General features: G+C 33.1%; 9 protein-coding genes across 19 annotated transcripts; 4 read left to right on the top strand and 5 right to left on the bottom strand.

Moving 5' to 3' along the window:
- The first annotated feature begins 2,595 nt into the window (after window positions 1–2,595).
- Window positions 2,596–3,624, top strand: LOC132254206 (zinc finger protein 8-like). Its single transcript, XM_059739358.1, has one exon. It carries the CDS (start codon window positions 2,596–2,598, stop codon window positions 3,622–3,624), a length of 1,029 nt encoding a protein of 342 aa, XP_059595341.1.
- A 9,209-nt stretch (window positions 3,625–12,833) lies between these two features.
- Window positions 12,834–31,804, top strand: LOC104880073 (mediator of RNA polymerase II transcription subunit 15a). 2 transcript variants are annotated; one of them, XM_010655344.3, is made up of 12 exons: window positions 12,834–13,059; window positions 13,224–13,357; window positions 16,166–16,277; window positions 17,490–17,577; window positions 18,799–19,632; window positions 22,178–22,248; window positions 27,296–27,370; window positions 27,515–28,681; window positions 28,803–29,135; window positions 30,772–30,963; window positions 31,047–31,135; window positions 31,374–31,804. In XM_010655344.3, the coding sequence occupies exons 2-12, from the start codon at window positions 13,248–13,250 to the stop codon at window positions 31,588–31,590; spliced, it is 3,288 nt and encodes a 1,095-aa protein (XP_010653646.1). In that variant the 5' UTR covers window positions 12,834–13,059; window positions 13,224–13,247; the 3' UTR covers window positions 31,591–31,804. The 2 variants fall into 2 exon arrangements, with proteins under 2 accessions (XP_010653646.1, XP_019077463.1); XM_019221918.2 differs by lacking the exons at window positions 12,834–13,059; window positions 13,224–13,357; window positions 16,166–16,277 and having other exon boundaries at window positions 17,498–17,586.
- A 565-nt stretch (window positions 31,805–32,369) lies between these two features.
- On the bottom strand, window positions 32,370–39,873 carry LOC100243154 (SNF1-related protein kinase catalytic subunit alpha KIN10). 4 transcript variants are annotated; one of them, XM_010655346.3, is made up of 11 exons: window positions 39,000–39,873; window positions 38,171–38,356; window positions 36,831–37,015; window positions 35,993–36,175; window positions 35,779–35,910; window positions 35,517–35,702; window positions 34,536–34,625; window positions 34,376–34,459; window positions 33,608–33,694; window positions 33,276–33,521; window positions 32,370–32,696 (listed from the first exon to the last, which is right to left on the bottom strand). In XM_010655346.3, the coding sequence occupies exons 2-11, from the start codon at window positions 38,349–38,351 to the stop codon at window positions 32,586–32,588; spliced, it is 1,485 nt and encodes a 494-aa protein (XP_010653648.1). In that variant the 5' UTR covers window positions 38,352–38,356; window positions 39,000–39,873; the 3' UTR covers window positions 32,370–32,585. The 4 variants fall into 4 exon arrangements, with proteins under 4 accessions (XP_010653648.1, XP_010653647.1, XP_010653649.1 ...); XM_010655345.3 differs by having other exon boundaries at window positions 39,588–39,872; XM_010655347.3 differs by having other exon boundaries at window positions 39,456–39,581.
- A 1,209-nt stretch (window positions 39,874–41,082) lies between these two features.
- On the bottom strand, window positions 41,083–42,174 carry LOC100260246 (3'-5' exonuclease). The gene has a single exon (XM_002278214.5). The coding sequence runs from the start codon at window positions 42,039–42,041 to the stop codon at window positions 41,400–41,402; it is 642 nt and encodes a 213-aa protein (XP_002278250.1). The 5' UTR covers window positions 42,042–42,174; the 3' UTR covers window positions 41,083–41,399.
- Window positions 42,175–44,096: 1,922 nt separating this feature from the next.
- LOC104880074 (3'-5' exonuclease) lies at window positions 44,097–45,047 on the bottom strand. Its single transcript, XM_010655348.3, has one exon. The coding sequence runs from the start codon at window positions 44,923–44,925 to the stop codon at window positions 44,299–44,301; it is 627 nt and encodes a 208-aa protein (XP_010653650.1). The 5' UTR covers window positions 44,926–45,047; the 3' UTR covers window positions 44,097–44,298.
- An 18,057-nt stretch (window positions 45,048–63,104) lies between these two features.
- On the bottom strand, window positions 63,105–67,206 carry LOC100244877 (phosphatidylinositol 4-kinase gamma 8). Of its 2 annotated transcripts, none has more exons than XM_002278275.5 (3): window positions 66,801–67,206; window positions 66,577–66,647; window positions 63,105–65,089 (listed from the first exon to the last, which is right to left on the bottom strand). In XM_002278275.5, the coding sequence occupies exon 3, from the start codon at window positions 65,018–65,020 to the stop codon at window positions 63,293–63,295; it is 1,728 nt and encodes a 575-aa protein (XP_002278311.3). In that variant the 5' UTR covers window positions 65,021–65,089; window positions 66,577–66,647; window positions 66,801–67,206; the 3' UTR covers window positions 63,105–63,292. The 2 variants fall into 2 exon arrangements, with proteins under 2 accessions (XP_002278311.3, XP_010653651.1); XM_010655349.3 differs by having other exon boundaries at window positions 66,602–66,647; window positions 66,801–67,177.
- Window positions 67,207–68,108: 902 nt separating this feature from the next.
- LOC100267188 (4-alpha-glucanotransferase DPE2) lies at window positions 68,109–83,137 on the bottom strand. 6 transcript variants are annotated; one of them, XM_010655353.3, is made up of 23 exons: window positions 82,971–83,137; window positions 81,843–82,232; window positions 80,727–80,844; window positions 80,558–80,613; window positions 80,315–80,442; window positions 80,091–80,214; window positions 79,800–79,996; window positions 79,163–79,241; window positions 78,935–78,973; window positions 76,693–76,812; window positions 76,339–76,440; window positions 76,131–76,214; window positions 75,782–76,024; window positions 75,539–75,664; window positions 75,324–75,398; window positions 75,123–75,194; window positions 72,704–72,823; window positions 72,482–72,579; window positions 72,176–72,335; window positions 71,964–72,062; window positions 69,980–70,177; window positions 69,733–69,826; window positions 68,109–68,544 (listed from the first exon to the last, which is right to left on the bottom strand). In XM_010655353.3, exons 2-23 carry the CDS (start codon window positions 82,194–82,196, stop codon window positions 68,333–68,335), a joined length of 2,898 nt encoding a protein of 965 aa, XP_010653655.1. In that variant the 5' UTR covers window positions 82,197–82,232; window positions 82,971–83,137; the 3' UTR covers window positions 68,109–68,332. The 6 variants fall into 6 exon arrangements, with proteins under 6 accessions (XP_010653655.1, XP_002278329.2, XP_010653656.1 ...); XM_002278293.5 differs by having other exon boundaries at window positions 82,467–83,099; XM_010655354.3 differs by lacking the exon at window positions 82,971–83,137 and adding an exon at window positions 82,944–82,966.
- An 8,148-nt stretch (window positions 83,138–91,285) lies between these two features.
- Window positions 91,286–92,638, top strand: LOC104880092 (aspartic proteinase CDR1-like). Its single transcript, XM_010655420.1, has one exon. It carries the CDS (start codon window positions 91,286–91,288, stop codon window positions 92,636–92,638), a length of 1,353 nt encoding a protein of 450 aa, XP_010653722.1.
- Window positions 92,639–95,754: 3,116 nt separating this feature from the next.
- Window positions 95,755–97,168, top strand: LOC104880093 (aspartic proteinase CDR1). Its single transcript, XM_010655421.2, has one exon. The coding sequence runs from the start codon at window positions 95,755–95,757 to the stop codon at window positions 97,078–97,080; it is 1,326 nt and encodes a 441-aa protein (XP_010653723.1). The 3' UTR covers window positions 97,081–97,168.
- The last annotated feature ends 4,380 nt before the right edge of the window (window positions 97,169–101,548 follow it).

Genomic DNA, 101,548 nt, shown 5'->3' with positions numbered 1-101,548 from the left:
AACAAAGTAAGCAGAATGGAAGAAAATCTGATCAACCTTAGTATTAAAGTGAAGAGAAAACTTGATTTGAAAATTAACAAATCAATAAATCTAATCCATATTTGTATTATTCTATCATTCATTGTTAACATCCACAAAGGGACAAGATTAATTAAGGCAAATCTTGATTAAAAAAAAGCCTTCACTTTTTCCTTTTTTAAAAACAGATAGAGAACTTGTTAAATCAAACCTTAAAAGTGTGATTTTCTCTATATAGCTTGATGAAAATGAGGAAAAAAAAAAGCAATATTGTTAGATTTTATAGATTAGTTTTGTTTATACCCTTAAATATCATATACTACATCAGTTTGATCTTGCATTTAAGGCCAAATATGTAATTTCATTGGACTTCTATAGTCATCCCACATCTCAACAAACTTGCTTTTTATTCTTATGAAAATTCGATAAGTTGGCTCTGTATTCCAAGTGTGTAGACATAATAGATTATGGTAACAATTAAAATAATTGATTTTTCTAGTATTATAAATAAAATAAACTATTGTCTTTTTAATTAAGTGTGCACATGACAAATTATATCGGAGATGGATAAAAACCCATGAATCGTCAATCAAGAGACTAGAGAAGACAAAGACCGATAAATTATCGATTAAAAAATTAGAGGGGATACAAATATGACAAGATATAGTTTCTTTAGTTCACATGTGTGTTAAAAACTAAAAAAAAATGATAAATATTTATTGTTCAATTATTTTGGTGGTGCAAATACGATAAATTACAACAAAGATGAATAAAAAACGGGTATATAATTAATAAAGAGATTAGAAAGGAGTTGACTTAGTTAGAAAAACAACTACATTACAAGTTTAGCTTAATTACCTCGAAGATCTTTTACAAGTAACCTTTTAAGTGAAAACCAACATCTAATGTTCATGTCTTGTTGTGTTTTGCAAGTTTGATAAAATACAAGTGAGGTTACGAAACCATTGGCTAGATGATTGATCAAGAGACCTACTTGGAGTTAAACTTAGTTAAGGGATCAAATGATAAAAATAACTAATAATATGAGTTCAATATATCTCCTAGTTGGGAATTGGTAACCTAAATTCTTCATCTTTGTTATAAATGTTGTGTCGATATAACAAACTATGCAAAAACTAAAATGAACCAATAATGACAATAAATAATAGTTTACCTAGAGAATAATAATTAAATCTAGTTAATTAAACGGCTAGCCAATAATCTAATCTACTAAATTGATAATGATAATAAATAATGGTTTACCTGGAGAATAATGATTAAACCTAGTTAATTAAGCGACTAACCAACAATTTGACATAATAAATTGATAATGATCATAAATATGGTTTACTTGTAGAATAATGATTAAACCTAGTTTAATTAAACGGTAAACCAATGATCAAATCTATGAAATTGATTTATTCATTTGTAATGAAGTTCGGTAAATAGGAACCGTTATCCTATAATATGCATGTTATCATACTTTTGGTGTGCATTTGATAAAATAAAGAACGTTAATAGTGTGTTTAACAGTGATTTTAGGAAGTATTTTTAATATTTTTAATATTTAAAAAATAAATATTTTTAAGTGTTAAGAAAACTAAAAATAGTTTTGAGAATCACTATCTCTAAGAAAAACTACTTAATAATGATGAACAAATTATGAGTTAAACTTAAATAGGTAAAATGTACGTATCAAGGAAGGGAGTGTCATGTTTACATTAGCAAAAACTGACTTTCATACTCACAAGTTTGTATAGAACAACTAAAATTTGAAAATTTTGTTTTTAACTTGAAATTTTTGTTTTTATAAGTTACTGAGATTCAACTTTATATTATCAAATATAAAAAAAAAAATTAGGGTAGGCCATTTTAAAAAATTGGTAATTTATCCATAAAATTAATTTAAAAACATTATTCTAAGGTTCTCCATTGCAATTGTGACCTTCAACCATCCAATATAATTCCTTTTGTTCTTCCATAATCACCATGGCTACCAAGACTATTGGTAGAATTTATGAATGAATCAATGACATTACCCCATTATAGTAGGAGCATTGTTGCCATGCACCACCATCTTTTAATTAAGTGACTAAAAGTGTGATAGACATTCTAGATTATGTATAGGTTAATTTCCATGTGTGCTCTTACTTAACATATTTTGATAGAAGAATATGATTCAAACCCAATGAGACTGAGTCAAAGAGTGGATTTGCGTTATTTGGATGGTATATTTCACTTTAGAACTTCTTCTCAAACTAGGTAAAACATCCAGACAATTAAGGAAAAACATAATTATTATAATTTAGAGAATCAGATTTTATAAATTTGGTGTCATTAAAGGCAACGGGAGCTTACTTGTAAAAAAATATATACAAAGAAGAACCCATACACTCTAGCCTTTATCTTCAGTTTCTTGCCATTTCAGCGCCGTGCGATAAGTTGAGAATCCGATATCCTGTCATGTATTCCAGATACGCCATTCACTCTTCAGTTCTCCCCTCTCTATAAATCTCATCTTTGCCTCTCTATAACCCCACAAAACATTTTCTTGGTCATCTGTGTCGAATCCGGTCAATGGTGTCTGCTGTGCAGGAAATGAGTTCTGAGAAGGTGGCAATGAACTCTCCACCCAGAGACAGTGAGGAGAAGGAGGCCATGGAGGAGTCTGGGAGCAATCAAAAACCCAGAACAAGTGCAGAGTCGAATGATCCAGCTCTGGATCTGAAACTCTCTAATGATCATGTGCAGGACCAAGGAGGTGATCGTTCAAAGATTGCAGCACTCCCCGGGAATATTAATGGGCCCAAACAAAATTCTCCAACTGCATCTCAGTCATCGAATGAGGTGGAAATGGATGCAGATCCACCCCATGAAGGGGAGAGAAGGAACTACTACTGTAAGTATTGCAATAAGATGTTTTCTAACTCACAGGCGTTGGGTGGGCACCAAAACGCCCACAAACGCGAGCGAGCTGCGGCCAAAAAGGAGAAGGGATTAGAGGAGGCTGCTCGTGCAGCCATAGAATATCGCCTTTATCCTTTTTCCACCATTTCACCCTACAATAGCCGCTATGGCTCTTTCAGCAGGCCCCTTGGGGTTCAAAGACAGTCCTTGATACATAAGCCCTTCAACTCCGGGCTCCATGGTGGAATTGGATATGGCAGTACTGGAGGAGTTGGAGGGCGGTCTGGATACTCCAATCATAATCGCCAGTTCCCTATCACAAACCGACCAACCCCTATGGTGAACCACAAATATGGGATACAGCAGCCTCGGAATATGAGCAATTACTGGGCTAGGGGCATGTCTGTTGGTGTCGGCGGATATCAACCACCACCACTACCACAGGCTAGACCCTTCAACATTGGTGGATATCAGCCACCACCGCAGCCTAGAGCCTTCAATATTGGTGGATCCACTGCAAATCCCCCTCCTTATGCTTGGCCGATGGGTGCTTCAAGGCCTGCTGATCACAGAATTGCCAGCGCTGATCATCACCCAGGCGGTGGCCTTTTACAGTTTCAGAGACACGAGGCGCAAGGTGGTGTTCTAGCGACCGAGAAACAAAATGCCCCGGCGATTGATTTGACCCTTAGGCTCTGATGCTTTGTGTTGCTTTCCAGTCGATTTGTCCCTGTGTCTTGTTCATATATAAAATATGTATATGGGTTCTAGCTATTATTCTGAGCTAGCTCCTCCTGTGTGTTAACGTAGAATTTGTTGCTTAATTAATTCAATGTTTTTCTTTCAGTCTTGAATCTCCATAGCTAATACATACGAAATGACCAATGGGTTCAATTCAATAAAGAAGTTCGGTTGTTTCAGGTGAATCATTTCTTTTTTTCCGTTCAAGACATGATTAAAAATTAACCAGCATATAGACAGCACAGAAACAATAGATATTACCGATGAATTCATCAAGCAAATCATCTCTATACTTAAATTTAAAAAAAAAAACCTTATAAGATTATGTTTGATTGTAAAAAGATTTAAGAAAAAAATTTAAAAATAAAAATTAAGTTTAAAGTGAATAAATTATTTTAAATTCATTTCATATATTTTTTTTCTTTTTCTTTATATAAATTTTTTAACTAATTTCAATGTAATTTGATTTTATATTTTTTATAAAAAAATCAAATATAGTAAAATTTTACATTTTTCCTTTAATATTTTTAGGGAATCAAACATAACAGAAATGAAACTTTTAATAATTAAATTAATATTTCGTTATAAAAAGGTTGGATTACTCTAATCCAATATTAAATATTTTCAAATTTACTTAAAATTTATTTCTATTATCAGAAAAAAAAAGCATATTTTTTTTCTTTACTTTTTTGCTAAATTTCTCTTGTATGTACGAGATTCTCTAAATCAATAACCTTTAAAAACTTAGTAACAGTGAGTGTGATTAATAACCACATATCACTTTTCCTCTTAAATTAAATTATATATCTGTGAAATTTTATTCCATAAATTATAGAGGAGTGTAATTTAACCAAAAATTCCTTTTCATCCTTTTTTTCCTTTGGGCGTCCACCTTTATAGAAAAAACTTTCTTTCATATATATTATCATTGAAATTGACTCCATATATAAGTTGAATTTAAATTCAGCATCTGAGTTGGATATGGCACATCACACCTAAATGAATGTAAAAAGGAGTGAATTAATAATTGGTTCTTAAAATAGTAATTAAATTTGAGTATAATTTATGCTTATGATTTTTCATAAATTTTTTATAATCTTAGAAAAGAAGTAAAAAAGGTATATAATTAACTTAGGTTGGAACCTTAAAAATGTAATTAGTATTCACTAATTAAGACATTAATTAAGTCAAAACCTTAAAATCAAAGAGAGAGAAATCAAAATTGGAGATTTTGTATAATATATTTAGATATTTTTTTATTATTAAGAATTATTAAGAATTATTAAGAATAAAATAATAAAAATATTCATATGTAACATACCACTTAAAAACTAATTACTAATTGTATCTCTCCTTTTCATTTTTCTGCCATTAATAATTTATAATTACATTAAAAATTAATTAATTTGATGTGTCATTAAAAATTAATTTTATTAAAAACAAACAATATCGCACGTATCTCTATTGTAATTTTTTTAAAATTATTAATTTGAACACCATGACAAAGAAGCCATGTTTGTAAAAATCAACTCAACCAGTTGGGGTGGCACCAGAATAATTAAGGTCCACATTGACTTGCATTCACGTAAGGAAAAAAAATCTAATATCAGAATGATTTTTTTTTTCTATTTTTAAATAAGAAAATGACATTAAGATAGAAAAAATGTTTTCATAAATTGTTTCAAAACCAATTTTTTTAAACTTTGGTCAGTTAAAATATTCACCAATAAAAAATATGGTCACTTTAATAATAAAAAATTATATGCATGGATGTTAACCATTTCTATTAATTAATTTTTGAAAATGAAAATCTTGCTAAAAGAATAATTTCATTTCTCTTGAACGGATAACAAAGATAGTTATTTAAACTTTGTGAGATAGGAGATTGAGAGTGCTATTTGTAAACAGTTGTTTAAAAGAATTAATAAATTAATATTCAAGATAGATTTCAATATTTTGAATGCAAAGCTAAGATATAGAAATTAAGAACATCAACGATATTTTTATTATTAACATTTGGCATTCATTATTTTTTTTCCCTTGTGAATTATTTTGGTCATTATATTAATTTAGGAAATCTACAAAAATTATAATAAAATTTATTTCAAAATTTAAACAATTTAAATAAAATAGGAAAGTAGAAACAACTTACTAGTTGAAACTTTTTTTTTTTTGGTCATTTTTCTTCATCGTTTATTGAAATCAAAATTTCAGTATGAACGGTCAAAAACAATGTTTTTTTTACCCAAAAAAAAAACTTAAAATGCATTTAAAGCTACACATAAGATATGTAAATGAACTTCATTTATTATTAATTCTATTTTATCTATTTTTGGCATCTTATTAAATAAAGTCACAGTTCAGTCAATACTTTTAAGTATAATTAAATTACAAAAAGAAAAAAAGATTTGTAACTACTCGCACTCAATCCTATGGATATTATTTGCTCTAAACCCAAAAAGACCTTCATGACTTAAAAAAAAAAGTATTATTATTATTATTATTTTTATTATTTTAGTTTTTAACCATGAGATAAAATTTGGGACTTTTTTCTTTCTAGAAACAAACATCCTATAGAAATACTAAAGTAGGTTGAAGAGTATGAAACATTTGGAGCGCTGACCCTCGTAAACAGTAGATGAGTTTAAGTTTTGTAAGGAAGGTTTCCAGTTTTTTTTTTTTTTTCCAATGGCCATATTATGGTTTTGCTTTAGAGATACTTCTTATCAAATGATTAAGGTCTTTTTAAGGGTTTTTCTTTAAGGCAATTTCTTTATTTTTGGTTTCACCTTCAATTCAAGAGAAAGAGATATAGATTAAGGTATTATATTGTTGTTTTTTATTTTTTGTTTTTTTCAAATTATGCCTTGAAGGAAAACATTATTAATGTCAAGTTGATGTGAATGTCACCCTTTTATGACAACAACAGTGAAAGTAACCCAAATGGTTGTTGGTTTTACAACTAACTTGAATGTGTCATGAAAATCTATGCCAAGACACTTATTGAAACCCTTAGCAATTAATCTTGCCTTGTATCATGCAAGTGACCCATTAGGATTTCTCCTTACTCAAAATATCCATTTATATCCAATGATGTTTTGTGTGGGATGAGGAGGAATAAGGGTCCAAGTGGAGTTTCTCAAAAGTATATCAAATTCTTCACTCATGGCTTGACACCAATGAGGAAATTTTTTAGGCATGGGAGAGTAATCTTGGTTCAAATGTATAAGGTGTTTATAAGGTGATGGAGTGATAGGTGAGGAAGTCATCCATGCTTTTTGAATTAAAGATATTGATATTATTATGAAATTGGGTAATAATGCTAGTAGGATGATGCAACTTTGGTGAGAAAGAGCGTGGATTGGATGGAGAGGTGGATGAAGAGGAGAGTTGATTTACTTGAGATTGAGAGCCTTCACTTGGAAAGCATGTTGATGAGGTTTATGCACGAATATATAACTATCATACTACATGGTTGCATAGTTCCTTGGTCCACAAGGAAAGTGGGTGAGGATTGGGTTGTTGATGTTAAAAAGGAAAATGATGGAAATAACATCTTTATGAGAAAATTGAAGGTAGAAGGAGTTGATGAGGGATTCAGAGTAGAAGTCCCTTGATTTAAGGGAAGTGAGGAATGTGTGGAAGAGTCGATGCCTAACCATTCAAAACACCCATTCTTTGATTATTCCTTGGTATCCATATGTTAACCAGTCAATTGTTATACCTACCTTAACTTTATTAGTAAAAACCTAATTTTTAAGGTTTAGAGAGGTGTTATACCTTATCATAATACTTTCCCAATAGGTAACATGACCACCAAACCTAGATTTAGTTTCTCTTTTATCCGCATTTTCTTCTCAAAAGTCACACATAGGGTTGTTCTTTCTTATTTTGTTTTCCCTTTAAAAATAAAATAAAAATAAGTGGTAACTCCAAACAAATTTTCAAAAAATCTATTTAAAAAAAAAAAAAAAGAATTTCGCCATTCAAATGGGAATGTATGCAAAAAAAAAATGTGGGTCCACAATATCCTAATTTTTAGCCTAATTCTTCTTTTGATGATCGATTCAACATCTGATAAAAAAGATATAACTTTGTTACATGTCATCTATTCAAAAAGTTTAGTAATGAGCATAATAACCCTATTATTCTGATGAGAGAAAAACCTATGATTAGCTTTTGCGGAGATTTCCAAACAAACAAACAATGTAACACTATATGTTTGGACGTGAAAACCTTTTTGGCATGGGGATCAAGACGATGATAAGTTTATGAATAGTGGAATAACCAATGAAAACACAAAGTCATGACTTGGGATTTATTGTCATTATTTTATATGTCGAATTCTTATTTGGTCAAAATACATATGATTTAAATTGAGTTGCAAAAATGAATATTACCTTAATTTCAAGATATTATTTATGATCATGCATGTGTTTATAAATAATGACATTACATATCCCGTTGTAATATAATAAATTATTTGACTTTTTAGACATTAATATCTTATGGGCATGATAACACATACACCAATGAAGTGTTTCATGCAATTTGTTCCGAGACTCCACACCACTTATGAAGTAAAAGAGAGGCCTTAAGATGGGATTATGGGTTCTAATGTGGGGCTTAGGGGTAAAGCCCGAAGTGATAGAGTACGCGCTCTATCGTGCTCCTAATGGGATGACCAATAGATGAGCTCTTTAGTATTGTGATCTAGGGTAATAAGACCTTGAATCCCGTGTAGATGTAAGGGTTCACGAATAATAGGCTTTTGTTTAGTCGATCACTTGACCAAAGATATGTTCACACCAATGATTGCATGTTTTACATCTTATATGTTCTTTAAATGTTATTATGGTTATTCTATATGCTAGTGTCTAATTATCACATTTATTATAGATATATTTTAAAACTATCTTTAATATAGCTTGACCATCTTAACACTTGCATATGGTGACTATTCAATATTGAACTATTTGTTCACTCCATTTAAACTTTTTTTTTTTTTTTTCAGATGGCAGAAAAATATAGCACATATATCTCATGATTGATATTATTTCATTCATTTTCAATCTTTTCTATTTAGTTTGGTTTGCTTATTAAGAATGTGTTTGACGATATTTCTACTTGAAGTCTCTTATCTAAAAGTGTTTTTTTAGGAGAGTCACTTATTAAGTGTTTCTCCAAAAAATATTCTAAGTAATTTTTCAATATTTTAAATAATTTTTCAAAATTTTAAAAATATTTTTTAAATTTTGTCAAACACTTAATTTTATTTCACCTAAAATGTTTTTAAAAAAACATTATCAAACAAATTCTAACTACCGTCCAAGTGTGAAGCAAGGAAAATTCATTCTCCAACTAATATGGTTAAATAATGCAAATTAGAGTGAAAACATATCCAAATTACCAGCCACACTCTGGTATACAACGAAGAAAACAAATACTAGGAAAATATGAGTTAAAAAATTAGGTAGCATCGCCAATTGCATAGCAGAACACCTCAAATTTCACAGCAAGGCTTTTGGGCCCACTGAGATCATTGGGTCTTGAACAAGGCACTAGGTTCTTCAAAGTCTCCGCTCTGCATGTAAAGGTATTACATTTTGTATAACTTTAATAAATTAAAAGCATAACAAGCACCAAAAGCTCTTGGGAAAAGAAAACCTGGAGAATGAAAACTAAATCCAAACAATATTTTATTTTATTTTATTTTATTTATTTATTTATTTATTACCTTTCTAACGATGTACTAATCTGTGGATTATGTTTTGGCAGTTTTGCCATTATGGCCCCAAACGTTTCCTTCCTTATGCAAGTGTGTATTCCTAAATATCTTTACACATCCATTTTAATTTAAAAAAATTATTACAAAATAATTTTTAATGAATTTATCAAAACATCATAATATCCTATTTGGTTAATTAGATATAGTATAAGATTGGATAAAAAAAGAAATAATATTTCTTATTTTGTACTTAGTTGGTAATGTTCATGATTTATCTTATCTTATATTCAACCAGACAAATAATAGGATAAGTGATAAGGTATATTATTCACCTTCTTTTTATATAATTTTTATATAAGATATATTAATTTTAAGGCAAGATATAAAATATATATATGAATCATATAACATAATTTTTTTTATATTATTTATTTTATAAAATAATTTTTTTATTATTATATTATTTTAATAAAAAATTATTTATAAATTATAAATATTTTAATCATGAGTATTGTTAAACTTAAGATTAGAAAACATTGGAATGTAATATAATTTTTATTTTAAAGAAATATGGAACATTAAAAAATAATATACATTCTATTTTATTTATTATTTATTTAAGAATATCATATTCCACTGAAGATGATATTTTAATATATGTACTTTCTATCCAATATGATAAATTAACATATCCTATCTTATTTTATCGTAAGTTATACAAATTATATCTTATCTTATCCTTCCAACAAACCCTAAACAAGTTAACATATTTCGTTACTATAGTTTCAAACATCTTTAAAAGTGTCCAATACTATATTTCTAAATATCTTTAAAAGTGTTTGATATTATATTTTTTAACATTCTTATCTAAATTTTTCCTAACTGATTTTTAAATTTTTTTACAACAAATTTTTGTCAAAATTTATATAAATTATTACCCTTCAAAATATATTCATTGGTAAAAACATGTGGATTAAAAAATGTATAAAAAATTAGTTGGAATTAGGTTTGAACTTATCTCAAATACTTCTTTGTCAGCAAACAAGCCTCAGGAAAAAAATATGTTGCCATGTTGTTAAGAAAAAAAAAAGTACATTAATTTTTTTTTAAATGTATTAATTGATTGATATTTTAAAGTGTATATATAACTAGGATAGTCATTTTAAGCCATGTTTGATTATTGGATATAGTATAAGATATGAATATTATATTTTATTTTATATTTGATTAGTGATAAGATAGGATAAATGATTTTATAGAGGGTATATTAATCATAAACTAAAATATAAGATATGTATATCTCATATATCATAAATTTGTTTTTTTTTATCAATTTTTTATTTTTTATTATAAAATTAAATTTATGGTTAAAAAAAAGAATTAAAAAGATATTGTAAAATACATATTATTTTTATATATTGAATAATATAATATAAAAAAATTATTTATAAAGCTTAAATATTTTAATCATTGATAAATATAAAAGAAATTTTATCTTTTTTAAATAGAAAATATTGAAATATAATATAATTTTTATTTTAAACATTGAAAAATCATATATATTTCATGTTATTTTTTATCATTTCAATAGCTAAATATAAATATAACATAACATAATATATCTCATTGGATAATATTCAATAATATCATACCTTATTGAAAATCATAAGAAAAGTATATTTACATGCATATGTAAAAATAATCACAAAACATGAATTTTTTAAAAATAATTTTAGTTTTATGCACTTACTAGTCAAATATAGTATTTATAATTATAAAATGTAGTACATATATCATTAAAGAGTAGGATCTGAATGATGATAAGTAGTATTAACAAATAGAAATATATGAAATGTTAATTATTTTTAAATAAATGTTTGAAATTTGTATTTTATAAATTTAGGATTGTATTTTATGATTTTTTTTTAATGAGTGTACGGAAACATATTTTTTCCAAAAAGTGTATGCAATCCCAATTATTTTTAGATAAATGTTTGAAATTTATATTTTATAAATATGAATTCCTATTTTATGGTTTTTTTTATATGAGTGTATAAAAACACACTTTCTTCAAAATCATATCTTAAAATATATATTTTTTATCTTAAAATATACATATATTTATCTTAAAATATACATATATTTATCTTATCGTATCTTACTAACCAAACTTATAATTTTTATACTTTCAATTTGTAAATAAATATATTTTAATAAATAATAATTTTAGTGTACTTTTGGATAAAAAATTTTAATGAGAAAATAGTAATAATTTTTGTATAAGATACAAGAATTTTTAAAGATTTATATTTAAAAAAATTAATTATTTTAAAAATTGTCAAAAGAAAAGTGAGGTATAAAAAAATTCTTACAATTTCAAAATTTTCATAAAAAAACTAATATACATATGTTTTAGGTGATGTTTATTTTTTCATTGAATAGAAAAAGTAAAAAATATTTGACTTTTCTATTCTGCCAAAAAACAAACACCACCTTACTTTTGTTTTTATTTTAGTATCTTTTAGGGTATAGTTCTTTCTTTTTTTAAATATAAAATATATGATTTCTTAAGGTTATGTTTGGTAGTAAAAAAAATACCAAATAAAGAAAAAAAATATTAAGGAAATTCATTTACTCATATTTGATTATTCTATGAAAAATATTAAAGAAAATAAAATATAATCAAAATTAGTAAAAATATTTATACATTTTCAAATTATTTAATCTTTATATCAATGAGTTGAATTAAATAAATGAGTTTGAAGTAACAAATAAAAATATTTTATTGACTTTAAATATATATTTTTATTTTTCGTCACTTTTTCTTTTCTTCTATTTTTCTTCTTTATTTTTTTTTCCTTCACATTTTCCCTCAAAATTCCCGGCAACCTAAAGGTCTAGAAAAAAATAATGGTTATAAAATCACTTGTAAAAAACTAAAATATTAAAAAAAAAAATTTAACATTAAATTTTAAAAATTTTGAAAGTAATTCTATAGTTTTTATACCAGATATTCCACTTTTTATATAAAATTTAAAATTATTTTATTTTTAACAATAAAAATTAACTCATTTTTTTTATTGGTGAATGCATAGAATGCGTGGGGCCCATCCTCCCATTTAAAAAAAAAAACACCATTTTCCATGCAACAAAATTAATGTTAAGTGATCTCAAATTTACTATGATTAGTAAATTTTCTTTTTTTTTTTCTTTGAGAAGTTAAATAATAAATGCATTTTAATAAAAATTATAAATATATTTTATATTTTTAAATAAAATTGAAATTTACTAGTAATTTTTACAAGATATAAAAAATAATGTTTTTAAAACCTATTTAAAAATTACTAAAATTTTAAAATAATGTTTCAAAAGAGACGCATATATATATATATATATATATATATATATATATATATATAGAGGTTGAAAAAAAGAAAAAGGAGGAGAGAGAAGGGAGGAAACGGACGCATGAAAGTCCCGAGTTTCGAGCGATTCTTTCATCATTGTAAACGGTCTCTACTGTTTATTTGATTCTCTGGATCCGAAAACTGATCCTGAAGAATTCTCTCTCTGCGCCCATCCCAGTAACGATCGTGAGGCTCTCCCACTCATTCACATATACCATTGCTCCATAGGCAAACGTTTCTAATATAACATGTTTTCAGGTTCGTTTTTCTCTATTTCTTCTGTGTTATTTATTTATGCATTTTTCGTTTTTTTTTTTTCACTCTTTGGTTGTATTTTCTCATTAGGGTTTCATGTTTGTCTCGTGTTTTTGTCTTATGAATGCTTTTGATGATGATGGAATCTAATTTGAGTTTGTTTTTAGTGGTTTTGGTGTTGTAGAAGTTGCATGATGGATGATGTTGGTTGCAAGACTGTTGTGAATGAATCTGGAGTGGATGCGGAGGGTTGGAGAGCCGGATTCAATTGGGATGCTCGAGAGAAAGTCGTAAATAGAATGTAATTCTTGTTACTTTGTAATGCAAGACTATGAATTTCAATTTTTTCTTTTTCTTTTTCTTTTTTAAATTTGGTCTTGGTTGTCTCGGTGTTTTGGTTTTCTTGATTGTTTGTTATTGTATATGCTTATCTGGATGGATTGACCCGTGAATGTTTATGGCTGATTTACAAAAAGAAAAACAAAGAATTACCCCCACATATCTTTCCTTTTTAGACATTTGTTTCATTATCATTGAGTTTTGACTGAAACTATTCCGCCACATATGTTTCCTTTTAAAGACATTTTCTTTCATTGCCCCATCAGTTAATCTGTTTGGCCAGAACTGTTTAGATTGGCGGCTATATACTAGACTCAACCATCATAAAGGTCATTATTTGCTTGATTGTGAGCAAGAAAAGTATGAGGTTATGTGCCTCTTTAGTGGCTATTTGATTTGTCTTCATGAAAGGGAATTCACCAATCCTTAAAAGGGAAGAAAACCTAGGAGTGTAAAAGGGTGTGGGGGCTCTGAGGTGCCCTTGTTGCTTTTGTTATCTACTGAGATTAGTTAGTTGTTTTAGGCTAGTTACTTCTGTCCAAGATTCTAAACAGCACTTTAACCTCTATTATCACCAGGAGGATAAGAAATACTTTTATTGATAGTTTTGATGAATTTGGTATTGAATTTTTACGCTACTTTTTTGGCATAGAAGTGTCTGTATAAGAGAAGGTATGGTGTATCTGTGCTTTCAAAGAAAATATAACCTGTGATCCCTTGAAGAGGCTAGGAGACTTGGATGCAAACCTATAGACTTGCATTTTTCCTTGTTCAGGTTGGTCAGTCTGTCTCCTATTTATTTCTCGATAAATATGATATAACTTATGCATTTACTTTGGTGTGCCCCTTTTTGGCGCTTTTCAATGCTACTTTTATTTATCTATCAGAAAAAATGATATAGCTTATGCATTTTGCTCAACAAACCAATTTATGCATAAACAGCACAATGCTTGAAAACCTTATACAAAGCATTGTTTTAGTTGAAATCATTTGTTGTAAAGGGAATTTGACACTCAATGCAATGGGCTTACAAGGGTAGAAGCTATAGATGGTAACTAGCTTTACCTCAGAAAGGATCAACATCTAGCTACTTGGTCTTGGTGGGGTTAATTTAGCGATGTGGAAAAGTAAAGGAGTCATATGTTGCTTGGTCAAGTGTGCAGGCTAAATTTCCCTCATGGAAATGGAATTTGCAAGTTTATGTGGGTAGAGAAGCATTATTATAGTGCATAATCTTGTTCAGCACAATGAAACTACATATTGAAGTAAATAGGCGCTTTGAGAAGAAGGTCAAAACTAGGCAAGTGTTATACATGCAATCAATTGAGGGTAAATACAGTCAAGAAGAGGTTTTTATGCTCCATTTATTAGTGTTTGGACAATTAGTAGAGGACAAGTAAGTTTCCAACCATATCAGGCTTATGTCAAGGACTGAATTTTGAACCCTTATCCTTTTGCATTGATTATAGACATTTGCTTTACATAGAGGACCACTCAATGAATTTGATAGATTTTGTAGATTGGCTGAGTGTCAAGGAGAGGGTTTTCTTTTATCTCCTACTTGCCTAGATTGGGCATCCTTTGTATACACCACACATGTTGTTGTGCCTCCTTTTAGGCACTTTTAATATATTTACTCATTTACCTATCAAAAACAGACACTTGCTATGCATATTCAGGATGATATCAAATGGTATATATATTTTTTCTGCTGATGTACTTTTGCTTTATGGAATTAGAGATTGGGTTAACTTTTTATAGAACCTAGCAATATATGTATTAAAATATAAACGATTTAGGATCAGTAGGACCAGGACACGAATTCATCAGATGCAATTTAGTAAAACAGGAAGCAGAGAGCAGGTATAATTAAAATTGAAAGCCAAAGGATACCCAAAAGTGTCCATTTTCTTTATCTTTGTCCGATTATCCATAGGGAAGGGAGAATATTCTGTAGGTGGCTGCCCTTACAATTAGAGCAGGATGGATGAAGTGTAGCGATACTTCTAAGGATCTGAATGGTAGTAAAATTCCTATCAATTGGAAAGGTCAATTTTATGGCAGTTTATAACATCAGCTATACTTTGTGATACAAAATATTAGGCATTTAAGAAGCGAGATGTTTTGAAAATAAGGATGGCCAAAGTGAGGATGCTAAGATTGATTTGTTGATCAGGGAAAGTTCTCTTAGATAGTTCCACCACATTCAGCAAAGATGAATGAATGACTAATTTGGAGTGAGTCAATTCAAGTTTTATTCAGCTCTGAGGTGGGTTGACCTGGTGCGGAAATACACGAATACCAAGGATGTAACAGAAAGATATGGCTTTAAATAGAATTAGGATTTGTGCATCCAACACCAAAGAGTTGGGGTTAATGATTTAATGAGTTGAGTAGAGTGGAGTCTGAGCATATCTTTAATAATATACTGAGTTGGCAGGACAATGTTTCTATAACTGGACAGGTGGATATATTTATAGAAACTTGCATCTTATTGCATTCTGAATTTTGGCATTTCCTTAAAAAATTGCTTGATACTTGAGTATTTGGCTTAACTTTGAAACCTTCATCACCTAGAATTCATCATTATAATGGACTTCCAGAGGTTTATATCGTTAAAATAATAATAATAATTCTCCATCATTTTATGTTTAGATTTAGTTTTCATTCAGCAGGTTTTCTTTTACATGAGCTTTTATATTTCTCATAGCATACTTGTTTTGCTTTTAATTTATTAACGTTTTAAAAAAAGCAATACCTTTACATGCAGAGTGGAGACTTTGAAGAACCAGGTGCCTTGTTCTGATGCCAATGCTCTAAATGAACTAAAAAATGTTGCTGTGAAATTTGAGGACAAGATATTTTGCGATGCAGCAACAAAGGTATATAGATTAATCCAATTGGCTATGCTACCTAATTTTTCTTTTAGCTACTTGAATTAAACTCTTATATACTTTCCTATGAACTATTAGTATTTATTTTCTTCATTGTTTGTCAGAGTTGTCACTGATAATTTGGATTTTTTTTTCTTCACTCTTAGAGCCTTTTTTTTTTTTACCTAATTTGCATTACTTAGCCATGATTAGTTTGGGAATCAATTTTCCTTACTGAACAGGGTACTTAATAGGCAAATCAAACTAGACAGAGAAGATTGAAAATGTGTGAAATAGTTTCAATACTGTGATATATGTTTCCACTTTTCTGCCATTAGGCCTTTTACTTACCTATAGAGCTGCAATTGTTGTCTTTGAGTGGATTGGATTTGTTTTAATTCAGTGAACCTGTTTCATCCACCAAGAACAAAATTATGGACTTGGGCTACAGGCAACCTAAGGCCTATTTAGACTTAACAGGAAATCAGTTCCCAACAACTCAATCACCCTATTAGAACAAATAGAAATAGGATTAGTATTAAAATAAAAAATAAAAATACTCCATAATTCTTAAACCAGGTATTATCATAAAAATTCAAATAATAATATTTATAATAATCACATTAATTCTCAATACTAGGATTACACACTTGATCAGAATAAAAGGGTAGATATAACACTCAGGATTTCCTGTCCTGATGTTGCCGGGGCTTTGATTTCCTTTCTAGTTTCCACATTTATTTCTTGATGTGATTTTTGGTCACTTTTTGCTCTGCCACCAATTAGAATTAGTCAGAACAAATGACCAGATTTTATTAGAGAAGGAAAGGAAAGAAGCAAGAAGAAAAAAGAAGGGAACTTGTGTGATTGGTTATTATACTGAGAACATATGTTAGCTTAAAAAGTGAGGGGTCATTCAATGCTCTTATAGCAATTGCCCTTCTATTTATTCCTTTACAATTTTAGGAGCTATGAAATATGGAGAAATTCAGATCACTGAAATATTTGAAAGATTCTTATGCTTTTTATTATTATTTTTCTTTTTTTGGTTTGGATGATGATGCATTTGAAACAAAGAGCATGTACATTTTATGCATCCATTGCTTAGCTCTTTGTTGTTCATATCAATATTTTGTCATTTCGTTTTGTTTCTACAAATTTCTCTTTTTTATATTTGTTTTCGTGTTAACTAAATCAGTGTTCACATTATCTGTTATTCAGGATGATTACACATACAGAATATGTCACAGGATGTTGAAAATGGAGAACCTAAAATATCAAAATGTTTCCACATCTTCGTCCACTCCAGGTAACTAAGGTAACTAGCTTTTAGGTAGCTATTGTTTCATGGTTCTGCAAGGCGCAAGGCACACTTAAAGGGAAAGATCTCTTAAGGCCTATGCACAAGTCAGAACACAAGGCGCAGGGCACAGGGCTTGTGCCTGGGTGAAGTGAGGCACAACCTAAGATAGTTAATAGTTCTATTGATACCAAAAGTTCTAATTATTACATTATAAATAACTGATTGAATTCTATTCACTCATATCCTGATGCAAAACAAGTAAGACTCAAAATGTTCACTGCAAAGTTTTGAGGTTCCCAAGACCCAAAACTTTTATATCAAAATCTCAGAATTTATTATAACACATTGCATTTTTGAGGCTTATGCCTCAGTAGCCTCGAGGATTAAACCTCAGTAGCCTTAAGATTGCATGCCTCAATTTCCTTGTCTTGAGGATATAGTCTTTGGTCTACCTTCCAGTTCCTCAACTTGAGGCAAGCCTTAAGGAATGTGCCTCAAATGACTTCCAAAACACTGCCTATCATAAACATATGACTGTTTTTCAATGCTTCCTGAACTATCAATAATGAAAAGGAATGGATAAAATCATAATGGGGCTCCAATTCAGGATAGAATGACATAATGTATACCTCTTTTCATAGAGTTTAGAAGTGTAAAGGTCAACATAGTTGTGGATATCTAAATTCACATTCAACAAAAGTAGGTGTATGTCAGTCTTGATAAGTATCCCACATATTTTATTACACTTTCCAGCCACTTATGGGAACTGACCCCTATACCCACACAAAAAAAATGTAAAAGCAAATTGTCTTTCTTTGTATAGAGCATATGTAAGCCCTGATTGAGAGAGCTTCTTAAATTCTAAAAATAGTATTTGAAGGTTAAACACAACTTCTAAGGCTATCTTCATAGAATTATCAAACGTAACCCATGGCTTGTGTCAAACATGATGTAGGGAGCATTTTTTTTTTAAATTTAATTTAATCTTTTTAAAATTTCAAAATTTTCCTTTTTTTAATAAAAGAATTTTAAAAAATGATTTCAAAACATAAATTCAATCACGCAAGTAAATTGACTACTTTTAGTTTCACTTCTTCTATTGCTAGAAACAGAAGTTAAAAACTACCTCAAAATCAACATAATCGCTGTAATGCCAGAGAATTTAATGTAGTTGTATTTGCTAAGGTAAGGATCTACTAATGTGAAAGCCTCTACCATCTGTTACAGGAATAAGTCAAACCACCAAGCTAGAAGTTGTAGGGCATAGCTCCAGCTTGCAGAATGTTTCTGGATTTTCACATGAACTTGTAGGCAATTCGGTAGGGCAACATGTGCGTTCAAATGCTTTTGCCAATACACAAAGAGAGATGCAAGGAAGTCAGCCTTCACAACAAGTGGCTTTCCAGCCACACCAAAGGCAGCACTTGCCACATCAGTTTTTGAAGCAGAAGGTTCAGAAACAAAATATTCATCCCTCATTCATGCAACCCAACATCCATTACAGTCATCATGATCGACAGCAGCAGCAGATCCTATCACAGCCAACCCCACTACAATCTTCTCAGCAGTTAATGTTACCAACACAACAGCCTCGACAACTAATCGGGCAGCAATTAAACACAACACTATTGCAACAGAATCATCAATTTGGCCAGCAAAATAATCTGTCAGAGCACCAGCTGCAGCAACCGTCATTTTATATGCAGAATATGTCAAATTCATTCCAACAGCCACTGAACCCACAAAGTAATGTTTCTGGAGTACAGCAACAGCAGAAGATTGTTGGACCACAATCAGATGTCTTGAACATGCAGGTACATCAGCATTCAGTAAACATCCTTCAACAAGCTGAGACAAACACTGCACAAAAGAATGTCCCATGGACATCACAAACGTTACAGTTGCATAAGCTACTGGGTTCACAACAGAAAAATAATTCATTACCAGAGAGCTCTCCACATAGGCCTCAAACATCACCTGCCTTGCTTCAGCCTCAGAATGTAATAGATAAGCAGAAACAACTACTTAAGTCACAGAGAGTGCTTCCAGAGGCATCATCAGGTATGTAACTACATCAAATAGTAGGCGGAAACGACTTTATTGCTTTTCTTTTTTCTCCCATGATGATGCATTATTATGATCACTTCAATGACTAACTGTAAACTGGTGATCAAGCTTTATTTTTCTGCCAATTCCTCTTGGTCTTTGCAAAAAAGTGCATGTCATTACCTTCGCATTGGTTAGGACTAAGAATGAGTGAGGATCAGTACCTATAAACTCAGCAAGCCACAAGGAAAACCAGGCCAAGTTCCCAGGAAAGATGGGATTTTAAGTTGGACAGGCTCAAAGAATCTATTTGACCTAGTTGGCTCATTCCTGACTTGCAAAAAGTTAGAGATCAGTTAGAAACATTGATCTTTTTGTTTAATTTCTGCAATTGGATCCTTATATTTTTTTGTTTTGAGTTGAATATCCATTTTTCTTGTGAGTTCAACCTTTTTGCCTGTTTGTAATTTTTTCTTAAATGTCATAATATTCGCATTTTAACTTGAATGAGCTGGAATCTACTTGGTTTGTCATCATTCTGAGTAGGCCTACTGTTGTTATGCTACAGCTATGAGGCTATGAAATTGTTGATTTAGCTGTCCTTCAGGCAGTATTTCATCATATCAGGTTTGGGTTGCCTGGTCAGTTCCAGGTCCACAAGATCACATTACCCAAAGTTACTTAATTTGGGTTATTGTTGGGTCTAGGTTGGGAGGCCAAATTCAAACCATGGACCTCTTCTATACCAACTCATGTTGCTTCCATAAGCAATATCAGGATACAGGTCAAAACACATACAACACCATTGGTATTGGGAAACAACTTTGTATTCTAGGAAAAAAAGTTAAAACTTAAAAAAACTAGAAAGTAATTTAAAAATATAAATTTAATATCTTAAAGAGGTTAAACGAGTTATAATCATGTTGATGAGTTAGAATCATATTAAATAATTAGAATTGTATTAATGGGTTATCTTTCTTAATTTAACCCATTTATTAAACAGGTTAAATAGGTCATAGGGTATTATTTCTGTAATAAATGAATCATGCTCATGATAGATCATTCTAACATGATCATTAAACAAGTCATAGGGGGGTAGGGTGTTTACAAATATCAAAGATCACTAATGAAACATCCACAAGGGAAATGAGGAAGTGAGAGCAGTGAAGAGAAGGGATGAAGACTACCAATGTAAGCCACATGAGCACGGCACATTCCAGAGCTTCTCAGGATTGCTTGGTTTAAATTCCTAGTCACCTGTCACAGCCACATAGCCCATCTCCCATCCCAAATTGCAAGTCAGGAGAGTGGTAACTATAGAATAAAATTTCTGTAGTGGGGAAGGAAGTAGGTGTCATTCTCGTTTTTCTTCATTGTATAAAAGAATAAGACTTGTGAAGGCCCAAATTCATGTTTTAGTGGTGGTTGAGAACGAAATTCCCCATTAGAATTTAGTGAATATTGGGTTGAATTTGACAAGAGTGGAGCTTGAAGAAACCTAAAAATCATAAAATTAAGGGGTAAAGGGGACCCTAAGGCTTTTTGGAATTAGTAATGACACACTAGTTCTTGGTTGGAGTTGAAGTATGGATCTTCTCTGGGCCTAAGGAAGTGCACCCCAATGCTACTGTCAGCTACGTACAAGTATTGGAACTTTTGCAAAGAGGATTGTAGGGAATTCCATGGTGATAAAAGCAAATCAAAATATGAAAAAGGGGAAAGAAAAGGAGAAGATAACAATAGCAAAGGCAGTTGCTTGGAGATAGTGGAGTGCTAAGGAAGAGGAATGTTTAGGGCAAGTCATGGGGCAAGGTTGGGGGCTTTCTCTTTGAAGCATGTCTCTCACCACATTAAATGTTCCATGTCATCAAATGATATATGTTATCAAATGAGGAGTGGGGGCTCCACTTAATTCCTAAAACAGCATCACTCTAGATTTAGGTCATTTTAGGAACCAAAAAGAGGGGTGGGGGTGGGGGTGGGGAGGCATTTTTCAGTTTAGTGGGAATGATGTGACTGAAGTATCTGACAGTGGAAAAACTCAGTCAACAGAAAGGAATACAGTACCTGAATAAAAGGAGTAAAAAGTGGAATAGAACCATGGCATTACAAGGATTGTGGAAGGACATGTGGCGGAATTAATGGATAGAATAACCCAGGGTTAACAAAAATGTAGCAAAGATTAGTTAGAATCTTGTACTACAAATATGACAAAGGAGATATGTTAGGGGATTTTATGGCACTACCAATGTATTATGCTTTTATTTAACTATAGTGAAAAAGAAATTTCTTTTGAACATTTTACCCTACTCTTGCTATCTAGTTCCATTATTATAGACTGATGACTTTTTTAGGTTTCTCTAATCCCAACTGTTAATATGAGCATACTATAATCAGCAAAATATATTACTTTTGCATTCTATGATTGCTCAGCTTCATTTGGGGAATTATTTCATGATGCAATATTTTTCTGGGAATATCTTGCTTCTTCTTTTGCTTGGAATAATTTTTTGTCTAGACACTAGAAAGAAAAAGTATCAATTAACAATTTCGCTTGCAGTGCCAGTAGAGTCCACAGCACATATAGAAAATCCAAATACAGCAGATTGGTATGATCAAGCCTATCAGAAGGTGATTCTGTAGTTTCTCAATTTTTGCATGTGTATGGATGCCAAGTTCTATTATCTCAACCACACTTTAGTCTCTGATTTATGGTGATATAGATATTAAACTGATATGAAAATGTTCTCTAATTGTCAATTTCATTGGGCTTGACCAAAGAGCTTTTCTTTCCCTTCTTTTACTCTGGTGGTTGTAATTGAAGGTAATGCAGGCTAGGTTAATAGATTCCTATTTAACATCATAATCATTATTTAGAATCAATCTCCTCGTGTTTGCTCGGTTTCATATTCATCCAGTCTACATTTTGCTGAGCATTATTGTAAACTTTCATGTAAAAAATTAAAGTGGCTTCTGCACAAAAAGTGAATTTTATAAGGATCTGAACTTTTAGTCAATTGTGTGGCCTCCACAAGCAAAAAGATGGCCTGTCTTCAACACATTTCTTTGTACATGCACAATAAATCATCTGAATGTTTTGTTTTTCTTCTTAATCATGTGATTCTCAAGTCCCAATTATACTGCAATCTCTTCTCCAACTGCTTTAATGGAAATTGAAAATTTTTTTGGTCAGTTACTTGCTTCAAACTAAAACTCTTTTTTCTCTCTTGATGCCATTATTTTCCATGCTGACTTTCCATACAATTAACTATAGTTCTCATATTCTGTGTTAGCATAAATTTTATTACCTCTAGGAAAGGGTAATAATAGTTTGGGTTCTATCAATCTCTCAATTCCTTTTAATTGCATGGCTAATGTCAAAATTCATACCCACCAAATATCACTTGATCCATTCCTTCGATGACAAGTTGAAATGTTGTGATGTGATGCTTGGTCATCCCTATTCTTTGAGTTTGAAAAGAGTTTGACATCTTTTGGGACCCATTCATGTGGTTGCTTTTGAAGGTGTAAATGTGGTTTTGTAGCAATGAGTTGCATTACATCATAGTACCAAGGTTGGTTTTCTAGAACCTAGCATTTGTGTTAATAAAACTTGGCACTAGCCTACGTTCTAAAGGACAAATTTGAGTTCCATAGTTTAGCTTTTTCTTGACCATAGACAAATATGAACACTTTAAATAGGCAAGAAGACAATATTTCTCTCAACATTCACCATTTATTGCAGGCCACCCATGTTAAGGCAAATCTGCAAGATGTATAGCAAAAATTATCCAAATTGTGTTCTTCTAGAATCATCTTACAAGCAATACTATTTTTATAACTAGTGAAAACATTAATTGCCAAAAGGAGGTATATTAGTTCTTAGAAAGAGTATCCTAGATTGAAAAGGATTCAAAGAGATTTTTGTGGGAAAATCTTTGGGAAGGTAATAAAATGGCACTTAGTGAGCTGGTCTAATGTCTGTAAGGATAAAAAGTTTGGAAGATTGGGTATTTGAAGTCTGGAGGTTCTTAATCAGGCCTTACTTGGCAAATGGTTGTGGAGGTTTGCCCTTGAGTGGGAGAGGTGGTGGAGGTTGATCATTCAAGGAAAGTTTGGGGAAATGGATGGGGGTGGAATACTTGCAAGGTGAGGGAGACTTTTGGTATGAGTCTGTGGAAAGACATTAGAAAAGGATGGGAGGAGTTCAAGCTTAGGACAACTATTCAGGTTAATATTGGTACATGAGCAATATTTTGGTGGGATAGTTAGGTCAGGGAGAATTGTTTGAAAGAAGCATTTGCTCTAATGTTCAGTTTAGTCACCCATAGGAATGCTATATTTACCAGCCTGTGGTAAGGGGGAGGCAATGGAGGTTAGTGGCTGGAGCAATTTAGAAAACCTTTCCATGACCAGGAATTGGAAGGGGTATCCAAATTTTTGGAGCTTATTTATACAATGAAAGTGCAAGAAATAGGAGAAGATACCTTAAGAAAAGGAAACTTCAGTGTCAAATGGTGCTACAGTTATTTGTGTGCTGAAACTAGAGTAAATCTCCCAGCCAAGGAAATTTAGGGCTCTCAAGCTTCTTTGAGATCTTGCTTTTTCACTTAGGAAGCAATATCAGGGAAGATTTTAACTACAGACTTGTTAATGAAGATGGGGTTGGTCGATGGTTAAAATAGATGTAATCTATGTAAAGAGAGCGGAGAGTCTACTAACCACATTCTAATTCCTTATAGGTGGTCAAAGGAGTTAGGGATGTTCCTCTTAGCAATCTTTAGTTTGAAATGGGTGTTTCTAGAGATAAGAAATATGCTCCTCAAATGGAAGGTTAATGGATTGGATAAGAAGAGACGCTCTATTTGGCGAATGGCTCCCCTATGTGTGATCTAGTGCATAAGGAAAGAGCATGAACGCCGAATCTTTAAGGGTGAAGAACTCTTAGATTGGAGGTTAAAGGAGAACTACACTAGATCCCTCTTGGAGGGGTCAAATGTTTCATTAGATTTAGGAAACTTCTCAATGTTTTGACTTTTTAGATAGTCTTAGTTGTGACTAGATTGGGATTTGTGGCTATTTTTTTTAGATACCTATTGGTATTCTTTGTTGGTTTTTTTATGCGTATATTACCTGTATGCATAGTATGCCCCCATTTTCTTGGTGCCTTTTAATAGAATGCTCCATTTGATTATTTAGACCAAAAAAAAAAAAAAGGATTACTTGGATCAGGTTGGCTATGATACTCCAGGTTTCTTTGTTTGGTCCTATAGGCTTCTTAGGAATAGGATTCTAGTGATGCTTAGGCAATCAAGTTGAGATAAGTGAGTTGTAAAATTTTAAAATAGGAATTATGAAGTTTCTAGAACCTAATGCTCAGGATGCTTGTCCTAGGGAAGATTAGCAAATCAGAAATGCAAAAAAGAAATAAGATTTGTACCCTGAATTCAACGTTTCACCAAATATTTCAAATTAAAAAAAAAAAATCACAACATATCTGTGATTTTGTCTTTCTGTTTTTCAGTCATAAAATTACTATATAGATTTTGTTTTGATAGAAAAATGAGGCTAGCTAAAATGTGGATATGAGGTGGATGAGTGGGAATGAAAAAGAATAGGGAAGAAAGAATAAATGCATCAGTGTGAAGATAGAGGTGAGGGAGAGTCATGTGATTAGATTTGTATTAAAGGCTCGACAAGCATGAGGATTTTTATTTTTATTTTTGATAGGCAACAAGGACAAGGAATTCAAAAGAGAACATGGGTTGAGATGGTGAAAAAAGACATGATGCACTAGGATTTAACAAAAAGAAATGTCCTAGAGAAAGCTGAATGGTGAAACAAGAGTCTAGTAGATGCCCCCCAGGTAAGTTACTTAAGGAGCTGACTCATTTTACCTGATACAGGTTGAAGTTATAAACAGATAGATGGTGCAGGGTTTTTGGCTTCTTTAGCTGAAATTACATGGGTAGCACCAAGATGGCACACTTGATAGTGATATCATTTTGAGAGTTTAGGAGGAGCCCTAAAGAAAGAGCATTATGGAATGGAGCCATCCTTGCTACTACCGGTGATCTGATCAGAGAGGCATGCTGGAATTTGTTAGGACAGGAATAAATTGGTGGATGATTTATGGGACAATGTACACTTCTTCAATACTCTTTGGATGTTTACCTCCAAGGAGTTAAAAGGTAAACTGCATGTGCTCTGTTGCTGAATTGGAGGTTTGCCCGTCTTTCTTGGATTGGTTATTAGAGTTGAGTGGACTCCCCACCCTGGCCTTGGGGTTTCAAAACTCAGTTTTCATTTTTATTTTTTGGGTAATCCAGGTGGATGGTTACTTTAGCCTTATTAAAGATGAGAGAGAGGGACAATTCTAAGAGCCTTTGTGAAGCCAGTTAATTTGGGTTTGGCTATTGAAGTACTGATCCTAGTTCTATTATTGGATTTAAGAAATGTCTTTGGCATGGCCATGCCTAATTTGTTATCTAAAGATGACTTAATATCAATAACTCCTAGGCTACACTGGACAGGAGAGGACCTTGGAGATACACTCATTGGCTCCCAAGGCTAGTGTATCTTTCTAGAGTCGTTGTTCTCTTGTTCTGGTAGATCTGGAGAGGCAAATTAAGGGGCTGATTGTCTCGCAGAGGCCGCTCTCTTGTATTTTTTTTCCCTTATATGGAGATTATCTGCCCCATGACCTTCATTAGTTTTTTGTTTTTGTTTGTCTTTTTATTCGTTTGCTTTTTTTTTTTCTTTTTTTTTGGTTGCCAAGTTCTCACTGTGCTTATTTTTCTCTTATGTTATCTATTTGTTTTGTGTACATGTGGAAGGACCTCTTGTCCTTTCTGTATAGAAATTTCCTCTACCTGGAATCTTCTCTCATTTCTTATAAAATAAAATTCATGTTGGTGCCTCCAAGCAGGTAAGGAACTATTCTAATACAAGATGAACCACTAGAAGCACTGTAGAAACTGATTGGCATATGTCTAATTTGTCCAACTATTTTGAAATCTCTAGAAAAGAAATTAGAAACTTGAGGGAAAAGCCCCAACTTAACTCTAAAAGAAAAGGCAACTTAATTCTAAAAACAAAGGCAACAATCTTGAAACTCAGACTTCTGTTTTATATATATGGAAGTTGTCTGGTGCTACTCAGAAGCACCATGTTATGCTGTTCCAATATAAGATTAGGTCACAGTACTTAAGATTGTCCCTTTTCTGTACCATCAAATTAATTAGACAACACTTTTGCATGTGGCTGCTGCTGTCCCTTAATAAATGAATGCTTATATCCTTTGATGATGAGTTTGAGGAATTCATGGGTAATGCTCATATTTCTCTTTGCCATATTACTTGCTGATTTGTTGTGGGTACTCCACCCTCCTCTCAATCACTTGCTGATTTATTGTGGGTAATCCTCCCTCCCCACCTGCACTCCCATCCTCTCTTTCTCCCCCTCAAACACACTCACATATCACCTGCTCATTTGTTCATACTTCTTATGATGGGATCTGCATGCCACATATGTTTGGTATTCTCATAACAAGGAATACAGCATTATGGTCAAAACATCTGTATTCATTTCAGTCAAGGATAACAATAAATTTCTAAGCCGACATCTAAAAGCATGAATCCTTTTCTTACTGTCCAAATATTTGTAATTTGCTTTGCAGCTTCAGCCCGTGAGGGAGAAGGTTTTATCAGAACTGCTTAAAGCATATAAGTCAGTTCATTCCATTTGCCTTAAGGTACTAATGCCTAAATATTTCCTTTCATTTCACTTCCTTTGCAAATCCAACTTATGAATTAAAATTGATCTGTTAGTTCTTGATTTGTTTTTTGATTTTTTGTTGTTGTTGTTGTGTGTATGATAGTGAGATTTCTTCTTGCAGGCATTAGAGCCGGGAGTGGCTGAGAAGTGGAAAAATAAAAAGTCAACGTTGGAGAAAATGATCAGATTCTTGCAACTTTCAAGAAGTGATATTGTACATTGCCCAAAGGACAAGGTGGTTTACTATCAACATATGATATTAAACTACTGGAGTTCAATTTGCAAGAGTCATGGTTCTGCACAGAACCAGGGACCTCAACTTCAGGTTCCTGGTAGTCAATCTCTGACACAGCTGCAGCAACAGAGAAACATGAAACCATCACTCAGCCCCATGAACTTGATCTCAAGTACCCCAGCTGGTACTATTTCTATGTTATCAACGCATCAAGGGGTTCCAAATTCACAACCTAACACAAGTTCACTTCAATCCAGTTCCCAAGTTGGTTCAGAACAAAGGAATGCATTGAGTCCATTTCACCAGACTTTCATGAAGCCTATGCAGCAAAATGTTGTAAATGTGCTACAAGCAACAAACTCCCCCTCTAATACCACCTTAGATCATACCATGAGTTCCCCTCAGCCAAGTTCTGCTGGTGCCACTTTCCCACAACTGAAGCAACAACAGAAACATCAAATCATGCAGACACAAAAACTGAAGCCACAAATGCACCAGCAATGGATTCACAGGAAGCAACAGATGATGCAGAAAATGTATGATAGTGATGGGAGTGTGAAACCGTTAATAGGTGTCAGTTCAGGGATGGTTCAGCAGCATCATTCAACTAGCCAAAACTTAGATTATCTCCATCAATCATTGTTGTCCGCAAATCCTCATCACCTGCATGCCACTTCCCCTCAAACATCTCAGCATTCTTGTCCACAGATTGACCAGCAAAATTATTTATCACCACTTTCAAAATCTGGGACTCCTTTGCAATCTGATGCTTCACTTTTCATTGTTCCTTCTCCTTCTACTCCCTTGACCCCATCTTCTGTACCAGTTGACCTGGATAAACACCCTTCTGGTGTTTTGCCACTCTCAGTTGCAGAAAATAATGGACACCCTCAGACACCTGTTGCCCTTGCCCAAGTCCAGATTCAGAACCAGGCCCTTACCATGGGAACTCCTGGGATATCAGTTTCCCCCTTGCTCGCGGAGTTAACTAGTCCAGATGGAAATGAACAATCACGCATTATGGAGCAGCCACTTGATCGCTTACTTAAAGCGGTCTGATCATTCAGCTTCTCTCTGATGATGCTTACTTAGAAATTTTCTTCCCTTTTTTATTCGTTTCTTCTTTCTAGTTAGATGTTGTCTGCTATATTCTAAATATATTAATTTTTTTCAGGTTAAATCAATATCACCAAAAGCATTGAGTGCTTCTGTCCAGGAAATTGGCTCAGTTGGCAGTATGATTGACCGGATAGCCAGAACAACAGACTGTAATGAATCTAGAGCTGCTATTTCTTTGGACTTGGTGGCTAATACTAGATATCATTTGCAAGTACAGAATCTTAGTGGGAGTCCTCCATCAGAAAAGATGAACCGCCATATAAGTGCAATGGCTTTTGATGAATTATCCCCATCTGTCATCAAAGTTAATAATCTCAAGCAATTAAGGGGTCAGATTTCTGACATAGATTCGACTGCTAATTCTAGGATCAAGAGGCCCCGGATTGAGGTATGATTTCAGCTCCTGCATATTTTGCTATTCAACTGAGTCATATTGACAGAATTGCAATGTGATTGAAGATGCTTTTATTGTTTATTGTACTCCTCACATGATACCTGACTGGGTGCAGATGCTTTTATTGTTTATTGTAAATATGCAGTATCATGAAGATGATGTCCTCATTGATCATAATATCCCCCAAGTATTACAGAAAATATTTTTAAAATCAAGTCATATGCTTGCTCATGATTTTATGGAGGATATGGCCCTAAACAAAGTTCCAAGGGCTGATGGACAAGATTCCTTTAGCTGACTCCAAGTATTTGATTTAGACTTTATTGAGTACTGTACCGTTAGAATTATGGTTTTCACATGCATAACATACTGATCCCAGAAAATCTAGTAATCTTCCTTTCAATGCTATTATATTATTAAAAGGTCCTCCAGTTTACTTATAGATGGAACTGTGTATATTGTTCGGACATCATTACCAGCTATCTTTTATTTGTTCTGTGCCAAGAATAAAAAAGAACCAGACATGTAACTTGGTTGATGTGATTAATGAAACCAAATAGAGATTAAAATAAGAAACCGATGTCAGTTATAAATAATATACAAAAGAATATGTCTATAAACTATAATATACTGAAAATGGAATTTCATGAGAACATTCTTAAGAAGCCAATGTCATGTTATATATTTACAGTTTCTTGTGAATACATGCTGTTTCTTTGACTAATATGCTTTGTCAAATGTTTAATAATATATGCTATCATCAAGCAGGTGGAGTTATGCTTTTCTGAATTGAGTTTATCTCCTATTACGATCGACAAACCATAAGGAATATCTTAAAAATGATCATTTTTTTGTTTGTTTACATTATAATTGATAAATATTTGGCAGGAAAATTACTTACCTATGTTAATATCAAAGATCACATGTTTTTAACCGCATGTATGCCACATCTGCAGTATAGCTGCAAGCATGGTTTCTTGAAGGTAGAATGATTTAGATTTGTCTTGTACTTCTGGAGAAATTTATCAGATCAATCCCAGGTTTCTGCTGTTTCATTTTATCAAATCTTTTTCTCATTTCTTCCAGCTCCCTTTGATCGATGGCTTGATGGTTTGTTCTCACTGATTTCTCTCTAAAAGTGTAGACCAAAGCAATTAACTCGGCTTGCTTCATAACCAATGGCATATATCTTCTTGATGTTCTGTAATTTCATATTGGATCTTAAACCAGTTCTGATTCATGAATTTAGTTGTTGGTAAAATGACTGAAGAGTATGATATTTTGATTTTCAACAGGGCATCATCAAGCTATACATCCCTTTTTCCAATTCATTATGGTCTAGTTTATTGTTAGTCCAAACCGATTCTTTTTGCTTTCCATAAGAAAGAGCAATTTCATAACTTGTATCAGCCTGCTTTAGTTTTTACCATCATCATCCCTGCTGTACCTTTTACATGGACCAGATCACTACTTTTCATTGTTCAGAAGCTGACAGTGGTAGTGGACTTCTGGATGCTTTCTTTTCTAGTTCTATGCTTGTCTTGCAACTCATTTGTTTCAACACCCTCATTGAGCCATCCTCTTTTGCACTCATATATCTCATGGAATTAACTGGTCCCTGTAATCGCAGCCTTGCAATGAATTATTGGAAGAGATCAGACACATCAACCAGCGACAAGTTGAAATTGTAGTAGATATCGTTTCAGTTTCAGCTGAAGATGTTGGTACAGCTAGTGCTGGTGAAGGAACTACTGTCAGATGCTCATACAATGCAGTGGCTCTACGTGAAAATTTTAAATTGAAGTGTGCAGCAACACAAATTGTGAGATTTGTAAATTTCTGACCACATTGTAATTATCAATACATTGATATCTGTTTTTTTTACTGATGTATATCTTTCTACAGCTGTCAATTCTTCCAATATGGTTTCTTGTCCCTGCAAACTATCCAAATTCTTCTCCTACAGTCCTAGACAAGTTGCCATTTGACTGGAGGTGAGGAAGTAGTATGTTCATATATATTTTTGCATATTAATACTCCTTTATGCTATATGTTGGATCAAGTTTGAATATATAGTGATTCACAGAGAGAACTACTACATTTGTGTATTATTGTCTGTATGCTCGGGGTTATGCCTACTGTCACTTTTTTATGATTCTCAGATCTTCTGTTTTGGCTGTTTGAATACAACTATAAAAATAAGTCTGACATAGAGTTTCCACTCTTGTACAGTAGCAACAGGAAAGAGCATGAAGATCTATCACAGAAGGCAAGGTCAAGGTTCAACTTATCTCTCCGCAACCTCTCTCAGCCCATGTCACTAACAGAGATGGCAAAAACTTGGGAGGTTTGTGCTCACTCCGTGTTTTATGAGTATGCCCAGCTGATGGGAGGAGAATGCTTCACTTCAAGATATGGCACATGGGAGAATTGTGTAGTTGCGTCTTGATCATTTTGCTAGCTCCCTCTGAATCAGTTTCGTGAGAGTACATGCTTTTAATCATTCTGAGCTGATTAATTTTGGGTACCACAAAGGGCCGTTCTTAATCTAGGACACTATAATTTGGTATATTTGGACTGAAAGGACCTTCCCTATCCATTGAAACATCTAGCATTTGAGCACACACAGGAGTGGGTTCACCTCTAGTATAACGTGAAAACCACTGGCTTGTCTTGGGAATGATTTTTCCTTGTGCCGTAATCCCCCGGTCTTTTGGTGTAAATTTAAAACATAAAAACCAGTGAAAGCAAGGTAAAACAAACTACTGGCCCCAGATGGCTATACCAGGCAAATTAAACCACCTGAAATTTAGGTGAATTTCAGAAAATGTTGCAATTCTAGAAATCCAAACTAGATATGTTGATTTATAAAGAAACTGCTTTACAGGGGCTTTGGTTTTCCTAGACCTTGCAAGCTCCATGAACTTCTGGTATAAATAAATAAATAAAAGTCTATTTTAAAGAAAACTAAAACCATCTGCTAATTGCCATGCATTAGAAGTCTATATGCAGGAACTTGATCAATTGGCTATCAGATCATCTTCTTTCTCAGGTTTTCATGGTAAACCTGTGAACATGATGACACTTCCGTGAGCTTAAAAATAAGCCCAAACTATTTCTGCTGAGTTGTGAGATCATGAATACGTTTTCACATTTCTGCTTTTCACCCCGTTCTTTATTTGACTGAATGTACGGAACTTGTATTACATTCAAAACCAACACTGTATATATTGCAATTAGGCAAGCGGACATTTGTATATATGTATGAATATTTAACGCAAATGTACATAAGCATTACTATCAGAATCAGAGCCAGCTTCTTAGCTCTACCCCCCTGACTCTGAGCCATCCCCCTCTGTAACAGGATATCTACACCCAGATAATTACACCAATTCCACGAGGCCAGGAACTTCATTCCATTCCTGGCACCCCCTGAGAACAAAATTATGCCGCTGCCATTCCAACAAATGCTGCACAGATTTCTAGGAACATAAAGGGCGGCCCATGAAGCAATTGCGAATCCAGAAGATACCGATTGTCATTTGTTTTATAAAGCTGTTGAAGTGAGAGAGAGCATGTCAATAAAATCAATAATAAAATATATTAGTTTACTTGCCCTACATAAACAACAATAGGAAGAAAATGTTGATTACGAAAAAGCAGAGATTTTCCAAGAATTAAGTATATGCTATTTATTCAGCAAGAGCCTGACTTATTAATTCAAAGAAAATCTCAAGTTCCTTGAGAAAACATCCTGCATGCAGGTCGAGTAATATCCCTACTAATTCCAACACATGCCTATGTATTTCCAGCACACAATGATCCTAAACAATTGCAGGGTAAATTCCTTTCTTTCTGTTTTTTTTTTTTTTTTCTTTTTTTAATCTCACATTTTCCACAGAATTCATTTAGTTTATCCAATGAGAAGTATGGCATTAAACAGTTGTAATTAGACATAGCTGATTATTGTAAAAGAAAATGACCATCACTTCTTCCCATTTAAGACTGCCCTTACCACCATCAGCTAGTGTAGCTGGTTCCAATTGGTACATCAATCATTTTCCCACTTCAATTGGTAAGTATTTGCATTGGATACCTAGATTTTTGACATATTCTTTCACTACAAAGTCTTACCTGAATTTCAAACTTCACAGCATTTTGCGATCTAATTGCTCTTTTGTTCATGGCCATAATTGATGGATCCACACTATAGATGTGATCTTGTGCAGGATCATTGCCAACTGTCAACTTGGGATAGGCAGCTAATGGTGGTATCCAAAGACATTTCATGTTGTAAGGACCTATCTTCTTCCATTTAACATTCAATCTCTCAAAAACCTTCAAAACAGTTGTCATTGTTTCGATGGGACGTGCTTGAGACTGTGGACAGATAAGAAAATCAATTAAAAAATAACGTGCGTAATATGGTAATGACTATCAGCAAGATTTTAATGGTTAAGAGGGACCTTCAATCCAAGTGCCCATTGTCGTTGCATGGGAGCCAGTGAACTCATTTGCATTTCAGGATGATCAGTGGGGTTGGGATCCTGTGGCTGCCAAATAAGAGATTAGAGAAATGAGCTAAGAAAAGCAGTGACCAAGTAAATTCGAATGCTCAAGACAGAAGAGTGTTGCAGTTTTAACTTGTCTATTACAGTCAAACCTTCATTTTCTCAATAGACGATCACTCTTTTCCTCTCTACTCACCCAATGTTTGATCTTGGAAACAATGAAGGGAAGGAGAGGAAAGTCCTCAAAAATACTTAAGAAAGAAGAAGATTTCTCTTGTTCTTCCTGAGAATCAAAGAGAGCTAAACCACTGCGACTGGTTGATTCATGAAAATATTTTTAAAGAAAAGAGTGTTCGGAATTGGTAAAGAATGATAGGGTTCAAATGGGTAGTGGCCATTAGTTTAGTGCTTAACCATCCTCTCCCAGCTTCCTGGCAAGGGTTAAAAGGGACCATCTTAAAGGCTTCCAAGAAAAAAAAGTTCTCGTTAAAAGAAAGGTTCCAGAGGATATGTGCTCCAAAGGAGCCATTATATCATGATTGCCACATTTCATGTGAAGGAGCCTTCCCCAAAAATGATGGTAAAAGACTATACCAGCAACATTCTGAAATCCAAACACTAATATGCAATGAAGAAAACCATTTCACACACTATCAGAAGGAGAACGAATAATTTCAGCATACACAATGATATCCAATACAAGTGAATGGATAAGATACTCACCAAGGATTCTATAAATTCATTTTTAAGGTAACTGCAATGGATTCGAAAATGATTGTCCAACAGCAAATGATATGCAACTGTTGCCTGAAAATGCCATAAAGCATCAGTTTTGCAGCCAATACAGCTACAGAAGCTATCATAGTTGAGAAAACCTGAGCACCTCATTTTGCAGTCTATTTTGAAGAGACTGGATCACTTCATTAATGTCAAAGCCTATCTTTACCACCTGTTGGACAATTTCCTCATCAACCTATCCAAACATAGCAGCTGCAAGATTAGTTTTCAACTAACAACTTTGAGTATGAAAACATGTGCCCTATAAACTCCTGAGAAAAATCAAGGCAAAAACACCAAATTTACTAAAATAATAAGCAAAAACAAAACTTCAACCAAAACTAGAATGCAAAGTATTAGAATGCCAATAAACAACAAAACATAGGCTTATACATATTCACTGGATCTGTAGCAGTAAAGATGGACAATTATTGTGGTGGCATTTGCATACATATGTGAATGAATACATGGCATGCACACACACTTACAGTGCTGATACCTGTAAACATATATACCGGCATATCCTCATTAACTCAGAGTAAATTTTCACATTCTCCTATTTGGCAACTAATCTTGTATTAGAGCCCAAATGGGCAATCAATAATTTCTGAGTCTTAGTGCCAATGATTGATAGATCTATGAACAATACTCTGCCATTGGATCTCACCTTGCAACTGAAATAAGCCAATAAGCATTTAGCAAGCTTTCAGAAAATTTTTTGCACACACCAACTTCTAGTTGGTGACAGGAACATTGCTGGAACCTTCCCTAATCAAAGGGTCATAATTGATTCCCTAATCATTTTATGATGCCAGAATCCAATGACTCAAGGACATAATGTTGATGATATGAATAGTGCTAGTTTTCCAATTAAAAAAATAATAATTTGCATTCTAGAACACTTCAAAAGGGAATTTAATATAAAATATACCATCTAACTGAAAATAAGGGGGGGAAAGGTTTTTAACTGAAAATACACTGATTAAAAAGGATTAACATGTTCCATTGCAAATGTTAGAACCCAATCATTATAAAACAAATTTCCAGAATTACAAGTGTAAGAAAATCACAAAGAAATCAAACTTACCTTATTTGTAGTGTATATGGCATCTATTGTGCGCAGAGCTATGTATTTGGGAAGATGCTGTTGAAACCAAGGATGCCGGCGTATCTCAGGAATTGAAATACGTTTGATCGGATCTACTACAAGTATCCGAGCAATCAAATCCCGAGCAGCACGAGATAAATGATTTGGGAATGTGTATATTCCACTCTGATGACAAAGAAATTTTTAGATTCAAACTATAATTAATTCTCTGGAGGCAGTTAATATGCAAAATTCGCATTACCTTTATTTTTGCATATAAACCCGAAAGACTATCAGCATCAAAAGGAAGCCTTCCACAGAGAAGAGCAAATAAAATGACACCACAACTCCAAACATCAACCTCAGGACCAGAATATAGTTGTTCAGAAATAACCTGCACAAGCAGTATTTCATTGTACACAGAGCATAATTATTCACAAGTTCATTGGCAACTTATATAACAAGTTGACCCATACCTCAGGAGCAGCATAATTTGGACTTCCACAGCTTGTTTTGAGAAAATGACCATCACGCATCACATTGCTGAGTCCAAAGTCTGCAACTTTGACATTGCGTTTTGTATCCAAGAGTAAATTCTCTGGCTTGAGGTCTCGGTGAACCACCATATTGACATGGCAACATTCAACACCTGAAATAATCTGCTCTAACATTGAACAATATTATATCTGATTCATTCAAGCTACTACAGTTGCCAGTAAAATGTACTTATAAGAATAAGTTAAACAATATTAAATAGAAACCACAAAAATGGACTTCCATTCTAAATATACTGTCTATAATGTGAAATTAACTCAGAAAATGTTTCATGATGTTGATGAGAAAATTAGAATAACTTCTTAGAAGTAAGGACATGTATTAACTAGATTTTCATTTCTAAATATAAAAAATAAAAATATTAATGAAGTTAGTGTCAAATTTTGTGCTTCAGTTTTGATCAGACATAATCTTTCTTTTTCTAACTTCGGCAGATATCCATATATTGGCATGTTTCCAACTATGAGAATTAACTATACATGTTGGATTTTGCCTTATTAGTCTACTCTTGGCATGCACTTGTAACGTGACAAGCTTGAATTTTGGAGCCAAAACATTCTCCTCTACTCAAGGCCGTAGGAAGCAAGCTTGCCAAAAGCTCATTTATTAACCAACCAAGTGGAGCCTTGCAGTGACATTGAAAATACTTTCCATAAAGAAAACCAAAAATGGAAAAGATAAAATATAAATAAATAAACAAAAAAAAATGAGAAAAAAAAAAAAAGAACGAGTTTTAAGGAAGAGTATCGCCATTTATACCTGTTGAAAAAAGTGGCGAGCCTCATCCTCTTGGAGTCTATCATTCTCTGTAATATAATCAAATAGCTCACCAGAATTCATGTACTCCATGACAACATAAATTTTTGTCCTTGTCTCTATGACCTCATAAAGACGAACTATATGAGGATGTGAAAATAACCTCAATATATTAATCTCTCGTTTCACTGAAACATTCACATACACAGCAAACAAAACAAAAAGATAACGTGAGGAGACAACAGTATATGATGTCATAATGCTCGACTAAATAGATAGATGATGCATGTGTTTGTTTCAAGCAGGAAAACACTTGTAAATTGTTGCCTGATGGTATAATACCTATCAAGTGAAAAAGTAAAATGAATAAGAAGGATGTAAGTCTAGCTATTTTTCATGATAAAAATAGTTGGGGAATCCAGACCATGTTTAGAAAGTGAGGTAGCTAAAATTGGGAGTGAAGACAAAAGAACTGTAATACAAAGAAATAATAAAAAGCGAACAGATGTGAGGCACCATAAGTATTCCATCTAAGATGGTTTGATCATGTGTGTCATGAAGACAAATAGATTAACCAATAAGGAGGAATAATTTGATTTAAGTTGAGGCACAACAAAAACAGGACAAAGTCCAAGAAAAGGATTGAGACGTTGGGGGAAAAATAATGGTTGCCAATGATTTAATGGAGGATAAAATGCTAGATAGATCTAAGATGCAATAGAGGATCAATTCAACTTAAACCAAATGCAATTTAAGATATGGTTTTATAACCTGTATAGAGATCTGTAAACTGCTAGTATAACTATTTGTATTTGTTTGTACAAATATGATCATACATTAAAGGGGTTTGGAACATGCTGTGGAAATTCAATTATCTCATTCAATTTTACATGACATTTTAGGTGGATCTAGTATAATATTCTCTTAGGATTTGGCTATGCCAATTCTTTTCCCCAACACATTCAAAATAGGAATGGAGGGCTCCCCTCAATGTGCATCCATCATAGCTTTTGGAGCCAAAAAGAAGAAAAATACCTGCTTAAAATCATGATACCTTAGAATTTCAGTATATGACAGATTCCTATTTAATCACCACCATATTGGTGATAATGACTAACAATTACTCCAATTCACATGACCAACTTGCACAAACTGTTCCATGGCACATAATTCATTCTATGGATATACAAACACCTTCTAGGCACATAATTGCACATATGCACAGCTATTCTCAAAACAGAATCTTGTGAATTTTGACCAATTTGCAATTGAGAAATTGAGATGCAAGAAAATGTTTCAATTTGCATATAGTACCACATCAGTTCTCGAGCAGTATTGCATACCTCTGTCTGCCGTCGAATCATCAATAGATTGGCGATCAAGGATCTTAATAGCAACTTTTAGCTTTGTTGTTGTATGAAGTGCAACCTTCACTTTACCAAAGGCCCCAATTCCGAGTGTCTTTCCCAATCTATAATTCCCTAGAGTTTTTTGAGAAGGCATACTCCCCATAGTTTCATCCATTGAAGCTGTTAGAAAGTAGATAATTAAAATTTTGAACATTAAAAAAACAACATCGGTCATCTATTATTGCTTGTGCGTGTGAGTTTAACTATACATATGCTTGCCTAAGGGCATCAAGTCCTCCCAACTATGCCACAAATGCCTCATCAAAATCATTAAATGATACCATCAAACACAAAAATAACTAATAGTTATTGATACAATAATAACAACTTAGTTGACAAAAATACTCAAATTTACTAATAGACAAATACAAAAAACTGGATGATAACTATGAAACCAAGAATAGTAGAAACCTGAAGTTTGAAGATCACTACAATGAGCAACTCACCACTCACATGGATAACTAAAAAGGTCCCAAAAGAATATAAAATGCACATAAGAGAAAAATGATGAAGTAAGAATTCAGAATTAACTACCATACTAATATATTGAGAAAGAAGCAAAAAAACTACAACCCCAATTGAAGGCATTAAAGACCATTTCTCGGGCATGAACAAATATAATTCAGAGGGGAATTTAGATTAAAGAGAAAACATATCAATTCCAGTAACTGGGGCTAAAAGCAGGTACTGGTGCAGCAATAGATTTTAATCCGAAAGAAAGCAAAAACAACATGAAAATCCACCAAATATCTAATAAATTTACCAAAATTTAAGAGTCCTTGACATGAACCGGCATTGGCTTGGCTTATAAACTTCAAACCACACTAAAATATATGAAGATTAAGTTCAAACCCAATTCACATGAAATTCAAGAACTAGCTTAGATATGCCACGAAGGATATGGAAGCAATAGACTTTTACAAAAGTAAGCAAAACCGAATCGAAAAATAACATGAGAATCCTCCCAAAAATTAAAATAAATTGACCAAATTGTAAGAGTTCTTGGCCTTGACCAGTATTAGCCGAGAAACCTGAAAACCCAACTAAAATGGATGAAAACAAAGTTGAAACGAAGAAAAACCCAATTGAAATCAATCCAAGAACATGCAGAAACAAATGACATAGACAACATCGAAGCCAAGCAATAGATATCTACACGAAACTAAAGAAACCCAGCTCAAAACAACAAGAGAATCCACCAAAAACCCAATAGATTTACGAAATTGTCAGAGCTGCTGGCGTCAGTCAGTATCTGCTAAGAAAGCTCAAAAAAAGACAAGAACAGAGGACGACAAAACACCAAACGAAGCAACCCCAATTCTCATCAACTCAAGAGGCAGCAGAAACATACATGAATATGACGAAGACCATAAAAAAAAAACGGGGACGATGTGAAGGCGTCGAGCGAGACAAAGCAAAGGGAAAAAAATTGAAACGTGTATTGGCGTAGACAGCCACTTCTCACTCAAGCACTCTGACACCAGCTTCGAAAACACCGTACACCTGACAAACCTCTTGTGTTTTTTTTTTTTTGCTCAAATTATTTATTTATTATTAATTTTTCTCTCTTTTTTTCCTAAGAAAAAAAAAACAAATGGTTTTTCAAACCAGCTCCAGCTCCGAGTTTGCAGCATAAAAACGTACAAATCAGTCACGCTTGCCATTAAATTCAGTGGGAAATTATGATTTTTTATTAAAAAAAAATTTAATTTATAAGAATATGCTTGGTGTCCTTTTGTAGTGCAAACTGCAAAGAGATGAAAGACGTGAATGACTTTCCTCTTTCTTGTGATTATTTTAATAATAAACCTCAGTTGCTATCACATGCTTTGAAGTTTATGGAAGCACAATTTTTTAGTGACTTTTATAAGTATTTGACCAAATATTTGCATAAATACCATTGGATATATTTTTAAAAAAAATAAAAATATTAATACGGTATTGGAAGTGCGAAAATTAATTTAGTCATTTCCGTTTATTACAAAAAAAAAAAAAATCAATGTCCAAATTTACTGTATCCACTTCAGTTACTGGTTTTCGCTTTTCAGGGATAATGACAGGAGCAGCCTTCCTTTCCTTTGATATGGGTTGTGCGCTCATACCCATTACTTGCATAAATTCAATATCATAATGAGGTAAAGATAAAACCATGTTTTTATTTTTAGACACGGCTCTTCATCATGTGTTAGGCTGTTAGCCCTTGCCCCTTGAGGCCTTAGGGGGTTATGGAGGCTCCAGATCTGTGATTAATTAGTAGAATCTAAGGAGACCCACATTACTGAGTTCATTCAATGAACAGGGGAGGGGACTGTTACTTGGTCAGTTGGTCAGAGTGGAATAGAAGGGCATTCATTCCAAAAGGAGATACCCAAAATCACCATTCACCACTACTTTTTCTTCAAAACCTGTTGTCCACTTAGATGAAGTAAACTTCTTTGATATTCGTTGGCATTTCCCCTGCTTGAAACCTAAAATCCAGCTTCACCTCCATTACTGCTAAACTGCCACCACAGCCAGCCTCTCCCACTCTACTACTGTCCCCACTGTGTACACAGTGCCTCCCCCAATTTGTAAATAACTTGAAAGTGAGTGGTAATTTTCCCTGATTCAAGGTCACAGGTAAAAGACTATATATTTGCCGGCAAAATATCCAAGGTATTTACAAGATAATACTCAAAAATTATTTCCAAAGGTGTCAAGCACCAGCACAGCTTCAACATCAACTGCCTTCTCCCCACCTACCTTCATCTCCTCCATTACCCCAAATCAGTATTGCTCACAGAAATAAAAACTATATACGCCCATCAACATCTGATGAATGAAAAGTGAAAACACAGGCAAGCAAATTAATATCAACTCCAATATATTTTTTTTATGAAGTCGAAAACTAAGATTTTCAGTATGTATGAAACTCTACCGAATTTCATGGCATCGCAACCAAACAACAGAACCATTACAGTTTCCGATTTTTCCCTAATTTCCGTCAAGATTCCAAACATACACAAAAGTAAATCCAATCATGATATAGACTATTACGCACGGTATTGTAGGGAAATCCCAAACATTGAATGCCTAAGAAGTGCAGAAATCATCTAACAACCATTATCATTAATCCTTGAAAATCTTGAAAATGCAGAACCCAGCAAAACCCACTACAGTTTTTCTAACGTCGAGATGCATTTAGGGTCGTCCCAATCTCGGAGGAAAGAAAAGCATCAACACAAGCGTACTGCACCTGATCAGTAGAGAGATAGAAATTGTCCCACCTACTCAGAGTAACCCTCCTCGGCTTCTGAACCTCCTTCCCAAGAACCTCTAGCCCCAGACGCTTAAGACCCGCATTGCGGAGCTCCATCTTATTCAACTCATGGGCCGCCAACCCACGAAGATCAACAGCATTGGACACTCCCAACCCATGATCCCCTACCAACTTCTCCAAATCGTCGTCGATCCCAACACCCACAAAAGTATAACCAGGGTTGCGGAGAAAAGCATTCAGGGATGCGGGTATCGCCGGGGCGTGTAAGAGCTGAAAAATGAGGCAAGAACGACCCACGCACAGCTGCAAAGTGGCCACCGGGTTCTCGATTTGGGGGTTGAAACTGGGTCGCCATTCCACGTCTAGACCCACGATGAGTCTGTCAAGACCGTTGTGAGGGTTACTTGACTCGACGTTTTGGATCCAAGAATCAACGATGTTTGGAGTGTTGGTAACGAGGGTTTGGACGCTGTCACCGAAGAAGATGACCTCATAAAGGGCGTGGGTTTCGGAGGAGAGGTCGAGGGCTGTAATGGAGACTGTCATGATTGGGGGTTCTCTCGATATTCTTGGCTGCTTCACTTGGAAGAGGAGAGTGGAGAGAGGTAAAGAGAATGCAAACGAATGAATCCAAAGATAATAAAATTAATTATTCAGTTTTTTTTTTTTTTTTGCCACATTCGCGTCCTGGCGCGTATGTCTGAATTCCCTTTCGCCTTTTGGGCGGGTTTTTCTTGGTTTAATTCAAAAACTCAAATGGATATATCTTATTATTATTTATGATAATTATTTTTTATTATTATTATTATTATTATTTTGCACCTTATTAGAGTAAGTAAATTCAAGCTATAAAACCCCAATGTATTGAGGGTCCATCTGGTGATCTATTTTAAAATAATTCTAAAAAACAATTATACTTTTTGACATCATCATTCTCAATTACTTTCAACAGTAAAATTTTATTTAAAAATTTAAATATAAAAATAGTTTATTTAATATTACTTCATTTGTGAACAACATAAATTTTTAAATTTGTTTCTTAAAACAATTTACAACATTCCAAATTTATTGTTAAAAACAATATATGTAAGATAAATGTATTTTTTAAATCATAAAACTATTTCAAAGATACATCCCCGAGTGACCAAAAGTATTAGGGAATGGAAAAAGTGTTTTTAAAAAACTAGTTTTTATGGATGATATAAAAAAAATTGCTAAGAAAATTCCTAATACGTTCATCTTGCTTATGAAAAAAGTTGGTGGAAAGCACATTCATTGGGAATTTGGGAGTTCCCCTTTATTTTTTCCTTTTCTTTTTCTTCTTTTTCTTTTCCCACCACCTTTACGTTATTCTTCTTCAGATGTATACTGATTTCTTACAAACTAAGGAAAAAAAAGATGAGCACTTTGTCCCAAAACCCTAGGTCTACCGTCTACTTTCCTCCCCACTTCTCTCCCTCAATTTATTCCATTATCCCCGTCATTTTCCTTCCCTCCAAACACCCAAAATCTTTGTCCATTTCATATTTAAAGAGGCAGAAAGAAAGTTAGCAAAGTCGAATGGCGGCTGAGTCAGACATATGTTGGAGTATTGTGTGGAGTAGTGATGTCTTGTTCAGTCATCCTAAGGCTTCTTTTATCATTTATCAAAGACTGAAGTGTGACTTTCTTTATGTATTCCATCACCCTTTTTATAGCTTTCTTTGAAATTTATTGAAAATCTTTCACCAATTTCAAAAAGATTGAAAAGAAAGAGGGAAATTCTTAAAAAAAATTATCATGAAAGGAATCCCAATGACAAATACTATATGAAAGGGAGCAAAAATTCTTTTGTCAATCTCACTTTTTTTTGCAAGAAATTTCGGGTATGTTTATAAATTATTTTCAATAATAGTTCCTATTCTCCAAAACAGAAAAAACATTTATTTTTAGAAAACAAATTTTACTTGTTTTAATTGTTTTCAATTTTATTTTTAAAATTATCTTAAAAAATAATTATACTTAGAATAATTAAAAATAAAATATTAAATATAAAAATTATTTTTAAAACATATTAAAAATATTTCAAATAAACTTTTATTCTACAAAATATAAGTAAACAATTTTCAAAACTATTTTTTAAAACTGTTTTTGAAAACATTTTTGAAACAGTGCTTTGGTCTCCCTTTCCTAGCATTACTATGACCATTTTTGTTTTTTTTATTTTATTTCCAGACACCTGAATGCTTCTAATTGATTACTTCAGCATTAAGAAATTCACTGTAACAAAAGTTAATGGACGATTTAAATATGGAACAACAAATCAAGCAAACTCTGCAGTCAATCAACCAGTCTCCAATCAATCTTTCTTTTTTTCTCTTTTCTCTTTTCTCTTTTTTTTTTTACTTTTCAGATTCATTTTCTATGTTATGGAATAGAGATGTTTAAACCATCACAATCAAATAAAAACATTCTTGCAAAAGTTTGTTGCCATTCATTCTCCATTTAGCACTTCACTTAGTTTTCCTCTCATTTTTCTGAACCCAAGAACATAGACTGTGTTTTCTTTTTCGTCATCTTTCTTTGAATGAATCAAAAAAATGGTAAAATAAACAGAGAGCGGACAAGGAAAAGAAAACGATTGAAATGATTCAAGGAGTCTGATTAGGATCATAATATTCACAATGGTTTTCCAAATCCAAACATCTAAAGCCCCAAATCATCAAGAAAACATAGCCTAACCCAGAAGCAGTAATTCACAAAAAGCTTCCAAATACCAGTATCAATAATAGGCATCCATATTAGATAGAGTTGTAGTTAGTACTTAGTCCGCAGAGGCATTGAGACACCTTCCAACCTCAAAGGAGACAAAAGCATCGACACAAGCATAGTGTACCTGAGCGTCAGAAAGCCAGTCAGTGTCCCACCGACTCCTAGCCACATGCTTCGGCTTCTCCACCTCCCTTCCCAGAACCTCACGGGCCAGACGCTTTATACCCGCATTCCGAAGCTCCCTCGTATTCAAAACCCTCGCCGCCAACACCGCAAGATCCACGACATTCCCCACCCTCAGGTTGTGATCATTCAGCAACTTCTGGGAATCCGCCTGAATTCCAACCCCCACAAATGTGTAATCAGTATCACCCAGAAAATCAATCAGAGATGTGGGTATCTCCGGAGCGTATAAAAGCTGAAAGATGAGGCAACGGCGACCCACGCAGAGCTGCAGGATGGCCACCGGGTTGGTGTAGCGGGCGTTGTTGGGACGCCACTCGATGTCGAGACCCACGATGAGTTTGTGAAGCCGGTGGCGGTGGATGTGCTCGATGTCGCCGATCCAAGAATCCACCATGTGGGGCACGTGGGTGACAAGGGTTTCGATGCAGTCGTCGTGGAATGCCACCCGAAAAAGTTCGTGGGTTCGGCATCTTTCGAGCTCTGCAACGGCCATAGCAATGGCTTCACTTTTCTTGATTTTTCTTGATTTTGTTAGGATTTTTGCAGACGCAGTCCACAGAGAGAGAGGATTTGACGATGGAAGACGATGTGCATGAAATGAAAGAAAACCTGATCCCAATGCTGAAAAGTCACCAAAAATGGATAACCTCCAACACCCTAGTCGCATCTCTGGCGCGTGGTCCACAAAATTCTTATTCATTTTTAATATTTTTTTTACACTGTTTCCGATATTTTCAAAAATGGTTATTTAACTGAAAAAATTATCAGTTGAAAAGTGAACCGATGTGTAGTTACGTGATAAATATATAATTTATATGTTATTAAAATTAAAAATAGTTATAAAAATAAAATAATAATTTATATATTATTTAAAAATTAAAAAATTAGTTTCATAAATTAAAATTAATATCTCAATTTTAATTTAAAATTTTAAATTTTAAATTTTTTTTTTAAATCATAAAATTTATTTAAAATTATAATATTTTCATTAATTAAAATTAAAATCATAAGTTTTAAAAATCATAAAGTTAAAAAATAACAAATATAAAATAAAAAAATAATAAATGGAGATGAACTAATAAGGTAATAAAAATAAATAAATATAAAAAAAAATCTAGAAAGGAAGAAGGAAGAGGAGGCAACCGAAACCGGAAAATGAAGGAGGTTGAAGATGGACTAATAAGGTAATAAAAATATATTTTAAAAAAAATGGAAAGGAATGAGAAAATGAGGCAACCGGAAAACGAAAGGGGTGGCGACAACACCGAAGGCGATAGTGGAAGTTGGAAAGGGGCGGATGCGGGGAAAAAGGAATTCTTTTATAGTGAGTAAAATGGCGATGTTTTAATAGGAAAAAAAATATATAAAAGGGTTGATCGTTTAGCTCGGAGAAACAAGCTATTTCGTTCAGTTTGCTGATCTGATCCTGGGTTCATCCAATTCAATTCCGATTCAACCCATAACTGGTTTAACTAACCGAATCGAACTGTGACCAACTAGCCTGATTTGTTTTTCAAAAACTTATTTTGGAGAGCTAACTCATTTAGCTTAATTTAAGGTTTTCAACTCCATAACTTTTGTATTTATTGAGCTACACCTCCATTTTAGTGTATATAAAATTACTTTTTCACTTCTTTATTTTCATAAAATTTCATAAATTTATTCAAAATAAAATATTTGAAGTCAATGTCGTTGATTGGTGCAAATTTTAAGGTAGTGTTTATTTTTTTTACTTCTAACTTAGGTTAATAATGTTAAATATTAAATTGTGAAGCCTATAAAAGGCTTCTTACACCCCATGTAATAAGCATCCCGAGTAAAAGAAAGATATTATCTTCCTCTCATTCTCTCTCTCTTTCTTTCATTCTCTCAACATTTCTCTTCTTTGATTTCTTTCTCCTCTCTTTATATATATCATTAAAGTAATACACAGTCATCTCTACTTTTATTTGAGTCACATTTATTTTCATTTATAACACGTTATCAGCACGAATTGCTCTGAAGGTAATTCTCGTATCTTAAACTTGAAGTTATTTATATAGAATAAAATTTTACATATTTATATTATTGTTGATTTGTTTTGTTATATATTGTTAAAAGTTATAAACAAATTGTTTGATCTTGTTTATAATCAAAGTTATACCAATGCTATCAAGTTATTATAACTGATTCTAATAACAGTGTTTTTGTCATATATATGAAGTTATTTGACAATGTCGAATATCACAAAACTCGAATTTATAGCACTTGACATTTCGGGAAAGAATTATCTATCTTGGATCCTTGATGTTGAATTACATCTTGATGCAATGAACCTTGGAGCTACAATCAAAGAAGGAAATCAAGCATCCCTGCAGGATCGCGCAAAAACATTGATTTTCCTTCGCCATCACCTCCATGAAGGTTTAAAAAATGAGTATATTACGGTAAAGGACCCTTTTACTATATGGAGTAATTTGAAGGAAAGACATGACCACTAGAAAACTGTGATTCTCCCAAAAGCTCGATATGATTGGATGCACCTAAGGTTGCAAGATTTTAAAACTGTTAGTGAATACAACTCCACACTTTTCAAAATCAACTCTCAATTAAAGTTGTGTGGAGAAAAAATCACAGAAGAAGACATGTTAAAGAAAACTTTTACTACGTTTCATGCCTTGAATATGCTCCTGCAGCAGCAATATCGAGAGCGTAGATTTATAAAATATTCTAAATTAATATCATGTCTTCTTGTTGCTGAACAAAATAATGAGTTTTTGATGAGAAATCATCAGTCTCGTCCAACTGGATCTGAACCATTCCCTGAAGTGAATGCAATATCGTCCCAAACTCGTGGACGTAGACGTAGACGAGGACGAGGACGTGGTCGTGGTCGTGAAAGAAATCCCTGATACCATGGTTCTTATAGTAATAATTCTCAAAAAATGAAAGCTTCATTGCACCACAAGAAAATGGGAAGCGTTTACAAGATAAACCTCCTAAGAACCATGAGAATAATTGTTATAGATGTGGTATGAAGGGGCATTGGTCGCGTACCTGTCGTACACCTAAACATTTGGTCGACCTTTACCAAGTATCAATAAAAGCAAAAGGAAAAGAGATAGAGATGAACTTTACCGATGGTGATGGATTGGACCTAACCTACTATAACATTGATTTCTTTGGAGGTCCCAATGAAAAAACAAATCATTTGATAAATGATAAGAAAATTAACATTGATTGATGTTACTTTATATATGAAATAATATATTATTATGTCTTATATTTACATATGATTTTCTTTGTTATTTACATTATGCCTTGTTTTTTTTTTTTTTTGTTATATCTGAAATCCATGTGTTATTTGGCCTCAAGATGAATGAAGATGATGTATGTCTCGCAAACTATGCAACCACGCACACAATTCTTCGAGATAAAAGATATTTCCTCGAATTGACATTAATAAAAGATAATGTAAGTACCATATCTGGTACTACAAACTTAGTTGAAGGCTCTAGAAGAGCAAACATAACGTTGTCAAATGGAATTAGATTCCATATAAATGACGCTTCATATTCTAGCAAATCCAAAAGAAATTTGCTCAATTTTAAAGATATCCGTAGAAATGGATATCATATTGAAACTATGAATGAAGATCATGTAGAATATCTTTACATTACTTTCATTATATTTGGCTAGAAGCTTATAATGGAAAAACTCTCGATTTTCTCCTCTGGGTTGTATCATACAACTACAAAGCCTATGGAATCATATGTTGTTGTGAACCAGAAGTTCAACGACCCAAAAGTTTTTGTCCTTTGGCCTGACAGGCTAGGTCACCCAGGGTCTTCAATGATGCGTCGAATAATTGAACACTCACATGGGCATTCACTAAAGAACCAGAAGATTCTTTCACCTAATGAATACTCATATGTTGCCTGCTCATAAGGTAAATTGATAATCAAACCATCTTTTACTAAAGTCATATCTAAGTCACCGGTCTTTTTAGAAAGAATACATGGGGACATATGGGGGTCTATCCATCCACCATGTGGACCATTCCGTAATTTTATGATCTTAATAGATGCTTCTACTAGGTGGTCACATGCTTGTCTCATTTTAACACGTAACGTTGCCTTTGCTAGACTCCTTACACAAATAATCAGATTACGAGCACAATTTCCATATTATCCAATTAAGACAATATGTCTTGATAATGCTAGTGAATTTACTTCTCAAACATTCATTAACTATTGAATGTCAGTAGGGATAAATATTGAGCATCATGTTGCTCATACTCATACCCAAAATGGTTTAGCAGAATCCTTCATCAAACGTCTCCAATTAATAGCTCGACCATTACTAATGAAAACCAAATTACCTATTTCCGCCTGAGGATATGCTATTATGTATTCTGCAACTTTAGTCCGTATTCGACCTACAACTTACCATGAATACTTCCCTTCACAACTTGTGCTTGGAAAATAACCAAATATCTCTCACTTACGAATCTTTGGTTGTGCAGTATATGTACCAATTGCACCTACACAACGCACTAAAATGGGTCCCCAATGAAGACTTGGGATTTATGTAGGTTTTTTATTCTCTATCTATCATAAGATATCTTGAACCTTTGATAGGCGATTTTTTTTCAGCCCGCTTTGCGGATTGTCATTTTAATGAGAATGTTTTCCCGTCATTAAGGGGAGAAAAGTCGATTCCTAAAGAACAATGAGAAATTAATTGGAAGACATCTACTATGACCCATCTTGATCTTCGTACAAATAAATTTGAACTAGAAGTTCAAAGGATCATTCATTTACAAAATCTTGCAAATCAATTATCAGATGCATTCATTGATACAAAGAAAGTGACAAAGTCACATATCCCGACTGCAAATACTCCGGCACAGATTGATGTCCTTGTAAGACAGTTAACAAATGAATCTAAGATATGCTTGAAGCATGGTAGACCTATTGGCTCAAAGGATGTAACTCCCCGGAAGAGGAGAACCCAAGAAAAACTTTGCACTCTAGAAGAGGCCATCAAAATGACTGATCAGTTTAAAATTGATAAATCTATAACCCTAGAAGAGGCACAAATAATGCAGAAAGCCATTGAAGAGGCATATATTGAATAATAAGCCCCAGAAAAGGCACATATTGAACAAGAAACTCCTAAAGAGCCACATATTGAACTAGAAGCCCCTGAAGAAGCATAGGTACCTGAAAATTGTGAGATCTCAGTAAGTTATGTACACATAGAGAAAAATGGGATCGAAATAATATTATTATTAACAATATTTTTGTTTTCCAAGTGTCCTCTAATATCATAAGAAATGATAAAGATCATGAACCACGAAATGTGGAAGAATGTCAACATAGAAATGATTGGCCAAAATAGAAAAAAGTTATACTTACAGAGTTAAACTCATTAACAAAATGAGAAGTTTTTGGATATGTAATCCAAACACCTGAAGATGTAAACCCTGTTGGGTATAAATGGGTATTTGTACGAAAACGCAATGAGAATAATAAGATCATAAGATATAAAGCGCGATTAGTAGCACAAGGTTTCTCGCAAAGACTTGGTATTGACTACGAGGAAACATATTCTCCCGTCATGGACGCAATCACATTTCGTTTCTTAATTAGTTTGGCAGTCTCAGAAAGATTGGATATGCATCTCATGGATGTTATTAAAACATATTTATACGGATCCATGGATAATGATATATACATGAAAATCCCTGAAGAATTTAAATTGCCTAGAACAAATAGTATAAAGCCTCGTAGCATGTACTCAATCAAGTTACAACGATCTTTGTATGGATTAAAGCAATCTGGACGCATGTGGTACAATCGCCTTAGCGAATACTTGCTAAAAGAAGGGTATGTGAATAATCCTATATGCCCATGCATCTTCATTAAGAAATCAGAAATCGGATTTGCAATTATTGCAGTGTATGTTGATGACTTAAATCTTGTTAGAACTCCTAAAGAGCTCACAAGAACAACAAATTACTTGAAAAAGGAATTTGAGATGAAAGATCTTGGAAAAACAAAATTTTGTCTCGACCTGTGATCGAGTATTTTCCAAATGGAGTTTTAGTACATCAATCAATATATATTAAGAAAGTTTTGAAGCGTTTTTATATGGATAAAGTGCATCATTTAAGTTCTCCAATGGTTGTCTGATCACTTGATGTGAAAAAAGACTCATTTCGTCCTTGCGAAAAAAATGAAGAGTTACTTGGTCCTAAAGTACCATATCTTGGTGCTATTGGTGTACTTGTGTATCTTGCCAATTGTACACGTTCAGACATTGATTTTTCTGTCAATTTATTAGCAGGATACAGTTTCGCTCCAACTCGAAGACATTGGAATGGTATCAAACATATATTGCGTTATCTTCGCGGAACTACTGATATGAGTTTATTTTACTCAAGGGAATCAAAGCAATAATTGCTTGGATATACAGATGCAGGATATCTTTCAGATCCACATAAAGGTAGGTCACAAACAGGATATGTGTTTAATTGCAATGGTACTACTATTTCATGGAGATCTGTCAAAAAACAATGGTGGCCACATCATCAAATCATTCAGAAATACTGGCAATTCATGAAGCAAGTCGTGAATGTATATGATTAAGATTTATGATCCAACATATTCAGGAATCATGTGGACTCTCCTCTATCAAAGGTGACTCGACAATATTATTTGAAGATAATGTTGCATGCATTGCACAAATAACAGGGGGGTTATATTAAAGGAGATAGAATTAAACACATTTCACCAAAATTCTTTTATACACATGAACTCCAGAAAGGTGGTGAAATTGATGTGCAACAAATACGCTCAAGTGATAATCTAACAGATTTATTGATAAAATCATTGCCAACCTCAACATTCAAGAAGTTAATACACAAGATTGGAATGCATCAACTCAAGGATATCGACATGAGGAGGAGTATGCTTGTAAAAGGGTGTTAGTGTACTGTACTCTTTTTTTCCTTCGTCCAAGTTTTGTCCTATTAGGTTTTACTAGCAAGGTTTTTAACGAGACAGTCCTAATATACCAAGAAAAGAATATTGTACTTTTTTTCCTTCGCTAGGTTTTTCTTATAGGGTTTTTTACTAGCAAGGTTTTAATGAGGCATATTCTTTTAATATGATAGTCATCCAAGGGGGAGTGTTGTAAATGAAGTAGTGAATGACCACATTGATGGTCATTTATGAACTTCATTTACTCATCTTTAAGATGAGTAATGGGAGTTCATATTGTAAAGCCTATAAAAGGCTTCTTACACCCCATGTAAGAAGCATCTCGAGTAAAAGAAAGATATTCTCTTCCTCTCATTCTCTCTCTTTTTTTATTTCTCTCAACATTTCTCTTCTTTGATTTTTTTCTCCCCTCTATATATATATTATTAATCATGAAAAAGTTAAAAAAAAAAAAAACAAACAAACAAACAATAAACCGAATTATTTTCAGCAAAAAGCTAAAACAACAAATACCTTTTAAATTTTGTCTAAATCAAAGTAGCACCTAATAAGGAAGATTTATTTCCATTAAAAATTTAAAATAATTTTCAAATTTATGATTCCTAATATATTTTTACTATTTGGTTTTAAAATTTGATCCCACGAATTAAAAAATAAATAAATATATCAAAAAGGATTTCCTATTTTTTTTTTTAAATCTTATTAGTATAGAATGAAATTAATATATTTTTATTTTAATATGTTAAAATTATAAATAAAATTAAAATTTATTTATATTTTATTTTGTAAAACTAGTAAAAAAAAAAAGTGTAACCTATGTTATTTTATTTAATAATAATAATAATAATAATAATAATAATGTTAAGATATAGATGCAAAAATTGATACGTAAATTTCAAGTTTGATTATATCAATTCGATACCTTAAAAAGTTTCAAAATTGGGATGACCGAAGTCCGTCATGCACATGGAGGCCCATATGAGCCTTAATTGACATAGTGAAGTGGGTCGAGGGCACCAGAGGCCCTAGTCATCGGGGCCGGAGTGGCTCAACATGCTCACCTAGAGAAGAGACCCCCTCCAAATCAAGGTTCACTGTAACCATCTCGCCAGCAGATAGAGCCTCCTTGATTCTATCACCCAAAGCTTTGGTAATCAGTGCTGAAGGTATAGTGATATTCTGCACATAACTAGGCAGCAATGTCTGCTCACCGGGAATGTCTCAGCTATGTTGTCTGCAATCAGAACAGCAGCAGCTCCCGCGTTCTGTGCGCTCCATACCTTCAGCGCAAAGTAACAATCTGCAAAATAATTTATTTCCCTTAATACCCTGGGTCCATGTTAATGGGTACACATTAGAGGAGGACATAACTGTCCATTGAGCTCCTATTTTTCTTCATTACAGGGAAGAAGACATATGAAAAGAAAATATTTGTGAAAATTAAAGGGATAAAAGGATCTCCAATCTAAGGGATAGTTTGTGATTTATTTTTCATGATATAGATAGAAGGCCTTGAGTTGACTTAGTAAAATTATTCAAATTATACAACATAATGAAAATCTTGATCATTTTGAAAAGTATTTTATTAAATTTGCTATATATTGAGATACTTAAATTTTTGTATTTCGGATAATGATTAACAATTAAAGCACTATTTGGTAATTGTTTTGAAAAACAATTTTTCAATCCATATAAAAAAAAATTAACAATGGGAAGACATAATGGTTTTTTGTTTTTAAAAATTAAAAATATGATATTTTTAAAGAATATTTTTTAACTGGTTTTGATTGATTTTACTTATTTTGTAACTATTATTATAAAAAGACAGTTATATAAATATGAAACACAATTAAAAAAAAATTCGGTAAAAAAAATTTATAAATTATATTTAGAAATATAGAAAATAAACCAAAAACATTTCAAATGTGAAACAAACATTTATTTTACAAAATATAAAGATAGTTTTCAAAAATTATGTTCAAAAATTACTTTTCAACATTATTTTTGAAAATAGGGAACAAATACAACTTAAAACATTGAAATTTTGAGACTAATGGCAGTAATTTCTGTACGAGAAGCAACTAAATTGCAATTCAAATTGAAGGGTATGGAACTTAAATGAATTGCTTCTTCTTGAGATTTAATGCCATGTAATTTTTCTAAGATACGGAATATTAATTATATGTAAAACAAAATTAAAGAAAAAAAATCCAAATCATTTTCAAGCGAAAAAAAAAAATGATAATATTCTAGGAAAAAACAGGAAAATAATCAAAAACTGACTTCCTCGGTCAGCAAGAAGAAAGATGGGCAAGTCCGCTGGCTGGGATTTGAAGGAAACATCGAAATGGTGGGAGCGGCTGCAGGACTTTTGATTGGCTTGGGGATAAACGACAGTGCCTACAACGGTCCCTCCATGCTCATTCTGTGGAATCCCAAAATTCCCAGTTGCGCATTCGTACGCGTCTTTCAAAGATTCTGGATATGTCACTCTCAAGCTGTTCTTCACCACAAACCCACATGAACCCAAGTATGTCACACATGTAAAGAAACCAACCCATATTAGAAACCCTAGCCTTCCCTCATCTTCCCACTGGATATGGAAGAATAGATAAGAACCCAACTCAATATAACAGATTTAATCCATTTTCATCGGAAGACACAGTGATGAAAAGCTCAAATTGATCTGAATAAGACTTAAAGGAGACTGAACATCATTTTCCGTGGAAACAGGCGATTAAGCATCAATCAGGGTCTTCAGCTGAGAAAGTTTGACCCGGATGCTTGGAAGAGAGGAAATGGGAAGGAAGATGCAGGCGGTTTGATTGGGACTGGGAGGCATAATTCATTGCGTTCAACTGTTTTCCAAACTTAGTTCGTTGACAAAGCAACCTCGAGTTTGCGGGGGTTCCCCACTACGTGTCCCTTTTCCAACCCGGACACCTTAATCGACTAGTGTAGACATGCGACTGTCCAGATCATGATTCCATCCGGACCACGACGAGTTTGTCTGACAAAGGCATCATAAGACCCTTTTCTTTTACAGGGCTAGATAGTGAGGGAAGGTCAGAACCCCAAACAGATAGGACTGCCAAGTCAAGCCTTCAGGACCCACTAGCATGCGTGATCACTTACACTTGACATATGAATGCCTGATGAAACCTCTTCTAACTCTCAAGTCCATGTCAATTAATTATTGTACATAACCCTAGACCATCAACAGATTGAGGGGACAGACGGCTGCACAGTCTAAGATCATGATGCATCAGTTGATGGCACCTGTTAGCCACCCAAAACTGTGATGATTGACCAACCGTCTGCAAGACAATTATCATTACAAGATAAAGTCGAAGTGTTTAGTTAGCACTACAGTGACACTCTCTTCAGCATTATAAAAACACCTCCAAAAAACACAAATGATGTACGCACACACATACGCCTATCTCCTCTCTCACTAAGCAGCATAAGTTATTCTTGTTTTACTTAAGCTTCGAAGGTGTGTGCCCGAACCGTCCATCCGGACATTGTTTTGTGCAGGAAGGGAGTTCACCCAGTCTTACTTCCATTGGGCGGATTCTCTGAAAGGCACAAAGAAGGGAGGAAGTTCTTCTAACTTCCGTTAAGCTAGGAGAATCTGACTCCAGTTGACTCAAAAGCAACAAAGTTCATGCGGCTAAAGCTTAAATTACCTTTTACATTAAATTAAACAGAGAGAAATGATAGATTAATCATTGCTAGTTCTCTTCATTTTCATTGTTTTACTAGTTTTTGTGGAAACGGAGATCAAGACCCAATTTGTCAATTGTTTTTAAGAATAATTTTCTATTTTTTAAAACAAAAAAAAAACTGAAAAATACGTTTGAAAATAAAAAATTATTTTATATTTTCTATTATTAGAAAATAGAAAATATGGTATTTTCAGAGAAGTTCTTTTAGTTGTTTTTAGTTATTTTTAGTTATTTTTTGAGAGATATTTTAAAAAATAATTATACAAATATATATAATGATTAAAAATAAAGTTATGGAGATAAAAAATATTTTTAAAACATATTTAAAATATTAAAAATAGGTTAAAAACAATTTTTGGTTCTCAAACATACTTTTATTATACAAAATGTCAGAGAATAATTTTCAAAAATTGTTCTTAAAAACTATTTTTTCATAATTGTTTTAAAAAAATATTTACCAAACAAGGCCCAAATAACCACTCTGGGATTTTTGAGAAAAAAATATTTATTTTCATTTGGTTTTTAATATAAGTCTATAGCACTCGGTATTTCATGTAAGGTTATAACTTGAGCGAGTTGATTAGATTGATGGTTAACATCAACCTAACTCGAATTAAGAAATAATCAATCCAAACTCAACCTAACTTGACCTTTAACTTGAAGCACTTAACTCAATTTCAATCCAATTTTATTTCTTTAAACTCAGTTGAATTTAAGTTGATCGAGTTAAACTTGAGTTGATAGAGTTAAACTTAAGTTGGTTGAGTTAGACTCGTAGTTGATAAGATTACATAATTTAAAATTTATTTATAATGGTATTTAAAAAAAAAAAAAGAAATTTATATATTCATACCAAAATTTAAATAATAAATAACACAAAATTTCAAGATGATAATAAAAAGTAAAAATAAACATATACATCTTTTTTAATATATATATAATAAAAATAAACTTATAAATATTTTTTAAAAATGAAAAAATATATTACATAATATAATTTGATATTTTTTAAAACCTAAAAAGAAAATGAATATTATTATATAAAATAATTAACATTATAAAAAGGGAGAATTATCTTTTAGGGGTAGATGGGCCCCCAAATTAACAAAAGGTTCATGTAACTCTTCAAATTGAGTTGAAGGATATGAAATAGTAACGGACAAATATACCCTTTAAGAACACATATAAAATATTTTATAAAATTAAGTTAAATAATTTTTTTTCAATATTTTTTTTTCCAAAATACTAAATTAAATAAAAGTAGTTTTCAAAAATATTAAATTAAATATTTTTTTTCAAAAATATTAAATTAATTTTTTTTCAAATATATTAAATTAAAGTATTTAAAAAAATATTAAATTAAATATTTTTTTAAATATTAAATTAAATAAATTTATTTTTTAAAAATATTAAATTAAATAAAAGTATTTTAAAAAATATTAAATTACATAAAAGTATTTTTAAAAAATATTAAATTAAATAAAAGTATTTTTCAAAAATATTAATTTTTTTCTCAAAATCAACAAAGGACATTTTTGGAAATACTGAAGGATGATATCCTTCAACTCAATTTCCATACTTTCATTAGGTCTTGGGCTCAATTTGAAGAGTTACATGGACCTTTTGTTAATTTGGGGGCCCATCTACCCCCAAAACATAATTCTCCCTTATAAATATTATAAAAGTATTAAATTGAGCTCGGATTAGGTTCGAGTTTTTCGAACCTTAGTTCAAGTCTAATCCAAATTCAAATTCTGATAAAACTTAACTCAAACTCAACCTGAATAATAAAAATATTTGTCCAAACCCACTCAAATATCAAGTTGGATTCGGGTTGAATTGGACCAATCCTTTCAAGTTGCAGTCCTAATTTCATGTGCATCGCTAATGATTATATAAAATGTAAAATATTATTTCTATTATTTTCTCAAGCATATGGAGTTTTAGGGTGGATGATAATTAAATAATACAAAATAAACATTGATTTACTATTGTTTTATTATCATATTGAAACCATTAACCACAACATATATGTGTGGGCCCTTTCAAAGAAAAGCCTATCATCAAAACCTAAAAATTTAAAAATAAAAACGGCCTTCTAAAGTCTCCTGAGAAGTCACCCTCGGGCCTCGGCATGTCGTTATTCTTCCACACATTCTCACTCAAACACGACTCACACAGAAGAAACCAAACACACCTTAAAAAATAAAAAGTAAACCCACATGGGGTGCCGGAGGAGAAGAATATGGAGAAAGTGAAAAAAAAGGACTCAAACGTGGACACTACACTCTCTGGTTTGCTCATCTTAAAAAAAGATATGTTAATGAAGAAATTCCTTTTGTAAGCCCTACAGAAAGCCTATAAAAAGGCGTTCTTTCCCTCCATTGATTGAAATCATCCCAAGAGAATCTCAATTCTCTTCTCATGCACTTTATTTTATTTATTTTTCATCTACTCCTTATTTCCTTATTTTATGACAGGTGGCATGAGTTGTTCCAAAGCTAATTTCCTTAATCTTTATTCAGGGTTGTTAATACAGAGAAAACTTTGCATATTTTTTTATTGATACTTATTTTCTTCATCTAAATTATATTATTTTGTCACAACCAAAAGCTACCCACAAATTATTTTATAATTTCATGATTGGAAGTCATGGGAAAATTCAGGAAGTTAATATGTTGTTGGAAACGGCTTTTTGTATTTTAAATAAAATAAAATAAATATTTTAAGTTTTGTGACCCATTTAAATTTAAATTTAAATTTAAAACCCACTTAAATATTATTTTTCCTAAAACTTGGGACACATCTTATGGTGTTATAATTATACATCTATAGTATTTTATTTTTTTTCTTCTTTGATGGGAAGAAGATATTAGGAAAAAATTTACATTAGAGCTTCAAGAGAAAAAGGATCTTTAGTCTACAAGAAAAAGCTTATGAGTTTCTTGTTGTGATTTCTCCATGATCACCAAAACATAAACTTGTATAATTTAAACATAGAAAACATGCTTTCATTAACATATTGGGAACAAACCTAAGTCCATTGTCTTTGTTGAATAAGGTATGGATCTTTTAAGGCTATAGAGAGGAAACCATCATTTCTGTAATTTCTCTGACGATGAGAAGCGGGAGAGAACACGCTCTGTCTATTCAAAGATTATTCAAAATTATGAACAGACACCAGTCTTATATCCTCTATGCCTTAGGGATCATTCCCTTTGAATATTAGGTCATATGTGTCTTAGGCCCATCATCTGAGACACATATGGTATTAGGCTCTACACATGAGTGACCCATACTTTAGAACAAACAGAAAACGAAATATGTACACATGAATAACTTAATTTAAACTATGCTCCATATGTGAGTCCATTGTTATTTTAACATTTCCATCTATGTATGGACATAAGGTAATGAATCCCTATTTTTGTGTTCTTTGTTTACTTCGAGAGATTGTGAATCAAATTACTATGGCAGAAGGTGTGATCTTGGACTTTCACTTTTATTATTTGAAAATTTTGAGAATTTTCTAACATTTGGTATTAAAGTATTATCTCTAGTTTGACTTTCGATTGAGTATTTATTACCTTAAATGAACTAGGTTCTATTTTCATATTTGATGAGAGAAATTTATTTCTATGTCATATAATTTCATTGAATATTTCTAATTTAATTCATACTTAGAAAATTTAGTAGACATATTTATATATATAACATTGTTTTTTTTTTTGTTGCTTTAGAGTATATAAAATCTCAATTTTCTTTTCAACATACTATGTTGTAAACATTGATGTTTTGTGATGTTCAGTTTGAAATTTATATTAGGATTTATATATCTAATTGTGAAGATACCTCATATATAAGGATTCGTTTTCTGTCTATGAAATATTATTATGTTCATGTATATATAGTATTAGTTTATTTAAGGTATTTTGAATATTTTTTTGTCATTAATTATTTTCGATCATTTTTTTATATATATATTTTGGGTTCCAGTACAAAAAAAAAAAAAAAAAAAAACAGTCTTGAGTTTATTTGGGTTCATTTATTTGAACCAATGCCGAAGTAATGATTTGGAGAGAAAAGAGATGAAAAACATTCCTTATACTTCTGTAGTTTGGGGCTTAATGTATGTTAAGGTCTGTATAAGACTTGACATTGCTTATGCAGTAAAAATGTTAGATATCAAAGTAATCCAAGTTTGGAACATTGGAGAGCTGTAAAAAAAGTCATGCCATACCATTAGGGGATTAGGGACTATAAGCTTGCATACATGTGATAAGATCATTTGGATGTGATTAGATATTCAAATTCTAACTTTGTTGGCTACCTTAATTCTAAAAAGTCGACATCTGGATATGTCTTCTTATTAGCTAGATGGGTCATTTCGAGAAGTGCAAAGCAAACATCGATTGCTATTTTGACCACGTAATCAGAATTTGTATCATGTTTTGAAGCAATGTCATAGGCTATTTGGTTGAGGAGTTTTATTTTAGGGCTTAAAGTTGTCGACTCAACTTTGAGTCATTGAGGATTTATTGCAATAACTTTGCTATAGTGTTTTTGGCCAAGAATAATAAGAGTGGAAGTCATAGCAAACACATCAACATAAAATACTTAATTATTAGGAAACATGTTAAGTCAAACAAGGTGGCTATTGAGCATATTAATACTAAATTGATGATTACATATCTTATGACAAAGGAAAGGATTGTCACTTAAGGCTTATAAGGAACATGTTGAACATATGAGACTGAGTTATATTTTGTAAATATCATGTAATTAAGATACCCTTTGTGTTTTATCACATTTTTTGTTGATATGAAAACTCCAATTATTTCAATTTTGTCTTCTCATTTTTTGTTGTATACATAAAGTTTAGAGAATGAAAATATGCATGGCATGAATATTAATTAGACTTTGAATGAGAATTTGGAAGCTCATTCATAAAGAAAAAGCCCACATATTGTTCTTGTTCAAAGGAGAAAATTATATTGTAATACATGGAAGGTAATTCTCATTCTTAGAGTACTCACCACTATAATTTAGGCAATTTAAATTTTGAGAATAAGGATTTAGGGAAAATTTTGTTATTAATTAATACATATTAAGTAATTTATGAGCCAAGTGAAAGAAATGTTGGATAAGGTTTTTTATTTTAAGTAAAATAAAATAAATGTTTCAAGCTTGTGACCCATTTAAATTAATATATTGTATTTTTTTTTTCAACTATGTTTTATTGTTTGGATATAATATGTGATAAAATAAGAGATGAAATATTATATCTTATTTCATATTTGATTGGTGATGAGATATGATACATTATCCTATCACTTATCCTTATTTTATGTTTATCCAAACACGAGATAAGATAAGTGGTAGAATATATTATTTATTTATTTATTTTTCACTTTTACATGTGATATGTTAATTTTATAGTAAGATATAAGACATGCATATCTCATGTGTCTTAAAATTATTTATTTATATACTTATTTTGTAAAATAATTTTTTTATTATAAATTAAATTTATGGCTAAAAAAGAAAAACTAAAAAAATTTATAAAATAATATTAATATATGATATATAAACTATTTTTATATATTGAATAATATAATATAAAAAAAATTATTTATAAAGTTTAAATAATTTAATTATGAATATTGTTAAATATAAGAAAATTTTCATTTTATTAAACAAAAAAAATATTGAAATATAATATAATTTTTATTTTAAACACTAAAAATAAGATATATTGCATATTATTATTTTATTCATTTTAAAAATTAAATATAAACATAGTATAACTTAACATATCTCATTAGATATGTTAGCTTAAAATATTATATTTATAGAATATGTATAATAAATTATATCATAGAATATGTATTTTCCATTTAATGAGATATGATATCTTATAATATATATATATATATCATATCAAATATAGTCTTTAGGTTTTATCCTATCAAAATTTTGATAAATATTATTTTAAAGAATGAAAATAATATTATAGTTTGTTGTTTTCTAAATAAGAGTTTAATGGGATGTATTCTTTTCGATATAATTTACAATCCCTTTAAAAAAAAGAATTGTCCTAAATTGACAAAACATGTATGGTATCCCTTTATCCATTGGAACGTTCCAACTGTTCTCCAAACTCGCACCCCATGACTAAGAAACGGTCCATGAACATTGGACCACGACAAAATTGGGTGGTGAAGAAACCATCCAATGACAACAGGAGTGGCAACATGACACGTGCGGGGTTGGTGAGTGTGGTCATGGCTCCACGTGATGGGGGAAGCACGGACACCCAGCTCCGTGTCCGTGGTCCCCGGCACTAGACCCAATTAGGTTTTTTCTATAAAAAATCCCACATCTGCCATCTCGATATTCTTCCACATCTACTTCATTAATAATTAAATTAAATCATAAAATATTTTATTTTATTTTATTTTTATATATAAAAAAAATTGATACCTCAATATTTTTAAAAAAAGTTTTTGTATTTATATAAATATCCCTAGTAACAAAATCATAGCCACATGTTTCACCATAATTGCTCACGTCACAGTACTATTTTTGCTATATCCAGGTTGTAGGCTTTATCAAAAGAATTGGACAAAATTTATATTTATATTAATATCAGCAACTCACATTATTATTACTTCGATTTTAATAATGATTCATACCAATTATTTTGAAAAACTGATCCACTGAGGACTGAGGACTGAGTAATATCAACCATCAACTTCAGGAAGAGAAAAGGCAAAAGGACTTTTTGGGTAATTTTGCAAAAGCCAAACTAAACAGCCGCCCAGAGAAAAAGGAAAAAAAAATCGTACCACCCTCAGCCACCATCACCACACACACACACTCTGTCCGTGACCTAACAATGGCGGAGAACAAGGCCGAGATCTCACCGGCCGAGATTCCAGATTCCGGCAAATATTCTCCAATTCCCGGCACCACCGCCGGAGAGAACCCGAATAAGGAGGAGTTCAAGACGGTCCGTGAGCCGAAGAGGCGGAAGAACTGCCCAACGGCTCTGGACAAGTTCGAGGAACTCACGCCCTCCAATCGCGCCTTCTCTTTCTCCTTTGACACTAAAATTGCCGCGAATTCACCAGAGTCCACCCCGAAATTCGGGTCTTTCAATTTGGGCCTGGTGGCGGCGGCGACGCCGACGACGCCGACGCCGGACAGTGATCGGTTGCGTAAGATTCCGGCTGGCAAGGTCGGCGTTCAGGCAGAAGAAGGTGAAAAAGGAATCGAGGTGAGTAAAGAGAGGGAAGGCGTTGGATTGTTAGGTTTAGTTGATTCCATTAACGGAATTGATTAGAACAATTCCACTCTAAGGAAAAAAAAAAGGAGTAAATTATAGAGCTTCATGTATTTATAATTTCAATAACTAAATAAAAAAAATAAAAAAATCGTTCTTCATTGGCTTGGCTTATTTATTTTGTTTTGAAATATTTGGGGTTTATCATGGAAGCATTCATTTGTTTCCATTAAATTCTTGTTAAGTTTGTAGCATAAAATTTTTATGCAATGTGATGGGAAAATAATTATTTATTGTAAAGCTGATTACATAAAAGGTCAGAAGGAGACAAGGCGAAGGATGATGAACTTTATTTTCAACGGCTTCAATTGATCACATGAAATAATTTTAGTTGCTTTCAAACAAATTTTAATCATAATTTGGGGGCCGAGGGAGGGCGTGGGCGTGGGCGTGTGGCTCGTGGATTGGAGGCATTTGGCGGGTCGGGGGAGTGTTCAAGCGGCCTTTCTATTACAAAGTCAAGATTCGCTCCTCACTCTTAAAGATCTTGTTTCTCTCTCATCAACTTTGTTAATTTTCCTGTACCACGAGACAAATATCTACTACAAAGCTCTAAAACTTAAAACCCAACTCTAAGCTAAGTGTAAAGGGATGATAGAAAAAGAAGAGAGAATTGAAAGGTGAAAAAAATGGAATGGATGGCAAATTGCCCATCACTTTTCCATTTTTGTGGCCTAAAGTATTTTTGTATCTACAATCTACAGTGTCATTTGACCGATAATGTACATTTTTAATCCACACTAGACACAAGTAAACTTGCGCATGCATGTTCTAGTCTCTTTCCGCTTCAAAATGTTGTGCTCAAAACCTGCAAGAGGTTCCCAATCTTTGCCTCAAGCCCATGTTCTTTGTATCCTCGAATGCCTGGGGCAATAGCTTCTCAAAGCACTCCAGGAACAGCTTCCATTCAACTTCACTCATTTCTCCGAACGAAATGCCTCCTGTTTCATGGTTACGATTTTGTACTGAGAAGCTCATGCTCTTCATGAACCCTCCTACCTTGCGACCGTCTCTGCTCTCATCTTCATTGCTGCCACCATCATTTTGTGTGGTGTCCGTGCCGTTATCATTCTCATCAGTGCTGTTGTGATTAACTTCCTCTTGCAATGGAGATAGTGCTGTAACCGATGCCAGACTTTTCGATCTTGGTATCGAAAACCTTGGACTTTTAGGTGGGGCAGCTGCCCCAGTTGGACTATTCAACAGTTGAGGAAGGTCCAAAACCTGCTTGCCATTTTCACATTCGCTGTCAAATTGAAACATTTCAATTTCTTCTTCAATTTCATCTTCTCTTTCATCACCATCGTCATCATAACCGAATATATTTCTCAAACTAGCCTTAGCCTCAGTACAAAGGTTCTCTAATACACTCAACTTTTGTTCTGCACTGCAAGATTCTCGGGTCATCATTTCACCAATATCTGCAAGACAAAGCCCAGCAGCCACAGCTTGCTTCAAGAAAATGGTGCAAAGGACAAGAACCCGGACGGAAGACTCCCCTAGCAAGGGAAGCTCACACCTTAGAAGCTCCGCGTCCTTGAATGGATCAAGATTAGATATATACTCAGCCTCAGACTCTGAAAAGGGGACTGAGGCTTGAGGCCAATGCAGCCACTCAAAATATGGATCGTCAAGCCACTCGGGCAGGCAAAGCCCATGATCTATGGGCACAAGCTCAGCTGCCCCAACAGCGTAGTTCTCGCGTTCATGTTTTTTAACAAGTATGTTTCCTGCATGCCGATCTAGATTCAGAAGTCTTACATCAAGAATCCCAATCTGATGTATTGAAGCGACTGAGAATCCAGAAGAACCCAATTCTCCTGCATCGAAGTCATGATCTACAAATCGCTGGATTGAGGCAATCTTAAAAGGGGGTGTTGAACTCTCTACTGCATTATTTATGTGGAATGCAGAATGAGAGATTTTGACCAATCCTGTTGGGGGAACACCAGCAAACCCACCATGGTCAAGGAGATAAGCAGCCAATTCCCGAACACCAGTTTCACCCACCCGAACTGAGCGCTTCAAGCCAGGTTGGCCCAGCGCCCGACCCACAAATCCCTTTGGATTATTCAATGCTAAAGGTTCTTCATCAACTGGCTTTGCCACAGCAATGGTATTACCCTTCTGACCATCCAAGAAGTAGGCACCACCTAACCCAGTTGATGCTCGCACAGGATCAGCACCAGATGCCATAGCTATTGCAACCTCAGCAACAAGAGCACGTACACTAGAGGCCCCACGGCCACCGATAATCTCAATCCTTGGACTAGCATCAAAATCTTCTTCCGAATTAGTTGCCAGGGATAGGCATGGGGTAGAGAAGCTCTTGTGAATATTAGCGACTTCAAATGCTTGCTTTAAGGAGTGGGCCAGGTTGGTTTGGCTGAGTTCAAACATTGTGTTCTCCAGGTGAGTAAAGGATTGGAGCCTGCATCTCTGAGATCGAGTGAATGCCTTAAAACCATGATGTTGATTGACCACTACTGCCATTTTGGAGAATTTCATGCAGGTGAGAATGGCGTGCATGCCAAGGGCTATTCTTTTTAGACGATCCCCTAAGAGTTATTCTTTCCTTGAATATTAGCCATGACATGTCTGCAATTTCAAACCTTTTAAGTCAGTTTCCAACACCATTATCTGTAATTTGTAATAAAAATTTCACTAGCAACCAAACATATGTTTTAAGAGGTTAATTAATCTGCTCTGCTCAGTATCTGCTTAATCAAGAACATCCTTTTTTCCCAAGGTATGGAAGTGTTGAATCAACCATAATAATAATAATAATAATAATAAAAGCTAACAATAAAAAGTACTTTTAAATCACTTTTAAATCCTGCTTCCTAAGTGCTCTTCTATAATACCAACATCTCCATCATATAGATTTTATTTAACCATAAGGTCTCTTTCTAGAGTAACAGAAATTAATATCTTATAACTCTAATGACATGGCTGAGCATACTCACCTATGGCTACATATTCAAACAATTAATCTCTTATATATTATAGATTCGAAGTATTTAGTACAGGGGAGAGACATACAAAGCTTTCTATTGATAAATTTAACTAGTGAGCTTGACCTTTATTTAGAAAGTTTATCAACAGCCAGTTGAATGACCCACTGTATGACTCCACTTGATTTTTTTTTTATCACACAAAGCATAAGATGTTTCACTGTAAACAAGATTGCAAAAAGGAAATATTAAAATGCCCTAATTGCACAAAACTCTAATCCTATGTTTGATTCTTGGAAAATTTGCAGGAAACAAAATAGAGAAAAAAAAAAAAAAAAGTTAATATATTATTTACACATATTTCTTCAAACTCATTTTATTTATTTTTCTTCGTTTATAAAAAGATTAATATCATGTTTGGTTCCTAGAAAATTTAAGAAAAAATGGAAAGAAAAGAAAATAGAATGAAAAAGTAGAAATATTTCCTTTTTGTTTCTAAATCAGGATCTAAGAAGCACTATACTTGAGCTACATATTATAAACAGTTGGATCCTCAGGGTGCCATGTGATGTGAAAAATGTAATCACTGTAGGTATCATCATGAACCCTTATTTCTTGATAGGACATCCAATAATTATGGAATATCACCAGGCAATATATTATGAATTTTCTATGCATGCATGTTTCTTCATTTTCAATTGAAGGTCTAATGGAACTACTCTGTTAAGAACTTGTCTGTTGTTAGTTCTAAAACATGGTTCTAATGGTTCTAAGCAAATTCTAATTGATCTGAGATAAACTTCTAGGTGCAGAGAGAAAATAAGGAGAAAATAAGTTCAGATGATCGACCATTGACTGATTTATTATTTTTGCAACTAATATAATAATTAGCTAAATCCATTTAGAACTGGTTTGATTTTCAGTAGAGACTCAAACGGGAATATCCGCCATTAAAATCAGTGAGTCAAGTAAATAACAATGCCAATACGCAATCAAAGCATCATCATAAGATAACAGCGATTTTCCTTTCCATTTCAAATTCACCAAACAAATCAACATGCAGTCATTCTATCATTAACATTTTCTGGAAGCCCAAACGCGAAACTCAAAACATAAGAACCTTCACATAACCTTATGAGACAAGGCATAAGCCAACCTATTAATCCCTCGCTGCTCCTCCGGTCATAGATCGCCACGATTTACTGAAAGACACAAACAGAAAATCCAATCACAAATTCTTTTAATAAGAATTTAAATCCATGGCAGTAGATCAAAGATAAAGCGAATTTAAGATGAAGAAGAAAAGAAAAAATAATTAGAAATAAAAGAGAATGGAAGTGTGTTGGTTTTGGTACCCTGAACACGGGTGAGGCATTCAGGAAGACGAAGAGGAACGGGAGGGAGAGAGTATGAAATTGAGAGTGAGCAAATGAATATCAAACAAGGTCGAATCCCCCACTCCCCCCACCCAGTTTGTCCAATCTCTTGTTTTAATGTTTTGCTAACCTTCCCACTCGGCCCCTCGCCACGTGCCCGCCCCTCAATCCTTCCCTTTCTTCGGGTGGTTTTCCTTGCCTCCATTAGCTGTCACCCCCAACGCCTTTTCTATGTTCCGCCTTTCCTATTTTTGGCCTTTTCTTAGTCTACAACTCCTCAAATCCCGAAGCCCACCCTCACCCTTCCATTTCGGACTTCTCTTAACCGTTGCGTCGCCGGTTTCGCCGCTGAGATCCGCTAATGTCGCTTTCCTCTCGATTTCTTCGGAAGTGGTCCTGAATCTCCTCACTTAAGTCTATAATGTTATCACTCTTAGCCTTTTGCATCTTCTTTTCAATCAAAATGAGTAAAAAAAAATGTTGAATCCAAGCTATTTTAAAATCCATAAAATCAAGAAATTGATTAAATAGACTACTTAAGAATGTTTTAAAAAAAAAAAAAATTTATTAAGAAGTGAGTAATTTGAGACCCGAAGGTTAAGAAGGGACTGAATATTTATTTCATAAGGTTTATTTTATTCGATCCATTTGTATCATGTAATATTTAAAAGGGTGTTTCGAATTAAAGATATTTCACAAATGATAAAATGGATAAAAGCTTAAAAGGAATAGAGTTAAGAATACAATAATCGAGACTTAGGCTATTAAATTTTTATTTGATCTAAACTATAAAACTCATAGAAATTTAAAATTGTCATACTATGGTTAAAACCGTTTATATGGTTGATTGAGTAACAAAAATATGATTAAAAACATCAATTTGCTTAATTCACATTATCTTGCACTAGAACCATTAAACAAGAGTAGAAAAATTAGAATCGAGAATATAAACAAATCAAACTGAATACAAAGACATGAAACCAAGATTTGAGGCAATGTGATCTCATAATTGGTACAAACAAATAAGAATTGAATATTAAACAATAAAACTTGAGTTATACACCGGATAGCACTACTATTTGATTCATGATGTATTTTCGATACCTATAAAAAAAATACCTTTGATACTATAGTATGACCAAATAAGATTCCCTCCTCCAAACAAAAAAAAAGTCTCTTCCAAAGACATTGTCTTGTCTTTGTATAGGCAGGAGGATGCGAAGTTATTGTGAAAAATTTTCAAAGTTTGAGCTGGTGTGAAGGAAGGAACAATGATGAGAGGCAATGTAGTGATAGAGATTTCATGTTATTAGCTTTCATACTCATGTTCTGGTCGATTGTTCCATACAGCTACCTTATTCAAGGATAAGTTGTGAGCAGGGTTCAACACCCGCCCATGTGAACAGAGTACATAATAAAAAATTACATTCCTTCTACAAGGTTGCACGCAATTCTCCCCGAGTCTGATTGCCCCTGCAGCAGTGTAATTCATGCGGTAAGGTGTCGCCTTTTCAGACTGCAACCGTCTCCTTCTGTGGAGCTCCATTCAGCTGCACTGCTGAAGGGCTCTTTTCATGGATTGCAGCAGCATGCTGCTTCTCTGGAATCACAGCTTCTGTTTCTCCAACTAGAGGATACGCTCGTCCACTGCAGTGTACAAGCTCCCTGATGGTTGTTTTAAGTTCTTTGTCCTTCAGCAAGGACTCCAATGTCACATGCACACCTGAGTACAAGTAGGAGCAGCATGCAGAGAGGAACTTTAATACAATCAGAAATGAAATCAATTTTGCGACAAGAAAAACACAAAAATTTAAATCATCTATCCAAATTTGACATCTTAGTTAGAAGAAGCATTAACAGCTAACATTTCCATGTCATTGACTTCTTTACATTATCATCAGCTGATTTCTAATCCTTCAAATGACTACCAAGAGACGAGGGATATCTGATGTTTTCCATTCTTCCAGTAAACTGTAACTAGTGAGTATGCATGTGGACCACACTACGTAGTGAAGTTCAAAAATGGTGGTGGTTAAGTCATCAAGGAAACCCCAATTTAAGATTGAAATCCAAGAATCTTTCAGATATTTGCAGCATGTGATCTTGATTTGCTTTTCACAGCATATGAAAGGAGATTGCAGGTGGGGAAAGAAGAAATTCTCAAAAATCATTGTAATAAAAATCACCCATACCTAGGAAGGTGCAAAATCAGTCAAATATTACATGGAACCAAAACTAAATCATTTCAAGTACTGTGTAGAACATAATGGAAGAATCTAATTACCAATGGAGGACCCATCCCCATGAGGCATTTGAATGTCTATTGGAAATTCAATCACTTCATAATTGCAGTGAAACAATTTCATTGTGTTCCTTTAAAGCATTTAAGACTTTATTTTTATATTCTCAACCCAATCTTAGAGCATCAATATTTCAAAGATTTCTATATAAACAATTCATCTTTACATTTTTGTCTTGGTTTTCAGTGACTTCCCAACATCATAATAACAATTTGTGTGCTAAAATATGACATGAAGCACACTAGATGGACAAAACATTTATGGGATGTCCAAACACCCTGAATTGATCTATATGGATAAATATAGGGGCAAAAAAAAAAACAAAAATCTAGGCATATAAAAGAAGACTCAAGTTATCTAAGTTATAACTTTGCTTATTGGGCCATCATATGACAATGAGTTCTCAAGCACATTTCAAATTATAAAAATTCAAATTTCTTGTCAAACAACCTAGAGGCAAACTAAAATTTGTGCAGTGCACTTGACAAAAGGGCATAGGTTTCTATAATGAGTGAACACACATGATATAAAACAGGAAGATAATTTGATGTCTAAGCACGTTTGCATGCGTGCACACGGCAGTTGAGTAAAATATTAAAATTTGTACATACGGTATCGCCAATAGTGCTTTGGATTTGTGGGATCATTAATTGTCTCCTCTGCTGCAGGGCGTGTTGTGTATTCTTTTTTCAGTGCTAGCAAGTCCTGAAATTAGATAAAATCATGGATATTTACATGAATATGCAACAAATATGTTGAAAAGCATGGTATTCATGTAAACTCAGCCAATGTTCAGGTTGCCTAGTAGGGTTTTAGAACATTGTAGCAAAGTACATTACCAATGTGTCAGGACACTACCTGCAGAGGAAAAATGGCCCACATTGATGGAGCTTCAACATGTTGCTGTATAATGAACTCTGCAACTTCAGGAACACATTGACTAGGTGGCAACTCATCAGACCCTACCACAGTCTTAAAAAATCGTCGTCTTCTTTCTTCATCTTCTTCCCACCAAGCACGCATGGTGGAACAGTCATGGCATGATGGAGCACACACCTGAAATGGTATTCAGTTAGCCTATTCAACAAAACTATTGTGACATGTGATGTAAGGATTCAATAACCAGGAGAGAAAAACAAAAATGGAAAACCTACCCAATAACCAAAATGCAATACCGAAACCAATAAATATTTTGACTGACAAGGGAAGAAAAACTTCAGAAATATATTCTCCTTGGACACCTTATTTTATGGAAACTGTTTTTTGTGACAAGTTCCAAAAAGAAACAATGCATGAACCAATATGGGATTTAACCACCAATGGCCATGCTGAAGCATGCACCTCTATTTTTAGTGGACAGAGACGTGAGAAAACTTCCACATGATGTTGAAAAAGCAGAATGTAACTAAAAGGAGATTCACAGTTCAGGAAATGAATACTGGTGATAGAAGGTCCAAGCTTTCAATGATTCAATCACATGGACCAAAAATCATTTGTTTAATGAGGCAGCCGGCTGATCATATGGGAGCAAAAAAAAAGTTTCAGACGAGAAATAATTTCAGAAAAAGGATAAGGATCATATATCTAAATTTCATTATGTGCCTTTTTAGAGATGATATCTTTTCTCTCAATCAGAAAGTTCAGAATTTTTTTTTAATATATTACCAGATAGAGCAGGTTAAATTAATAGAATGATTTTATTGACCTACATTTTAATATTCAAACTAGCCATCTAGAGCATTCTGATATAGAAGAAGAATGCCTGGTTATCCTTCTGGATCCAGCTCAGTTCAATCAGTGAAACAGAAACCATAGGATCAACTATACATTTCTAACAGAAACCCTAGCATCTACTGACCATTTCTAATTTTATCAAGGACTGTTGAAATCCCCAGAAGTGGGAAACAACTAGCTCAAAATGGTCGGACGGATTTGTAGAAATTATCTTGCCAAGTTCCCCATCAGTTCAGATAAGACTAACATAAGAAAACATCAAGTTAAGCATTTGCATGGGATAACAAATCAATTTGTGTGATCTCCTTGGTCTGGGTTATCCTTCTTTGTAATAATATTAGGCTTTAAGTTACAAAATCCCATTTGACCCCAATTTATGTTGGGCAGAGGAATTTGGCAACCTGAACCAACCTCAAACCAACAGTATTATATGGCATACCTGAGCATTACATGCATAGTACTTTAGATTGGTTAAACAGTCTTGTAAGTTCAAGAAAATTTAGTAGGAGCACAACATCATACCACAGGAAACTCAAAAGATATCATTTGTTGATGTAAGACAACCCTAGGATGGTAACCTATGATCAAATAAGATAGGCTAGGGTTTTGACTGATTTGAGATTTAAGGAGGCGAATAAGAAATTAGGATATGTCAGCCAAAGAAAAAAAAATGATAGAAAACTAAGACAGGAAGACCTCAAAGTTTCACTGATGCCTCCTCTCTCTCTCTCTCCCCTCTCTAACACACAAATGATCTCCCAAAATTTTCCCTCTCTAACATAAACACAATCTCCCAAAACTGCCTCCAGCTGTATATTCAGACATTTATGCAAGTGAACTGGGAAAATCTGTAGCTTTACATACAAATAATATCAAAATTACAACAAATGCATGAAATATACGAGAGACAGAAAGCATCCTCAAATTTGAGTTAAGGAATTCCAATTTTTATAAGTTATTACTGCAGTATTTTAGATACTCCCAGGAATAGGTCTATGCCTTGAAATGCTACTAATCAAATGGGATCCTTCCACTTTCACGGGACATCCAAATGCACCCTAATAGAACAGGCCAAAAATGAGTAGAGCAATATTGCATAGGATCTTACCGTCATATAGCTATATTGAGAAGGAATACCAAACTCCAGCCCAGGTTCACTTGGCATCCTTTGAATGCGTAAACCAATTAAACCCAGTTCTTGCATGACCTGCATCAAAGTTATCCAGTCATAACTCACAACTTTTGTGCAACTTATGTTTAGATTAGCATTAAAAAGCCCAAAATAAAGAAAGGGGGAGGAAGAGAGTTGAATAAACATACAGGATGAACACAAGAAGGAATAAGGCCAAGATCTTCTCCACAAGCCAGCATATCTGATGAGTTCAAGAGGACAGGCAATGTCTTCAGAGCATTGTGGTGCCAAAGATCTTCTTGCCGATGGAAATAATAGTCATAATATAATCTTTTCAAAACATTTTTGCTGTAGCACAGGAAAACCAGTGAAGAGATATTATATTGGTAGGGGATTTAAACCCCAGATTGCTTTTTATTCAGTCAACAGAAAATAGAAATGGCATTAATATAAATCTTTTTCAAGACTAGATAAGAATGTAGAAATTCAAGTACCTATGATCATCCAAATCTTTGAAACTCGATGTGTCTTCAAGATTAAAACGAGGATAGAATTTCTTTGCATCCTTTGGGTCTCTGATAAGAACTATATTCTGCAAGAACAATTGAACAGATTAAAGCCTTGGGACTGCAACTAGCAATGACATTAATATTCAACACTTGAGAAAGAAACTCAAGACATCTGAGTTTTTGCATCTCTTTGGAATTATTTACTACCTGTAGAAGAGCAAAGAGATCAAGCCGTATCTTGTCTTCACTCTCTGACAACAATGACCCTTCTACGCATGACCTCAATTTGGAAGCAATTTTTTTCTCTGTGTTGCAGTCCTCTTTGAACTATAATAACAATCAAGGAAAAAACAGTATTTAAAGCAAGGATCCTTGAGTAGTAGAATACTAGAACTTCCGAAAATAAACATGTAAAGCTCAAAGGTACTATTGACATTATTGGCATAAAAAAATAGCATATAAATAACTAATAAAAATAATACAATTTGAATTGAAAGATTTGTTGGCAATATTGGCATAAAAATAAGTTTTCATATAACTAATTATTTATTCAAAAGACCATCAGAATTGCTACTAAATATGAAAAGTTCCTCTAATAAAAGGTCCTTAATAGAATGTCCATCATTATGATGGTTCTTTTTCTGGGTTCAACCCTGTTGACAGTCGAAGCTATAAGGTAACATAACAAAAGATATCCATGGGGCAACTGTTAATAATCAGTTCCCTCCCTTTCTCCTGCCCCCTCTCTCTCGCTTCAGGGGAGACAAAAATAGTATAGGCATTTAGATGTCACAACATTTGTGCATCTGAGACCAGTCATTTTCCAATAGAGAAAGCACATTCAATCCATGTTCATTTGATAAAAGAAACATGACTAAAAACATGCTATATTCCATCCTTTGGCACATCCGTTCACTAGAATGGTGATGAGAAAATGGGATAGAGGGTCCCCTTGTCTTTAGACCTCTAGCCATCTTAACCCATCCTTTGGCACATCTATTCACTAGAATGGCAAAACTAGCAAAAGATAAACACCCACAGATCCAAAACCTCCACTTTGGGTTAAAACCTTTCCTCTCTAAAGCATGATCCAAGGAATCCTAATTCACATGGTTATAAGTCTTCAAAATCTATCTTGAAGGCAACTCTTTATTTTCTGGAACGTCTACCACTTCATTTTCCACTGAGACTACATCTAGGATTTGCGTACCTTCAACAAAGCACATTGAGATCAATGGGTGGTCTCAAGCAAGACCTTTCAAATGCAGTGAGAAAGCACCTTTGCTATGACCTTATACAAACTAGTAGTTATAGGTATAAAATCAGCAACTGTTGATATCTGATTTTTCTCTTGGGGACTAAAGCTATAAAAGTAACAATGGTTTAAATACTGAGAGAATATGCCCAATTGCTGCAATATTACAAATAGAGTAACATACATTCACATCACTAAATTAAGACATAATCAAGGAATAAAATACCGGAAATTATGGAAATATCCATGGTTGGTTTATTAGAAAATATCAAATGGATATTGATCAAAACTCATAGAAATGCTGAGAAAAACTCTAAGAAATGATCTTACAACTTCAATGATATACATATTGAAGTTATGTTATTGAATAAAACAATATATGTATGATAAAATTTGTGACGTTCAAATTATAATATGCAAAATCTAAAAACATCATTCCTATTAAAATGATGACCTATTTAGTTTGCATGTGTTTAAGGATATTAAAGAATGATGATATATGTATAATTATTTTTTAATTTAAAATTTTTTATAATTTTATTTATAAACTTAGAATTAAAAAATTCTTATAATTTTATTTATAAGTTTATGTTTTTTATATTTAATTAGCATACAAAAAATATAAAAAAAATATTCATTACGAAGATTATTATGATACTTTTTACATTTCAATAATTAGTATTAACAAGGGGTGAAATTTGGAGAAATATTAATCAATTCAGAGAAATAATGGAAAATATTGGTCAATTTTCAGCTGGCCAAAATTTCCACCCCATTTTTTGCATTGGGGTTGACCAATATACAAAATTTTGGCAATATTTCGCTGAAATTTCAGGATATTTTCATCCTCGGACATGATATAAGAGTGCAATTCAAATAAATGAAGCAAATTGCTAAGGCCAAGTAACCAATAACATTCAGATTGAAGACAAGGGACCACAAAAATATTTATTTGGCACACAAATCCATGGTAAAAACCCAAGTTATTGGTGTTATAATACTTTCTTCATAAAATAAGTATTTTAAAACCAATCAAAAGAGCATCATCCCTAACTACATTCATGATACAAGATATCCTTCTGACAATCACATGCAAATCTGCAGTTTCTCCATTTTTCCTGGAAGAGCATCCATGGAATAATGTTGTGGTTCTATGACCTACTTGGACTAATCTCCTGACAAAACCCTTACAAGGTTCATTCTGGACTGTAAAAACACTAATATAACTAGAAATATTTCCAGTATGGAGATCTATCTTTCTGTGGCAAGATAAAAATCAAGTTAAACTGTTTTTCAAGACAAAGTACACAGAGTTTTAAGGTAAAGTAGAAATTGGTTAAAGGATCAATCGTGATCAATTATGTGTATCACCTCATAGCGCTGCTTCTGATATTCATTCAAAAAGTTTGAAGCAATAAAAGTCCAAGAGGTTCCAAATTTATCCTGAGACAAGATAGGAAAAAATTCAGTAATCTGAAGCAAGAAACCTCCAAATGACATGCAGAACTAGCAATTCACTGGAAGGGAAATAAAATCATTCATATAATGCTGTAAGTAGGAAAATTCAGTAACCTGTAAAAAATTTTGCTGAATATATGGACGACTCAAGCGGTCAAAGTCCCATATTCCTTCTCTTTTAAGCTCTTCCTACAACAGGAGCATTATTTTGGAGTGAATTGCCTAAAAGAACATGAATGGATTTACATTATCTTAACAACTAAACCACTCTTGCCCTCATTTTTTGTATAGAAAATCTAACTATTTGTATTAGGCTGGCATGGCAGTACCTGACTTAGAGGGATAGATGGTCGGAACTTTCCAACTAGACCTGTCATAGCATGCTCTGGAAGCTCCCAGATTCTAAAGAAACCCAGTATATGATCAATTCTGTAAGCGGTGAAGTATTTTGCCATCTGAGAACAAAAAAGAAAACTTAACTTCAGAAAAGAGATAGTCCAGAGCATAGAATACAATGTAAGAACAGATGGAGTAGACAAAGAGGATAAAAATTTAGACAGTAAGTGTGAAACCTGTGATAAACGGGCACGCCACCAAGCATAGTTGTCTTTGGACATTTCCTCCCAATTATATGTGGGGAATCCCCAATTTTGTCCATTCTTATCAAAATAATCAGGAGGTGCCCCAGTAGATGTGTTCATACGAAATAAATTTGGATAAACCCAAGTATCAACACTGCTTCGGTCAACACCAATTGGTAAGTCTCCTTTCAAGACCACTCTGTTCTTTCTTGCATATTCCGCTGCTTCTAACAACTGTCAATTCATAAGATCATCCAACATTATAACAGCAGATCTTCTAATCATATGGCCATCCATATTAATATACCAAATATACAGGATACAATTTAATTCTACTCACTTGCAGATGTAAATGGTACTGGATATAATAGTGAAAGCAAATTATATCATAGTGAGTGCTGTCCTTTGAGACAAGTTTGTCAAGCTGTAGAAACAGGAAAATTTTCATTAGAGGTTTAAATGGAGAGAATTTGATAAGCTAACCTACCCTAACAAAATATTCCAAGTTAACAACCAATTTATAAGAAAGAGACACAAAGCCTTATTACCTTGTCTTTTGAATAAAAAGAAAAGCGACCCCATTGGCTGTGATCGGATGTTTCAAAAAAGTCCCGTAGAAAGCAGAAAGCAGCATAGGGTTTCAACCAATCCTTTTACCAATTAAAAGAGGTGTTAGAATAGTAATCAAATTCTAAAAGAATGCAACTGATTGAGTTAATAAAATTTTAAACAATAACCCAGAGATAATATTTAAGAAGAAAGCCTTTTAAGGAACTTGTTCCACAACATTTGTCATAATATGATAAAGAGACAACTTTAGATAATGTTTAAGAAGAAAGCGTTTTGAGGAACTTGTTCCACAATATTTGTCATAATCTGATAAAGAGAGAACTTTGTATAACCTCATTCTCAGAAAAGAATTTCAGGAAGGAAGTGGAATTAAGTATCAAATCCTTCTCCAGATAAAACATTTTCTTGGCAATTGAAAGCTTTGTAGCCATTGTTGCCTCGTAATCCACATCCTGCACAGATACAAAGCAAACAAAATTAACATGAGCCAGTTAGTTAACACAGGAAAGTCCATAATTTTTATCAGCATCCTAAGTTTGCATAGAAAATGATAGTTCTATTCATACATGAGAATATAATCACTGGAGTTGCAAATGGCCAATTGGCCTAATATTGTGTGGAACAAAATCATTGAAGTAAAGGCACTTATATAGAAATAACCTTTCTCTTTTTTGGCACTGGGAAGTTTATAAAAAATTAAGGAATTTACTACTGAGACCTTTTCTCTGAAGTGATAAAGGAATGAGAATGACAGAGGGGTACAGAAAAGTTTTAAGTGTAAAAGTGAAGTCTGCTCAAAGTCTACCAATTTATAGCAGAATTCAAACATACACTCCAATCCCTCTAAATCTCCTCTCAATTCTCCTTTCTATTATTATTTTGGGTAAATTTCATTCACCTCCCTTGGGGTTTAGACTAAATACACTTAGCCCTTGTTAGTTTGAAATTTGGTCAAATACCTTCTTATTTTGAGTCAAAGGGGAGGTGAATGAAAATAACAAATGCAAGGGTAAGGGCGCTATTGACAAATGTTCAAGCGCATGCTGGCACAAATCCTACAAGTTTTAGGAAAATTGGTAGTTCAACATGGTATCAAAGCCTTGTTTGGTAGGAGGTCATGTGTTCGAACCTCACTACTGTATATTTATATCCCCAATTTATTAAGTCCAAAAGAGGCTGATTGCGGTTGTTTGCTTACGGGCCTGTGTGTCTCTCCACGTACAGATATGGGGTTGCTTGTGAGGACGAGTGTTAAAGTGCATGATATACATTGTGGCCCCAAATCCTACCAGCTTAAGCCTTAGGAAAATTGGTAGTTCAACAACAAAATTTCAAACCAATGATGGTCAAGTGTATTTAGAGAAAACCTCATGGGAGGTGAGTGAAATTAACTCTTATTATTTTTGTTGGATTCAAATAACAAAACAAAAAATGTTAACTAACTAATTTCCTTTCTCCCTCCATTGCCCATTGCCAAGTCCCTCAATTCCAAACACATGGCAGCATCTCAAAGTTGTTAGTCCTGAAGTTTCTGCACAAAGTTTGAAGCTACTGAAAGGGTAACTTCATTAGGATTTAAAAGTAGGGCAAATCTACAAATTTTATTTGATTGTTAAAATCATACGGTTGTATCTCAGATATGTAGAAGTGCAGGTACAAGCAGTCAAAGATTGCTTGATTGTTTAAAACATTTGGTTTAAGTAGCTAATTTAATGGGCCCTATTATCACTTAAAACCACAAAATATTTTGCTATTTGGCTAAACAAACCCATGAAATTGGGATTTCTCCCAAACATTCTCCTATTTTTATGATTCGCTTCAACTACACCTTGCCCTAACAGTGAAGGGATGAAATTCTTGTCACCAGGATGCAATATTAAATGGGAATAGCAAGAACAATAGAATGAGGAACTGTGTTAAGGAAAACATTAAGGAAATGTGAAACAGGAAAACAATTTGACATTGAGTAGTAAACCCAGACTGAAACCTAGCAAGAAGCTCAAGCAGAATGGATACAAAGTTTTTATTTAACATATCAAAGACAAAAATAGAAACTTCATGGTGTACACAAATGTACTTGATTTAAAGAAATGGAAATAAGAATAAGTTTTTTGGGAAGTTCTCATGTGCTATGCACCTTTCCTGTTTGTTGTTTTCTAAATAAAACCTTTATTAGAAAACAACAGGGTAAGATCCCCAGTGGCATGGTGTACACAACGCCTACTTTGCACTCAAAACAAGTTAAGACAACCCAAGAGCTCGGAAAAGGACTACCAACCAAAAGAGGCTGAGGATGAGATCCACAGAGAAAAGAGACTGAAGGACATCATTAAGCTCTGAAAAATGGGAATTCTTCTTTCTCAAAGATTCCTATGTTTCACTCCTCTCATACTTATAACAAAACCATATACCATGTCTCCTCAGAGAAGTGTGCTCATCAGTTAAGATAGATACATGGCATATATTTGTGTGTATTCATCAAGATAACAAAGACACGAGCTAAATCCTAAACCAAGTAGGGGTACATCAAGATAACAAAGATATTAACTAAATCATAGATCAAAGTAGGGATACCTTTCCATCTAGTTGATCTTTTGCCTTCAGGATCTCTTGCTGAAAATAAAACAAAAACAAACAAATAAATAAATAACATGACATCAGTAAGAAGCAGCTGATAATTCTCTAGGGCAGTGACGTACCATATCAAAATTAATTATAGGCAATCATGTTCTTGTTATAAGAATTGCAGGTTTGCATGCTATAATGTGCTTAAGTAATAAATGAAAAGGTTATGAAGACTACCTTGACCTCTTCTGGTATATTGCTTGAAAGTGCCTGTACTCTCAAGTATAGAGGATGCAATGCAAATACAGAGAGAGAGCTGCATTACAAAGATGAAGAGCAAAAAAAATGTAATGAGGTGAGAATTTCCAACCTGTTAAAAAAATCGAATCTTCACATGCATTGAAGTCAAGACAATCATAAGTGACTGAGGACATAGGAAATAATGTATGGTCTTCAAATACTATCATGAAAGACAAAAGGAACCCAGAAACTCTAGCCCCCTAACACCTGAGTATACCTGTGAAGAGTAAAAGTCTATTAAGAACTTAGAAGAATACAACATAGAAACATGCCTAACTCTATTACTGTCTACCTGGTATCGACTCCCAGCCTCTTAACCCAAGGTCATTTTGGAAGGATACCAGCTGAGGAATAGCTCATTGGTAATTATGGATTCAGGCAGAAGAGAGTGCATAATTTGGAAATCACAAAATTTGCCACTCAAGAGAAGGAAGAACAGAAAACTTTTGGCAATAAGCAACTTCGAATGGGTTAAAATCAAGTCCCTCTAAAAGATAAGGAAAACATGGCCAAACTTGCCAAATAATTAGTATCACCTAATTATTCATCCAACATAATATTAAAAATGTCATACCTGTATGGATATGAGTCCCACCACATCCTATGCACAGATGTGTCATTGAGGGGTAAGAGCTGAATTAAATGGAAGCCCGAATCAACAGCCCAGTCAACAAGTAACTTCAGGTCAAGAAACTCCCCTACTCCAAGATCAGCTTCTGTTCTAATGGAAAACATGGGGATTGCAACACCAGCACCCCTCCAAGGTGGTTCCTGACAGAACAGATCAATGGATTGGGACAATCCTGTTGATTTCCTGTTTGACAAATATCTGTCTCTTAAATTTAAATTCCAGTCAATAGCTTACTTTCAACATGCCATCAGAAACAAATATGTATTTTGGTGGACCATTTGAGGAGTCCAGGGAGAGTTCTCGAAAACCTGTTTCTACTGAAAGTCTCCCATTCCTGCCACATTTAACATACCTATATGTGGACAAACCGTTGAGGAAAAGAGAGTAACACTAGTTAAGATGCAGACAACAAAAATAAATATTCAGGGAAATCATCAAATTAAGACTTCAAAGGATATCTTATTGGAAAATCATCCTTTTGCATCACAGAGTTTGCTTGCCAAATCGATTCTCCTGCATAATCAAGTTTAAGTCCATCCTGAACCTTCCATCGCCCCAACTTTAAAGGATGACCAATTACATAAACCTGCAGGAGTCCAACTTCATAAATCCTAGCATGCCAAAAATGGCAAGCAAAACTTATCAAGTAAAGAATATATGCAGTTAACCATGAAGGACTCATCTTGGAAAAGAGATCTTACTGATGTGTCTTTTTCAATATTTGGGCAGCAAATTTTGAAATGGACAATGACGGAATCTGCTTATGAGTCAGAAGTTGAAAACAGCATTTAATCCAGCAGCAATGACAGAAGGTAAACAGAATATCATGTCAAAAGGAATCCTCAAAAAATGTGAACTAGGTAGAATTACCTTCTGTATTTAAGGTATTCTGGATGATTCCTAGAGGTCTTTCAATGTCCAATGTCCAAGTTCCACGGAAGATTACATTTTTGAATGCACTTGTAAAAGGGAGACCTTCAGAACCAGTCTGGATCCAGAAAAGGGCAGAACTTTCAGGTGAACATTGAATTTAAACATTTTTTGGATTTTCACAAAAACTACTTGTATTAATAATAATTTTTTAAAACATGCTATTATATTCTCCTTGAATAAAAATTCCCTCTTCCTCTTTCTATTCTCTGTTTTTCTTTCTTCTCCCTTCTCTTTTTGCATGTTTGGTAAGTAATAGATACAAATTCCTAGTAATCAACTTACAATTGATGTCATAAAGGTAAGGAACAGGCTGAAAAAGGAGAAAAATCATAAGGTACTATTAAGAATGGATTTTTAACATCCACAAAATGGCCAGGAGTCCAGAGCTTTCCTTTTTCACTGAGAAGACAGAGGAAAGAAAATTCCAGAATCTTATGCTTTTTGGGGTTTGCAAAGGTTCTAATCAGAACATAAATTTTTATTTCTTTTCTACTTATGAACAAACAGCTTATGTTAAGATCAAATTTCATGTAAATTGGGAATCAACAAGCATCTGACAACATAAAAGTCACATGAGAACTACTAAGAGAAAACGACGAGCCCATGGTAGGATGGTATTTGCAAACAAACATCATCTAGTGATTCATTTGATTACTGAGGAAAAAAGTGGGAAAAAACAGAAAAAAGGATAACGTTAGTCTCACGACTTTGGCATTTAGAATTTGCTGTAGGATTCCCAATCCCCTTTGTCAATTCTTTCCACCTTTTTCCATTCAAACAAGTACAACCCAGCAAGAGTATAAGGACATATAAATAAAAATTATGACTTCTACAAAGCTGTGAAGAAACATAAGAGAGCTCCAGCAGCAAATCCCCATAGTAGAAACATCCAAAACAAACACACTTAAGAATGAATATGTACCCATAAAAGTGAATATTATCCTTATATGTGTCTGAATATTTCTAAAACAGTAGAAAGAAAAAGAGAATTTGTAAAGGAATAATTCATAAAGTAATCAAGGGGAAAGGGGTTGGAGAAAAAGCGAGCATGACCTGCCAAAGGTCATGAAGTTCCACTACTTCCCCATGCTCAATCACTTCAGGCAGTACAAGTTTTCGCTTCTTCCCAGCCTCCCATCTCAGCGCTTTTCTATCATCATTCACCACGTAGTAACTATACTCGCATCCGAAACCCCCCGGAACAGCGACATCTCCACACCATATGAGCTCATCTCCTCGATGAACTGGTTTCAATAGCAGACCCTTCTTCACATCCCATGAACCGAGCACCGGTTCAGAGCCGCATACGAGCAGGCTTTGACCCCAGTGAGTGTAATAAGGTAACCTGAAGCTCACATATACCGTTTTCCCTGGCTTGTTACCAGAAAGCCGCCGAAAATTCATCATTTTCCCAGAAATGGATCACAGTGGAATTTTCAAAATCTGGTAAAACCAAGTTCAATTCGTTAGAATCCACAGAGAACAAGGATGAATTTAGTAGAAGCAACTGAACTTTAAAATTCCCAGATTGAAATTCAGGGTCTGTTTGGTCGCTGAGAAAACGTATGAAAATAAATCGAACTTTTCAATCTCAAATAAATCATATATTTAGCCTAGCAGACGCTTGATATTTCCATTTTCCAGAAACAAAAACCAGAGAGTATAGAACCCAAAAACCTGGTTTCTTCAGCAACCAAATAGAGGGTATGCAGATTTGGAATCAGAAACTAATCAGGCACTGACCAAACTCTTAACAAACTGAACTGAAATGTAGTACGGCCAGAAAGAAAGTTCCATGAATTGAGGAGAAAAATCAGTATTTCTCAATTTAAAAAAAAAAAAAAGGAAGAGTACCTTTCCTTGAAATAATGAAAACCCAGCTGAGATATTTTCTTAAATTGGAAGTTATTCGTTAATACGATAACAGAGAGCTTAAGAAGAAACAAAAGAACACGAGGGAGGGGTTTGTTTGATTCAAAAAAAAGAAAGCGAAATCGGTGGCTCACAGAAAAGTGAAAACTATTATCACTTTCTCTCAAGATATTTTATTTTTCTAAGCAACCATTCCGACTCTGAACATTGCATGAAGTCGATGAAGGAGAGGCAGAATGAACCCTGCGTTGTCTCCTTGTTAATTAGGGAAGAATCCCATACCACTTTCCTGAGAAAGTGACAGCTCACATGTATCGAGAAGGGTCGATCACGTTTTGAAAAACCCGAGCTCCATAATATCTTCTTATCTCCACAGCGATGAAGATTTTTAATTAAATATGGCGTCTTCCGTAGGTGAAGAGTTGTTACTTGTGACTCAAAATACAGAGGAGGCCTAGGAGTATTTCATTTTTCTGAGTATAAACTATAAAATTGAGAGATTACTTTAAAAGGAATCTATGGGAAGTATAGATTGTGATGCTGTTTAGGGAGAGAGACGTAATCAATGCAAGTCATAGCTGTTTGGGAATGTTCTAAATATAATTCTTCAGTTAACCTTTATGCATTTTACACTTTGCTCCCCTAAATTTGTTGAAGACTAACATTTTACCCCTCAAACTTATTAAAAAATAATCAATAACTAGCATGTTAAATTAAAGAAAAAAAAAACCGTTATATAAAGAAAAATACTTATTCTTTTAAGTTGCTTAAAGTTGTCACACTTCCTAGTTACATACGAAAATCGCGAACAAACATGCAAACATCTTTTTAAAATAAAAAATTAAGATAGATAGTTATCATATTTTAAAGGTAATTAGAAAATTTCACTTCAAAGCTATCAATTTAAAGTTAATTTTATTATGTTATGATTGGTTTCTAAAATTTTGAGAGAAAATAGTGAGAAAAAATAATAAAAAATAAAAAATAAATTCAAAGTTAATAAATTATTTTTATATATTTCAAGGATTATATAATTTTAAAATATATGACATTCCAATTAATTTTAATTATATTTGATTTTTTTTTCATATTAAAACTAATCATAGAAAAATCATTTTTCTTAATAATTTTTTTTCTTTCCTTGATAATTTCTGAAAATCAAACATAATCTTAAAGTTGAAACCAATGTGCAAAAAAAAGTATCTTCTTTTCTAATTTTACGAAAGTTTTGTAAGTGGAGGTTAGGTGTTGATTTAAGTTTTTATTTCCTTTCATTTTTTATTTTTTTTCCTCTTATTTTATTTTCATTATATTTTTCCTCAAATTTTCTAAAACCAAACCTAACTTTGGATTATTTTTTAAAAAAAAACCTAAAATATCAAAATTTTATCTTAAACCATTACTTTCAAAATAAGTTTTTAAAAATTATTTTTTATTAAAAGTTTGTGGACATATCTTCTTAGTTATTTTTATTATTATTTTGTTATAAATAATATTATTTTCAATTAGAGTATCTGAAAAGGTCTAAGTTCCAAAAAATTTGAGAAAAAAACTGAAGAAAATTAAAAAATATATTTAAAATCAATAAATTATTTTTATATATTTATTCAATTTTATTTCATTTAATTTTCTTTTAAACAATTTTAAAATATATAAAATTTCAATTAATTCTATTTATATTTCATTTATTTATTTTATATTTTTCATAATGAAACTAAATATATATATATATATATATAAATTTTTTTTTTTTTTTACATTTGCTTTTCTTTTCTTGGTGCTTTTGACCAAACATAGCCTTAAAAGATACGGGGTTGGCGTCGGCAGAGGACAACGAAGGATGTAGTCGTAGGTGATTTTGTTCCCCTCAAAAGAGGCAAAAGATTCCAAAACTTAAAAAAAAACCTCCACGTGAAATGTCCTACACTTTCTTATATTGGGATCTCAAATCCCATGTTACACGTGACGGTGAAACCAAATTAAATTTTCTTATTTTTGTTTACTATTCTTGTAAAGCTTTAAATAAATAAATAAAAAGAAAATTAAAACCCATCTTACTTTGAATATTTCAATATTTTGAGTCATACCAATAAGCTTTTGGTTGTTAGTAGAAAAAAAAAAAAGTTGTATGAAATGAAAATCAAATTATCAAGCAATTTACTTTTTCCCATTTTTTCACAATTCTTTTTAGGAAATAAGGAGGAAAAGACTTTTAACTCCTTTCTAAGATTTTTTTTTTTCTCATTTTTCAATTTTCATAATATTCAAATATAAGAAATCATCTTTTTTAATATATATATATATATATTTACTTTTTTAATGTTTTCCTCCAAAAATAAATTCTAACTTCCAAAATTTTTTCTTTTTAAAAGTGAGTGTTTGATAAACCAACTTAATAATTTGAAGTGATTTAATAATTTAATTATATGACTTAAAGTAAAAAATAAATTAAATATGTTTAGTAAAATAACTTAATGTTATGATTTAAAGTTAAAAATAATTTTAAGTAATAAATAAAAACTATTAACTTATTATTAAATTCATATCTTTATTTTACCTTTTTACCTTTATTTACCTTAATTATTTTCATAACCTCCTTTACTATTCCATGACTTCCACTATTACTCAATCTCCTTTATCTTAGTTATAATTTATAAAAATAAATATATCAATGTGATAATTTAAGATAAATATTAAGTTAATTTTATTAAACAACTTTATACTTAAAGTAAAAAATTAAGTAATAAGTTTTAAGTTAATAACTTAAATATAATTTAACTTAAATTCAATTTAAATCATTATATAATAAGTATTAAGTTTTATCAAACACCTCATTTGACTTTTACATACTTATTTGCCGGATTATTTTTCTTGGTATCTATAATTAATTAATTGATTACCACAATTCCCTCAATTCGTTTGATAGAGACCATATGTATACGGGTTTAGAGGGGTGCTATGGCTCATCACTGTACCTTCCCAATAAGTAATCTAACCCCTGGACTCAGACTTAATTTTTCACAGACCTGTTTTTTCCTTCAGGAGTCACACTTAAAGTTTTTATTTCTTATTTTGTTTTTTTCTTAAAAAATAAAATAAAAATAAGTGAATAATCTAAATCTTTTTCTAAAAATCATAATTTTCACCAAACAATTTAAAAAAGCGAGTCACGCTATCGAGTGAGAACGCATCGAGCGAAAATGCGGGGTACACACCCCTGTTTATAAAAACCCATATAAAATATTTACGATATTTGACATCCCAAGCCATTTTTTTAGAACATTATGTAATCATGGGAATAGATTAATGTCAAGTACATACTTTACCAATCATGGAAATGTTGGATATTAGATATACCTTTTCATTATTCTATCCCTATTTTCGCTTACATGCAGTGGACCAAGCTATCCAGAAAGTGAATACTAATCTAATTAAGGGAGAGGGTCATTAAAGGAAACAACATAATAATTAAGGATTGATTAACAGTAAACTATCAATGGATTACAATGATTCAATGCCACAAAATACCCATATTATTGTGCATTGATGCCGAATTTCCTTTGATTTTGGATATGGTATAGTCAGTTATTCTATTCTCAAAATATATAACTTGGCTTAGCGTTTGTCAAAGCTAATTAATTGAGATCTTGCTACAGATATATTTAGTCTATACAAACATACACACATGGTTGGGTCAGTTCATAGTATAAGCTTATACTTGTTTTGTCCATGGCTTTTTGTTAAAAATCTGCAGCTCTTGATTAGCTTTATTTTCATATCCTCACCAGGCATCTCTGTTGAGAGTAATGCTAAAGGTTTTTCTATACATCTTATACATATCGATTCACAATTCTCTCCATACAGGAATCGCAAAGGAGAAAGCTTTGCTGAGAACACTGATCTCAAGAGCACTCTCTCACGGCACGCTTATATATGGGGCAGGCAGCAAAAAATGCAGCCAAATGATTTTGTGGCCCCTCATATTTCTGATAGGATCACGTTCATTGCAAATTTATCCATTGGTGACCCAACTTTGAATGTGTACGTGCAGATGGACACCGGCAGTGAGTTGCTGTGGGTCCAATGTGCCCCCTGCGATATTTGTTATGATCAACCGGATCCCCTCTATGATCGAACCAACTCTGGTAGTTTTACTGAAATGGGTTGCTATACTTCTCTTTGCTTAAGTCTTGGCCTTCCGGCCTCCTCGCCTTCGAAATCCTCACCTTCACTTCCCATTATTTTGTGCCTAAATCTGTGTTTCCATGGCCTCAATTCCCCATTTTTAGCGAAGTGGGTCTTGTTTACTGAAGGAAGATTGAAGTTTTTTTAATTTAGTCAGCCTTGTTTCTAGTGTTTGGGTAAAGATGTTTCAGTTGTTGTTCTTAGTTTTATTTGTTGAGGGCATTGTGTCATTGCTTTTGATGGTCAAGAATGAGCCATTGAGGGAGCTTGTGATGAAGGATGCACTTCACTACCAGTTCACACGGTTGAGCAAAAAAATTTCATGCCAACCCAAAAATCTCACTTGTTAAAACCACCAGCATCAACAAAGCCTATTACTTTCCACTCGGACCCACACTTTGCATGGCCACATTGGCATGCAATTCCACTACCACATATCATCATTTTTAATTCTTCAGATTTTGATATCAAAATTTAATTTTCCAAATTTTCAATCCTCAAATTTAATTTTCAAATAATTTTTCAAATTTTCAATTTTCAAATTTAATTTTTAAAAATTTCATTCTCAAATAATTTTCCAAAATTCCAACTTCCAAATTTAATTTTTAAAACTTCCATTTTCAAATAATTCTTCAGAATTTCGATTTTTTAAATTTAATTTTCCAAACTTCTATTTTCAAATAAATTTCCAAAACTCCAATTTTTAAGTTTAATTTTCAAAACTTTAACTTTCCAAACTTTAATTATTTTTTAAATTTAATTTTCCAAACTTCCATTTTCAAATAAATTTCCAAAACTCTTATTTTTAATTTAATTTTTAAAACTCCAATTTTCAATTAATTTTCAAAACTCCAATTTCTTTCAAATTTAATATCCAAAACTCTAATTCTTAAATTTAATTTTCAAAACTCTAATTCTCAAATAATTTTCAAAACTCCAATTTCTTTCAAATTTAATTCCAATTTTCAAAACTCCGATTTCTTTAAATTTTAATTTTCAAAACTTCAATTTCTTTCAAAATTAATTTCCAAAATTCCAATTCTTAAATTTAATTTCCAAAACTCCAATTCTCAATTAATTTTCAAAACTCCAATTCTTAAATCTAATTTCCAAAATCCTAATTCTCAAATAATTTTCAAAATTCCAATTTTTTTTAAATAATTTTCAAAAACTCCAATTTTCAAATAATTTTCGAAACTCCAATTCTCAAATAATTTTCAAAAGTTCAATTTTCAAATGATTTTTAAAACTTTAATTTTCAAAACTCCAGTTTATCAAATAATTTTAATTCTACTCCAATTTTCAAATATTTTTTTAATTTTACAACTTTTCATCCTTTATTAGGATTTTAGGTCAAAAAAATCTCGTTTTTAATAAACTTGCTACATTTTCCTTCTGGTAAGCACTTTCACAAATTTTCTTTGATTTTCAAATAATCTTTTGTTTCTTTTGATTTTAAATAAGTATGAATATGATTTTCATAATTCCAAAACAATGGAATTTGTGGGATTAATTCATACAAAATCAATTGAGTTTTGGTGGAAGCCCTACATATGAGCTTTCTCTTTTGATTGTCAACTGTTATGCTTAATAAATATTGTTTGATCTTTATCCTACTCTTTGATATGCATGTGACAATTTTATACTTGATCTAATCTTGTTTCCATGATAGAGCACTATTACTTGTTGTCAAGGTACGCTCTCACTCTCACTTTGTTTATTTATTCGTTATCATGATTTGCTTTTGATCTATGATAATTTTGGTATTCATCGATCTCCTAGTTAATTATTATGTTTGCTTCACCTTATTTAGTATAGACCTATTTTTAGGGGCTTAGAGGGGTGTTACGATCTTTACCGTACCTTTCCAATAAGTAACCAGACCCTCGAACCTAGGTTTGGTTTTTCACAAACTGTCTTTTCCAAATAAGGAGTCACACTTAGGGTTTTCTTTCTTATTTTGTCCTTAAAAAAAATAAAACAAAAATAAGTGGTGACTTCAAGTCTTTTCTAAAAGAAATCAAAATTTCACCAAATAAATGAAAAAGCGAGTTGCGCCATTGAGTGGGAACGCATCATGCTAAAATACGAGGTCCACAGAAGTATTTGGATCTGTAGTCCAAATGCTTGAAGTTGTCAAGCCTATTGGATATTAATGAGTATTTATAAGAAAATGCAATGAGAAAAATGAAATCATAATACATAAAGCGTATATGACTCATAACTCAAGGTTTCCTACAGAGACCTAATATTGATTATGAGGAAACATATTCTCCTATGATGGACGCAACCATATTTAAATGTCAAATTTGTATAGCAGTCTTAGAAGGACTAGATATGCATATCATGGATGTTATTATTGCATATTTATATAGATCTTTAGATAATAACATATATATGAAAATCCCTGAAGGATTTCAAATGCTTGAAGCAACTAATTCAAAACAAAATAGATATACTCAATTAAGTTATAAAGATCCTTGTATCGATTAAGCAATCCAAAAGGCATGTGGTACAATTATTTCAATGAATATTTGAAACGAAAAGTATATGTGTATTTCCTTATGCATATTCATTATGTTGAATATTTGCAATTGTTAAAGCATATGTGGAACATTTGAATTTTGTTAGAACTCCTAAAAAGCTTACAAAAATAGTTGACTATTTGAAAAGTAAATTTGAAATAAAAGATCTAGGAAAACAAATTTTTTACCTCAGCTTACAAATCGAGTACTTTTCAAGTGAAATCTTAGTTTATGAGTTAACATATACAAAGAAAATCTTGAAGCACTTTCATATAGGTAAATTACATCCATTAAGCTCTTTGACGATAGTTTGTTCACTTGAAGTGAAACATGATTCATTCCATCTTAAAAAAGATAATGAAGAATTACTTGGTCCAGAAGTACCATATTATAGTGTTATTTTGATACATTGATGTATCTTGTAAATTATATATGATTGGATATTGTGGTCCTTGTTAACTTGCTTGCAAGATATAGCCAAGCACCAACTTAGAGACATTGGAATAGGGTTAAATATATACCACGATGATATGGGTCTATTTTATTTGAAATTATCAAAATCTCAATTGTTTGGATATGTAGATGCTAGTTATCTTTCATACCACCACAAAGCTTATCTTAAATGAGGTATGTATTTTCTTATGGTAATACGACAATATCATGGAGATCAATCAAGCAAATAATGGAAACATGTTGATTGTCTTCCATCAAAGATAATGCTACCAAGTTATATGAAGATAATATTGCATGCATTGCACAAATTAAATAAGGATGCGTTAAAGGTGACAAAATTAAGCATATATCGCTCAAGTTCTTTTACAATCATCAGCTCCAAAAAAGTGATCAAAATGCTATTTAGGGAGTAAGATCAAGTGACAATTTAGCAGACAAAGGCATTGTTAACTACAATACTTAAGAAGTTCATTAGAATACGTTGACTCAAAGATCTTCATGCCATGTTGTACTACTAGATAAAATATTATTATGTCAACATGAGGGGGGCTAATTGATAAGAATATCATTACGATATACTCTTTTTCCTTTTGTCCAACTTTTGTCTTACTTGGTTTTATTGACAAAGTTTTTAACAAGGCAATTGTAATAATTCAAAAGAATATTGTACTATTTTTCCTTCACTAGGGTTTTTCCTAGTAAGGTAACTTGTGCATGATCATTTATAGATATCTTTTGTAACTCCTTATAAAAGAGTGAGCCTTTAATGAAAATTTGCTTTGTTTTCTTCCTACAATATTCTATTATACTTTTCTTTGAGATTTCTTTTAGTCAGTTTTAGAAAAAATATTTTCATTAAAAATATTTCAAATAAAAATAATAAAATATTTTCAAACACATTCTTATTCATAGAAAATTTCACGAAAACAACAAGTCCTTGATTCATGAAGGTTTGATTCTCTTTCCTCCCATGACTATATCTGATCTCCATTTTAGAAAACCTCATTTTAAATTGGTATGATATATGAAAAGAGAATAGAATATCAAACACCTCACCTATTCTAACCATTCACATTATGTTCTTAAACTTGCCAAATATTGGATATCAGGTTAGTTTTCAAATCATGATTCTATCCTCATTTCCAATGACAAATTAATATTATAATAAATGTTAATAAATTTTATTACCTTATTTTGAAAAAAGATATGACATTTTTATTTGAAATTCACTAAAACAAGAATATTTATTAGAAATTTAAGAACACTTACCATCTTCTTGAACAATCTTCCAAGGATTTGTAAAAGGCAAGATCGGTCTATGGAGGATTTGAAGTGATTGAGATAAGAGAAACACAAGGAGAATTTTGACCCGGAATTGCCAGCACACAAAATTCCTTAATAAATTCAGTACAAAATGGGGTTGGGTGTCTGTACGTAGTGTAAGAGCTTCTTGTTTTGTCCATGTCTTCTGTTAACAATCTGCTGTTGATCATTTGCCTCACATTCATATTCTCGCCATGCATCTCTGCTGCGAGTGATTCCAAGGGTTTTTCTACAAATCTTATTCATATTCATTCGCCATCCTCCCCATACAAGAATGTCAAAGCAGAGAGCCTGGCCGAGGACACTGCTCTCAAGAGCACGCTCTCGCGGCACGCTTATATGAGGGCCAGGCAACAAAAAGCCCTGCAGCCGGCGGACTTTGTGCCCCCTCCTCTTATTCCTCAGGAGATCATGTTCCTAGCAAATTTATCCATTGGTAATCCACCTACGAATGTGTATGTCATCCTTGACACCGGCAGTGACTTGTTCTGGATTCAATGTGAGCCTTGCGATGTTTGTTATAAGCAAAAGGATCCCATCTATGATCGGACCAAATCCGATTCTTACACTGAAATGGCATGCGATGCTTCTCTTTGCTTAAGTCTCGGAAGTGACGCCCAATGCAGTGATCCAGCTCAAAGGTTTTGTGTGTACAAATATTCTTATGAAGATGGCACCAGGACGTCGGGTCTCCTCTCCTACGATGACGTCGCCTTCACTTCACATTATTCAAATGAAGATAAAACAGCCCAAGTAGGCTTTGGATGCGGATTACAAAATTTGAATACCCTGACAGGATTCCGTGACGGCGGGGTACTAGGCCTTGGTCCTGGACAGGTATCTTTGGTTTCCCAGCTCCCGGCAATTGGTAAAGTTTCAAAATCATTCGCCTACTGTTTTGGCAACTTTAGTAATCCAAATGCGGGGGGCTTTCTCGTATTTGGGGATGATACGTATTTGAAAGGTGACATAACGCCCATGGTGATAGATGAGTTTTACTACATCAATCTCCTCGGCATTGGCCTTGGCATCGGAGAGCCGAGGCTTGACATAAATTCTTCTTCGTTTGAAAGAAAACCCGACGGAAGCGGAGGCGTTGTCATCGACTCCGGCACCACGCTGAGTGCTTTTGTGCCAGAGGTGTACGAAGTGGTTAGAAATGCAGTGGTAGACAAGCTACAAAAGGGATACAACATTAGGCCACTGAGGAGCTATCCCGACTGTTTTAGAGGAAAAATAGGAAGAGACCTGAAGTTCTTCCCAATCATGGAGCTTTACCTTGAGAGCACGGGCATTCTGAATGATAAATGGTCCATATTTCGGCAACGCTACCGTAACGCATTCTGCTTAGGATTCACCAGTGGAGATGGGTTAAACATTATTGGCAATCTCGCTCAACAGTCCTATAAATTTGGGTTTAACCTTGAGCAGAGCACACTTAGCATTGAGTCCATGCCCAACTGTAGGCCTAGTTCGGCATTTTCCAATTAGAGAAGGTCTATAAGCAGCTCCGTCAAAAAAAGTTATATCCCAGAGAGAGGTTTCAGAAGTCAGTTTATTTGCATTTAGTTTTATTCCAGTTAAAGACACAATTCTTCAACATGACACAAATCTGAATAAGGAGAGAATAAGTCTAATGGAAGTGATGCCTGTTCATTTAATTTCTCTTATTTATTCATTAGTGCATTTTTATTTATAAAGCAAATTAAAATTGTAAAAGTTATACTTAGTACATATGATCTATTATTGAAATATTATTACTTTTTGAATTAATTAGTTAAAAAGATTAAATAATCTCTTGTATTTCTTATTTATCCCCTCTCTTGTTTTTATTTGAAAAATAACCCTTTTTTTTTTTACATAAATGTCATTCACTATTTCAAATATTTATAACATGTTTTAAAAGTTTATTTTTACAAGAAAACAATGAATATTTTTTTTTATCAAAATGAGGTAAAAAAAAAAATGAAAGATTAGATTTCCAAAATTAGGTTTACAATGAACCTTTTAATCAAATAATGTTTACTTTATCCCCTATAAATTTTCAAGTAAATTTAAACTTTACCCATATATTAATGTTAAGATATATACGGTTTTCAAACATGATTCTGTCTTATCTCCAATTTGAAATTAATATGATACAAGAAATTATTTTATTGGAATAAATTCTCCTATTATATTTTGAAAAATAAAACAATTTTATTTGAAATTTGGGAAATACCAAAATAAGAATATTTATTGCACGTTTCTAATTTTTCTAATATTTGAAATTTTTTTATCATTCATATGTTAAAAAATATTAGAAACATTTTTTAAAATCAATATCAAACACATTTTTAGTAGTTAGAAATGTACATTAACGGTTTGGTTTGGTAATAAAAATCATATTTTCATTCCCTAAATATAATGGACTTATTAATCTTTTTTTTTATAATTATTATTACAATCTTTGGTTATATTGAAAATTATAAGCCAATTAATATAGATTTATACAATAAATCCTCCAGCATTATCAAAGACATTGAATTTATTTATAATTAAAGGAAAACAAAGATAAGTTGTTCACTTCTTTCTATATTTACTACTAAGAAATAAAAATAAAATAATATCAAGTCTTGCCTGATCAATCTTTTCAAATATATATACATATTTGGTTTAATCTATTAATGGTATAAATTAGAAGATGAAAATATGTATATTAGTACAAGGTAGGAAACAAGATAGGGATTGGAATATCTACTTCTAAAAAATAAAAATATAAATGGGAAAAAAAAAATAGGAAAGGAAAAATAAAAGTGATGAAAAATATAATTTAAAATGGTTTATTATACTTTACCCCCAACTTATATTGTGTTTTGCATATTGTCTCACCCCTCAACTTATACTGTGTTTTGCATATTATCCTATATAATTAAATGTAATGTATATTTTTTTTACTTACGTTACTTTATGTATATATATATACATGAAATACACATGTGCTTTTTGCATGACCGAGGGAAAAGTGTCATTTTTTTAAATGAGGGCAAAATGGTTATTATTATATTAAAACCACAAATTCCAACATTCTTCTCCCTTGTTGACCGTACTCCCTATTGCTGGTGTTGGATCCCGAATCCAAAAGCAAAGAATCCAAAGGAAACTAATGCAAGCCTAACATTGATGAGAAAATATGGAATTCAATAGTATTTTTTTCCTCTTGCAATTTTTTTAATGGGTAGAAACATGTTGGGAAAAAGGGTTAGGTTTCGTTTTGATATTTTAGAAAATTTGGGAAATTTTGAGGAATATAAAACTTGGCCAAATAGAGAGTTAGGATTTTTATGTTACGCTTTCATTTTAGGGTTAGGGTTGTGATTTGATGTTTTTAGGGAAATTTTGGGGGAAATTTAGGAAAACTCTCGGTAAAAAGGAACAACTGAGAATGAGAAATTATATGGGGTTTCAACAGTAACTTTGTAGAATTAGGATTCTAGGGTTTCGAAAGGGAAGAAAGAACTGGGATGAGGCAGACTACGATTACGGCATTCGTGTGGATTAATTTATTAATGGTATAAATTAGAAGATGAAAATATCATATTAGTACAAGGTAGGAAACAAGATAGGAATTAGAATACCTACTTCAAAAAAAATTTAAAATGTGAGAAAGAAAATAGGAAAGGAAAAACAAAACTGATGAAAAATATTGATTTAAAATTAATAAATTATTGTTATGTGCCATTTTAGACTCATCTTATTTATTTCAACTTGTATATATATAAAGATGAAATAATTTTAAATTAATTTTATACATATCGATTCACCATTCTCTTCCTGCAGGATTCGCAAAGGAGAAAGCTTTGCTGAGGACACTGATCTCAAGAGCACTCTCTCACGGCACGCTTATATATGGGGCAGGCAGCAAAAAAAGCAGCCACATGATTTCGTGGCCCCTCATATTTCTGATAGGAATCATAGGATCACGTTTCTTGCAAATTTATCCATTGGTGACCCAGCTTTGAATGTGCACGTGCACATGGACACCGGGAGTGAGTTGCTGTGGGTCCAATGTGCCCCCGGCTATATTTGTTATGATCAACCTGATCAAACCAAATCTGGTAGTTTTACTGAAACAATCATATGTAATATTTTTTGAGAAAACATTTAGTTGCCTATTCTTTCAAAAGCATTTTTAGAAAAAATATTTTCCTCCTTAGTTTGATTCTCTTTCTGATCTCCATTTTAGAAAACCTCATTTTAAATGGGTATGATATTTGATAGAATATCAAACACCTCACCATTCACATTATGTTCTCATTGTTGATTATATTTTCCTCATTTGCAATGACAAATTAATATTATAATAAATGTTAATAAATTTTATTACCTTATTTTGGCAAAAGATATGACATTTTTATTTAAAATTCACTAAATCAAGAATATTTATTAGAAATTTAAGAACACTTACCATCTTCTTGAACGATTTCCAAGGATTTGAAGTGATTGAGATAAGAGAAACACAAGGAGAATTTTGACCCGGAATTGCCAGCACACAAAATTCCTTGATGAATTCAATACAAAATGGGGTTGGGTGTCCGTACGTAGTGTAAGAGCTTCTTGTTTTGTCCATGGCTTCCGTCAATCTGCTATTGATCATTTGCTTCACATTCATATTCTCGCCATGCATCTCTGCTGCGAGTGATTCTAAGGGTTTTTCTACAAATCTTATTCATATTCATTCGCCATCCTCCCCATACAAGAATGTCAAAGCAGAGAGCCTGGCCAAGGACACGGCTCTCGAGAGCACGCTCTCGCGGCACGCTTATTTAAGGGCCAGGCAACAAAAAGCCCTGCAGCCGGCGGACTTTGTGCCCCCTCCTCTTATTCGTGATAAATCCGCGTTCCTAGCAAATTTATCCATTGGTAATCCACCTACGAATGTGTATGTCGTCCTTGACACCGGCAGTGACTTGTTCTGGATTCAATGTGAGCCTTGCGATGTTTGTTATAAGCAAAAGGATCCCATCTATAATCGGACCAAATCCGATTCTTATACTGAAATGTTATGCAATGAGCCTCCTTGCTTAAGTCTCGGACGTGAGGGCCAATGCAGTGATTCAGGGTCTTGTCTATACCAAACTTCTTATGCAGATGGCAGCAGGACGTCGGGTCTACTCTCCTACGAGAAAGTCGCCTTCACTTCACATTATTCAGATGAAGATAAAACAGCCCAAGTAGGCTTTGGATGCGGATTACAAAATTTGAATTTCGTCACGTCGAGCCGTGACGGCGGGGTACTAGGCCTTGGTCCTGGACTGGTATCTTTGGTTTCCCAGCTCTCGGCAATTGGTAAAGTTTCAAAATCATTCGCCTACTGTTTTGGCAACCTTAGTAATCCAAATGCGGGGGGCTTTCTCGTATTTGGGGATGCTACGTATTTGAACGGTGACATGACGCCCATGGTGATAGCTGAGTTTTACTACGTCAATCTCCTCGGAATTGGTCTTGGCGTCGAAGAGCCGAGGCTTGACATAAATTCTTCTTCGTTTGAAAGAAAACCCGACGGAAGCGGAGGCGTTATCATCGACTCTGGCTCCACGCTGAGTATTTTTCCGCCAGAGGTGTACGAAGTGGTTAGAAATGCAGTGGTAGACAAGCTAAAAAAGGGATACAACATTAGTCCACTGACGAGCAGTCCCGACTGTTTTGAAGGAAAAATAGGAAGAGACCTGCCGCTCTTCCCAACCTTGGTACTTTACCTTGAGAGCACGGGCATTCTGAATGATAGATGGTCCATATTTTTGCAACGCTACGATGAATTATTCTGCTTAGGATTCACCAGTGGAGAGGGGTTAAGCATTATTGGCACTCTCGCTCAACAGTCCTATAAATTTGGGTATAACCTTGAGCTGAGCACACTTAGCATTGAGTCCAATCCCGACTGTGGGCTCTAGTTCGGCATTTTCCAATTAGAGAAGGTCTATAAGCAGCTCCGTCGAAAAAAGTTATATCCCACAGAGAGAGGTTTCAGAACTCGCTTTATTCCAGTTAAGACACAATTCTTCAACATGACACAAATCTGAATAAGGAGAGAATAAGTCTAATGGAAGTGATGCCTGTTCATTTATTCATTAGTGCATTTTTATTTATGAAGCAAATTAAAGTTGGCAAAGTTATAGTGCATACATACGATCTATTATTGAAATATTATTACTTTTTGAATTAATTGGTTAAGAAGGATGAAATAATCCCTCCTATTTCTAAATTTATTCTCCCATATATTTTTATTTGAAAAATAACTTATTTTTTATATAAATATCCTTCACTATTTCAATTATTTACAATATGTTTTAAAAGAAATTATTATTTTTTTAAAAAACACGAAGACATTTTTATTAAAATAGTATTAAAAAAGTGAAGAGTTAGATTTCCAAAATCAAATAATCCTTTTTTCCTCGTAAATTTCCTGATTTAAACTTAACCCATATAATAATATTAAGATATTATAGTTTTCAAACATGATTTTATTTGTATCTCCCATTTGAAATTAATATGATATAAGAAATTAATTTATTGGAATAAATTCTTCTATTGTATTTTGAAAAAGAAAATAATCTTGTTTGAAATTCAAAAAATACCAAAATAAGAATATTTAGAAACATTCTGTAAATTTTTATCATTTAAATGTTAAAAATTTTATAAACATCTTCTAAAATCACGATCAAACACAATTTTAGTAGTTAGAAATGTACATACGGTTTGGTAATAAAAATAATATTGCATTCCCTAAATATTATGGACTTATCAATCTTTTCTTTTTATAATTATTATTACAATCTTTGGTTATCTTAAAAATTATAAGATATATATATATACCGGTGGGTTCCCTTAACCAAGCCACTGCCTATGAGTCGCCGACTGATTCTTCAACAACGCCGGCTGATTCTTCAACAAGCACGTGGTCAGAGCCCTCGTCTCCTCCCACTGCTTGGGAACTTATGGTTTCATGTTCTATTTCACTCCTCGATGGGGGTTCTTTTCACCCTTCCCTCACGATACTACTTCGCTATCAGTCACCCAGAAGTATTTAGCCTTGCAAGGTGGTCCTTGCTGATTCACACGGGATTCCACGTGCCCCATGCTACTCGGGTCATAGTGTAAGCTAGTGATGCTTTCGGCTACTGGACACTCGCCATCTAGGGTGCAGCATTTCGCCGCTTCGCCTAGCAACACGATGCTTGTATTGCTCTCCCATAACCCCATTTTCACAGTTTAGGCTGTTCTCATTTCGCTCCCGCTACTACGGGAATCGCTTTGGCTTTCTTTTCCTCTGGCTACTAAGATGTTTCAGTTCGCTAGGTTGTCTCTTGCCTGCCCATGGATTCAGCAGCAGTTCGAAAGGTTGACCTATTCGGGAATCTCCGGATCTATGCTTATTTTCAACTCTCCGAAGCATTTCGTTGCTTACTACGCTCTTTCTCGTCTCTGGGTGCCTAGGTATCCACAGTAAGCCTTTCCTCGTTGAACCTCGCCCTTAACTTTAATTTAAGGCTATGCCATCCTAAGGTGCTGCTAAATGGAAGGATCTTATCAACGTCCATGAATGATAAATCATAGATCAAACTGCCGAATCGGAAAAATTGGGTGCTATCATATAACTTTGTATCGGCTAAGTTCACGAGTTGGAGATAAGCGAACTCGAACCGCTGACTTCCACCACAGGGTAAACCACCGCCTATCAGGCCCCTCGACTGATTCTACCATAGAGGCCAACGATAGACAATAACTCCCCCCCCAAACACAGCTTACAACTTTCATCGTACTGTGTTCTCCAAAGAGCAACTCTTCTCAAAATCTCAAAAGGTGCTGAGTTGGAATCCCATTCTAACTAAGGATTCTTGTGGTTCTGGAAGACCCAACTACAGGAGAACCAGGAACGGAGAGTTTTCCCCCCTTTTTCGCCCAACTCTTTGGTCTTAAGAATGCTGGTTTTAAGAATGAGTGATTGCCCTTCTCCGACCCTTACTGCCCAACCTGAGAGCGGACAGCTAATGCGTTCCACTTATTGAATTAATCTATTAATGGTATAAATTAGAAAATATGCATATTAGTACAAGGTAGGAAATAAGATGGGGATTGGAATATCTACTTAGGAAAAAAAAAATGAGAGGGAAAAAGAAAATAGGAAAGGAAAAACAAAAGTGGTGAAAAATATCAATTTAAAATTAATGAATTATTGTTATATTGTATCTCATATTCATCTTATTTATTTTAACTTGTATATATATATAAAGATGAAATAATTTTAATTAGTATAAATTTTAATTAATTTTAACTATATATATTAAACTTTTTTATATTTTTATAATAAAATAAAATATGAAAAAATGATAGTAGTGGATGATTGTGCATTGATGCCATATTTACTTTGATTTTGGATGTGGTATTATATGGTAGGTAATTCCATTCTCTCTATCACATCTTAGCATTTTATCAATGCTAGTTTGTTTTGCCAATGGCTTTTGTTAAAAATCTGCAGCTCTTGATTTGCTTTATTTTCATATCCTCCCCATGCATCTCTGCTGCCAGTACCAGTAATTCCAAAGGTTTTTCTACAAATTAGTTCACCATTCTCTCCATACAGAAGTCGCAAAGGATCAGAGAGCATTGCGGACGACAGTGCTCTCAAAAGCTCGCTCTCACCCTCATATTCCTGATGGTATTACGTTCCTAGCAAATTTATCCATTGGCGATCCACCTATGAATGTGTATGTTCTAATGGACACTGGCAGTGACTTTTTTTGGATACAATGTGCGCCCTACGATGTGTGCTCTGAGCATAAGGATCCCATTCATTTTCTTATAATAAATAAATAAAAATAATAAAACCAACATAATAAATTTCATATTTTGCTACCATAATTTTAGGAACAAATATTTTTTTTATAGAAAAATAAAGTTTATTAATTCTTTTTAGTAAAGTTTATTGAACTTGCCTAGCCCTAGCACTTGTATTAGTACAAGAATTCAATTTTAGTAATGAATTAGAAAGTTTTATAAAATATCAAAGGTAGGAATGACAATGGGATAAGTTTTTTCGGGTATCCGTCTCGTCCTACCCCTAATGTGATGAGTTTGAAATTTAAATAAATGGATTATATGCCGGTTTGATTTTTTTTTTTTAACTTAGGATGAGTTCAAGGTGAGTTCAGATATTGCCTTATTCTATATGAGTCTCGTCCACCTTGATTATTTTTATTTTCCTATTTTTAATATATAATAATAATAAAATACTTTTTAATAAAATAAGTTATAAAAATTATAAAATTTTAATTATTTATAAAATTATATTTATTTTAATATAATTTAAAATTTTTCAAAAAAAAATACAAATAAATGGGTAGAGTGGGATTTGCATACCCACCCTAGCCCACCTCATTTAATTTTTTTTATTAGAATGAGAATAAGAATTATTTTGAATAAATAGGACGGGTTGGGATAGTAACGACTGATTGATTTAGAACCGACCATATTCACCAGAAGTGTTTTCAAATGATTGATGATGTTTTTATTATTATTATTATTATGGTATGAATGTTAATGGAAAATTGAGAAGAGAGGGTGGAAATAATTACCGTCTCAGAACATGTGATGTACTCAGTCCTTGCTTTATGGACTCTTATCTCCATTTCCATGCATTCTATGTCTGGATCAGGATAATGGACTGCAAATATGGAAATAAATCTCTGCAAGTTGTTAAGCAGTTTAGTAGCATACTTCAACCCAGGCTGACTTCTCAGTGTATCTCAAGATCATATTTAACCTCCTGTTGTTGCATCTGATTCTGGTAAGCCAAATGACCAAAGAAAAAGAATTATCTTCTCAGTCTTGCTTAGAATTTGATGTGGGTTTGTGTACCATAGCACATTGGATATTGAAACAAAAACCAAGGCCATGTTTGCTTATAGTAGACTTAGAGGTTATTGAAGGGCAAGCAAGAAACTCCCTAAATCGTCCATAAAGGTATGTTATCATATCCTTCTCTGAAGCTCTAAATCATCTCTATAGATAATTAGCTATTATTTTTAGTCAATTTCTTCTTTGTTCAAATCGATTCAGTTCAACAAAATGATTAGTGTCATGACGCTCTTTCTGTAGATGTTTTTTGGATATGGTTAGGTTTTATTGGCCCTGCATTTTATTTACTTTGCTGAGGCCACAGACTCATACTTAACCATGGATTGCAAGGTCAATTGTGAATTGCCTTTTTGTTGCATGTAAGAGGAAATGGGGTAGTAGGGTTCTGTTCAGTTTAGTTTTCACTAGGTAGCCCAATCTATTTTACCAAATAAGGGTGACGCTCTACTTTAACATTTTCTAATTATGTTTGTAAACTCTTATCGTTTAAGTTATAGAATTCTT

The sequence above is a fragment of the Vitis vinifera genome, chromosome 8, assembly GCF_030704535.1.
Source record: "Vitis vinifera cultivar Pinot Noir 40024 chromosome 8, ASM3070453v1".
NCBI lineage: Eukaryota > Viridiplantae > Streptophyta > Magnoliopsida > Vitales > Vitaceae > Vitis > Vitis vinifera.
This window is presented reverse-complemented; position numbering and strand designations above follow the sequence as displayed.

Coding starts and splice junctions, on each gene's coding strand:
- LOC100243154 (XM_019221919.2), bottom strand. CDS start 38,411: ATGACCGATGTTGTTTTTTTAATGTTCAAAATTTTAATTATCTACTTT. Junction 34,460..34,535: donor AAAATAGACTGCAAAATGAG/GTGCTCAGGTTT, acceptor TGGCATTTTCAG/GCAACAGTTGCATATCATTT. Junction 33,695..34,375: donor ATGAATTTATAGAATCCTTG/GTGAGTATCTTA, acceptor CTTATTTGGCAG/CCACAGGATCCCAACCCCAC.
- LOC100260246 (XM_002278214.5), bottom strand. CDS start 42,041: ATGACAGTCTCCATTACAGCCCTCGACCTCTCCTCCGAAACCCACGCC.
- LOC104880074 (XM_010655348.3), bottom strand. CDS start 44,925: ATGGCCGTTGCAGAGCTCGAAAGATGCCGAACCCACGAACTTTTTCGG.
- LOC100267188 (XM_010655353.3), bottom strand. CDS start 82,196: ATGATGAATTTTCGGCGGCTTTCTGGTAACAAGCCAGGGAAAACGGTA. Junction 80,443..80,557: donor ATATTGAAAAAGACACATCA/GTAAGATCTCTT, acceptor GGACTCCTGCAG/GTTTATGTAATTGGTCATCC. Junction 76,215..76,338: donor CTTTTTATTCAAAAGACAAG/GTAATAAGGCTT, acceptor CTGTTTCTACAG/CTTGACAAACTTGTCTCAAA.
- LOC132254206 (XM_059739358.1), top strand. CDS start 2,596: ATGGTGTCTGCTGTGCAGGAAATGAGTTCTGAGAAGGTGGCAATGAAC.
- LOC104880092 (XM_010655420.1), top strand. CDS start 91,286: ATGTCTTCTGTTAACAATCTGCTGTTGATCATTTGCCTCACATTCATA.
- LOC104880073 (XM_010655344.3), top strand. CDS start 13,248: ATGATGGATGATGTTGGTTGCAAGACTGTTGTGAATGAATCTGGAGTG. Junction 22,249..27,295: donor ATGATCAAGCCTATCAGAAG/GTGATTCTGTAG, acceptor TTTGCTTTGCAG/CTTCAGCCCGTGAGGGAGAA. Junction 28,682..28,802: donor TTGATCGCTTACTTAAAGCG/GTCTGATCATTC, acceptor AATTTTTTTCAG/GTTAAATCAATATCACCAAA.
- LOC104880093 (XM_010655421.2), top strand. CDS start 95,755: ATGGCTTCCGTCAATCTGCTATTGATCATTTGCTTCACATTCATATTC.
- LOC100244877 (XM_002278275.5), bottom strand. CDS start 65,020: ATGCACGCCATTCTCACCTGCATGAAATTCTCCAAAATGGCAGTAGTG.